Source organism: Ambystoma mexicanum, chromosome 5q (assembly GCF_040938575.1).
Source record: "Ambystoma mexicanum isolate Mex_15411 chromosome 5q, UKY_AmexF1_1, whole genome shotgun sequence".
In the NCBI taxonomy this organism is placed as follows: Eukaryota; Metazoa; Chordata; class Amphibia; order Caudata; family Ambystomatidae; genus Ambystoma; species Ambystoma mexicanum.
In genome coordinates, this window is record NC_090933.1 from 1,382,265,506 (window position 1) to 1,382,409,684 (window position 144,179).

A 144,179-nucleotide genomic window follows, 5' to 3' on the forward strand; every position below is an offset into this window, starting at 1 on the left:
TTAAAATCAGGAAACTAAGAAAATGTTACAGAGATGAACGTGACTATAAGGAAGATCGAGTGTACACATTTCAGACCAAGTATGATCTAAGTTCAAAACCATCTTCAAGGAACTCAACCCCAACACCTCATCAGCCAGTTCAGATGCGGACTCTGAACCAGACAATCAAGCTAGTGAGAGTGCCAGGTCACAGGAACAAGGCGGGTATATGAACCAGATTAAGCGGTACAAGAAAGGCAATCGTAACTTTTCACAGAAAACAGTCCGTTTTCAATTACCAGTGACCACGAAGATTCCGACCCCTGTGCAAGGAGGAGAGGAAGTAGGGGGGGCAGAAAACAGCGACAACTCAGTGAGGCCAGCTCCAAGGAAACGAGCGGTACCAAGTAACGGAAGATTTGGTTCTAAATCTTTCCAACAGAAATATCTCTCGAGATGAAAGACTACTTCTTAATAAGGGTCTCTCTTTTGCACCTGCATGCAGCTTCAGTCAAGTAGATATTCACATCGACTTGTTTAAATTTATTAGAAAATTGAAATTAAAAAAATTCTTTGCGACTAAAGCTCCTGGTGAATTTAAACCTAAGGAACAACATACACCAATTCGTGACATGTCAATTAAAGACATTGAAGATACCTTTCTAGTACGATCACTGGTAGAGGATGAACAGTATCAAGTTCTGCATTTGTTGGATGACTTAAAAATTCAATCCGACACGTTGACAGTCAAAGAACTTAAAGCCCAATCGAAATTTGTGCCACAGTTGGCACCTTATAATGTTATTGATACATTCTATAAAGCAGTTTCACAAGAGTTTTACAATCTAAATCAAGGAAAAACCAAAAATGTGAGAAGAACCAGTAATTTGACAACTTGAGAGAGAACAGCACTTGAGTCTCTCAAATCAGATACACAAATAGGGATCAAAGAAGCTGATAAGGGGGGTAACATCGTAATAATGAACAGAGAAGACTATCTAGCAATGGCATTTCAACATCTCACAACCCCCGGTTGCTATGTCATAAGAACAGATCATTACAAACAAACAGCACTGGAACAAGTTGAAGCTTACATCCTGATGTGGCAAAGGAAAGGTCCTATTACCGATGAGGAACGTGCCTTCTTATCGATCAAAGAACCAGTGACCCTGACCATGTACTTTTTGCCCAAAATACATAAACACTATGACAATATACCAGAGGGACGCCCAATCATGAGTGGGATTGGGTGGACCACTGAGAATATATCGGAATATCTTGATTCCATTCTCAAGCCAAGAGCCAGCTTACTACATTCGTATCTTCAGGACTCTACAAGTCTCATACGGAAACTACAGAGTTTTACATGGCACAACACCTTCCTTCTAGCAACTCTAGATGTGAAGGCACTATATACTTCTATTCAGCACAAATGGGCCATGATTGCAATTGACTACACTTTCAGGAATGAATCAGCTTCCTACTACAATCATATTCAGATAATTAAGGAAATGTTGCAGCTTACATTTGATCTTAATGTGTTCACTTTCAACAACCAGGTATACCAACAAACCAAGGGAGTGGCCATGGGCACGAAGTATGCCCCAGCCCTAGCCAACATTTTCATGGGCATGCTTGAAGACAAAGCTGTTTATCCGGAACCGTTCTACAGAGATAAAATCAAGATGTGGACACGGTACATTGATGATGTTTTTTGCATTATTGATGGGAGCATTGATGACTTTCAGGACTTTGTGACATCTTTAAACTCGAACTGCTTCGATATTCAATTCACAGGGGACTGCAACCGATATGAAATCAATTTTTTGGATCTAACAATACACTCAGACGGCCATAAATTACAGACATGGACGTACAGGAAACCAACCAAAGTGAACCCGACACTACATGCTAACTGCTGTCATTTTCATCCGACTATACACAATATACCATTAGGTGAATAAATTAGAGCCAGACGTAATTGTCAAAAAGAAACAAAATTTGAAGAGGAATGCATTCTACTGCAACAACGCTTCAGGAAAAGAGGTTACTCTGACAAATCCGTAAGAGCTGCATATAAGAAAACAAAACCTATGAAGCAACAAGATGCTTTGGAGCACCGACCAAAGGACAATTCAGCAATTCAGACTCCAGCAGGGCAATAAGTTCCATCACTCAGTACTGCTCTGATCATCATAAAATTCAGAAAATATTGAAAAGACATTGGTAACTATTGAAACTGAATGACCACATTTGCAATTTCGTGGGTGACCGCCCACGTATGACGTACAAAAGACCAAGCACTCTCAAATCCATTCTCAGCCCATCTCTTCTGCCAGATATCATAAGGGACAATCAAGTCACATGGTTACATAAGAAAGAGCTTGGTTTCAGGAAGTGTGGCATATGCCCGCATTGTTAATATGCACATGATCAAACCACGGGTTTTTGTAGACATCAATGGTAAAAATTGGACCATCAAACAGGGGAACAATTGCAAGACAAAATTTGTGGTTTATGGTATTATTTGTGTATGTATGAAAATATACATAGGGAGCACAAAAAGAGAGTTGAGAATCAGAATACTCGAGCATCTGGCAAAAATTGGTAGCCAGGACCCATCTATCCCACTAGCTGAACATTGGCAGAAGATGCACCAATTACATAATAAATTGGAGATTAGATTTATCGGCCTACAACAGGGTACTCTTAATGAAAGAGGTGGGGACAGGTTGAGAATCCTAAGACAAGCTGAGGCACGAGCAATTTGCTATTTCAATTCAACAATCACAGGTCTCAACAGTGACAGTGAAATGGTGTCATTCCTGTAGTGTTAGCCCATTGTAACTTAGCGACTCAGCTCCTGATTACCTGTAGCATATAACAGGTTAATGGGTATAGTTACTTTGACTGAAGTTTCCTATAACAGGTGCATTTTTCAGTACTCTTATTACAATATATCAGTACATGGTGATTTTCTTAACGATTTCCAGATCTAGGTTCGACAATTCTGAGCACTACTGTATGACGTGATTGGGTGTGAGCACGTGCTGGGGCGTTGATTAGTTGTTTCTTACACATTAGAAAGAACATTGTTTATCTTGCTGAGATATTTCCAATATTAGATTTGTACAAATTGGTTTGCTGAAATCACAATGTTTGAAATAATCAATCCAGGGTAATTATAGCCACTTTGGCTTTGGTTGTGAACTTTAGACACCACTCAATAATGGCAGACTCCATCCACAAGATGGACGATAGCCACTGATGCTCTTTTTGTGTCGGTTGCTACTGTAGCGCACCGCTTAACGCGGATCACCATGGCGACGTGACTCACGTTGCCATGGTCACTGTGTTCAACAAAGTTATCAAGATGGTGTACGCCGACGGCTCTGTACTTTGCCGACGCGTGTGACTTTTTCTGCTCGCAGGAATCAGGTAAGCCTAGGAGGCTTTAGACTGGCACTACTCGTATCTTAACGGTTGTTTCTATTTACTTTGCAAATTCTGATTATTCATAAGCAGGGCCATACGGGCTCAAGATTTGTCATGTGTAACGCCAGTTCTCTAGTTTGGTCGTAGTCTGTGACTATTTCGAACGCGCTTAATGAAGGATGCCTATCACAGTGCTTGAACGCATTTACAATATGGTCCGTAGATGACGGCAGGATGATATTTAAGATTGTGAACACATTAGCTATATGCCCCACACACCCAAGCCCATGGCTAGTTTTATACAATGATGTACTTTATGAAGCATCAAAACAATACTTTACATGAGTCAAATGCAGGGAGATAATTTTCTTTTGTGGATTTTCATTCCAATAATGAATATACATTTTATAATTATACCATGACAAACCTGATTTCACATTTATTTAATTTCAGACTCTATACTGGGGATATAACCCCGTTACTACTACAGGGACATCAGTCCTATGGATTGATTATATGCAAATACGGGTAAGTACACCTGATTGATTTTGTTTCAGGATATTATAGGGGTCAGTTGACCAGTATGGATTTGTTACCACGATTTCAAAATAACGATTAATTTTTTGTTTTTTTCTTTTTTGATCTGTCTATTTATGTTTTGATCTTTTGAAATTAATATGCATCTTTGATGGGTTTTTTGCTTTTTCTACACCCTTGAATCCTCCCTTTCACCAATCCTTGTTTCTCTGTCTACTCGCTATACGCTTATTTCTATGATATCTATTGTCTTATTGCGGCAGGATGGAATAATGCAACGGGCAATATGACCTTATAACTGTTTGTACATTTATGTCATGTTTTCGTGTGAATTATATATACTTTTTATTACAATAGTATGTTATTTACGTATGGTGATTTGTTGTGGAATATTATGTAGCCCAGATTTGAAAAAGGCTCAGCAGAGCCAAAACATGTTATCATACATGGGCTTCTTTTTTAATGTGTGATTATGCAGTATTATTAAATATACACACATATTGATAGCGCGGAGTCCTGCATTCTTTTTCTTTTTTACAACATTTTTTACAGTTTTTGTATCCATTTACTTGTGCATTTTTGCGCTTACTGAAATGGCTACTAAAGGTGGCTAGATCCCAAAGATAGCGGTTTTTCGCTTGTTATGTGGCCATATTGTAGTTTGGCCTTTCTGCTGCATTCTCGGGTCAGGAAATCCCTTATAAGGTCATGCACTTCATCTGGAAACCTGCTGTTGTCACTAGCTTGTGAGCCTTTGTGTGTGTAAGCCAAGAGGAGGGGGCTAAAATCACATCCCTGGTTCCCTTATAAGGTCATGCACTTCATCTGGAAACCTACTGTTGTCACTAGCTTGTGAGCCTTTGTGTGTGTAAGCCGAGAGGAGGGGGCTAAAATCACATCCCTGGTTCCCTTATAAGGTCATGCACTTCATCTGGAAACCTGCTGTTGTCACTAGCTTGTGAGCCTTTGTGTGTGTAAGCCGAGAGGAGGGGGCTAAAATCACATCCCTGGTTCCCTTATAAGGTCATGCACTTCATCTGGAAACCTGCTGTTGTCACTAGCTTGTGAGCCTTTGTGTGTGTAAGCCGAGAGGAGGGGGCTAAAATCACATCCCTGGTTCCCTTATAAGGTCATGCACTTCATCTGGAAACCTGCTGTTGTCACTAGCTTGTGAGCCTTTGTGTGTGTAAGCCAAGAGGAGGGGGCTAAAATCACATCCCTGGTTCCAGAAAGGTGCAGTTGTGGAATCAGTAGTTCCCCCGATTGGAAAACTACTGGATGTTTGAAAGATCCTTACTATTGGTGGGCTTGAACCTGCATCCCACTCCAGCTTTGGATAAGAGGCAGACTCCTGAAGCCATTCTTCAGATCTACGTTGGAGCCAGGATTGCTATGAAGAAGAGCAGTCCACTGATGACCCAAGGATGACTTTTGAATCTGACCAGCATCCTCTCCAATGATTGGTCCTGTGAAGCCCTGCTCCTCTCTATCTCAGTCAGAAGGCTAGCCCAGGGGTAGAATGCATGTCCCAGGTTTGACGATCAAATGTAAGTGCAGAGGGGGCTAGCCACAAGGGACTTTGCACCCAATGTTACCCTGTGGAGGACATGGGGAGGGCATCTTCTCCAACACAGCATGTAATGCGTGCATCACAAGTGCCTCAAGTTCATTTGCAGTCAGTAGGCTGTGTAGATGCAAGTGGCCCTGTGCTTTGTGTGGTCATCTCTGGCGCAGAATCTCTGCTGGAATCTCGTCGTCACTTTCCGAGTTTACTTTTCTATTGATAACCACATGGGTGAGTCCTTCACTTTTGTACTATGATTTCTAATTCTGCTCTTCGCAGTAAATCTGTGGGTGTCCCTGCTAATGGACTCAAAGGGAGGCTGAAACGTAACAAACCTATTTTAGCCGGTGACTTGTGGAATTCGTCATGACAGGGTCCACCTCCTTTAGGGCCGCCTAGTGCTTTATGCCTGCATCAGTCAACCTTCTACGCCAACGTAGCGGCTTCTTTTCTGAGGAATGACCTTAGTGGATTGAGCCTGGTCCATGGAGAGCTACATGGGAGGTCTTCTGTTGAGCCTCCTTCACTTCTGGATTATATCTTGGATGCTGAATGAATGTCTTGCTGCCAGCCGACTGCCAAAATCCATAAATCACTTGCATTCCCCTGATACGCTCCTCGGCTCTTAGGAACATTCCTCTGAGCTAATATCTAGCACTTTGAAGAATGGTTCATCTTCATCTGCACCATCGATCTTTTCTCCTTTAAGGTCAGAATCCTCACAATATGACATCACCTTTGGGAGCTAGAGCTATATCGGCTTTAAACTTTGTTTTGAATTCATTTGTTCATTTGTACGAGAACATTAATTCAAATTTGCTCATTACAAATGTTTGTTAAATACTTTAAATTCCAAAGTTTCTTATATTGAAGGCTTTCTAGCTTCATCTAAGAAAATGACTACTCCTTCTGTATTGCATGATTTGACTTCTGCACAACCTGGTACCTCCGATGGTGAAGAACCTAGAATGGAATCGAAAGTTGAAATAGAACCTATGCCGGATTGTGTTCTAATTGGGTGTACCATAGTTGGAAGATGAGATTCAGGTGCCCATATTATTGTTTGCTTGAAGCTGGCCCCCGTGTCCCCCTCCCCGATGGCAAAACAGCAGCAAAATTCTTAGCGCAAGAAGCTTTTCCCCTGTGATGTGTATGTGAGGTCCTGAGATCTGAAAACGGGCCTCATTATGTAAATGACCTATTTAAAGAAATGACCTCCCTTTTGGGCATAAATCACAAATTATGCTCAGTTTACCACCTGCAAGCCAACAAAATATTGGAGCACCTTAATGCCTTTTAAAACAACGTTTAGCAAAAATATGGGAATCTCTGAAACGTAATTGGCTTTATTATCTCCCTATTGCCTTGTTCCCACTCAGAAACCAGCCAGGGTTGGAGCACATCTCATGCCCCATGTGATTGTAACAAGCAGGAGTCTGCACAGTTCCCTCACACCTTCACACACAGCCTCAGATGCCCATAAGGCAGCTGAAATTTTGCAGGATGGGTTTCAGGGGTACCTGTCATGATCTCTGCTTCCAAAAGGTCAGGGTTTTCCCAACTCCCTTGGAAGCAGATCCATAACCCAGGTTCCGAGTGCCAACCAGTCCCAATTGGGACCTTTTGGACCCAGTCCTGGCGCCAGTGGCACAGGCTCATAAATATGCCCAGTCCCAGCGCTGGAAGCGCCGGGCTCATAATGCTTGGGTGGACTTACCTGCAGCAGACCATGCTGCTTACTTGCCTGCCAGTTGAGCCTCTGATCCTCTTCTGTTTGGAACTACTTTTCCTGTTGGGTGGGGCAGGAGCCACTCCCTAGATTCAGAACACTGGAACTCTTCTGGAAAGCAGGAACTCTTTTCTTACCTAGGCGTGGCTGTGGAAGGAGACACCTAAGCACTACAGGAGGCTATTTAAACCACACCCGATGGATAAATCTTGCTTTGCGTTATTCTGCATCCTCTGCAGCAGAACGCTCATCGTGTCTTCTGCATCTGATCCTGGGCCTAAGGAAAAAGGCTTACCATCCTGAATCCAGTCTTCAGCAACACCTATAAAGACAAGAAAGAACAGGTTAGCATTACGGTCTTCAGTGACAGCTCTTCACTTACCTGGTCCATCGGCTGTCACCAACGCCTCGCGCTGCATTCCGGCATCTGAAAGACAAAGGCTTACCTACTCTTCGTGGCTCCAGAGGTCTTCACACTGCATTCCGGCATCTGAAAGACAAAAGCTTACCAACTCTTCGCACGCTCCGGAGGCCTTCGGCGCTGCATCCCGCATCTGAAAGACAAAACAAGGTACGTTTAAAGACATTGGGGAACTTTAATACTCACGTGCCATTACTCCTTTCCAAATCTAACCCAGTGGGTATTCCGGCACCCTGCAGCCGCTCCGAACTTGTACCTGCAAAATAAAAAGACAGTTAGAGCGCATCGTGAAGCAGGCAACAAGCGCTTACTTACGTGCTTCCAGGCACTTCTATTCATCACACGGGCTCCATCTTCAACTCACTTCAGCCCGTCATCCGCCATCGCCGGAACCCTGCAAAACAAGAAACATCATTACTAAAGACTTTAAAGACATTAGAATTACTCGAAACTTACCGTTCATGCAGTAAACGACGGACAGCAGTCCTCTGAAGTCAAGAGGCCTGCTCCCCTTATCCAGTGAAGAAACTGGTTACAGCACCCTGCCCCGAGGCAGATGGAGAGCACGGCGTTCACTTACCTAAGGTGAGAGCGTTAACCTTTGGGGTTCTACAGGAGAAGAGAAAGGGAAGAAGAGAGAGACATTCAATAACCCAGTTCCTTAATCCCATATTTTCTATCTGCAGACATCTTACCCTTCGAGTCAGACATACAGTGCACAGAGGTCCAGCCCAAAGAGCCAGCCGTGTGTTACACATCACCTTTGAAGATACGGTATATGCCCAGTCAAGACCGGCGCCTCTACGGGAATCAGGTGAGCGTTACAGTACCTTGGGGACCTAACCAAATGTATTAAAGTTCTATTGCAACAGATCATGCCACAGATCGTGCCGCACCCAAGACCGCCGGCTGCAATGGTGACAGACAATCCAGCATCTGCATGGCAACCACAGTTCTTCATCGGCAACATGGTTTGTATTAGAAGTTTTGTGAGGAACTGGAATGAAAGAAGATTCCAAGGGCCCTGCAAGGTCATCTACGATACTGAAACCACTGTTAAAGTTGCAGGTTGGAAGGTGTGGATCCACCTAATGGACATTCGAAATGACAACGGCACCAGCACCCATCCCCAAGAGCAGGGCAAACAAAGCAGGGAGAACCGAGTGTTTTTCCTATCTCATTGACATTTCTGAAATCACTGTGGTCCGTTGGACGAGTCCACATTAATCTTTTTTCACAGCCTCAAGAAGCAGCGGACAATGTCAGAAGAATTATGTTTTGCATAATGTTCCTGTTTTTCTCTCTTGCTCTTTTTCACGATAGCATGTATTATTTTTATTATTAGGAGTGTAGGGGGTAATGAAATTGAATTAGCATATGTATTCGCAAATAGTGTGCCCGTGACCAGAAGAAGAGGGACATTGTGAATCCTGATGACCATTGAAATAGTTTTACAGATATGCATGCCCTCGAAAGAATCGATCTATGGTACAACCACATGAGGGATGTGGGAAGAGAGGAGTAAAACTATTCCTGCTGTATTTGTTCTTTGATACCCCATGCAACTGGCAAACCCAGAGTGGTTACACTTAAAGAAATGCTATCTCTAATAGAACAGTGTTTGGTGTACCTTGCCCTCTGTAGGGTGTGTGGGCTGTTTCAGGGACACAGGGTTCAGGCAACATTGATAGAAAACAGTGAGTGTCACTGAAACAGGCAGGAGCAGTTTCATTGCAAAATAAGACCTCAGTTAGAAATGGGAGGCACTATTTTTCACAATAAGTGGGTCCAAGGACTAATGGGGTGCAAATCAAGAGGACTGGTGGGGTTTTCAGAGGAAGTAGTGGTGCATATCAATACATGTTATGCTTTGTGGGAAAGATATGTTAAATGACTGACATGGATGAAGCAATGTGAGCAACCCACTAAAGTGCTGAAGCTTACACAGCTCTCCTTGTGTTTCAGGGACGATGGCAGCGTGCCTGTTGTCACCAATGGACACTGTAACAGAACACTTCATACCTACCTAAATGGGGGAACTGCAGGTCTCATGGATTTCTTTTGGGTATGTCGGAGCCTTGCATACATACAGCTTACACCATTTAATTTCAGAGTGGTGTCTGTTCCCTAGCCACGTTGCATTCCCCTACCTTAATTGTCCCCGATGCTGATCTTACTCTAATCAATCAGCACCGCCTGTTCAAATCCATGAACCTTATGCATCAGCGGGCCCGCTGATCACTGAGCTTGCACCATCAAAGGCGCTCAAACTATTTGTCCCAACATCCAAATGAGAACCTCAGTGGCATTCCTGAGAAGTACCGGCTGTTCACCAAGACTGAGACTTTCTTCCCCTCTCTGCTCGCTCTAGGAATCAAGGTATCAGCTTACTCTAAAGTGTCTTCAAATCACCCGCTTGGAAATGATACAGCTGATAATTGACACTGAGCACAGCTTGAAGGTGGTTAGAGAGGAACAAAGGGCAATCAGATTAATGACATTTCATAATCGCCATGTACTTGATTTATTCATGGCCTTGGAGGGCGGGATCTGTGCCAAAGTAGGCCCTTCATGTTGTAGATTCATTCCACCCCACGCAGTTGTTGCCCTACACAATCTACATACTGTGATGGAAACGGAAGTTGGGGTGGTGGAGCAAGATTGGTGGTCATCAATATTTGCAAGGATTACATCATGGTTGAGTCCTGATTGTAAAATAATGTTTCCTGTCCTTGTTCTGGTGCTTGTAATTTTGTGTTACTGACAACTGATCGTAGGGTGCTTCACAGAAACGCTGTCCAGAAGAACATGGTTGATATCACTCACACCAAAAGCATGGGAGGCCGCTCCCCTCTTAAAACATGTGGACACACAGACTGATTAATGCAATGGTGAGATTGAACTACAAATGCTAAGACTAGAGCATCCAATTGGTCCCCCAGGCGCATGTTTTGACTCCTCACCAGGCCCAGAGAATTATTGGGAGGGGTACGTTAACCCCACAGGAAACTGGTATTTTTGTTTTTTGACATGTAGCCCAGAAGAATATGAACAGCAAGGTGGAGATTTGCGTAATGTTAGTAAGTATTGTGTACCAAACACTGAATTTCATAAGCAGAAGGAGGTGAGTAGAGTAGTTAATAAACTAACTAAAGGGGGGAATGCTGTAATGCAGGCACAGTGTCCTCCATGTGAAGGAAGGTACAGGCTATGGTAGCATGGAGTTGTCATTTAATTTCAGAGCTGGTGCATGTGTCATTTGTTTCAGCATTTCTGCTCACATGTGAATTAGGATTTAGGTTTGCCCCCAATTCCAGAGAGCATTAGGCTACCGGGTACAGGGTGGGATGGAGGGCTGTAAAAGACATTGGGCCTCATTAGGAGTATGGCGCTAAGGCAACAACAGCGCCTGTATTGCTACCGGCACCGTTGCTACCGTACCTCCATACTATTAGATCTGCTCGCGGGTGCCCTAGCAGCCACATGGTCTGACCAGTTGGCCGTACCGGCACTAGCAAGCAGAACATGATGGTAGAAACGGTACCGTTATGAACGGTACCACTGCTAACATCCTCCCCATTCCCATTGAGCCCTATGGGGGCTCAAATGTTAATGGGGATGTACCGACTCTGGCACCCGTGCAAGGGGAATTACCAGGTCCTCCGAGGTCGCAATGGCCCAGTGATTACCCTTTCGCGGGTGCCGGAGCAGATGCAAATTTGGGAGTAATCTTGCCGGTAAAACCCATTGTTCACTATATGTAGAGTTTAGGGCCCTGCGACTCCAAGAGGTTGTTGAGTATGTTGTGGAGTGATCTGTTGGTATAAAGAGTAAGTAGGGAAAGGCACTGATGTTTAGGGCCTCTCGCACCACTGACCAGAGTGTTGCCATGTTAGAATTAGGGCCTTGCTGAAGTAGCAGACTTGACTGGTGATGCACTAGGCCACAGTTTCAAGCTCCTGGCATGCTGGTAAATTAGATTGTATTCCTGTTTCCCCCAGCAAGCGTTCAGACTGTCAAGGTTCTTGGATGAAGTGCAGGGGGCTGCATGATTGTTAGTTATTTTAGCAAGAGTTTGCTGTTCCAAGGTGCTCCAGACAAGAGTAAGGATATGTTAAAGTTGGATAAATACAATAGCATTGAAGGACACATTTTTTAATGTGAATGGGACCTAGAGTTGGGATGTTTCCAAGGTACTGAATTAGGTTGTGCTTATACTGCCCCCATCGAGGAGTGGCAGGACAATTGGAACTGCAGCATATGGATTGAACAGAGCAAAAATACATCTGAGAAATTAGTCCTCAAGAGCAGTATATTGGCTGTGTTTTGTTTTATAAAGCCACCTGTTTCCCAAGAATATGGAAGAATGTGTGCTAGGAAAGCAAAATGTTTCAGGACGGGAGTCGCAAGCGATGTGCTGAATATGCAGCTGCAAAGTCTGAGAACCATCAGGGGTGTGAGACACCAGAAGGTGTCTCGCACCGCAAGTCCCTGGGAATCTGCCATCCGGGTGGCCAGGACACATCCATCGCTATTGGATCCAGTTCCTGGGGGTGGACTAGTGCGGGAGGATCACTTGCATGAGGGAGTGGAAGTGGGACACCGAAAGGCGAGATGCGATATCTCCCTTCCTTATACCATCTTTTCCCCAACCTAGGGTACCTGGAAGCTCAAATCCCCTTCCCCCTTTTCCAACACAGTACACTTTCTCATGGACATTTCATCATGATCGACAACGGACTAACACCAGAGCTGTATACCTGACATGTCCCAACACAAGTCCCAACACAAGGGTCAGGCAATTCAAATTACAATTACATGTCCCAGGAGAATAGCTATCCCCTTCCTTATAACATCTTTTCCCCAATCTAGGATACCTGCAAGCTCAAACCCCCATCCCCCTTTTCCGACACAGTACACTTTCTCATGGACAATTCATCATGAGCGACAACGGACTAACACCAGAGCTGTATACCTGACATGTCCCAACATAAGTCCCAACACAAGGGTCAGGCAATTACAATTACATGCCCCGGGAGAATAGCTCAGCACAACGTGCTCGCCTTGGAAGCAAGACGACACGAAGCGAAACAGGTTTGATCCCCTGGTCCGCGCTTAGAAACCTCTGGGTATTTAAGCGTGGTATAAATGTGCAACTAAGACAACAAAAAAAAAATTACGCAAAAAAAAAAATTCCTGTAACAGCGCCTCAATGACCGCAAGCTGTGTGATCGCTTTAAAAAAAACTGATAATGGGCACCTGAATCTCATCTTCCAACTATGGTACACACAACTGACTTCTACCCTACTTCCCCAAACGTATAAAAGTCGGAGCACCGATGCCCACTCTGGACAAGGCAAAACGTTACGAGATGGCAGTTTAAATCAAGAAGAAAGGCAGCGAGACCAGAGAGGATGACAAAGATGGAATTACCCTTGCCCTTTTTGGAGAATGTCTGTGACTTTCAAGAGGCCTCGAGGAAGAGAAACATAAGACCGGGAATTGCAGCTGACGAACAGTGCAGTGTGTGTCAAAAGTACACAGGGCCCTCCCGTATTGATAGCCAAGGCGGGGAGAAGCGATTGCCACTGTGGTAATGTTCTTAACTCCAATACTAAGCAACGCCAGTGAGTTAAGCAAAGCCAGTGAGTTGGAGAAAACTGATAGCAAACCGGACTGTGATACTGTAAACACTGGAGGGGAGTATCTGTACTTCTGCCCTCTATATGGCAGAGGTACAGAACACCCCAGCCAAGGTTCTCTATATGGAAGCTATGGACGAGCAACCAAGTCTTAAGCTCTCAGGAGGTGACGCAAGCTGGTTCTTAAGTACAGTGAGTCCCCAAGCCCCCACAAAGGAATGTCCACACACTTGGCCTCATCACGAGTTGGGCGGTAATGCTATTACTGCCGCATTTAAGGGTCCCCCAATCACAAGTCTGGCAGCATTTACCCTGGGGGTAAATGCGTCGAATTAATGCCCATTTTCGGGCATAATTAGCGCAACGCTATTAGCTTGCGCTACTTGCACCAAATATGCCCCATTGGGTCCAAGGGACCCAATGGGGGATGGGGAATGCCCATTACCGCCCAACCCTTGATCCGGTGCTAATAGCGCCAGACCGGTTGGTGGTAACGCTATTAGCCCGGGCGGTATCCCGGCGGTAATACCACCAGGATACCGCCTAACTTGTGATGAGGCCCACTATGTTATGAGCTAAAACAGTTCTATATATAAAAAATATGCTTCAGAGGTATATACCCAATTCAATAACACACGTTGTACTTGTTACACTCACCTGGTCTCTCCGGGGACCTTGGGGCACGGTTGGAGCCCTCCCTGGATTTGGCTTCCCTGGATCTTGTTTTATCCCCAGCTGCAGCAATTTGGTCTGGTCAGGTTGCTGGCAATGCCCTTGGGGAAAGGTAATAGGCAGTGAGAATTCTGCGACTGAACTGCGAGCCCCCTCGAACCCCTCATGCTAGAATGAGACGCGCAAGCGTAGTCCCATAGAATCTCACCTGTTATTTTGCAAAGATGAGCTCTCCGTCCTGCTTCTCTTCAGCAGGGGCGCTATAGACAGACGCAGTTGCTTCACTGGTCCATATGTGTAATGGCCCAGACCGGCTGCGACCAATCCTCGTGGGAGGTAAGTGTTGATAAAAATGATTATTGTCTGTATGCTTCTTTAAAGTCTTTCCCAATGATTATTGTCCGTATTCTTAATAAAGTCTTTCTTTTCCCCAATAGGTGTTGAAGATGGCTCCGCTGCATCGCGTTGCTGACAGTGGACCCACGCGGTGTCCGAAAGGGATGGAGCGGACCCCCACTAGAGAGTAAATAAGGTTTATAAATGAAACACAAGGCTTATATGTTGCGCAGCCAACTGTTAAATGTTTATGCGGTTTCTAACCTGGTGCTGTCTTTATTTCTTGCAGGGACGGCGTGACGTCGGGATATGGAGAGCGGCTATCCGGAAGCTATTTGCAGCTGCGAGATGGAAGAACCACGAGGATGCCTGACGAGAAGAAGACTTCTGCGTGAATGAAGACTCCGACAGGTGAGGAAGAGGCGCCCAGCAGAAGATGGATTTGAGGAGACAGGTAAGGTGCGCGCTGACGATACTGGAGTGAAGCTCGTAGTGCTTCAAGCAGTGGTATGGCTGGTTTCCGGTAAGGTGCGCACTGCGGATGTCAGGTCGAGATTGGATGCGCTCCGAACGATGGTAAAGCTGGATCCTGGTAAGGTGCGCATTGAAGATGTACAGCTGGAATCAGGTAGGTGCACGCCGAAGATGTGAAGCTGGAATCAGAAGATGCAAGGCTGAAGACAGGTAAGAGCTTCAGACGGCGGTAAGCGCTATGCTGCATACAGCAGATTAACACAAAGCCTCAACATGCGGGTGGGGCCGGCTTAAATAGTCTGGTCCTAGCCACTCCCCTTTAGTTCGTCCTTGTGGCCCCACCTCACCACTCCCATGGATGATTGCACATGCCTTCCAATGCTTTCTAATGGCCACGCCCGGCCTCGATACACGTGCCTTGGACCCCAAGGTTGTAGAGCACACTTTCTTATGAGCCTGGCACCAAAGGCACGAGGACAGGGTCCATTTGGACCCTTTGGAAGGAGGTAATAAGGGCCCTTGGTTAGTGGCCATGACAGCACTCTGGTAATTCTACAATGACAAATATATACAATTTCTATGTGATACCACAGTTAGGCCTAAGATTCCTTTAAAAGGCATCAACTGCTGCCAGTTATAATGGGCTGCTACCATTGGTGGCAGTACCAGACTGATTTGCATATGGGTGGACCCCTTTTGCAATGGCGCAGACGGGCTAAAAAACTGTGGTGTGGAAGGTTACCCAGAGCAACCTTCATGGTACAGATTCATTCAAAACCTTCCACCCATCACTTTTGTGGTCACAGTTTGTCTCACTATGTGAGAGAGGGTATGCCCAGACGTGGGTCCCTTGCTCTCTGCGCCATAGGGAACCAAGCGGCACCTCACTGAGGAGGCCCAACAAGGCCGAAACATGTCTGGGGTTGCTTGGTTTTCTGTGCAGAGGGGACCTGGCCTAGCAGTTCGGGCTGGGCTGCTACCTTCGGTGGCGGCAGCTGCTGACTGATTTGCACATGGCTGGTCCCCTTTTGCAATGGCGCAGACGGGCTAAAAAACGGTGGAGTGGAAGGTTGCCCAGAGCAATTGCCAGTGGTTTAGATTAATTCGAAACCTTCCACCCATCACTTTTGTGGTCAGTTTGTTTCTCCTTGTGAGAGAGGGTATGCCCAGACGTGGGTCCCTTGCTCTCTGCGCCATAGGGAACCAAGCGGCACCTCACTGAGGAGGCCCAACAAGGCCGAAACATGTCTGGGGTTGCTTGTGTTTCTGTGCTGAGTGGACCTGACCTAGCAGTTCGGGCTGGGCTGCTACCTTCGGTGGCGGCAGCTGCTGACTGATTTGCACATGGCTGGTCCCCTTTTGCAATGGCGCAGACGGGCTAAAAAACGGTGGAGTGGAAGGTTGCCCAGAGCAATTGCCAGTGGTTTAGATTAATTCGAAACCTTCCACCCATCACTTTTGTGGTCAGTTTGTTTCTCCTTGTGAGAGAGGGTATGCCCAGACGTGGGTCCCTTGCTCTCTGCGCCATAGGGAACCAAGCGGCACCTCACTGAGGAGGCCCAACAAGGCCGAAACATGTCTGGGGTTGCTTGTGTTTCTGTGCTGAGTGGACCTGACCTAGCAGTTCGGGCTGGGCTGCTACCTTCGGTGGCGGCAGCTGCTGACTGATTTGCACATGGCTGGTCCCCTTTTGCAATGGCGCAGACGGGCTAAAAAACGGTGGTGTGGAAGGTTGCCCAGAGCAACACCAGTGGTACAGATTCATTCAAAACCTTCCACCAACACTTTTGTGGTGGCAGTTATAATGGAGCATACAAATCATGCAGCAAGGTGTATCAACGTAGATAATAAGAAAGGCGGGTTAAGGTTAAGCAATGGCAGATCCCCCCACCTGGGCAACCTGTAATAAAGGTATTAACAAGTCCAGTCCAAAAGGTTCAACCACCCCAATGTACCTGAAATGGAAGAGTTTCTTCGCTGGTTCGTCGACGGTATCCCTCAAAGATGGACTCCCTTTAAAGCAGGAGCCACGGGGAAGTCCTGGGAAGATAAGGCGTGCGGTACACCTCAATGCAAAGTGTTTGGTGCCACAAATAAGTTTTGTTGGTGGATGCAGGCCCGGCAGCGGGTGTCAGGTGTTAGACTCACATTGGGCGTTCCTCTGGCCTGTCAGTGCTGCAGCCGCAGCGCGTACCCCTGGATGGTCCTCGGATCTTCACTCCGTCTTTGTCCTCGGGACATCTTTGTCGGTTGTTGGTGGCGGGAAACGCACCGGTGGACTTTCCTCGGTAGCTGGCGACCTCGACTTTCTCCGGTGGGACAAAGTGGTCGGCAGTGATGGCAAGTGAGCCCTCTGTCAAATGTTGTTAGGCAAACGTGGAGCTTTCACGGCTCCGACCATCAAGCAGCACAGCGTCAAGTTGTCCCAGCTTCTGGGCAACACGATTCGATTGGGCTTCCAGCAGTCATTGAAATCTTCTGAACCCCGGTCGACTGCAGTGGACTTCGATGGCCTCGATGTCCAAGCGCTCCTCTTCAGGATTCTTGGCAGACCCCTTTTCTGGACATCAAACTCGCAGAACTGGCTTGCAGGGTTCCTCGATGAAGGAGAGCAGTTTTTGCACAATGGTCCCTCGTAGGAAGCCGCAAGGAGAAGGCCAGAGGACAAGGCCTGCACTCCTCTTTGCAGCTCCGCTGCGAGTGCCTCCATCAGCTGTGCTCGATCAGCTGGCAGCAGAATTCCATCTGCTTTTCGGAGCGCCAGCTGATCTCGCGCACATCGCGAAGGCCCCCGCCTTGGAAGGCATGGGCACCGACAAAGCATCTTTTGAATTTGGCGCCGAAACGACGCCGCTTCCCGCCCGCAGCCCGCAGCCTCATACGGCTTCCCGCCCTGCCGGCTCCAGCCCCCCACCATAAAGAGAGACGGGGCTCACCGCCAGGCGAAGCCGCAAGGAGAAGGCCAGAGGACAAGGCCTGCACTCCTCTTTGCAGCTCCGCTGCGAGTGCCTCCATCAGCTGTGCTCGATCAGCTGGCAGCAGAATTCCATCTGCTTTTCGGAGCGCCAGCTGATCTCGCGCACATCGCGAAGGCCCCCGCCTTGGAAGGCATGAGCACCGACAAAGCATCTTTTGAATTTGGCGCCGAAACGACACCGCTTCCCGCCCACAGCCCGCAGCCTCATACGGCTTCCCGCCCTGCCGGCTCCACCCCCCCCACCATAAAGAGAGACGGGGCTCACCGCCAGGCGAAGCTGCAAGGAGAAGGCCAGAGGACAAGGCCTGCACTCCTCTTTGCAGCTCCGCTGCGAGTGCCTCCATCAGCTGTGCTCGATCAGCTGGCAGCAGAATTCCATCTGCTTTTCGGAGCGCCAGCTGATCTCGCGCACATCGCGAAGGCCCCCGCCTTGGAAGGCATGGGCACCGACAAAGCATCTTTTGAATTTGGCGCCGAAACGACGCCGCTTCCCGCCCGCAGCCCGCAGCCTCATACGGCTTCCCGCCCTGCCGGCTCCACCCCCCACACCATAAAGAGAGACGGGGCTCACCGCCAGGCGAAGCCGCAAGGAGAAGGCCAGAGGACAAGGCCTGCACTCCTCTTTGCAGCTCTTCGCTGCTCGAAGTCTGCCGTTTACCACAGACTCTTGCTGGAATCTCAAGGTAAGGAGTCCCGCAATCCGGAACTACCCCACACACTCGCAAAAAGGCGAGACCGTCTACGCACACGTACTCTACCTAGCGTATTGGTCACTCTGCCCATCCCCACAAGTGCACGCAATGCACGACTACAGTCGAGAACCTTACCTACAACTAACCGAAAGGCCACCTCCCCAGTACTGCATCTATACCACAAACTAATCCACACAACGAAACTGACCCCACCTATCAAGCACCACCGTGAGCCATTTGCATTGGATACAATGTCTAAGACTCTTGTTAATGTGTCACTCACACGTATGAATGAAATTACCGCTATTTGCAATTCTTCTACCACTGCCTTGCTACCTAATGATGCAAATGCCACTTTATCTGTGTCTATGACCCCAGAAAACATGCCCCCCACTGGTTTGAATGAAATTACCGCTATTTGCAATTCTTCTACCACTGCCTTGCTACCTAATGATGCAAATGCCACTTTATCTGTGTCTATGACCCCAGAAAACATGCCCCCCACTGGTCTGAATGAAATTACCGCTACTTGCAATTCTTCTACCACTGCCTTGCTACCTAATGATGCAAATGCCACTTTATCTGTGTCTATGACCCCAGAAAACATGCCCCCCACTGGTTTGAATGAAATTACAGCTATTTGCAATTCTTCTACCACTGCCTTGCTACCTAATGATGCAAATGCCACTTTATCTGTGTCTATGACTCCAGAAAACATGCCCCCCACTGGTTTGAATGAAATTACCGCTATTTGCAATTCTTCTACCACTGCCTTGCTACCTAATGATGCAAATGCCACTTTATCTGTGTCTATGACCCCAGGAAACATGCCTCCCACCGGTTCGGATAGGCCACCCCCGACCATCAATGTCACCCCTGAACCGCACCTCAAATGTGCCCTCATCAACGCCCGCTCCATCAATGCGCATGCACTAGATATCCACGACCTTATTACCACCCTAGATCTAGATCTTCTAATGGTCACCGAAACTTGGCTACATGAAGCCTCAGGCCCCGCCCTATCCCTCGCTCTCCCACCTGGCTATGCCATCACGAGACAAGATCGCATGACCACTGGAGGCGTTGTCGCACTCATAGCCAAAGACTCAATCACTATCAGAAGGGCTGACAAAACTATCAACAATAACAGCGACTACCTTCAATTAAAACTCACCATCTCGCACCAATGCACCATCACCCTACACCTCATCTATCGACCACCAGGCCCCCTAGGAGACTTCCAGGCCTCCATCACCCACCTCCTGGCGGACAACCTCAAAAAGTCATCCAAAGCCATTCTCCTTGGAGACATCAACCTTGGCCTGAATGACGCCAAAGACCCTACAGCCAAAGCACTTGACACAGCTCTAGCCACCCTAGGATTCGTCAACACCATCAACAACCCCACACACGCCCTAGGCAGATCACTAGACTGGATCGCCCACCACAATTGCCCCATCACAGTCACGGGCAACACCCCCACCCCATGGTCCGACCACCACACCATCACCTTTAACATCCCCACCACTACAACCACATCCCACCCCCCTCCTCCCTTGCCTCCTGCCCTTACAAGGAGTGCCCGTCAACTGACCAAAGAAAGACTCCTACCCTTCTTACAGGGACCTGCCTTCACAGCCCCATTCTCCAACGACCCGGAAACTCTGGCAAAAAATTATGATACGGCCATCACAGCAGCAATCAATACCATCGCCCCACTTAAACTTCGGAAAACCAAACCCACTAGACACGCTAATGCGTGGTTCACCTAAGACCTTCTAAAACTACGCTCCGACAAACGGGCAGCATTAGCTCTTTGGCAAACATCACGGGATGAGAAAGACAAACTCAACTTCAAATCCCTTGCAATTAATTACAAGAAAGCCATCATTAAAGCCAAAGCTAAATCCTTCGAAGAGAGAATTGCTGAGGCCAAGTCGAACACCAAGGAAATGTTCGCCATTTTCAGGGAACTTGAGAACCCCACACCCACCCCCCAAAACTTCACTAAGGACAAAGAATGGTGTGACAACATCCAAACAGCCATGCGCAATAAGATCAGCTCTCTCCAAGCCAAAATCTTGAACACCAAACTAACACTCTCCACCCACACTACACCCTCCTCACCACCACTGCCCCCATCACCCACTGAGGCCCCACCCACCTTCTCGTTTAAAACCATCCAAGAATACGACATGATCAACATTATGAAAAACATAAAACCCTCCAATTGCAAAGGCGACCCCTGTCCTGCCTCCATCATCAAAGACTGCGCAGACACCCTGGCCCCTTTTCTAACAGCCTTCGTCAACGCCTCCTTCACCACAGGGAGAGTCCCCGCCTGCCTAAAGGAAGCATGGGTCCGACCCCTCATAAACACTTGACCCCACCTCCCCTAATAACTACCGCCCCATCACCACTGTCCCTTTCCTCCTCAAGATTCTAGACAAAGCAGCCTACCTGCAGGTCCAGCACTTCCTCGAAGAACAGAACCTCCTTGGACTGAGACAATCCGGCTTTCGCCCTAGGCATGGGACAGAGACCGCCCTACTCGACCTAAAAAACCAAATGGACGACGCAAGGGACCAAGGCAAACCTGTCTTGCTCCTTCTCCTGGATCTGTCGGCAGCTTTTGATCTTGTAGACCACGACATCCTCTGCCACCACCTCTCCTCCACAGCCAACTTCTCTCAAGAAGCCATTACATGTATCGCCTCCTTCCTCCAAGGCAGGACCATGTAGGTCTTCTCTGACCTAGCCACTGCATCACCCTCTATCATGCTATGTGGGGTGCCCCAAGGCTCCTGCCTCTCCCCCACCCTCTACAACATCTTCACCCGCCCCCTCTTCCTCATCCTTGACGCCATGGGCATCTCTTACACCAACTACGCCGACGACACACAGATCCTTCTCACTCTGACAGGCGACTATGACACGGACTCTGCTACCCTCAACAACATCTACAACACAATTCAAATGTGGATGGCTATCAATGGCCTCTGCCTTAACTCCGACAAAACTGAGCTCCTACTCGTAGGCTCCCCTGACACCATCAAGAAACTTGACGCTCAGTTCAGCCATTTCACCATTGACTCAATCACGATCCCAGTACTTGACACGGTAAAAACACTAGGCGTCTACTTAGACTCCAATCTATCCATGACCAGACAAGTAAACGCCATTGCCTCCTCGGCCGCTTACCATGCAAAACTCCTTAACGCAATCAGACCTTATCTGTCAAAAGACACCTGCACTAACATAGCCAGGGCCATAACCGGCTCGCGACTTGATTACTGCAATATTCTTTTCCTTGGGACCTCCAACAAAAATCTTGAGAAGCTCCAAGTAATACAGAACAGTGCCCTACGCGCTGCACAAGGCATTGCCAAGCGAGAGCACATCACCGCTGCCAGAAAAGCTTCCCACTGGCTCCCCATAAAGGAGAGGATCCTATTCAAGGCTCTAAGCATCACCCACAAATGTGTCCATCTTGCCGCCCCAATGTACCTTTCGCAGAGGATCCACCTGGTCTCCTCCACAAGACCCACTAGATCACCCTATGCCAGCATGCTCTCAGTACCCAGGGAAAAAAGGACCAGAGCAGGGGGCTCCAGTTTCCCGTACCTCGCTGCCGTACACTGGAACACCCTCCCTAGCTCCCTGCGCTCTGAACCCTCACTGACCACCTTTCGGAAAACCCTGAAAACGACCCTGTTCATCTAACAATTACATGGCCTAGCCCTCATAATTGTATTGTATTGTATGATGTATTATGTGATATATCTGTATCATTGTAACTAAGTCTTCCTTGCAAGTAACAGTGCCACAATGCCCCTGGGCTGCCTGCGCGCTATATAAATTAAATAAATAAATAAATAAATAGCTCGGGGAGAGGTCTCCTAGCCAGGTCCTCTCTTGGATCAGTCTTCGACAGACTCAACAGCTTTTAGATTACTTCGAAAGGAAAGCAGCAGCAGTCTTCTTCGAGCTGGGCTTCAAGGATGAGCTTCAAGTTTTGACTTCAGCTTCTGAACAAATTGGTAAGTGAGAAGTCCCCAGATATACACATCTGTCTCTCATTCACTCTGACTGAGCCAGGCTCAGTCAGCCAATCACACAGAAGGGCATTCATGCAGACAGGCAGCCAATCATGCTCACAGGCATTCAGGCCATTCACTTCCACCCAGACACTCGTAACAAAGAATGTGGATTTAGGGTAAGCACCCAGCCGTTCAGCACACTACACTGCATTCATGTCAGTTTCGGGCAGGGCTGTCTCATTCATTGTGTCACACGCACAGAAACCAGACACCCATATTTGTATTTTGTATTTGTATTTGTTAATAATTGGTATCGCACACCTAACTCTGAGGTAACTGGGCACTGGAAAAAAACATAAGAACGTTACAGGTATACATGGATAACAGGCGAGTCGACCAAAGGTTACAGGTAGGTCTAGTGGCCAATAAATACAGATGACAATACAATAAATACACATATGCCTATCTAGTACATAGTGTGACTAGGGGTGATCGGAGAGGAGCCTACGTATTCAAATGGATAGGCTTATCTGTGAGCCAACACTTTACTCTAGCTCTGAAAGAACAGAAGGAAGGTTCCATTCTGATGGCAGGAGGTAGTGAGTTCCAGCATTTGGCAGCCTGAACTGGGAAGCTGGCTCCTCCAGCTGTTTTTATATTGAACCTTGGTACTTTGAGGCAATGTGAGTGGATAGATCTGGTGCGTCGGGCTGATTGGTGTTTGGACAATTTGACAAGTATTTGGGGCCGAATTTGTCAGGCATTTGTGGGTGATAGCTAGGGTGCGTAATGATATTCTATCACGCACCTGGAGCCAGCGGGCCTCCCGTCTGAAATTCGAGATGTGGCTGGACCTCGGAATGTTTAGTGCTGATATCAAGGCGTTGTTTTGTAGGACTTTTATCCTGTTGAGGTTCCGTTCGGAGGATCCTAGGTAGAGTGTGTTAAAATAATCGATCTTGGATAGCACTAGGGCTCTGGCTAGCGTAATGCAACTATTAGTGGACAAGTATGATTTACAAGGCATTGATCAGCTTGTTGATGTAGGCCGTTGAAGAAGCAGTGGTGCTAACTTGTTTCTTTAGAGACAAGGTAGAATCAAGATAAACTCATAAGGTTTTGATTTCCTTAGCAAGTTTGATAGGGTTCCCATCGATATTGAAGTACATGGACCGAGAGTCGATTTTGTTTAGACAAGCCTGTGTGCCAACAATCGGGAGCTCTGTCTTTTCGTCATTAAGGCAGAGGCTCTGGGCAGCCATCCCAGCCTGGATTTCCAAGTAGATTTAGTTAATAATCTTAGAATCATCCTCGTAACAGCCTGCCAGCGTGATGAAAACCTGGGTGTCATCTGCGTAATTCATATGGATGACACCCATGTTGTCAAGACGATTGAAGAGGAGCTTTGTGAATATGTTGTACAGCGTTGGGGAAACGCAAGAGCCCTGAGGCACCCCACAGTGGATAGGGATAGCGTCTGCTGAGGCTGTGGACGCGAAGACTTTCATCAAATTGGAGGCATTAATGGAGAAGGCAGCTGCTGTAGCCAAATGTTCTGTGAGGATCTGGTGATCGACCAGATCAAATGCAGCCGAGAGGTCTAACAACAGAAGGATAGCCAAGTTACCTTTTGTCTTTAGCCTCGTCCATCTGTATTTTCAAGTCCAAGAGGGCCGTATCCGTGCTGTGTCTTGGCCGGAAGCCAGATTGTCGGAGGCCAAGTAGATTGTTGTCCTCCAAATGTTTCTGGATTTGCAGGTATGCAATTCTGTCCAGTATTTTTAGGAAGAAAGGGATGGTTGTTATTGGCCTATAATTCGTTGGTGTGTTAGGGTCTAAGTTGTTTTTTTTAAGAGTGGAATAACCCAGGCTTCCTCGTGGTTGTTGGGGACTAAGCTAGAGTTGAAGGACGAGTTTATCACTGTGGCGATGAACAGGGACAGCTCTTTGGCGCCTTCCTTAATGATAGGGACCGGGCAGGTATCTCCTTGACCCCACCATAACATAGAATGTATATTGGCCACACCCAAAGGTGTACCCAAAACATATATTCACTGGGAAGTGTCCAGCCAGTCTGGCCTGGACTTTCCCACAATACCATATATGATTCTTCCACCCAACACCCAGTCAGGGGAAGGGACAGAGTTGGGGCTTCCCAGGACCTTGGGAAAACAAGGTAACAGGCAATAGAAATCAAGAGGCCGCAGGGGCCATCTTGCCTTCTATCAGGAATTCACTGATTCCTATGACAGGGACTGAGTATCCCAACATCGAGAATACCCAGAGCTCCTGTCGCATCAGCATGAAGATGCCACCATCCCATACTGTGCTCCGTGGGCAACACCAGGTACCCAAGAAAACATACACTAGGGGTACAGGGTTGTACCCCCACCCTTGGGTGCCATAAGGGTATCCCAATGATATCTGTTCAACACAACTGACAAGAGGAAGGGCTGCACTGCCAGGGGTCCCATCTGGACTCCTGTGCAGAAGGCAACACAGGACACATGATAAGGGAATACAGGGCAATGACATGGAAGCCCTTTCCCTCCAATGCATTTCCAGCATCACAGTTACACTCAAGGTTGCAAGCAGCAACATTGTATGAAGAAAGAAAACTTGTACCAGATACAGAGTGGTCTGGCGCCACATGGGTGCTCACTTGAAGGTCTCTGTTTGGTATCCAACTGAGCGTGTGAGAATTATTTTATGTTGACCAATCCACATAGATAACTGTTTGTTACAGTTATCAGGATGATGTTAGCCAATCAGAATTGACCATTTTATGCTGATGGTCACAGGTAAGTTGTTAGTCAATAGGGGAGACTAATGTATAGCATTTATTTAGGTATGTAATGGTATGAGTCAGTAGATATTGTAGATTTGCATGTATTTTGTAACTTGTTTGTATTCAAATTTGTTTTTGCCTGTATATACTGTAATCCACGTATTGAGCTTGGTTCTAGTTTTGCAGAGCTGGCTGACATTCCTGGCTGTAACTTGCATGTAATAAAAAAATGTTCATTGCCAATCGTACACTCTATTATTGCTTCTTTGGATCGTGTTTTTTTTTAATTCGGTTTTTGGGGCTATCCGTTCATCATCATTTTGTTATAAGCATATAGGTTTTCAGCAGTGGAGCCACATTCTTAACTGTCCACTAGAATTAGCAAGTTTATTGTACAGTCGCCCGGGGAGAGTCTAGATGATGCTGTAACGTCAAACTAACCCGTGTTTTTCAGAACCACACAATTTGACACCTGAGTCCGGCAGTAGCCGTGCCAATAAAAACGACACGGCTGCCGCCGGAGTCACTTTTTTAATGGCACCCGGCAATGGGGAATTACTGGGGCATTACAGCCCCTGTGGTCCCGGTAATTCCCCAATGCCGGGTGCCTGTAAAAATTACTCCCCATTCCCATTGAGTCCGAGAGGACTCAATGGGAATGGGGAGGACGGTAGCACCGGCACCATTCATAATGGTGCCAATGTTACCGTCAAGGTCTGCGAGAGCGAAGGCACCCGCCCGCAGAACTCGGAATATGCCGGTCTGGTAGCAACGGTGCCGGTGGCTTACCAGCACTGTTGTTACCGGACCGGCATACTCGTAATGAGTCCCATTGCAACAGTCAAAACACTCCTATCTATTTATTACAATCCACCCCCCACATGTGATTCGTGAAAAACTATACAAAAAAATCCAGTCTTTCCACTATTTTCATTGGTTGCAGTTATCTTAACTACCATCTTCAGCTCATGTGTACAGCACACCCTCTTTTAGGATTTGTCTGTGGTCGGCCATGACATCATCATACAGTTACACATTCACATGCAAACATACTTCATTACCGTGTTACGCTCACCTGGTTGCAACATGGGCGTCGATCGGACCCGGACAGCTGCGGTCTCCACCAACGTGATGCGTAGTGAAGAGATGACAGTCTGGACTGGCCCGCCTAATCTTGTCTGCTGGACTCATAGAAGTATTCTCCTGCAAGTGGAGAAAGGGATTTAGCCACCCGTGGACTTTAGTGATGCCCCCCCCCAACAGTTCTCGTTCTCCCCACTAATCACCTCCGATATCCTCTCTTGGTAACCTCACCTTATGTTTTTAAATGATGAGCTCTCCATTCTGCATGGCATGCAGGGGCGCGTAGATACCAGTTACTTCACTGGTTTGAAGGTACTGGAGGAGTTCCGGAGGAATATTGACTCCAGTGTCTATAAAGTTCAAAGAGTTCAATATGTCCGATGTTCACTCTTGTTCCATTCCCTTGTTAGGTTGCAGCTGGGCCCAAAGGAATATTGCCTGGAGGCAGCTGATGGCGTTCAGGTAAGAGTCTGTATTACCAAACACTGTCCGGTAAAAGTTGCATGAGTTTAACTTGCTGTTTTCTCTCCCTTTATAGGTGCGGCATAGAAAGATGCAGCGAATTAAAGGATAATACCTCCGGTGGTAAAGCAGGTAAGCCTATGGTGGCAAAGAGATTGTCTTTGTCGGTTTTCTCGGCTCAACTTGTTATTCCTTTTGTTTCCCCCCAGGTGCTGGGTTTCGACGAAGAAAATGATGGAGGCAGCGCCGAGTTGAAAGATGCGGTGGACTGGTGAGTATAACGCGGTGCTGCTGCTGGCGAAGCGACGCGTGCTGAAATAATGTCCTTTCCAGGCTCGGAGATGTGCTGGGTCCGGAATCAGGTAAAGAATCAAATAATGTCCGTGATCTAACCTCTTCTCCTTTCTTTTCCTTTTGTCTAGGAGCTCCGGATTCGAGGCGGGCGTGGCCGAAGACTGGATACTGACTTGCAGACACGGTGAGCATTACGCTTCTGGATGCAGGATAACACGAAGCATGAGCTGCTGTTCGGGCGTGGTTTAAATAGCCTGCAAAGAAGTCCCAGGTAAGAAGATCCCCAGAACCACACCCGAGTAAAAAATAGTCCCTGTAATAAAATAGTCCCATCCAGGCCTCACGTTGGCTTGGACTCATTTGCAGCATGGTCTGCATAAGGTAAGTAAAGTCTATGAGCCTGCGCCTATGGCGCCAGGACTGATTTCTATGATGAGCCTGGCGCCTAAGGCGCCAGGACAGAATCCAAACAGCCCCCAGCCGGGGCTGTTGGGGTTTTAATGAGTATCTGGATGCCTGCTCCCGGGGCTGATGGACTCGATCCGGATGCCCGGGGGTAGGCATCATGACAGCACTCCCCCCCAAGGCCCCTCCTAAAGTTGTGCTTCCCCTTGGCCCTGGCTTGTCTGGGAAGTCCCGATGGAATTTTTTCACCAATCGAGGAGCATCTCACACTCCTTTGGGGAATGTCTGCACTCCTCCCCCTAGCATTCACCTGTTTGACTTCCTATCAGTTTTTCAGCAGTTCTGATTAATCTCCCTCCCTGTGCATCTCACACTCCTTTGGGGAATGTCTGGACTCCTCCCCTAGCATGTACCTGTTTGACTTCCTATCAGTTTTTCAGCAGTTCTGATTAATCTCCCTCCCTGTGAATCTCACACTCCATGGGGAATGTCTGGACTCCTCCCCTAGCATGCACCTGTTTGACTTCCTATTAGTTCTTCAGCAGTTCTGATTAATCTCCCTCCCCGTGCATCTCACACTCCTTTGGGGAATGTCTGGACTTCTCTCCCTAGCATGCACCTGTTTGACTTCCTATCAGTTTTTCAGCAGTTCTGATTAATCTCCCTCCCTGTGCATCTCACAGTCCTTTGGGGAATGTCTGGACTACTCCCCTAGCATGTACCTGTTTCACTTCCTATCAGTTTTTCAGCAGTTCTGATTAATCTCCCTCCCCGTGCATCTCACACTCCTTTGGAGAATGTCTGGACTTCTCCCTCTAGCATGCACCTGTTTGACTTCCTATCAGTTTTTCAGCAGTTCTGATTAATCTCCCTCCCTGTGCATCTCACACTCCTTTGGGGAATGTCTGGACTTCTCCCCCTAGCATGCACCTGTTTGACTTCCTATCGGTTTTTCAGCAGTTCTGATTAATCTCCCTCCCTGTGCATCTCACACTCCTTTGGGGAATGTCTGGACTTCTCGCCCTAGCATGCACCTGTTTGACTTCCTATCAGTTTTTCAGCAGTTCTGATTAATCTCCCTCCCTGTGCATCTCACACTCCTTTGGGGAATGTCTGGACTTCTCCCCCTAGCATGCACCTGTATGACTTCCTATCAGTTTTTCAGCAGTTCTGATTAATCTCCCTCCCTGTGCATCTCACACTCCTTTGGGGAATGTCTGGACTTCTCCCCCTAGCATGCACCTGTTTGACTTCCTATCAGTTTTTTTTCAGCAGTTCTGATTAATCTCCCTCCCTGTTCATCTCACACTCCTTTGGGGAATGTCTGGACTCCTCCCCCTAGCATGCACCTGTTTGACTTCCTATCAGTTTTTCAGCAGTTCTGATTAATCTCCCTCCCTGTGCATCTCACACTCCTTTGGGGAATGTCTGGACTTCTCCCCGTAGCATGCACCTGTTTGACTTCCTATCAGTTTTTCAGCAGTTCTGTTTAATCTCCCTCCCTGTGCATCTCACACTCCTTTGGGGAATGTCTGGACTTCTCTCCCTAGCATGCACCTGTTTGACTTCCTATCAGTTTTTCAGCAGTTTTGATTAATCTCCCTCCCTATGCATCTCACATTCCTTTGGGGAATGTCTGCACTCCTCCCCCTAGCATTCACCTGTTTGACTTCCTATCAGTTTTTCAGCAGTTCTGATTAATCTCCCTCCCTGTGCATCTCACACTCCTTTGGGGAATGTCTGGACTCCTCCCCTAGCATGTACCTGTTTGACTTCCTATCAGTTTTTCAGCAGTTCTAATTAATCTCCCTCCCTGAGCATCTCACACTCCTTTGGGGAATGTCTGGACTACTCCCCTAGCATGTACCTGTTTGACTTCCTATCAGTTTTTCAGCAGTTCTGATTAATCTCCCTCCCTGTGCATCTCACACTCCTTTGGGGAATGTCTGGGCTCCTCCCCTAGCATGCACCTGTTTGACTTCCTATTAGTTCTTCAGCAGTTCTGATTAATCTCCCTCCCCGTGCATCTCACACTCCTTTGGGGAATGTCTGGACTTCTCCCCCTAGCATGCACCTGTTTGACTTCCTATCGGTTTTTCAGAAGTTCTGATTAATCTCCCTCCCTGTGCATCTCACACTCCTTTGGGGAATGTCTGGACTTCTCCCCCTAGCATGCACCTGTTTGACTTCCTATCGGTTTTTCAGCAGTTCTGATTAATCCCCCTCCCCGTGCATCTCACACTCCTTTGGGGAATGTCTGGACTTCTCGCCCTAGCATGCACCTGTTTGACTTCCTATCAGTTTTTCAGCAGTTCTGATTAATTTCCCTCCCTGTGCATCTCACACTCCTTTGGGGAATGTCTGGACTTCTCCCCCTAGCATGCACCTGTATGACTTCCTATCAGTTTTTCAGCAGTTCTGATTAATCTCCCTCCCTGTTCATCTCATACTCCTTTGGGGAATGTCTGGACTCCTCCCCTAGCATGCACCTGTTTGACTTCCTATCAGTTTTTCAGCAGTTCTGATTAATCTCCCTCCCTGTGCATCTCACACTCCTTTGGGGAATGTCTGGACTTCTCCCCCTAGCATGCACCTGTTTGACTTCCTATCAGTTTTTCAGCAGTTCTGATTAATCTCCCTCCCTGTTCATCTCACACTCCTTTGGGGAATGTCTGGACTACTCCCCTAGCATGCACCTGTTTGACTTCCTATCAATTTTTCAGCAGTTCTGATTAATCTCCCTCCCTGTGCATCTCACACTCCTTTGGGGAATGTCTGGACTTCTCCCCGTAGCATGCACCTGTTTGACTTCCTATCGGTTTTTCAGCAGTTCTGATTAATCTCCCTCCCTGTGCATCTCACACTCCTTTGGGGAATGTCTGGACCTCTCTCCCTAGCATGCACCTGTTTGACTTCCTATCGGTTTTTCAGCAGTTCTGATTAATCTCCCTCCCTGTTCATCTCACACTCCTTTGGGGAATGTCTGGACTTCTCCCCCTAGCATGCACCTGTTTGACTTCCTATCGGTTTTTCAGCAGTTCTGATTAATCTCCCTCCCTGTTCATCTCACACTCCTTTGGGGAATGTCTGGACTTCTCCCCCTAGCATGCACCTGTTTGACTTCCTATCAGTTTTTCAGCAGTTCTGATTAATCTCCCTCCCTGTGCATCTCACACTCCTTTGGGGGATGTCTGGACCTCTCCCCCCTAGCATGCACCTGTTTGACTTCCTGTCAGTTTTTCAGCAGTTCTGATTAATCTCCCTCCCTGTGCATCTCAAACTCCTTTGGGGAATGTCTGGACTTCTCTCCCTAGCATGCACCTGTTTGACTTCCTATCAGTTTTTCAGCAGTTCTGATTAATCTCCCTCCCTGTGCATCTCACACTCCTTTGGGGAATGTCTGCACTCCTCCCCCTAGCATTCATCTGTTTGACTTCCTATCAGTTTTTCAGCAGTTCTGATTAATCTCCCTCCCTGTGCATCTCACACTCCTTTGGGGAATGTCTGGACTCCTCCCCTAGCATGTACCTGTTTGACTTCCTATCAGTTTTTCAGCAGTTCTGATTAATCTCCCTCCCTGTGAATCTCACACTCCATGGGGAATGTCTGGACTCCTCCCCTAGCATGCACCTGTTTGACTTCCTAGCAGTTTTTCAGCAGTTCTGATTAATCTCCCTCCCCGTGCATCTCACACTCCTTTGGAGAATGTCTGGACTTCTCCCTCTAGCATGCACCTGTTTGACTTCCTATCAGTTTTTCAGCAGTTCTGATTAATCTCCCTCCCCGTGCATCTCACACTCCTTTGGGGAATGTCTGGACTTCTCCCTCTAGCATGCACCTGTTTGACTTCCTATCAGTTTTTCAGCAGTTCTGATTAATCTCCCTCCCTGTGCATCTCACACTTATTTGGAGAAAGTCTGGACTTCTCCCCCTAGCATGCACCTGTTTGACTTCCTATCAGTTTTTCAGCAGTTCTGAATAATCTCCCTCCCTGTGCATCTCACACTCCTTTGGGGAATGTCTGGACCTCTCCCCCTAGCATGCACCTGTTTTACTTCCTATCAGTTTTTCAGCAGTTCTGATTAATCTCCCTCCCTGTGCATCTCACAGTCCTTTGGGGAATGTCTGGACTACTCCCCTAGCATGTACCTGTTTCACTTCCTATCAGTTTTTCAGCAGTTCTGATTAATCTCCCTCCCTGTGCATCTCACACTCCTTTGGGGAATGTCTGGGCTCCTCCGCTAGCATGCACCTGTTTGACTTCCTATTAGTTCTTCAGCAGTTCTGATTAATCTCCCTCCCCGTGCATCTCACACTCCTTTGGGGAATGTCTGGACTTCTCCCCCTAGCATGCACCTGTTTGACTTCCTATCGGTTTTTCAGAAGTTCTGATTAATCTCCCTCCCTGTGCATCTCACACTCCTTTGGGGAATGTCTGGACTTCTCCCCCTAGCATGCACCTGTTTGACTTCCTATCAGTTTTTCAGCAGTTCTGATTAATCCCCCTCCCCGTGCATCTCACACTCCTTTGGGGAATGTCTGGACTTCTCGCCCTAGCATGCACCTGTTTGACTTCCTATCAGTTTTTCAGCAGTTCTGATTAATCTCCCTCCCTGTGCATCTCACACTCCTTTGGGGAATGTCTGGACTTCTCCCCCTAGCATGCACCTGTATGACTTCCTATCAGTTTTTCAGCAGTTCTGATTAATCTCCCTCCCTGTTCATCTCATACTCCTTTGGGGAATGTCTGGACTCCTCCCCTAGCATGCACCTGTTTGACTTCCTATCAGTTTTTCAGCAGTTCTGATTAATCTCCCTCCCTGTGCATCTCACACTCCTTTGGGGAATGTCTGGACTTCTCCCCCTAGCATGCACCTGTTTGACTTCCTATCAGTTTTTCAGCAGTTCTGATTAATCTCCCTCCCTGTTCATCTCACACTCCTTTGGGGAATGTCTGGACTACTCCCCTAGCATGCACCTGTTTGACTTCCTATCAATTTTTCAGCAGTTCTGATTAATCTCCCTCCCTGTGCATCTCACACTCCTTTGGGGAATGTCTGGACTTCTCCCCGTAGCATGCACCTGTTTGACTTCCTATCGGTTTTTCAGCAGTTCTGATTAATCTCCCTCCCTGTGCATCTCACACTCCTTTGGGGAATGTCTGGACCTCTCTCCCTAGCATGCACCTGTTTGACTTCCTATCAGTTTTTCAGCAGTTCTGATTAATCTCCCTCCCTGTTCATCTCACACTCCTTTGGGGAATGTCTGGACTTCTCCCCCTAGCATGCACCTGTTTGACTTCCTATCGGTTTTTCAGCAGTTCTGATTAATCTCCCTCCCTGTTCATCTCACACTCCTTTGGGGAATGTCTGGACTTCTCCCCCTAGCATGCACCTGTTTGACTTCCTATCAGTTTTTCAGCAGTTCTGATTAATCTCCCTCCCTGTGCATCTCACACTCCTTTGGGGGATGTCTGGACCTCTCCCCCCTAGCATGCACCTGTTTGACTTCCTGTCAGTTTTTCAGCAGTTCTGATTAATCTCCCTCCCTGTGCATCTCACACTCCTTTGGGGAATGTCTGGACTTCTCTCCCTAGCATGCACCTGTTTGACTTCCTATCAGTTTTTCAGCAGTTCTGATTAATCTCCCTCCCTGTGCATCTCACACTCCTTTGGGGAATGTCTGCACTCCTCCCCCTAGCATTCATCTGTTTGACTTCCTATCAGTTTTTCAGCAGTTCTGATTAATCTCCCTCCCTGTGCATCTCACACTCCTTTGGGGAATGTCTGGACTCCTCCCCTAGCATGTACCTGTTTGACTTCCTATCAGTTTTTCAGCAGTTCTGATTAATCTCCCTCCCTGTGAATCTCACACTCCATGGGGAATGTCTGGACTCCTCCCCTAGCATGCACCTGTTTGACTTCCTAGCAGTTTTTCAGCAGTTCTGATTAATCTCCCTCCCCGTGCATCTCACACTCCTTTGGAGAATGTCTGGACTTCTCCCTCTAGCATGCACCTGTTTGACTTCCTATCAGTTTTTCAGCAGTTCTGATTAATCTCCCTCCCCGTGCATCTCACACTCCTTTGGGGAATGTCTGGACTTCTCCCTCTAGCATGCACCTGTTTGACTTCCTATCAGTTTTTCAGCAGTTCTGATTAATCTCCCTCCCTGTGCATCTCACACTTATTTGGAGAAAGTCTGGACTTCTCCCCCTAGCATGCACCTGTTTGACTTCCTATCAGTTTTTCAGCAGTTCTGATTAATCTCCCTCCCTGTGCATCTCACACTCCTTTGGGGAATGTCTGGACCTCTCCCCCTAGCATGCACCTGTTTTACTTCCTATCAGTTTTTCAGCAGTTCTGATTAATCTCCCTCCCTGTGCATCTCACACTCCTTTGGGGAATGTCTGGACTTCTCCCTCTAGCATGCACCTGTTTGACTTCCTATCAGTTTTTCAGCAGTTCTGATTAATCTCCCTCCCTGTGCATCTCACACTCCTTTGGGGAATGGCTGGACTTCTCCCTCTAGCATGCACCTGTTTGACTTCCTATCAGTTTTTCAGCAGTTCTGATTAATCTCCCTCCCTGTGCATCTCACACTCCTTTGAGGAATGTCTGGACTCCTCCCCTAGCATGTACCTGTTTGACTTCCTATCTGTTTTTCAGCCTTTCTGATTAATCTCCCTCCCTGTGCATCTCACACTCCTTTGGGGAACGTCTGGACTTCTCCCCCTAGCATGCACCTGTTTGACTTCCTATCAGTTTTTCAGCAGTTCTGATTAATCTCCCTCCCTGTTCATCCCACACTCCTTTGGGGAATGTCTGGACTACTCCCCCTAGCATGCACCTGTTTGACTTCCTATCAGTTCTTCAGCAGTTCTGATTAATCTCCCTCCCTGTTCATCTCACACTCCTTTGGGGAATGTCTGGACTACTCCCCTAGCATGCACCTGTTTGACTTCCTATCAGTTTTTCAGCAGTTCTGATTAATCTCCCTCCCTGTGCATCTCACACTCCTTTGGGGAATGTCTGGACTTTTACCCGTAGCATGCACCTGTTTGACTTCCTATCAGTTTTTCAGCAGTTCTGATTAATCTCCCTCCCTGTGCATCTCACACTCCTTTGGGGAATGTCTGGACTTCTCTACCTAGCATGCACCTGTTTGACTTCCTATCGGTTTTTCAGCAGTTCTGATTAATCTCCCTCCCTGTGCATCTCACACTCCTTTGGGGAATGTCTGCACTCCTCCCCCTAGCATTCACCTGTTTGACTTCCTATCGGTTTTTCAGCAGTTCTGATTAATCTCCCTCCCTGTTCATCTCACACTCCTTTGGGGAATGTCTGGACTCCTCCCCCTAGCATGCACCTGTTTGACTTCCTATCGGTTTTTCAGAAGTTCTGATTAATCTCCCTCCCTGTGCATCTCACACTCCTTTGGGGAATGTCTGGACTTCTCCCCCTAGCATGCACCTGTTTGACTTCCTATCAGTTTTTCAGCAGTTCTGATTAATCTCCCTCCCTGTGCATCTCACACTCCTTTGGGGAGTGTCTGGACTTCTCCCCCTAGCATGCATGCACCTGTTTGACTTCCTATCAGTTTTTCAGCAGTTCTGATTAATCTCCCTCCCTGTGCATCTCACACTCCTTTGGGGGATGTCTGGACTTCTCCCCCTAGCATGCACCTGTTTGCCTTCCTATCAGTTTTTCAGCAGTTCTGATTAATCTCCCTCCCTGTGCATCTCACACTCCTTTGGGGGATGTCTGGACTTCTCCCTCTAGCATGCAGCTGTTTGACTTCCTATCAGTTTTTCAGCAGTTCTGATTAATCTCCCTCCCTGTGCATGTCACACTCCTTTCGGGAATGTCTGGACTTCTCCCCTAGCATGCACCTGTTTGACTTCCTATCAGTTTTTCAGCAGTTCTGATTAATCTCCCTCCCTGTGCATCTCACACTCCTTTGGGGAATGTCTGGACTTCTCACCCTAGCATGAACCTGTTTAACTTCCCATCAGTTTTTCAGCAGTTCTGATTAATCTCCCTCCCTGTGAATCTCACACTCCTTTGGGGAATGTCTGGACCTCTCCCCGTAGCATGCACCTGTTTGACTTCCTATCAGTTTTTCAGCAGTTCTGATTAATCTCCCTCCCTGTGCATCTCACACTCCTTTGGGGAATGTCTGGACTTCTCCCTCTAGCATGCACCTGTTTGACTTCCTATCAGGTTTTCAGCAGTTCTGATTAATCTCCCTCTCTGTGCATCTCACACTCCTTTGGGGAATGTCTGGACTTCTCCCCCCAGCATGCACTTGTTTGACTTCCTATCAGTTTTTCAGCAGTTCTGATTAATCTCCCTCCCTGTGCATCTCACACTCCTTTGGGGGATGTCTGGACTTCTCCCCCTAGCATGCACCTGTTTGACTTCCTATCAGTTTTTTGGCAGTTCTGATTAATCTCTCTTTCCCTGTGCATCTCACACTCCTTTGGGGAATGTCTGGACTCCTCCCCCTAGCATGCACCTGTTTGACTTCTTATCAGTTTTTCAGCAGTTCTGATTAATCTCCCTCCCTGTGCATCTCACACTCCTTTGGGGAATGTCTGGACTTCTCTCCCTAGCATGCACCTGTTTGACTTCCTATCAGTTTTTCAGCAGTTCTGATTAATCTCCCTCCCTGTGCATCTCACACTCCTTTGGGGGATGGCTGGACTTCTCCCTCTAGCATGCACCTGTTTGACTTCCTATCAGTTTTTCAGCAGTTCTGATTAATCTCCCTCCCTGTGCATCTCACACTCCTTTGGGGGATGTGTGGACTTCTCCCTCTAGCATGCACCTGTTTGACTTCCTATCAGTTTTTCAGCAGTTCTGATTAATCTCCCTCCCTGTGCATCTCACACTCCTTTGGGGAGTGTCTGGACTTCTCCCCCTAGCATGCACCTGTTTGACTTCCTATCAGTTTTTCAGCAGTTCTGATTAATCTCCCTCCCCGTGCATCTCACACTCCTTTGGGGAGTGTCTGGACTTCTCCCCCCTAGCATGCACCTGTTTGACTTCCTATCCGTTTTTCAGCAGTTCTGATTAATCTCCCTCCCTGTGCATCTCACACTCCTTTGGGGAATGTCTGGACTCCTCCCCTAGCATGTACCTGTTTGACTTCCTATCAGTTTTTCAGCCTTTCTGATTAATCTCCCTCCCTGTGCATCTCACACTCCTTTGGGGAATGTCTGGACTCCTCCCCTAGCATGCACCTGCTTGACTTCCTATTAATTCTTCAGCAGTTCTGATTAATCCCCCTCCCCGTGCATCTCACACTCCTTTGGGGAATGTCTGGACTTCTCCCCCTAGCATGCACCTGTTTGACTTCCTATCAGTTTTTCAGCAGTTCTGATTAATCTCCCTCCCTGATCATCTCACACTCCTTTGGGGAATGTCTGGACTTCCCCCTCTAGCATGCACCTGTTTGACTTCCTATCAGTTTTTCAGCAGGTCTGATTAATCTCCCTCCCTGTGCATCTCACACTCCTTTGGGGAATGTCTGGACTCCTCCCCCTAGCATGCACCTGTTTGACCTCCTATCGGTTTTTCAGAAGTTCTGATTAATCTCCCTCCCTGTGCATCTCACACTCCTTTGGGGAATGTCTGGACTTCTCCCCTAGCATGCACCTGTTTGACTTCCTATCGGTTTTTCAGCAGTTCTGATTAATCTCCCTCCCTGTGCATCTCACACTCCTTTGGGGAATGTCTGGACTTCTCCCCCTAGCATGCACCTGTTTGACTTCCTATCGGTTTTTCAGCAGTTCTGATTAATCTCCCTCCCTGTGCATCTCACACTCCTTTGGGGAATGTCTGGACTTCTCGCCCTAGCATGCACCTGTTTGACTTCCTATCAGTTTTTCAGCAGTTCTGATTAATCTCCCTCCCTGTGCATCTCACACTCCTTTGGGGAATGTCTGGACTTCTCCCCCTAGCATGCACCTGTATGACTTCCTATCAGTTTTTCAGCAGTTCTGATTAATCTCCCTCCCTGTGCATCTCACACTCCTTTGGGGAATGTCTGGACTTCTCCCCCTAGCATGCACCTGTTTGACTTCCTATCAGTTTTTCAGCAGTTCTGATTAATCTCCCTCCCTGTTCATCTCACACTCCTTTGGGGAATGTCTGGACTCCTCCCCCTAGCATGCACCTGTTTGACTTCCTATCAGTTTTTCAGCAGTTCTGATTAATCTCCCTCCCTGTGCATCTCACACTCCTTTGGGGAATGTCTGGACTTCTCCCCGTAGCATGCACCTGTTTGACTTCCTATCAGTTTTTCAGCAGTTCTGATTAATCTCCCTCCCTGTGCATCTCACACTCCTTTGGGGAATGTCTGGACTTCTCTCCCTAGCATGCACCTGTTTGACTTCCTATCAGTTTTTCAGCAGTTTTGATTAATCTCCCTCCCTATGCATCTCACATTCCTTTGGGGAATGTCTGCACTCCTCCCCCTAGCATTCACCTGTTTGACTTCCTATCAGTTTTTCAGCATTTCTGATTAATCTCCCTCCCTGTGCATCTCACACTCCTTTGGGGAATGTCTGGACTCCTCCCCTAGCATGTACCTGTTTGACTTCCTATCAGTTTTTCAGCAGTTCTAATTAATCTCCCTCCCTGAGCATCTCACACTCCTTTGGGGAATGTCTGGACTACTCCCCTAGCATGTACCTGTTTGACTTCCTATCAGTTTTTCAGCAGTTCTGATTAATCTCCCTCCCTGTGCATCTCACACTCCTTTGGGGAATGTCTGGGCTCCTCCCCTATCATGCACCTGTTTGACTTCCTATTAGTTCTTCAGCAGTTCTGATTAATCTCCCTCCCCGTGCATCTCACACTCCTTTGGGGAATGTCTGGACTTCTCCCCCTAGCATGCACCTGTTTGACTTCCTATCGGTTTTTCAGAAGTTCTGATTAATCTCCCTCCCTGTGCATCTCACACTCCTTTGGGGAATGTCTGGACTTCTCCCCCTAGCATGCACCTGTTTGACTTCCTATCAGTTTTTCAGCAGTTCTGATTAATCCCCCTCCCCGTGCATCTCACACTCCTTTGGGGAATGTCTGGACTTCTCGCCCTAGCATGCACCTGTTTGACTTCCTATCAGTTTTTCAGCAGTTCTGATTAATCTCCCTCCCTGTGCATCTCACACTCCTTTGGGGAATGTCTGGACTTCTCCCCCTAGCATGCACCTGTATGACTTCCTATCAGTTTTTCAGCAGTTCTGATTAATCTCCCTCCCTGTTCATCTCATACTCCTTTGGGGAATGTCTGGACTCCTCCCCTAGCATGCACCTGTTTGACTTCCTATCAGTTTTTCAGCAGTTCTGATTAATCTCCCTCCCTGTGCATCTCACACTCCTTTGGGGAATGTCTGGACTTCTCCCCCTAGCATGCACCTGTTTGACTTCCTATCAGTTTTTCAGCAGTTCTGATTAATCTCCCTCCCTGTTCATCTCACACTCCTTTGGGGAATGTCTGGACTACTCCCCTAGCATGCACCTGTTTGACTTCCTATCAATTTTTCAGCAGTTCTGATTAATCTCCCTCCCTGTGCATCTCACACTCCTTTGGGGAATGTCTGGACTTCTCCCCGTAGCATGCACCTGTTTGACTTCCTATCGGTTTTTCAGCAGTTCTGATTAATCTCCCTCCCTGTGCATCTCACACTCCTTTGGGGAATGTCTGGACCTCTCTCCCTAGCATGCACCTGTTTGACTTCCTATCAGTTTTTCAGCAGTTCTGATTAATCTCCCTCCCTGTTCATCTCACACTCCTTTGGGGAATGTCTGGACTTCTCCCCCTAGCATGCACCTGTTTGACTTCCTATCGGTTTTTCAGCAGTTCTGATTAATCTCCCTCCCTGTTCATCTCACACTCCTTTGGGGAATGTCTGGACTTCTCCCCCTAGCATGCACCTGTTTGACTTCCTATCAGTTTTTCAGCAGTTCTGATTAATCTCCCTCCCTGTGCATCTCACACTCCTTTGGGGGATGTCTGGACCTCTCCCCCCTAGCATGCACCTGTTTGACTTCCTGTCAGTTTTTCAGCAGTTCTGATTAATCTCCCTCCCTGTGCATGTCACACTCCTTTCGGGAATGTCTGGACTTCTCCCCTAGCATGCACCTGTTTGACTTCCTATCAGTTTTTCAGCAGTTCTGATTAATCTCCCTCCCTGTGCATCTCACACTCCTTTGGGGAATGTCTGGACTTCTCACCCTAGCATGAACCTGTTTAACTTCCCATCAGTTTTTCAGCAGTTCTGATTAATCTCCCTCCCTGTGAATCTCACACTCCTTTGGGGAATGTCTGGACCTCTCCCCGTAGCATGCACCTGTTTGACTTCCTATCAGTTTTTCAGCAGTTCTGATTAATCTCCCTCCCTGTGCATCTCACACTCCTTTGGGGAATGTCTGGACTTCTCCCTCTAGCATGCACCTGTTTGACTTCCTATCAGGTTTTCAGCAGTTCTGATTAATCTCCCTCTCTGTGCATCTCACACTCCTTTGGGGAATGTCTGGACTTCTCCCCCCAGCATGCACTTGTTTGACTTCCTATCAGTTTTTCAGCAGTTCTGATTAATCTCCCTCCCTGTGCATCTCACACTCCTTTGGGGGATGTCTGGACTTCTCCCCCTAGCATGCACCTGTTTGACTTCCTATCAGTTTTTCGGCAGTTCTGATTAATCTCTCTTTCCCTGTGCATCTCACACTCCTTTGGGGAATGTCTGGACTCCTCCCCCTAGCATGCACCTGTTTGACTTCTTATCAGTTTTTCAGCAGTTCTGATTAATCTCCCTCCCTGTGCATCTCACACTCCTTTGGGGAATGTCTGGACTTCTCACCCTAGCATGAACCTGTTTAACTTCCCATCAGTTTTTCAGCAGTTCTGATTAATCTCCCTCCCTGTGAATCTCACACTCCTTTGGGGAATGTCTGGACCTCTCCCCGTAGCATGCACCTGTTTGACTTCCTATCAGTTTTTCAGCAGTTCTGATTAATCTCCCTCCCTGTGCATCTCACACTCCTTTGGGGAATGTCTGGACTTCTCCCTCTAGCATGCACCTGTTTGACTTCCTATCAGGTTTTCAGCAGTTCTGATTAATCTCCCTCTCTGTGCATCTCACACTCCTTTGGGGAATGTCTGGACTTCTCCCCCCAGCATGCACTTGTTTGACTTCCTATCAGTTTTTCAGCAGTTCTGATTAATCTCCCTCCCTGTGCATCTCACACTCCTTTGGGGGATGTCTGGACTTCTCCCCCTAGCATGCACCTGTTTGACTTCCTATCAGTTTTTCGGCAGTTCTGATTAATCTCTCTTTCCCTGTGCATCTCACACTCCTTTGGGGAATGTCTGGACTCCTCCCCCTAGCATGCACCTGTTTGACTTCTTATCAGTTTTTCAGCAGTTCTGATTAATCTCCCTCCCTGTGCATCTCACACTCCTTTGGGGAATGTCTGGACTTCTCTCCCTAGCATGCACCTGTTTGACTTCCTATCAGTTTTTCAGCAGTTCTGATTAATCTCCCTCCCTGTGCATCTCACACTCCTTTGGGGGATGGCTGGACTTCTCCCTCTAGCATGCACCTGTTTGACTTCCTATCAGTTTTTCAGCAGTTCTGATTAATCTCCCTCCCTGTGCATCTCACACTCCTTTGGGGGATGTGTGGACTTCTCCCTCTAGCATGCACCTGTTTGACTTCCTATCAGTTTTTCAGCAGTTCTGATTAATCTCCCTCCCTGTGCATCTCACACTCCTTTGGGGAGTGTCTGGACTTCTCCCCCTAGCATGCACCTGTTTGACTTCCTATCAGTTTTTCAGCAGTTCTGATTAATCTCCCTCCCCGTGCATCTCACACTCCTTTGGGGAGTGTCTGGACTTCTCCCCCCTAGCATGCACCTGTTTGACTTCCTATCCGTTTTTCAGCAGTTCTGATTAATCTCCCTCCCTGTGCATCTCACACTCCTTTGGGGAATGTCTGGACTCCTCCCCTAGCATGTACCTGTTTGACTTCCTATCAGTTTTTCAGCCTTTCTGATTAATCTCCCTCCCTGTGCATCTCACACTCCTTTGGGGAATGTCTGGACTCCTCCCCTAGCATGCACCTGCTTGACTTCCTATTAATTCTTCAGCAGTTCTGATTAATCCCCCTCCCCGTGCATCTCACACTCCTTTGGGGAATGTCTGGACTTCTCCCCCTAGCATGCACCTGTTTGACTTCCTATCAGTTTTTCAGCAGTTCTGATTAATCTCCCTCCCTGATCATCTCACACTCCTTTGGGGAATGTCTGGACTTCCCCCTCTAGCATGCACCTGTTTGACTTCCTATCAGTTTTTCAGCAGGTCTGATTAATCTCCCTCCCTGTGCATCTCACACTCCTTTGGGGAATGTCTGGACTCCTCCCCCTAGCATGCACCTGTTTGACCTCCTATCGGTTTTTCAGAAGTTCTGATTAATCTCCCTCCCTGTGCATCTCACACTCCTTTGGGGAATGTCTGGACTTCTCCCCTAGCATGCACCTGTTTGACTTCCTATCGGTTTTTCAGCAGTTCTGATTAATCTCCCTCCCTGTGCATCTCACACTCCTTTGGGGAATGTCTGGACTTCTCCCCCTAGCATGCACCTGTTTGACTTCCTATCGGTTTTTCAGCAGTTCTGATTAATCTCCCTCCCTGTGCATCTCACACTCCTTTGGGGAATGTCTGGACTTCTCGCCCTAGCATGCACCTGTTTGACTTCCTATCAGTTTTTCAGCAGTTCTGATTAATCTCCCTCCCTGTGCATCTCACACTCCTTTGGGGAATGTCTGGACTTCTCCCCCTAGCATGCACCTGTATGACTTCCTATCAGTTTTTCAGCAGTTCTGATTAATCTCCCTCCCTGTGCATCTCACACTCCTTTGGGGAATGTCTGGACTTCTCCCCCTAGCATGCACCTGTTTGACTTCCTATCAGTTTTTCAGCAGTTCTGATTAATCTCCCTCCCTGTTCATCTCACACTCCTTTGGGGAATGTCTGGACTCCTCCCCCTAGCATGCACCTGTTTGACTTCCTATCAGTTTTTCAGCAGTTCTGATTAATCTCCCTCCCTGTGCATCTCACACTCCTTTGGGGAATGTCTGGACTTCTCCCCGTAGCATGCACCTGTTTGACTTCCTATCAGTTTTTCAGCAGTTCTGATTAATCTCCCTCCCTGTGCATCTCACACTCCTTTGGGGAATGTCTGGACTTCTCTCCCTAGCATGCACCTGTTTGACTTCCTATCAGTTTTTCAGCAGTTTTGATTAATCTCCCTCCCTATGCATCTCACATTCCTTTGGGGAATGTCTGCACTCCTCCCCCTAGCATTCACCTGTTTGACTTCCTATCAGTTTTTCAGCATTTCTGATTAATCTCCCTCCCTGTGCATCTCACACTCCTTTGGGGAATGTCTGGACTCCTCCCCTAGCATGTACCTGTTTGACTTCCTATCAGTTTTTCAGCAGTTCTAATTAATCTCCCTCCCTGAGCATCTCACACTCCTTTGGGGAATGTCTGGACTACTCCCCTAGCATGTACCTGTTTGACTTCCTATCAGTTTTTCAGCAGTTCTGATTAATCTCCCTCCCTGTGCATCTCACACTCCTTTGGGGAATGTCTGGGCTCCTCCCCTATCATGCACCTGTTTGACTTCCTATTAGTTCTTCAGCAGTTCTGATTAATCTCCCTCCCCGTGCATCTCACACTCCTTTGGGGAATGTCTGGACTTCTCCCCCTAGCATGCACCTGTTTGACTTCCTATCGGTTTTTCAGAAGTTCTGATTAATCTCCCTCCCTGTGCATCTCACACTCCTTTGGGGAATGTCTGGACTTCTCCCCCTAGCATGCACCTGTTTGACTTCCTATCAGTTTTTCAGCAGTTCTGATTAATCCCCCTCCCCGTGCATCTCACACTCCTTTGGGGAATGTCTGGACTTCTCGCCCTAGCATGCACCTGTTTGACTTCCTATCAGTTTTTCAGCAGTTCTGATTAATCTCCCTCCCTGTGCATCTCACACTCCTTTGGGGAATGTCTGGACTTCTCCCCCTAGCATGCACCTGTATGACTTCCTATCAGTTTTTCAGCAGTTCTGATTAATCTCCCTCCCTGTTCATCTCATACTCCTTTGGGGAATGTCTGGACTCCTCCCCTAGCATGCACCTGTTTGACTTCCTATCAGTTTTTCAGCAGTTCTGATTAATCTCCCTCCCTGTGCATCTCACACTCCTTTGGGGAATGTCTGGACTTCTCCCCCTAGCATGCACCTGTTTGACTTCCTATCAGTTTTTCAGCAGTTCTGATTAATCTCCCTCCCTGTTCATCTCACACTCCTTTGGGGAATGTCTGGACTACTCCCCTAGCATGCACCTGTTTGACTTCCTATCAATTTTTCAGCAGTTCTGATTAATCTCCCTCCCTGTGCATCTCACACTCCTTTGGGGAATGTCTGGACTTCTCCCCGTAGCATGCACCTGTTTGACTTCCTATCGGTTTTTCAGCAGTTCTGATTAATCTCCCTCCCTGTGCATCTCACACTCCTTTGGGGAATGTCTGGACCTCTCTCCCTAGCATGCACCTGTTTGACTTCCTATCAGTTTTTCAGCAGTTCTGATTAATCTCCCTCCCTGTTCATCTCACACTCCTTTGGGGAATGTCTGGACTTCTCCCCCTAGCATGCACCTGTTTGACTTCCTATCGGTTTTTCAGCAGTTCTGATTAATCTCCCTCCCTGTTCATCTCACACTCCTTTGGGGAATGTCTGGACTTCTCCCCCTAGCATGCACCTGTTTGACTTCCTATCAGTTTTTCAGCAGTTCTGATTAATCTCCCTCCCTGTGCATCTCACACTCCTTTGGGGGATGTCTGGACCTCTCCCCCCTAGCATGCACTTGTTTGACTTCCTGTCAGTTTTTCAGCAGTTCTGATTAATCTCCCTCCCTGTGCATCTCACACTCCTTTGGGGAATGTCTGGACTTCTCTCCCTAGCATGCACCTGTTTGACTTCCTATCAGTTTTTCAGCAGTTCTGATTAATCTCCCTCCCTGTGCATCTCACACTCCTTTGGGGAATGTCTGCACTCCTCCCCCTAGCATTCACCTGTTTGACTTCCTATCAGTTTTTCAGCAGTTCTGATTAATCTCCCTCCCTGTGCATCTCACACTCCTTTGGGGAATGTCTGGACTCCTCCCCTAGCATGTACCTGTTTGACTTCCTATCAGTTTTTCAGCAGTTCTGATTAATCTCCCTCCCTGTGAATCTCACACTCCATGGGGAATGTCTGGACTCCTCCCCTAGCATGCACCTGTTTGACTTCCTATTAGTTCTTCAGCAGTTCTGATTAATCTCCCTCCCCGTGCATCTCACACTCCTTTGGGGAATGTCTGGACTTCTCGCCCTAGCATGCACCTGTTTGACTTCCTATCGGTTTTTCAGCAGTTCTGATTAATCTCCCTCCCTGTGATCTCACACTCCTTTGGGGAATGTCTGGACTTCTCCCCCTAGCATGCACCTGTTTGACTTCCTATCGGTTTTTCAGCAGTTCTGATTAATCTCCCTCCCTGTTCATCTCACACTCCTTTGGGTAATGTCTGGACTCCTCCCCCTAGCATGCACCTGTTTGACTTCCTATCGGTTTTTCAGAAGTTCTGATTAATCTCCCTCCCTGTGCATCTCACACTCCTTTGGGGAATGTCTGGACTTCTCCCCCTAGCATGCACCTGTTTGACTTCCTATCAGTTTTTCAGCAGTTCTGATTAATCTCCCTCCCTGTGCATCTCACACTCCTTTCTGAGATGTCTGGACTTCTCCCTCTAGCATGCACCTGTTTGACTTCCTATCAGTATTTCAGCAGTTCTGATTAATCTCCATGCACCTGTTTGACTTCCTATCAGTATTTCAGCAGTTCTGATTAATCTCCCTCCCTGTGCATGTCACACCCCTTTCGGGAATATCTGGACTCCTCCCCTAGCATGCACCTGTTTGACTTCCTATCAGTTTTTCAGCAGTTCTGATTAATCTCCCTCCCTGTGCATCTCACACTCCTTTGGGGAATGTCTGGACTTCTCCCCCTAGCATGAACCTGTTTGACTTCCTATCAGTTTTTCAGCAGTTCTGATTAATCTCACTCCCTGTGCATCTCACACTCCTTTGGGGAATGTCTGGACCTCTCCCCCTAGCATGCACCTGTTTGACTTCCTATCAGTTTTTCAGCAGTTCTGATTAATCTCACTCCCTGTGCATCTCACACTCCTTTGGGGAATGTCTGGACTTCTCCCTCTAGCATGCACCTGTTTGACTTCCTATCAGTTTTTCAGCAGTTCTGATTAATCTCCCTCTCTGTGCATCTCACACTCCTTTGGGGAATGTCTGGACTTCTCCCCCCAGCATGCACTTGTTTGACTTCCTATCAGTTTTTCAGCAGTTCTGATTAATCTCCCTCCCTGTGTATCTCACACTCCTTTGGGGGATGTCTGGACTTCTCCCCCTAGCATGCACCTGTTTGACTTCCTATCAGTTTTTCAGCAGTTCTGATTAATCTCCCTCCCTGTGCATCTCACACTCCTTTGGGGAATGTCTGGACTCCCCCTAGCATGCACCTGTTTGACTTCCTATCGGTTTTTCAGAAGTTCTGATTAATCTCCCTCCCTGTGAATCTCACACTCCTTTGGGGAATGTCTGGACTTCTCCCCCTAGCATGCACCTGTTTGACTTCCTATCGGTTTTTCAGCAGTTCTGATTAATCTCCCTCCCTGTGCATCTCACACTCCTTTGGGGAATGTCTGGACTTCACCCCCTAGCATGCACCTGTTTGACTTCCTATCAGTTTTTCAGCAGTTCTGATTAATCTCCCTCCCTGTGCATCTCACACTCCTTTGGGGGATGTCTGGACTCCTCACTCTAGCATGCACCTGTTTGACTTCCTATCGGTTTTTCAGCAGTTCTGATTAATCTCCCTCCCTGTGCATCTCACACTCCTTTGGGGAATGTCTGGACTCCTCCCTCTAGCATGCACCTGTTTGACTTCCTATCGGTTTTTCAGCAGTTCTGATTAATCTCCCTCTCTGTGCATCTCACACTCCTTTGGGGAATGTCTGGACTTCTCCCCCTAGCATGCACCTGTTTGACTTCCTATCGGTTTTTCAGAAGTTCTGATTAATCTCCCTCCCTGTGAATCTCACACTCCTTTGGGGAATGTCTGGACTTCTCCCCCTAGCATGCACCTGTTTGACTTCCTATCGGTTTTTCAGCAGTTCTGATTAATCTCCCTCCCTGTGCATCTCACACTCCTTTGGGGAATGTCTGGACTTCACCCCCTAGCATGCACCTGTTTGACTTCCTATCAGTTTTTCAGCAGTTCTGATTAATCTCCCTCCCTGTGCATCTCACACTCCTTTGGGGAATGTCTGGACTTCACCCCCTAGCATGCACCTGTTTGACTTCCTATCAGTTTTTCAGCAGTTCTGATTAATCTCCCTCCCTGTGCATCTCACACTCCTTTGGGGGATGTCTGGACTCCTCACTCTAGCATGCACCTGTTTGACTTCCTATCAGCTTTTCAGCAGTTCTGATTAATCTCCCTCCCTGTGCATCTCACACTCCTTTGGGGAATGTCTGGACTCCTCCCTCTAGCATGCACCTGTTTGACTTCCTATCAGTTTTTCAGCAGTTCTGATTAATCTCCCTCCCTGTGCATCTCACACTCCTTTGGGGAATGTCTGGACTCCTCCCTCTAGCATGCACCTGTTTGACTTCCTATCAGTTTTTCAGCAGTTCTGATTAATCTCCCTCCCTGTGCATCTCACACTCCTTTGGGGAATGTCTGGACTCCTCCCTCTAGCATGCACCTGTTTGACTTCCTATCAGTTTTTCAGCAGTTCTGATTAATCTCCCTCCCTGTGCATCTCACACTCCTTTGGGGAATGTCTGGACTTCTCCTCCTAGCATTCACCTGTTTGACTTCCTATCAGTTTTTCAGCAGTTCTGATTAATCTCCCTCCCTGTGCATCTCACACTCCTTTGGGGAATGTCTGGACTCCTCCCTCTAGCATGCACCTGTTTGACTTCCTATCAGTTTTTCAGCAGTTCTGATTAATCTCCCTCCCTGTGCATCTCACACTCCTTTGGGGAATGTCTGGACTCCTCCCTCTAGCATGCACCTGTTTGACTTCCTATCAGTTTTTCAGCAGTTCTGATTAATCTCCCTCCCTGTGCATCTCACACTCCTTTGGGGAATGTCTGGACTCCTCCCTCTAGCATGCACCTGTTTGACTTCCTATCAGTTTTTCAGCAGTTCTGATTAATCTCCCTCCCTGTGCATCTCACACTCCTTTGGGGAATGTCTGGACTTCTCCCCCTAGCATGCACCTGTATGACTTCCTATCAGTTTTTCAGCAGTTCTGATTAATCTCCCTCCCTGTGCATCTCACACTCCTTTGGGGAATGTCTGGACTTCTCCCCCTAGCATGCACCTGTTTGACTTCCTATCAGTTTTTCAGCAGTTCTGATTAATCTCCCTCCCTGTTCATCTCACACTCCTTTGGGGAATGTCTGGACTCCTCCCCCTAGCATGCACCTGTTTGACTTCCTATCAGTTTTTCAGCAGTTCTGATTAATCTCCCTCCCTGTGCATCTCACACTCCTTTGGGGAATGTCTGGACTTCTCCCCGTAGCATGCACCTGTTTGACTTCCTATCAGTTTTTCAGCAGTTCTGATTAATCTCCCTCCCTGTGCATCTCACACTCCTTTGGGGAATGTCTGGACTTCTCTCCCTAGCATGCACCTGTTTGACTTCCTATCAGTTTTTCAGCAGTTTTGATTAATCTCCCTCCCTATGCATCTCACATTCCTTTGGGGAATGTCTGCACTCCTCCCCCTAGCATTCACCTGTTTGACTTCCTATCAGTTTTTCAGCATTTCTGATTAATCTCCCTCCCTGTGCATCTCACACTCCTTTGGGGAATGTCTGGACTCCTCCCCTAGCATGTACCTGTTTGACTTCCTATCAGTTTTTCAGCAGTTCTAATTAATCTCCCTCCCTGAGCATCTCACACTCCTTTGGGGAATGTCTGGACTACTCCCCTAGCATGTACCTGTTTGACTTCCTATCAGTTTTTCAGCAGTTCTGATTAATCTCCCTCCCTGTGCATCTCACACTCCTTTGGGGAATGTCTGGGCTCCTCCCCTATCATGCACCTGTTTGACTTCCTATTAGTTCTTCAGCAGTTCTGATTAATCTCCCTCCCCGTGCATCTCACACTCCTTTGGGGAATGTCTGGACTTCTCCCCCTAGCATGCACCTGTTTGACTTCCTATCGGTTTTTCAGAAGTTCTGATTAATCTCCCTCCCTGTGCATCTCACACTCCTTTGGGGAATGTCTGGACTTCTCCCCCTAGCATGCACCTGTTTGACTTCCTATCAGTTTTTCAGCAGTTCTGATTAATCCCCCTCCCCGTGCATCTCACACTCCTTTGGGGAATGTCTGGACTTCTCGCCCTAGCATGCACCTGTTTGACTTCCTATCAGTTTTTCAGCAGTTCTGATTAATCTCCCTCCCTGTGCATCTCACACTCCTTTGGGGAATGTCTGGACTTCTCCCCCTAGCATGCACCTGTATGACTTCCTATCAGTTTTTCAGCAGTTCTGATTAATCTCCCTCCCTGTTCATCTCATACTCCTTTGGGGAATGTCTGGACTCCTCCCCTAGCATGCACCTGTTTGACTTCCTATCAGTTTTTCAGCAGTTCTGATTAATCTCCCTCCCTGTGCATCTCACACTCCTTTGGGGAATGTCTGGACTTCTCCCCCTAGCATGCACCTGTTTGACTTCCTATCAGTTTTTCAGCAGTTCTGATTAATCTCCCTCCCTGTTCATCTCACACTCCTTTGGGGAATGTCTGGACTACTCCCCTAGCATGCACCTGTTTGACTTCCTATCAATTTTTCAGCAGTTCTGATTAATCTCCCTCCCTGTGCATCTCACACTCCTTTGGGGAATGTCTGGACTTCTCCCCGTAGCATGCACCTGTTTGACTTCCTATCGGTTTTTCAGCAGTTCTGATTAATCTCCCTCCCTGTGCATCTCACACTCCTTTGGGGAATGTCTGGACCTCTCTCCCTAGCATGCACCTGTTTGACTTCCTATCAGTTTTTCAGCAGTTCTGATTAATCTCCCTCCCTGTTCATCTCACACTCCTTTGGGGAATGTCTGGACTTCTCCCCCTAGCATGCACCTGTTTGACTTCCTATCGGTTTTTCAGCAGTTCTGATTAATCTCCCTCCCTGTTCATCTCACACTCCTTTGGGGAATGTCTGGACTTCTCCCCCTAGCATGCACCTGTTTGACTTCCTATCAGTTTTTCAGCAGTTCTGATTAATCTCCCTCCCTGTGCATCTCACACTCCTTTGGGGGATGTCTGGACCTCTCCCCCCTAGCATGCACTTGTTTGACTTCCTGTCAGTTTTTCAGCAGTTCTGATTAATCTCCCTCCCTGTGCATCTCACACTCCTTTGGGGAATGTCTGGACTTCTCTCCCTAGCATGCACCTGTTTGACTTCCTATCAGTTTTTCAGCAGTTCTGATTAATCTCCCTCCCTGTGCATCTCACACTCCTTTGGGGAATGTCTGCACTCCTCCCCCTAGCATTCACCTGTTTGACTTCCTATCAGTTTTTCAGCAGTTCTGATTAATCTCCCTCCCTGTGCATCTCACACTCCTTTGGGGAATGTCTGGACTCCTCCCCTAGCATGTACCTGTTTGACTTCCTATCAGTTTTTCAGCAGTTCTGATTAATCTCCCTCCCTGTGAATCTCACACTCCATGGGGAATGTCTGGACTCCTCCCCTAGCATGCACCTGTTTGACTTCCTATTAGTTCTTCAGCAGTTCTGATTAATCTCCCTCCCCGTGCATCTCACACTCCTTTGGGGAATGTCTGGACTTCTCGCCCTAGCATGCACCTGTTTGACTTCCTATCGGTTTTTCAGCAGTTCTGATTAATCTCCCTCCCTGTGATCTCACACTCCTTTGGGGAATGTCTGGACTTCTCCCCCTAGCATGCACCTGTTTGACTTCCTATCGGTTTTTCAGCAGTTCTGATTAATCTCCCTCCCTGTTCATCTCACACTCCTTTGGGTAATGTCTGGACTCCTCCCCCTAGCATGCACCTGTTTGACTTCCTATCGGTTTTTCAGAAGTTCTGATTAATCTCCCTCCCTGTGCATCTCACACTCCTTTGGGGAATGTCTGGACTTCTCCCCCTAGCATGCACCTGTTTGACTTCCTATCAGTTTTTCAGCAGTTCTGATTAATCTCCCTCCCTGTGCATCTCACACTCCTTTCTGAGATGTCTGGACTTCTCCCTCTAGCATGCACCTGTTTGACTTCCTATCAGTATTTCAGCAGTTCTGATTAATCTCCATGCACCTGTTTGACTTCCTATCAGTATTTCAGCAGTTCTGATTAATCTCCCTCCCTGTGCATGTCACACCCCTTTCGGGAATATCTGGACTCCTCCCCTAGCATGCACCTGTTTGACTTCCTATCAGTTTTTCAGCAGTTCTGATTAATCTCCCTCCCTGTGCATCTCACACTCCTTTGGGGAATGTCTGGACTTCTCCCCCTAGCATGAACCTGTTTGACTTCCTATCAGTTTTTCAGCAGTTCTGATTAATCTCACTCCCTGTGCATCTCACACTCCTTTGGGGAATGTCTGGACCTCTCCCCCTAGCATGCACCTGTTTGACTTCCTATCAGTTTTTCAGCAGTTCTGATTAATCTCACTCCCTGTGCATCTCACACTCCTTTGGGGAATGTCTGGACTTCTCCCTCTAGCATGCACCTGTTTGACTTCCTATCAGTTTTTCAGCAGTTCTGATTAATCTCCCTCTCTGTGCATCTCACACTCCTTTGGGGAATGTCTGGACTTCTCCCCCCAGCATGCACTTGTTTGACTTCCTATCAGTTTTTCAGCAGTTCTGATTAATCTCCCTCCCTGTGTATCTCACACTCCTTTGGGGGATGTCTGGACTTCTCCCCCTAGCATGCACCTGTTTGACTTCCTATCAGTTTTTCAGCAGTTCTGATTAATCTCCCTCCCTGTGCATCTCACACTCCTTTGGGGAATGTCTGGACTCCCCCTAGCATGCACCTGTTTGACTTCCTATCGGTTTTTCAGAAGTTCTGATTAATCTCCCTCCCTGTGAATCTCACACTCCTTTGGGGAATGTCTGGACTTCTCCCCCTAGCATGCACCTGTTTGACTTCCTATCGGTTTTTCAGCAGTTCTGATTAATCTCCCTCCCTGTGCATCTCACACTCCTTTGGGGAATGTCTGGACTTCACCCCCTAGCATGCACCTGTTTGACTTCCTATCAGTTTTTCAGCAGTTCTGATTAATCTCCCTCCCTGTGCATCTCACACTCCTTTGGGGGATGTCTGGACTCCTCACTCTAGCATGCACCTGTTTGACTTCCTATCGGTTTTTCAGCAGTTCTGATTAATCTCCCTCCCTGTGCATCTCACACTCCTTTGGGGAATGTCTGGACTCCTCCCTCTAGCATGCACCTGTTTGACTTCCTATCGGTTTTTCAGCAGTTCTGATTAATCTCCCTCTCTGTGCATCTCACACTCCTTTGGGGAATGTCTGGACTTCTCCCCCTAGCATGCACCTGTTTGACTTCCTATCGGTTTTTCAGAAGTTCTGATTAATCTCCCTCCCTGTGAATCTCACACTCCTTTGGGGAATGTCTGGACTTCTCCCCCTAGCATGCACCTGTTTGACTTCCTATCGGTTTTTCAGCAGTTCTGATTAATCTCCCTCCCTGTGCATCTCACACTCCTTTGGGGAATGTCTGGACTTCACCCCCTAGCATGCACCTGTTTGACTTCCTATCAGTTTTTCAGCAGTTCTGATTAATCTCCCTCCCTGTGCATCTCACACTCCTTTGGGGAATGTCTGGACTTCACCCCCTAGCATGCACCTGTTTGACTTCCTATCAGTTTTTCAGCAGTTCTGATTAATCTCCCTCCCTGTGCATCTCACACTCCTTTGGGGGATGTCTGGACTCCTCACTCTAGCATGCACCTGTTTGACTTCCTATCAGCTTTTCAGCAGTTCTGATTAATCTCCCTCCCTGTGCATCTCACACTCCTTTGGGGAATGTCTGGACTCCTCCCTCTAGCATGCACCTGTTTGACTTCCTATCAGTTTTTCAGCAGTTCTGATTAATCTCCCTCCCTGTGCATCTCACACTCCTTTGGGGAATGTCTGGACTCCTCCCTCTAGCATGCACCTGTTTGACTTCCTATCAGTTTTTCAGCAGTTCTGATTAATCTCCCTCCCTGTGCATCTCACACTCCTTTGGGGAATGTCTGGACTCCTCCCTCTAGCATGCACCTGTTTGACTTCCTATCAGTTTTTCAGCAGTTCTGATTAATCTCCCTCCCTGTGCATCTCACACTCCTTTGGGGAATGTCTGGACTTCTCCTCCTAGCATTCACCTGTTTGACTTCCTATCAGTTTTTCAGCAGTTCTGATTAATCTCCCTCCCTGTGCATCTCACACTCCTTTGGGGAATGTCTGGACTGCTCCCCCTAGCATGCACCTGTTTGACTTCCTATCAGTTTTTCAGCAGTTCTGATTAATCTCTCTCCCGTGCATCTCACACTCCTTTGGGGGATGTCTGGACTCCTCCCTCTAGCATGCACCTGTTTGACTTCCTATCAGTTTTTCAGCAGTTCTGATTAATCTCCCTCCCGTGCATCTCACACTCCTTTGGGGGATGTCTGGACTCCTCCCTCTAGCATGCACCTGTTTGACTTCCTATCGGTTTTTCAGCAGTTCTGATTAATCTCCCTCCCTGTGCATCTCACACTCCTTTGGGGAATGTCTGGACTCCTCCCCCTAGCATGCACCTGTTTGACTTCCTATCGGTTTTTCAGCAGTTCTGATTAATCTCCCTCCCTGTGCATCTCACACTCCTTTGGGGAATGTCTGGACTTCACCCCCTAGCATGCACCTGTTTGACTTCCTATCAGTTTTTCAGCAGTTCTGATTAATCTCCCTCCCTGTGCATCTCACACTCCTTTGGGGAATGTCTGGACTTCACCCCCTAGCATGCACCTGTTTGACTTCCTATCAGTTTTTCAGCAGTTCTGATTAATCTCCCTCCCTGTGCATCTCACACTCCTTTGGGGGATGTCTGGACTCCTCACTCTAGCATGCACCTGTTTGACTTCCTATCAGCTTTTCAGCAGTTCTGATTAATCTCCCTCCCTGTGCATCTCACACTCCTTTGGGGAATGTCTGGACTCCTCCCTCTAGCATGCACCTGTTTGACTTCCTATCAGTTTTTCAGCAGTTCTGATTAATCTCCCTCCCTGTGCATCTCACACTCCTTTGGGGAATGTCTGGACTCCTCCCTCTAGCATGCACCTGTTTGACTTCCTATCAGTTTTTCAGCAGTTCTGATTAATCTCCCTCCCTGTGCATCTCACACTCCTTTGGGGAATATCTGGACTGCTCCCCCTAGCATGCACCTGTTTGACTTCCTATCAGTTTTTCAGCAGTTCTGATTAATCTCTCTCCCGTGCATCTCACACTCCTTTGGGGGATGTCTGGACTCCTCCCTCTAGCATGCACCTGTTTGACTTCCTATCAGTTTTTCAGCAGTTCTGATTAATCTCCCTCCCGTGCATCTCACACTCCTTTGGGGGATGTCTGGACTCCTCCCCCTAGCATGTACCTGTTTGACTTCCTATCGGTTTTTCAGCAGTTCTGATTAATCTCCCTCCCTGTGCATCTCACACTCCTTTGGGGAATGTCTGGACTCCTCCCCTAGCATGCACCTGTTTGACTTCCTATCAGTTTTTCAGCAGTTCTGATTAATCTCCCTCCCTGTGCATCTCACACTCCTTTGTGGAATGTCTGGACTTCTCCCTCTAGCATGCACCTGTTTGACTTCCTATCAGTGTTTCAGCAGTTCTGATTAATCTCCCTCCCTGTGCATCTCACACTCCTTTGGGGAATGTCGGGACTTCTCGCCCTAGCATGCACCTGTTTGACTTCCTATCAGTTTTTCAGCAGTTCTGATTAATCTCCCTCCCTGTGCATCTCACACTCCTTTGGGGAATGTCTGGACTTCTCCCTCTAGCATGCACCTGTTTGACTTCCTATCAGTTTTTCAGCAGTTCTGATTAATCTCCCTCCCCGTGCATCTCACACTCCTTTGGGGGATGTCTGGACTCCTCACTCTAGCATGCACCTGTTTGACTTCCTATCAGCTTTTCAGCAGTTCTGATTAATCTCCCTCCCTGTGCATCTCACACTCCTTTGGGGAATGTCTGGACTCCTCCTTCTAGCATGCACCTGTTTGACTTCCTATCAGTTTTTCAGCAGTTCTGATTAATCTCCCTCCCTGTGCATCTCACACTCCTTTGGGGAATGTCTGGACTCCTCCCTCTAGCATGCACCTGTTTGACTTCCTATCAGTTTTTCAGCAGTTCTGATTAATCTCCCTCCCTGTGCATCTCACACTCCTTTGGGGAATGTCTGGACTTCTCCTCCTAGCATTCACCTGTTTGACTTCCTATCAGTTTTTCAGCAGTTCTGATTAATCTCCCTCCCTGTGCATCTCACACTCCTTTGGGGAATGTCTGGACTGCTCCCCCTAGCATGCACCTGTTTGACTTCCTATCAGTTTTTCAGCAGTTCTGATTAATCTCTCTCCCGTGCATCTCACACTCCTTTGGGGGATGTCTGGACTCCTCCCTCTAGCATGCACCTGTTTGACTTCCTATCAGTTTTTCAGCAGTTCTGATTAATCTCCCTCCCGTGCATCTCACACTCCTTTGGGGGATGTCTGGACTCCTCCCTCTAGCATGCACCTGTTTGACTTCCTATCGGTTTTTCAGCAGTTCTGATTAATCTCCCTCCCTGTGCATCTCACACTCCTTTGGGGAATGTCTGGACTCCTCCCCCTAGCATGCACCTGTTTGACTTCCTATCGGTTTTTCAGCAGTTCTGATTAATCTCCCTCCCTGTGCATCTCACACTCCTTTGGGGAATGTCTGGACTTCACCCCCTAGCATGCACCTGTTTGACTTCCTATCAGTTTTTCAGCAGTTCTGATTAATCTCCCTCCCTGTGCATCTCACACTCCTTTGGGGAATGTCTGGACTTCACCCCCTAGCATGCACCTGTTTGACTTCCTATCAGTTTTTCAGCAGTTCTGATTAATCTCCCTCCCTGTGCATCTCACACTCCTTTGGGGGATGTCTGGACTCCTCACTCTAGCATGCACCTGTTTGACTTCCTATCAGCTTTTCAGCAGTTCTGATTAATCTCCCTCCCTGTGCATCTCACACTCCTTTGGGGAATGTCTGGACTCCTCCCTCTAGCATGCACCTGTTTGACTTCCTATCAGTTTTTCAGCAGTTCTGATTAATCTCCCTCCCTGTGCATCTCACACTCCTTTGGGGAATGTCTGGACTCCTCCCTCTAGCATGCACCTGTTTGACTTCCTATCAGTTTTTCAGCAGTTCTGATTAATCTCCCTCCCTGTGCATCTCACACTCCTTTGGGGAATATCTGGACTGCTCCCCCTAGCATGCACCTGTTTGACTTCCTATCAGTTTTTCAGCAGTTCTGATTAATCTCTCTCCCGTGCATCTCACACTCCTTTGGGGGATGTCTGGACTCCTCCCTCTAGCATGCACCTGTTTGACTTCCTATCAGTTTTTCAGCAGTTCTGATTAATCTCCCTCCCGTGCATCTCACACTCCTTTGGGGGATGTCTGGACTCCTCCCCCTAGCATGTACCTGTTTGACTTCCTATCGGTTTTTCAGCAGTTCTGATTAATCTCCCTCCCTGTGCATCTCACACTCCTTTGGGGAATGTCTGGACTCCTCCCCTAGCATGCACCTGTTTGACTTCCTATCAGTTTTTCAGCAGTTCTGATTAATCTCCCTCCCTGTGCATCTCACACTCCTTTGTGGAATGTCTGGACTTCTCCCTCTAGCATGCACCTGTTTGACTTCCTATCAGTGTTTCAGCAGTTCTGATTAATCTCCCTCCCTGTGCATCTCACACTCCTTTGGGGAATGTCGGGACTTCTCGCCCTAGCATGCACCTGTTTGACTTCCTATCATTTTTTCAGCAGTTCTGATTAATCTCCCTCCCTGTGCATCTCACACTCCTTTGGGGAATGTCTGGACTTCTCCCTCTAGCATGCACCTGTTTGACTTCCTATCAGTTTTTCAGCAGTTCTGATTAATCTCCCTCCCCGTGCATCTCACACTCCTTTGGGGGATGTCTGGACTTCTCCCCCTAGCATGCACCTGTTTAACTTCCTATCAGTTTTTCAGCAGTTCTGATTAATCTCCCTCCCCGTGCATCTCACACTCCTTTGGGGAATGTCTGGACTTCTCCTCCTAGCATTCACCTGTTTGACTTCCTATCAGTTTTTCAGCAGTTCTGATTAATCTCCCTCCCTGTGCATCTCACACTCCTTTCGGGAATGTCTGGACCTCTCCCCCTAGCATGCACCTGTTTGACTTCAGTTTTTCAGCAGTTCTGATTAATTTCCCTTCCTGTGCATTTTCTTTGCCTTTTGTTCTTTGTGTCTGCACCACAACTCCCATAATGTGCTTCTTCACTTGCGATTCCTCTCTGTTCTGCTCATGCTCTGAAAGTACTCTGGGCCTCATTACAAGTCAGTCGGAAAGGGGTTAACGGCGCCATACCGACCAACCCCGTACCGCCTGATTACGAGGTCCCCTCGCGGGACCCGCTCTGCACGTCTGGTTTGACCAGACGTACAGAGCGGGTGCCGTGAGGGGAGTAGGGAGCTAACAACAGGCTTGCAAGACGCAAGCCCGTTGTTAGCTCCCTCCCCATTGCCATTTGAGCCCTATGGGGGCTCAAATGGGAATGGGGAAGGACAGGGCCCGGGTTCCCTGAAGGAGGAAGTACTGGGCCCTCCATACTCGGAATGGCCCATTACTTCCCCATTCAGGGAACCCGGAACCGGAGACAATTTCGGTGGCAGCCATGCCGCCAATAGCGGCATGGCTACCACCGAAGTCGTAATGAGGCCCTCTGTCTCAGTGTACTTTCGGAGTGTCTCCCCATTTCTCTGCAACCCACCGTCTCCCCCTCCTCAGCTATAGGCTCTGTGTCTGAGAAGTTTTTTGTCTCCACTCCTTCTTCTCACCCTACAGCGTGACTTCCATAGGGTGTAGGCGGAATATGTGAATTACTAAGATGTACTTATTTCCTCCTCTCGCAAAATCTGCGTCTGTAAAACTCCAGTAAGTTGTGGTTCCACTGCAGGTATTGAGATAGTAACTCGACAAAATGGCCATGCCTCCCATTATTTTTATCTCAATGCAGTCAACCTTTCCTTTCCTCTTTGTTCCTGTTCCACCATCTTTTCTGTGCACTGTGGAGCTGGTTAATTGACCACAACCAGAAATGACTCGACTGACGGGTTGGCCATTTCTCAGACTTCCGTGGCTGCACGTCACTGCATTGTGTTCATCCTGGCTGTTGGCTAGTTGGGTCACACCTTTATTCATTTCTGTGACAAAGGATGAATGGTCAATGGGCCACATGTTTAGAGATTTATGTGTTAATCCTGTTCATGGAATTGGGGACAAGTTACACTATTCATTTAACTCAGTGTCCTGCATACAAATTCCAGGATTTCATGAAACCAGTATTATAAAGTTGAAACATGCCTTTTTGCTTTTCACATATGATTTTTAAAATAAGAAATATGTATTTGTCGCTTATGGAACACTAATCCTGTTTTTCCTTTTCCTTCAAACAGGGATTGGAAAACTGTGAAATGTTTAAAGAAAGCTTTCCTCTGATAGCTGGGTCTAGTATGATAGCAACCTCATCTGCTTCTTTCTCATGACAGTCACTCCCAACCTGGAGCCTCTGACCGTGGAAGAAATGGTTCACTGGCTGCGACAAGTCGTTCAGGACATAATCTAATGGTAGACCACTGAATCTATACTGAACAGAGGCGAGGACAATGGCTGCCACTTTAAAGTAGAGGCACAGCATTTTCAGGCATTGTGTAGAACCTCCTTACCAAATATTGTGTAAATGCACTGGTGTGCCACATTCAGTATGAAAAAGATGCTGAACACCAACTTTGGACTTTATGCTTCAGAATCAATAGCACCGCTGCTGTGGTGATAGTCAATAGTTGTTGTTCCAGTGGCAGATGACATTTAGTAAAGACTAAAAAGCATGAACACAAGGCAAGAAACCATGCTCTGGACGTAGAATGGTTCTAATCTCAGATCTGCCTGCTCTGGCCGAGGATAGTGGCTCATTCTTGACATTGAAGTCTGTAAAAATGCATCTGAACTGGTGAGACCAACTGAGGCATTCAGGTTGAGTTTGACAAGGAGCTCCTTACAAAGAAATCACTATTTGAAAATAGCGTCCTCAGAATGGAGGTACATTTTGAATGTTCTGAATGTGAAGCTACTTTTAGTGAAACATGCCGTATATTGCACCATCAAAAATTACACATTGAAGAGAAAGAGTGTGACAAGACTTTTAAAGAAACAAGTGATCTAATAATTCATCAGAGAATTCACACTGGTGGGAAACCTTATTCATGTTCTGAATGTGATAAGGCTTTCAAGAAAAAGGGTAAATTATTGCAACATCAGACGAGTCACACTGGGGTGAAACCATATGCATGTTCTGAATGTGATAAGGCTTTCAAGGAGAAGAGGCAGCTATTGCTACATAGGATGAGTCACACTGGGGAGAAACCATATGCATGTTCTGAATGTGATAAGGCTTTCAAGGAGAAGAGGCGGCTATTGCTACATAGAATGAGTCACACTGGGGTGAAACCATATGCATGTTCTGAATGTGATAAGGCTTTCAAGGAGAAGAGGCAGTTATTGATACATAGCATGAGTCACACTGGGGAGAAACCATATGCATGTTCTGAATGTGATAAGGCTTTCAAGAGAAAGAGTGAGCTATTGGTACACATGAGAACTCACACTGGGGTGAAACCATATGCATGTTCTGAATGTGATAAGGCTTTCAAGGAGAAGAGGCATCTATTAATACATAGGATGAGTCACACTGGGGAGAAACCATATGCATGTTCTGAATGTGATAAAGCTTTCAAGATAAAGGGTGAGCTATTGGTACACCAGAGAAATCACACTGGGGTGAAACCATATGCATGTTCTGAATGTGATAAGTCTTTCAAGAGAAAGGGCCCGCTATTGGTACACCAGAGAATGCACACTGGTGAGAAACCATATGCATGTGATCACTGTGATAAGGCTTTCAATCATAAGGGTAATCTATTGGTGCATCGGAGAAATCACACTGGGGAGAAACCATATGCATGCTCTGAATGTGATAAGGCTTTCAAGTATAAGGGTAGCCTATTGATGCATCAAAGAAATCACACTGGGGAGAAACCATATACATGCTCTGAATGTGATGAGTCTTTCAAGACAAAGGGTAAACTATTGGTACACCAGACACATCATACTGGAGAGAGACCATATGCATGTTCCGAATGTGATAAGGATTTCAAGCAACATTATCAACTTGTGATACATCATATGAATCACACCGGGGAGAGACCATATATATGTTCTGAATGTGATAAGTCTTTCAAGACAAAAGCTCAACTATTGCAACATCAGATGAGTCACACTGGGGTGAAACCATATGCATGCTCTGAATGTGATAAGGCTTTCAAGGAGAAGAGGCATCTATTGCTACATAGGATGAGTCACACTGGAGAGAAACCATATTCATGTTCTGAATGTGCTAAGTCTTTCAAGAGAAAGGGTGCGCTATTGGTACACCAGAGAATGCACACTGGGGAGAAACCATATGTATGCTCTGAATGTGATAAGGCTTTCAAGGAGAAGAGGCATCTATTGATACATAGCATGAGTCACACTGGGGGGAAACCATATGCATTGTTATGAATGTGATACGTCTTTCAAGGCAAAGGGCCAACTATTGCAACATCAGATGAGTCACACTGGGGTGAAACCATATGCATGCTCTGAATGTGATAAGGCTTTCAAGGAGAAGAGGCATCTATTGCTACATAGGATGAGTCACACTGGGGAGAAACTATATTCATGTTCTGAATGTGATAATTCTTTCAAGAGAAAGGGTGAGCTATTGATACACCAGAGAAATCACACTGGAGTGAAATCATATGCATGTTTTGAATGTGATAAACATATGCATGTTCTGAATGTGATAAGTCTTGTATGCTGATCAGTTCTCTAATGACACAGAAGAGGAATCACACGGAGGGAACTATGTACAGGCATGCATGACTGTGTAAGGCTTTCAAGCAAAAGAGAGATCAAATGTGACATCAGAGAAAACACACTGGTGGGAACTCATATGCATGTCCTCAATGTGATAAGACTTTCAAGTGAATTGATCAACTTGTGATACATCGAAGTAATCACACTGGGTGATACCATATGCATGTTCTGAATGTGATAAGTCTTGAATGCTGATCAGTTCTCTATTGACACAGAAGAGGAATCATACGGAGGGAACTATGTACACGCATGCATGAATTTGTAAGGCTTTCAAGCAAAAGAGAGATCAAATGTGACATCAGAGAAAACACACTGGTGGGAACCCATATGCATGTCCTCGATGTGATAAGTCTTTCAAGGAAAAGCATAGTTTAATGTTACTTCAGAGAAATCACACGTTTGAGACTGTGGGCCTCATTACACGGTATGCGGTAACCATGGCGCTGTTAGCGCCATGGTTGCCGCTGGTATTTTACTGTGTCCGCCTTGGTGGATGGCAGAATTACCGCCCTACTCCAAGGTGAGCGGGGGCGGTAATTCCCCATTCACCAAGGCACTTCCCATTCCCATTTTTGCCCCCATAGGGCTCAATGGGAATGGGGAAGGAGCTAATTACGGTACTGCAAATTGCGGTACCGTAATTAGCACCAAGGTCCCTTTGCGGGCCCGTTCCTTAACGGCTGGTAAAACCAGCTGTTGAGGTCGGGTCCTGCAAAGGGACCTCATAGTAAGGCGGTAAGGGTTTACCGGTACCGGTGCCCTTACCGGTACCGGTAAACCCTTACCGCATTCCATGTAATGAGGCCCTACATATATTATGAATGTAATACATTTTTCGATGTGAAGAGTCTATTGATCAGAAGAATCACACTGTGGGGGAAGTCATATGCATGTTCTTAATGTGTTAAGGCTGTCAAGCAAAACAGTGAACTATTCATGATATGATATGATATGATATGATTGTTTATTTATATAGCGCCTATACACAAAGTGTTTCAAAGCGCTTCATACATAAGACAGATCGCATGGGGGGGAAGCCATAATCATGTCCTCAATGAGAAATGACTTTCAAGCAAAAATTATCAACGTGTGATACATCAGATAAAGGATGCTTGGGGAAAAACCATAGACATGTTCTAAATGTGATAAGTCTTTGAAGGTATAAGACCTCATTCCGAGTAGGGTGGTAAAGGATACCGGGCATCGGTAAGGAGACCGGTGCCGGTAATCCCTTACCGCCCTACTACAAGGTCCCTTAGCTAAAAGCAGGCGTTAAAATGGTAATCAGGCGTTAAGGGTTAACGGCGCCGACGGCGCTGTTAAACCCTTAACGCCTGGGTTGTAATGAGGCCCTTTTTGTGCACTGCAACCGTGTGACCTTGGACGCATTTCGTTTGATCCTCTTAAAGTGGATCCAGCCTACTGAACTCTAACTTCACGGTTTTACTTTGCCTTCCTCCCTTGTTGTGTTCTTGTAAAAGTGTTGGGACCTGCTTCAATTTATTCTCTGCTTTTCTCTCCCTTTTAAAACGAATTATTAGAGTGCCATCTGTGTTAAGCGCTCACCACTGTCTGAAAATAAGGGGGGCTTTACTTAAGACTTGTGTAATATTCTTCTAAGGGAGTGTATATCTTTTAGTGACCGTGTTTTTGAATTGCTTACTATTAGTGCCTGTGTGTTTTTCTAGATGTGGTTTTAAATAAATAATTATATCTCTTTTACACCAACCCCTGGTCAGTGTTTACTTGTTCTACTGTGTTCTTTTGACCTATTGTGAATACTCTGTATACTGCCTAACTCTTCTTGAGGGAAGTCTGACTGCTCAGCCACAGCTACCAAGTGAATCTGTGTGATACAGACTGCTACCAAGTGGGTTTACTGCCAAACACCTGTAGTTTTAAATCTTTTGCAGTGGTCCCAGAGGGAACTGCACAGGTTTCTGCCTAACAGGAGGCTGTAGCAATAGTCAAGCCCGGAGAGAACCAGAGCACGGGTAACATTGAGTGTCTGGTGGAAGGCGAGGAAGGGTAGCGTTCCTTTGAGAAGGAAAAGCTGAAAGTGGGATTTCTTGACAATGTCCTGAATATGAGGGATGAAAGAATGGAAGGGAACGAAGATGACTCAGAGATGCCTGGCTACAGAGGAGGGGGAAGGACAGAGTGAAGGGAAGAAATGGGGTGCAGGGGACCCAACAGGGAGAATATCTGTTTTGCTGGCATTGAAGCAGAGGTCATTAGCAGTGCACCAGGTCTGGATGGCAGAGAGGCAGTCAGGTATGAAGGAAGTTGCAAGGGAATCATTATGTAGTTAGCACTGGAAGTTGGGGGAGAAGGAGGAATTGAGGCATGCCAGCAGAGAAAGGGATATGGTAAAGAGCCAGGGCAAGAGAATAGAGCCCTGGGGAACGCCACAGTTGGAGGAGGAAGTAGGGGAGGAGAAAGGGCCCAGAATGGTGTTGGAGGAACGGTCAGTAAGGAAGGAGGTGAGCCAGTCCAGTGCCCGATCTGAGATACCAAGGGTATCATGGAACCTTTTTGTGAGGATATAATGGTTCACTCTGTCAAATACCGAACAGAGATCAAGGAGGATGAGGACAGCAGGGGAGTTGGAGTCAAGGGTTGCGAGCAGTTCTTCATGGGTGTTCAGAAGAACAGTTCCCGTGTGTCTGGATGCTCAGAATCCAGACTGGTGGTCTGTAGACCGCCAACAAGTTTGGTGTGTGAGTTCAGTTGAGGATGGCCAACTTCTCGAGCAATTTCCCCAGGAAGGGGGTGATGGAAATGGGTTGGTAGTTGACTGGGCAGGAAGGGTCTGCAGGGGTTTTTTAAGTAGGGGGCACACAAGGGAGTGCTTGAGGGAGGATGGAAAGGAACCAGTAGCAAAGGAGTGGTTGCAGAGATCAGCAAGAGCAGGTGTGAGAGTGGGAATGTCCTTCATGGTTCTGGAAGAACATGGGGCAACCTATTTGGAAGACACATTCATGGAGTTGGCAACTCTGGTGACTTTTTCAGGGGAGACAGGAGCGAAGGAGGAAAAGGAGGAGTATGGGTGCAAAGGGGGATAGAGGGGAGAGGGTTGAGATGGAAGAGTGTGTGACAAGGTTGTTGAGTATGTCTTGGTTTTGGAAATGAAGTGAGAGGTGAGTCAATTGCATAGGGCCTGTGAAGGAGTAGGGACAGAAGATACTGCGGACGGGTTGGCAAGTTCCCTACAGATTTTGAATAGTTCAGCCATGTTGCTGGAAGCATTGGACACTCATGCCTGAATATGGGTTCTTTTTCTGGCACGGATGGAGAGTCTGTAGTATCTCTGGGACAGGCAGCAGGCCAGTTTGTCAGAGGGTGCACCTGAGGTATGCCACTTCCTTTCTGCAGCCCTGCACATACGTTTTTGGTCTGCAAGTACGGAGTCGTACCAGGTGTTATTCATGGAGGCAGGTTTCAGGTGGATCCTCATGACTGGGGCAAGGATGTTAAGGGTGTTGGTAATGGACAGATAGAGGTTGTTGAGGGCAGAAGCAGTGGTAGAGTCTGTATTGGGTGAGCGTGGGGGAATGAAAGTGGAAGAGAATGCAGCGGCACTCATTTCATCGGACGGATGTTCATGAATGAGGCTGGCAGAGCTTTATTAGGCGTTGTCAAAGGGCCATATCGGACTAGATGAGTAGAGAGGAGAGAGTGGTCAGACCAGGAGAGGGGGGTATCCAGGGGAGTAGAGAGAGTGAGGTTGAATTGTATGATGGCGTCTAGCATGTGTCCAGCAGAATGGGTAGGGCCAGAGGGGAGAAAGGAGAGGGATAGAGTGGAGAGAGGGATAGAGAGGAACAGAGGTCAGTGAAGAGGGTGGTTGCTGTGCAAGGGGTGTCTAGGTGATAGTTGAAGTCACCTAGTAGTAGCAGGTTGGAAGTGGTAGTGAGTAGGGAGGAACAAAAGTCTGCCCACTCAGAGAGGAAGAGAGAGAATTGCCCTGTGGCTGGTAGATGGTAGCAATCGTCAAGGTTGTGGAAGGAGAGATGACCAATTTGCATACTACGCTCTCAAAGGATGAATAAGGCCGAGTGGGTAGGGTGGAAGAAGGAATCCACTCGGGGAGGATTAAGGCAACATTGCCACCAGCATGGTGGGGTTGAGGCCTTGAGGTGATCTTAAAGCCTTCGGGTAGAAGGGAGTCAAAAGAGGTAACTGAGCTGGCATTGAACCAGGTTTCAGTGAGTACAAGTATGTCCAGATCGGTGTCTTCAAGGAGAAGGCAGATGTCGGCAGAGTGTTTGATGGCAGAGCGAGAGTTGAGGGTTGCCAGGTGGAGACGCTTGCTGCCTTTCAAAGTTTTGTTGAGGTGGAGGTTCAGGTGGAGTGTGAGAGCGAGAGGCTTCCGTCCGTCCGTTTCCTCTTCCTCCTTCCCTCTCCTGTGCTAACCATCCCACAGTCGCTAGGATTGGTGGCCAGGTCCCTTAAGAGTCCAAACAGGCTACTGACCATCTGCCCAATCACCACCAACATCGGCCCTCCTGCACTTGCCTTTGGGCCCACACCTGCCTGTTGGGTGCTTGTCTCAGGCTTGCACTGGTCGACGGTTGACCTCCCCCTGACTGGTTTCCTCTGACCTTGCACTTACCTGCTGTCAGGGATGGCACTCTAATAAGAGTGGCACAAGACACCCAGAAGAGTTTGGGTGCTGAAATAAAGTGGACAGATAGGAACACACACAGCGGAAAGGAAAGGGAGCGAAGAGTAGGGAAGAGTAGCAAGGGAAAAGGTACAGAGTGAATACCCTCTTGGGGTGTATGCAGAATAGGGAAAGAGTATTCCACGAACCTTGGAAATACTCTAGCCTTCTGCACAGTTTGCTATAACAGAGTCCCACGCTGTTTGCTCATAACTTGGAACAGCAGCTATGGGTGTCTGTGATATAGAAACGAGACAAGGGAAGGGGCAGAGGTTGACTGATGGGAACCAGCAGACAAGCTCTGTACAAAGGGTCTACAAACAGTACAAGAGAAGATACAACAGACAAATCCAGGAAAGGAGATGATAGCAATCTAGCAGAAGGATAGGAAGGGAAAGTCGAGTAACAGGATATGATAACAGAGGACAGAAAGGTAGGTGGAGAGCTCAGAGGAGCAGGAAGGCAATGAGTAAGCCCACAAGAGTGGGACGGTAAGGTAGAAATATCAGAGGAAAAGGGCTTAGGGCAACAGAGTAAAGCAGACTGCACGGCAAGGATCCCAGAAGGGCCGGGCAGTAAGGAGTGAACCCTGAGGGGCAGGGCCGCCGAATGTAGAAGGTTGCAGAGGGCTGTAGAGGGCTGCTAGGCCGAGGACCCAGCGGGGAAAAAGGTAGGGGGTAGGCAGCGGAGCGTGATAAGCTGCAAGTAGGAGGCCCAGAGAACAAGGGCTGTTGGCAGCCGGAGAAAGGTAGGCTGTAGAGCAGGGAGCCCAGAGGACAAGGGCTACGGCAGCCGGAGTGAGGAAGGCTGCAGAGCAGGGAGCCCAGAGGACAAGGGCAAAGGCAGCCGGAGTGAGGAAGGCTGCAGAGCAGGGAGCCCAGAGGACAAGGGCAAAGGCAGCCGGAGAGAGGCAGGCTGCAGAGCAGGGAGCCCAGAGGACAAGGGCAAAGGCAGCCGGAGAGAGGCAGGCTGCAGAGCAGGGAGCCCTGAGGACAAGGGCTAAGGCAGCCGGTGTGAGATAGGCTGCAAAGCAGGGAGCCCAGAGGACAAGGGCAAAGGAAGCCGGAGAGAGGCAGGCTGCAGAGCAGGGAGCCCTGAGGACAAGGGCTAAGGCTGGAAAGCAGCAGAGCGTGATACGCTGCAATGTGGAGAGCCCGGCAGGGCAAGGGCGGAGACTGGAAGGCAGCAGAGCGTGATCCGCTGCAATGTAGAGACCCCGGCAGGGCAAGGGCGGAGACTGGAAGGCAGCAGAGCGTGATCAGCTGCAGTGTGGAGAGCCCAGAGGAGCAGGGCTGAGAGGCAGGGAGCCTGGAAGGCTATGACTGGAGGCAGCAGGGTGGAGCAAGCAACAAGGCAGGGAGCCCAAAAGGCTAGGGCTGTAGGCAGCAGGGTGTAACAAGCTGCAAGGCAGGGTCCAAGCAGGAGTGAGGGTAAACAGCATACAAGGATCCGAAGACACTCGCGAAAGGTGGAGGAAGGACTCTCAGATGCAAGAGGCTGAGCCACTGCAGGCAGCAGCCTTTATACTGCCTAGCCCAGCACAGAGGCAGGCTAATTGGTTTCACCTGGCGAATCACACCTGCAGGCAATCGGCCACCTCCCTTTCTGTTCCTGGGCTGGTGGAAGCAGGACCAGACTCTAAGGCTTCTGGGGGGTGTAGTTCCATAGAAATCCAATAGGAACGGCCAGGAAACAATGCTTGCGGCCAGGTGCATTATGGTATGCGTAGTTAGTTGACAATAATCATTAAGTAGCAAAGTCCAAATGGAGCTAAAATGGATGTGCCCATGGCGCAGGCATGACACCTGCTGCCTCTTCAACTGGCACAATTGGCACTTCCACCCTAGTTGGACCCTCCTATCCCCACCCCTACCTCTCTCTCTCTCTCTCTCTCTCTCTCTCTCTCTCTCTCTCTCTCTCTCTCACTTTCTCTCTCACTCTCTCTCTCTCTCACTTTCTCTCTCTCTCTCTCAACTTGCTCGATCCGAATGTCACAAGGCCTAATAGGACCGGAGTTATTTCTATGATTTATTCTTGTCAATGTTATTGCTTTGCTTGTTCACTTGTTCCCTTTCCCTCCTGCCTTGTGGCACTTTGAAACACTGTTTTTGTTGTACAAGTGCCTTATAAATGGCCAATAGAATAAGTAAATAAAATATAATTTAAGGGGATTTTTCTAAACATGTCGACACTTTGTGTTTCGGCCTGTAATTACTGGGTGCACCTATATCCCATGTATCCCGTCATACGGTTGTTGACAATGACCTTCGTCAGGACTAAGACAAATGCTTGTTGGTGTATAGAGCACATGTAATAAAGGAAATACCACAGATTGAACACGGCTCTCCACACATCTGTCATCTTTTAAAACATAACAGAAATCACAGTGGGGGAGAAAGCATATACATGTCCTCAATGTGATAAGGCTTTCAAGCAAGATAATCAACTTGTTATATGAGAAATCATAGTTATGTTCTGAATGTAATAAGTTTGTTTGTTTGTTTGTTTGGTATTTATTATGCGCACCGGACCCTGGGGTATAAGGGCGCAGGAAGTAAGAAGATGTACAGCTTAGAGCATAAATTACAGGTTACAGTTACATGTTACAGATAATTACAAGTTACAGATGCAAGTTTACAATACAAGTTTACAATCATATAGTATAGATGCTGTGTAGCAAAACAGGCGTGAGCATTATCATAATTTCAATTAGCAATAGCTGTCGTCAGCCAGTTAATTACAATTTGCCTGAATTTGGAAGGAGAATGTTCTAGCCTCGCGGTAGTGGGTAATTCGTTCCACAATTGAGCAGCTTTGACTGGGAAGCTGGCCCCGCCTATGGTGGTCAGTTTAAAGCGAGGTACTTGGAGGCGATTGGTGTAGGCAAGTCTGGTTTGTCTTGTGGAGTGTGATCTGGTGAATCTGTCCTTAAGGTATTGAGGGGCTTTGTTGTGTAGAGATTTGTATGTGAGAGATGCAGTTTTAAGTTTGATTTTCTCATGGGTGGAGAGCCATTTGTGTTTCCTTCTTGTTTCTGTAATGTGTTCTCTCCTGGGGATGTCCAAAGCCGCTCGGAGGGCCTTGTTTTGCTGTATCTGGATTTTGTTGATGATGGATTTAGTGGCTCCTATGTACAGTGCGTTACAATAATCTAGTTTAGAGATGATAAGGGCTCTGGCTAGTGTTAGACAACTGTGCTGGGATAGGAATTGTTTTCCTGCTCTAATGAGCTTACATGTGTAGGCTGTTGAGGAAGCTAGGGAATTTACCTGTTTGGAAAATGATAAGGTAGAATCAAGGTAGATCCCTAATGTTTTAACTTCTTTAGCAACTTGTATGCAGTTCCCATCTATGATAAAGGAAGAGTAATTTGTGCTTAGTTTATTGATGAGGGGTGCGGTGCCTAGGATGAGAAGCTCAGTTTTATCATCGTTCAGGCATAAGCCGTGGGTTGCCATCCATGCCTGAACGATGCTGTATATTTTGTTCACCAGTGCTAGATCTTTTTCGTAAACCCCCGTGAGTGGGAGGAGGATCTGGGTATCGTCAGCGTAGTTAGTATACGTGATACCCAGATGGTCCAAATCATCAAACAGGGGCTTAGTGAATATGTTATATAGCGTTGGTGAAACGCACGATCCCTGTGGCACACCGCAGGTAATAGGGATGGGGTCTGCAGCTGCTGTAGGTGAGAAAACCCTCATGGTGCGGTCACTAAGGAAGGATTGTATCCATGCTATGGCCTCAGTGGAGAAGTGTGCTGCTGAATCTAGGTGGTTACATAGGACTTTATGGTCCACTAAATCAAAAGCGGCCGATAGGTCTAGTAGCAGGAGGAGTGCTGGTTTTCCAGAATCTCGTACTTTGTCTATTTGGGCTTTAAGGTCAATCAGTGCAGTTTCTGTGCCATGAAGAGGGCGGAAGCCAGATTGTCGGGAGCCTAATAGTTGGTTTTGTTCCAGGAAATTCTGGATTTGGATATATGCCACCTTGTCCAGTATCTTCAAAAGGAACGGTACCGTAGTGATGGGTCTATAATTGGTGGGTATAGTGGGGTCTAAAGTAGCCTTTTTTAAGAGTGGGAGCACCCAAGACTCTTTTAAGTTACTGGGGATAATGCCTGTGGTAAAGGAGGCATTAATTAACTTAGTGATAAATGGTGCTAGATCTCGTGCGGCATCTTTGATGAGTTGTGCTGGACATGGGTCTCCTTTGCAGTTGGACGGTTTTAGGCCGAGTATTACTTTTTCTACTTCTAGTATGGAGACTTTGGAGAAGTGGAATTGCGTAGTGGGTTTGAAGTTAGCAAGTGTCTTAGTAGGCGGTAATATATTGGATGCTAAGGTCTCGCGTTTTAGTTCTATTTTCTTTTGAAGGTTTCGGACTTTGTTAGAGAGAGCTTGCTGGATTTCAGAGCACCACTTTTTGTCTTTAAGACAGTTATCTTGAGGTGTTATTGGGTTTTCCAGTTCTCTGAGTATGGCGAACAGTTCTTTTGTGCTTGATTTAGCTTGTGTAATTCTGTTATTGTAGGTCTCTTGTTTAGCTAAGATGATTTCTTTTTTATAATGAGAGGAGATATTAACTAGTTTTAGTTTATTTTCTGGAGTGGGGCTAATTTTCCACGTATTTTCCCATTTCCTTTTTTCTAATCTCAGATTTTTTAGGAGAGGGGTGAACCAGTTGTTCAGGTGGCTCTGTGGTTTGCTGTTTCTGAGCTTGAGTGGTGCGATGTCATCAAGGGTTTTGTTCATGATGTTGTTAAATTCTTCCACTAGGCTGTTAGGGTTAAGGTTATCAGGTAAAGCGTCCAAGGTGGGCATGATGCCAGGGAGTAGTTTGTCTAGTGTCAAGTTTTTTTTGTTTCTGGTAAGTGCGGGTGGTGCACACAGTTGTTGCAGTTTAGGGGTGACGGTGTCCAAGGAGAATGAGATAAGATGGTGATCTGACCAGATTTGGGGTGAGATGGTGAGAGTAGATATATTGCAGTTGTGGTCAGCAATCCAATCAAGGGTTCTCCCTTTGATATGGGTGGGCTCAAACACTCTTTGGGTGTATCCCAGTTCTGTTAGGGTGTTGGATGCTGCTGTGGCTTGTGAGTCGTTGATGTCATTGAAGCCAATATTGAGGTCACCTAGTAGTATTGATTGAGTAGTATCTTTGAGGTTTTCTGATAGGATGGTAGTTAAGTCTTCTATGAAATTCTTGATAGGACCTGGAGGTCTGTATATCAAGTGAAGGTTAAGAGTTTGAGAGTTAGCTGTTGATGTCTTGGTGGACATTATCTCACAAGATTCAATGGTTGGTGAGGGGGTGAGTCTCATCCCAAGTTTAGTTTTGACGATGATGGCTAGTCCGCCACCTCGAGCTCCGCACCTATCCGTTCTGAGGATAGTATAATTGTTGGGCACAGCTAGGGATAGTGCTGGGCCTGATGCCTCATGCAGCCAAGTTTCTGTAATGGCTAGGAAGTCGTAGTCTTCTGTCGAGATGACTTCAGATATTTCTATGGCATGGGCGACTAAGGATCTAGCGTTTATTAAGGCTCCTTTAAGTTTAGGTGTGCGGTTAGGGTGTGTAACAGTATTTATTGCTGCATTAGGAGTGGCATTTGTTTCTTTGTTTGTTTGGTAATTGTTGTGCTTAATGTAGTTGTGGGTGAAAGGTTTGCGAGTGGGTTCCTTTTTGGCTCGAATGGTGTTAGTTTCGTATTTGATGAGCGGATCAAAGATTCTGGGTAGTCTTGCTCGTAGTCTTAGGTTTCTGTCGGCTATGTTACATTGTATGGTGGATTGTTGTATTGTGGTTGCTGTAAGAGGCGACATGATGAGTCGTTCCAATAGGGCGAGTGAGGAGGCCAGGTATACTAGATAGGATAGTATAAGGAGCATTGTATAGTGTGTGAGAGTCCTGTATCTAGATGGATGGCTAGAGTTCTAGTTTTGGGTAGTGTGCAGGCAGAGTAGCTGCTAAGTCTGCTGTGTTGAGCGACCAAAGGGCACAACACAATTACTGGGTCTAAGAGCGACCAGAGGGCACAACACAATTACTGTGGTCTATGAGCGACCAGAGGGCACAACACAATTACTGTGGTCTATGAGCGACCAGAGGGCACAACACAATTACTGTGGTCTATGAGCGACCAAAGGGCACAATACAATTACTGTGGTCTATGAGCGACCATATATCGTATTTCAAGGTCGAAAGTCATCTATTCATACATCAGAGGAATCACACTGGGGGGAAGTCATATGTATGTCCTGAATGTGATAGGGCTTTCAAGCAAAAGCGTGACCTACTACATCATCACAAAACCATTACACAGAGGTAAGGCCATACACATGTTTGAAATGCCAGAGCACTTTCAAGCAAATCCATGACCTATGGTGACATGTGGGAATTCATAAAAGATGTTGACATGGTCCAATCGGATGCCCAAAGTATCCGCAGCATAGAAGGCCTCCAGCACTGGGCTCTGCTATTCTTGTGAGTCTAAAGTTACTAAACCTCCTTATCAGACAGGCACACAGAGAAGTGTGATTTATGTGTCTGTTATTATTTGGTTTGCCCTGTTGTAAGGTATTTGTGTGGTATAGATGGTGCAAGTTCAATATTTCTTTGGACTATATATGTAATCACTGAATAAGGTTTGTTAACGTGACATTATGGTTGAGTTGCACTAATAAAAACCTATGAAATGCAATAAAAAAACTGTATTAAAGGAACATTATGGTTGCACAAAACGTTCATAATTTTTTCTGTTTGCTACTTACAGACTCTTATTTCGAAATGTTATTGTCTGTTGTCTTCATAGTTATTGGATATGGACTTTAAATATTCGTCATTTGCTAAGAAATGTGATAGCCATAGAAATGTAATCATAGATAAGGCAGTTTCACAGTCCGAGGAGAAATGATTCTTGGAAGCAATTGGATTGCTCTACAGTCACTTAGCAATGTATTTTTGGGCCCAGTTCCTATTGTTTATTTAGAAACTCCTTCTTAGTCTTGTCATTAGTAGGATAATCATTTGCCTTTTGCTCAATGTCATACATTTACCCCATGAGAAGCACTGGGGGTGCAAAACATGTGCACATGTCGGCTTGCTTCTGCTTTAGTCTATCACAAATCATATCATTATAATAATTGGTTATTTATAACAAGCTTAATACTCAGAGGTTTCTAAGCGTGGACACGAGGATCGCACCTACGCGTTGTCTTGCTTCCAAGGCGAGCGCTTTGCCCCCGAGCTATCCCCCCCAGAGACCTCATGAATCATGACTTGTTTGTAATAACTGATACGTTGGTCTACGAGTTGGATCATCTGTTCTGCTTAATACAAATTGTAAAAAATGTCTTAGTTGGTGAGGGATGATTTCATCATAAACACATGATCAAATACATTATTGAAGTTATAACACAGAAACAAAGGGCCTCATCACGAGTTCGGTGGTAACCCCAGTGGTATTACTGACGGGGCTTTTAGCATTACCGCCAACCCCCTCGGCGCTATTGGCGCTGGATCACGGGTTTGGCGGAATGGTAAGTCCCCTTTCCCCATTGGGCCCAATGAGGAATTTTCGTGCTATTACTGTTGGCGGTAATAGTGCCAAAAATCGGCAAAATTGCAGCAGATTTGCCCCAAGCTCAGGGCTGGGGGTAAATCTGTCAAGCCCATGATTTGGGGGGACCCTTAAATGCGGCGGTTCTAGCATTACCACTGCATTTATGGGTTACCGCCAGACTCGTGATGAGGCCCATAGACTTTACAACAGTACAGACCAAATACACACTTTTATTATAACCTACATGGCATCCTTCTATACGTTACCAGGTCCAGACTCTGAGTGAATTTATTATTTCTCACTCGAATATGCCAATGGAGTATTTTTAGGAGGCCCTGTGGTACCGTTTCAGAGACTGCAGCAGTGACGGAACACAATTGTCTGCTTGCTAACAAAGAAATCCCCTCTCGCTGGTCCTCTGTTTTCTCTAGTTTCCCTGTTAGCTAAGAAAAGTGCTTATTGTGATGAATCATATTCCATTATCACTGCCCTACCATTCCTGAGAAAAGAATTAACTGACCATTTTCCACACTAGTAACGTTAGTTTCCATTCTGCCTGATTTCTGATCACCCTATGTCTAACATGCGTCCAGATGGAGGAACGGCCTTCACTTTGCAGTGAGCCTTCAGGGAGTCTAGAGAGTGGATGCAGTACATGAGCCTGTGCAGCTGTGCCTTCACCTATGTCTAACATGCGTCCAGATGGAGGAACGAGCCTTCGCCTTGCAGTGAGCCTTCAGGGAGTCTAGAGAGTGGATGCAGTGCATGAGCCTGTGCAGCTGTGCCTTCACCTATGTCTAACATGCGTCCAGATGGAGGAACGAGCCTTCGCCTTGCAGTGAGCCTTCAGGGAGTCTAGAGAGTGGATGCAGTGCATGAGCCTGTGCAGCTGTGCCTTCACCTATGTCTAACATGCCTCCAGATGGAGGAACGCGCCTTCGCCTTGCAGTGAGCCTTCAGGGAGTCTAGAGAGTGGATGCAGTACATGAGCCTGTGCCTTCACCTATGTCTAACATGCGTCCAGATGGAGGAACGAGCCTTCGCCTTGCAGTGAGCCTTCAGGGAGTCTAGAGAGTGGATGCAGTGCATGAGCCTGTGCAGCTGTGCCTTCACCTATGTCTACCATACGTCCAGATGGAGGAACGAGCCTTCGCCTTGCAGTGAGCCTTCAGGGAGTCTAGAACATGGATGCAGTGCATGAGCCTGTGCAGCTGTGCCTTCACCTATGTCTAACATACGTCCAGATGGAGGAACGAGCCTTCGCCTTGCAGTGAGCCTTCAGGGAGTCTAGAACATGGATGCAGTGCATGAGCCTGTGCAGCTGTGCCTTCACCTATGTCTAACATACGTCCAGATGGAGGAATGAGCCTTCGCCTTGCAGTGAGCCTTCAGGGAGTCTAGAAAATGGATGCAGTGCATGAGCCTGTGCAGCTGTGCCTTCACCTATGTCTAACATGCGTCCAGATGGACGAACGAGCCTTCGCCTTGCAGTGATCCTTCAGGGAGTCTAGAGAGTGGATGCAGTGCATGAGCCTGTGCAGCTGTGCCTTCACCTATGTCTAACATGCGTCTAGATGGAGGAACGAGCCTTCGCCTTGCAGTGAGCCTTCAGGGAGTCTAGAGAGTCGATGCAGTGCATGAGCCTGTGCAGCTGTGCCTTCACCTATGTCTAACATGCGTCCAGATGGAGGAACCAGCCTTCGCCTTGCAGTGAGCCTTCAGGGAGTCTAGAGAGTGGATGCAGTGCATGAGCCTGTGCAGCTGTGCCTTCACCTATGTCTAACATGCGTCCAGATGGAGGAACGAGCCTTCGCCTTGCAGTGAGCCTTCAGGGAGTCTAGAGAGTGGATGCAGTGCATGAGCCTGTGCAGCTGTGCCTTCACCTATGTCTAACATGCCTCCAGATGGAGGAACGCGCCTTCGCCTTGCAGTGAGCCTTCAGGGAGTCTAGAGAGTGGATGCAGTACATGAGCCTGTGCCTTCACCTATGTCTAACATGCGTCCAGATGGAGGAACGAGCCTTCGCCTTGCAGTGAGCCTTCAGGGAGTCTAGAGAGTGGATGCAGTGCATGAGCCTGTGCAGCTGTGCCTTCACCTATGTCTACCATACGTCCAGATGGAGGAACGAGCCTTCGCCTTGCAGTGAGCCTTCAGGGAGTCTAGAACATGGATGCAGTGCATGAGCCTGTGCAGCTGTGCCTTCACCTATGTCTAACATACGTCCAGATGGAGGAACGAGCCTTCGCCTTGCAGTGAGCCTTCAGGGAGTCTAGAACATGGATGCAGTGCATGAGCCTGTGCAGCTGTGCCTTCACCTATGTCTAACATACGTCCAGATGGAGGAATGAGCCTTCGCCTTGCAGTGAGCCTTCAGGGAGTCTAGAAAATGGATGCAGTGCATGAGCCTGTGCAGCTGTGCCTTCACCTATGTCTAACATGCGTCCAGATGGACGAACGAGCCTTCGCCTTGCAGTGATCCTTCAGGGAGTCTAGAGAGTGGATGCAGTGCATGAGCCTGTGCAGCTGTGCCTTCACCTATGTCTAACATGCGTCTAGATGGAGGAACGAGCCTTCGCCTTGCAGTGAGCCTTCAGGGAGTCTAGAGAGTCGATGCAGTGCATGAGCCTGTGCAGCTGTGCCTTCACCTATGTCTAACATGCGTCCAGATGGAGGAACCAGCCTTCGCCTTGCAGTGAGCCTTCAGGGAGTCTAGAGAGTGGATGCAGTGCATGAGCCTGTGCAGCTGTGTCTTCACCTATGTCTAACATGCGTCTAGATGGAGGAACGAGCCTTCGCCTTGCAGTGAGCCTTCAGGGAGTCTAGAGAGTGGATGCAGTGCATGAGCCTGTGCAGCTGTGCCTTCACCTATGTCTAACATGCGTCTATATGGAGGAACGAGCCTTCGCCTTGCAGTGAGCCTTCAGGGAGTCTAGAACGTGGATGCAGTGCATGAGCCTGTGCAGCTGTGCCTTCACCTATGTCTAACATGCGTCTATATGGAGGAACGAGCCTTCGCCTTGCAGTGAGCCTTCAGGGAGTCTAGAACGTGGATGCAGTGCATGAGCCTGTGCAGCTGTGCCTTCACCTATGTCTAACATGCGTCCAGATGGAGGAACCAGCCTTCGCCTTGCAGTGAGCCTTCAGGAAGTATAGAGAGTGGATGCAGTGCATGAGCCTGTGCAGCTGTGCCTTCACCTATGTCTAACATGCGTCCCGATGGAGGAACGAGCCTTCGCCTTGCAGTGAGCCTTCAGGGAGTCTAGAGAGTGGAGTGGATGCAGTGCATGAGCCTGTGCATCTGTGCCTTCACCTATGTCTAACATGCGTCCAGATGGAGGAACGAGCCTTCGCCTTGCAGTGAGCCTTCAGGGAGTCTAGAGAATGGATACAGTGCATGAGCCTGTGCAGCTGTGCCTTCACCTATGTCTAACATGCGTCCAGATGGAGGATTGAGCCTTCGCCTTGCAGTGAGCCTTCAGGGAGTCTAGAACGTGGATGCAGTGCATGAGCCTGTGCAACTGTGCCTTCACCTATGTCTAACATGCGTCCAGATGGAGGAACGAGCCTTCGCCTTGCAGTGAGCCTTCAGGGAGTCTAGAGAGTGGGTGCAGTGCATGAGCCTGTGCAGCTGTGCCTTCACCTATGTCTAACATGCGTCCAGATGGAGGAACGAGCCTTCGCCTTGCAGTGAGCCTTCAGGGAGTCTAGAGAGTGGATGCAGTGCATGAGCCTGTGCAGCTGTGCCTTCACCTATGTCTAACATGCGTCCAGATGGAAGAACGAGCCTTCGCCTTGCAGTGAGCCTTCAGGAAGTCTAGAGAGTGGATGCAGTGCATGAGCCTGTGCAGCTGTGCCTTCACCTATGTCTAACATGCGTCCAGATGGAGGAACGAGCCTTCGCCTTGCAGTGAGCCTTCAGGGAGTCTAGAGAGTGGATGCAGTGCATGAGCCTGTGCAGCTGTGCCTTCACCTATGTCTAACATGCGTCCAGATGGAGGAACGAGCCTTCGCCTTGCAGTGAGCCTTCAGGGAGTCTAGAGAGTGGATGCAGTGCATGAGCCTGTGCAGCTGTGCCTTCACCTATGTCTAACACGCGTCCAGATGGAGGAATGAGCCTTCCCCTTGCAGTGAGCCTTCAGGGAGTCTATAGAGTGGATGCAGTGCATGAGCCTGTGCAGCTGTGCCTTCACCTATGTCTAACATGCGTCCAGATGAAGGAACGAGCCTTCGCCTTGCAGTGAGCCTTCAGGGAGTGTAGAGAGTGGATGCAGTGCATGAGCCTGTGCATCTGTGCCGTCACCTATGTCTAGCATGCGTCCAGATGGAGGAACGAGCCTTTGCCTTGCAGTGAGCCTTCAGGGAGTCTAGAGAATGGATTCAGTGCATGAGCCTTTGCAGCTGTGCCTTCACCTATGTCTAACATGCGTCCAGATGGAGGATTGAGCCTTCGCCTTGCAGTGAGCCTTCAGGGAGTCTAGAACGTGGATGCAGTGCATGAGCCTGTGCAGCTGTGCCTTCACCTATGTCTAACATGCGTCCAGATGGAGGAACGAGCCTTCGCCTTGCAGTGAGCCTTCAGGGAGTCTAGAGAGTGGATGCAGTGCATGAGCCTGTGCAGCTGTGCCTTCACCTATGTCTAACATGCGTCCAGATGGAGGAACGAGCCTTCGCCTTGCAGTGAGCCTTCAGGGAGTCTAGAGAGTCGATGCAGTGCATGAGCCTGTGCCTTCACCTATATCTAACATGCGTCCAGATGGAGGAACGAGCCTTCGCCTTGCAGTGAACCTTCAGGGAGTCTAGAACTTGGATGCAGTGCATGAGCCTGTGCAGCTGTGCCTTCACCTATGTCTAACATGCCTCCAGATGGAGGAACGAGCCTTCGCCTTGCAGTGAGCCTTCAGGGAGTGTAGAGAGTGGATGCAGTGCATGATCCTGTGCAGCTGTGCCTTCACCTATGTCTAACATGCGTCCAGATGGAGGAACGAGCCTTCGCCTTGCAGTGAGCCTTCAGGGAGTATAGAGAGTGGATGCAGTGCATGAGCCTGTGCAGCTGTGCCTTCACCTATGTCTAACATGCGTCCAGATGGAGGAACGAGCCTTTGATGCAGTGCATGAGCCTGTGCACCATTACGTGAGGCACGTTTTCAGGTCTGGTGTGCCTGGGATCTTTTGTTTCCATTTCACCATATCTTTATTTCCTGTTTAGACTTGCTGCTGGAGATTCCCGGGAAGTACTGGCAGTGGAGATTGATAAGAGCAGGGGAGATTCTAAGGCAGGTTTGCAGTGACTATGGGGCAGTGGAAATTGATGTGACCAGGGAAAATTCTCAGGCAGTGCTGGCAGTGACTCTGAGGCTGGGGAAATCAACGAGAGCAGGGGAGAGTCCCAGACAGTGCTGGCCATGACTTGGGCTGTGGAGATCGATGTGATCAGGGGAAATTCCTGGCCAGTCCTGGCAGTGACTCTGGGGCAGTCGAGATAAATGAGAGCAGGGGAGATTCCCAGCTGTGCTGGCAGTGACTCTAAAGCAGTGGAGACAGATGAGAGCAGGGGAGATTCCCAGGCAGAGACTGGTGCACTGGAGATAGATGAGAGCAGGGGAGATTCCTGGCCAGTCCTGGCAGTGAATCTGGGGGCAGTGGAGATAGAAGAGAACAGGGGAAAGTTCTGGCAGTGCTGGCTGTGACTCTGGCGCAGAGGAGATAGATGAGAGCAGGGTAGATTCCCAGGCAGTGCTGGGCGTGACTCTAGGGCAGTGGAGATAGAGGAGAGCTGGGGAGATGCCCGTGCAGTGCTGGCCATGACTCTGGGACAGTGGCGATAGATGAGAGCGGGGTAGATTCCCAGGCAGTGCTGGGCGTGACTCTAGGGCAGTGGAGACAGAGGAGAGCTGGGGAGATGCCCGTGCAGTGCTGGCCATGACTCTGGGACAGTGGCGATAGATGAGAGCGGGGGCGATTTCCCAGCAATGATGGCTGTGACTCTAAGGCAGTGGAGATAAATGAGAGCTGCAGAGGTTCCCGGGCAGCGACTCTGCGGCAGTGGAAATAGATGAGAGCAGGGGAGATTCCCAGGCAGTGCTGGGCGTGACTGTAGGGCAGTGGAGATAGAAGAGAGCAGGGCAGATTCCCGGACAGTGCTGGCCGTGACTCTAGGGGATTGGAGATAGATGAGAGCAGGGCAGATTCCCAGGCAGTTGTGATCGTGACTCTGGGGCAGTGGAGATAGATGAGAGCAGGGGAGATTCCCGGACAGTGCTGGCCGTGACTCTAGGGGATTGGAGATAGATGAGAGCAGGGCAGATTCCCAGGCAGTTCTGATCGTGACTCTGGGGCAGTGGAGATAGATGAGAGCAGGGGGGATTCCCAGGCATTGCTGGCCGTGACTCTAGGGGATTGGAGATAGATGAGAGCAGGGCAGATTCCCAGGCAGTTCTGATCGTGACTCTGGGGCAGTGGAGATAGATGAGAGCAGGGGAGATTCCCGGACAGTGCTGGCCGTGACTCTAGGGGATTGGATATAGATGAGAGCAGGGCAGATTCCCAGGCAGTTCTGATCGTGACTCTGGGGCTGTGGAGATAGATGAGAGCAGGGGATATTCCCAGGTAGTGCTGGCCGTGACTCTGGGGCTGTGGAGATAGATGAGAGCAGGGGTGATTCCCAGGCAGTGCTGGGCGTGACTCTAGGGCAGTGGAGATAGATGAGAGCAGGGAAGATTCCCAGGCAGTGCTGGGCGTGACTCTAGGGCAGTGGAGATAGAGGAGAGCAGGGGAGATGCCTGTGCAGTGCTGGCTGTGACTCTGGGGCAGTGGAGATAGATGAGAGCAGGGGAGATTCTCATGCAGTGTTGGGCATGACTCTAGGGAAGTGGAGATAGAGGAGAGCAGGGGAGAGGCCCATGCAGTGCTGGCTGTGACTCTGGGGCAGTGGAGATTGATGAGAGCAGGGCAGATTCCCGGGCAGTGCTGGCCGTGACTCAGGGGCAGTGGAGATTGAACCCCATCCTTTTTGACACACTGCTTTATTTTCAATTTGTCCCTCGCTGGGTGCAACATATAGTTGCCGGAGCATCACCTTTCTTACTTCAGCAGCTGTCCCTGTGGTGGTGGAAGGAGCTGCTTGTGGCAGATAAGGAAAGAGGGATTATCGGGTACTGGGCAGCTGGTAATGTGAGTCAAGGTTTAAGCACTTGCCCTCTTAGCTAGTAAGCTGCTCTTGGTGGGTATTCTTATGTGCGTTGTCTGAGAGGTTAACAGCATGTTTTTGATTAGGGGAACATATTGTATGTTTAGTATTCTACCCACCCTACCCTGGCTTATTGTTCCCTTCTCGACTCTTGTTCACCACCCGCTATTTTCATTCTTTACTGTTTCTGCTTACAGATAATGGTTTGTGCACCTCTGGAAGGCTTTACATGGTTGCAGGCAAAGCTATCTTAATACTGTATCCTAGCAAGTGAACATTTAAGGGTCAATGGATTGGCCAATAAGGCTGGCAGGTCAGTGAATGTCTATGAGGGCAGGCACTTTCATGTTGGGTGCCAGGAGGAAAACACAGTGCCCTGAGTGGACTGTTCTTCCTGCAGGAGCAGTGTTCCACTGTACAAGGCACCCCAGGAATCCCAACTTGGATGCCCAAGTTCAGTAACAAGTGTAGGAGCACAACATAACATTACAAGTGTCAAAGCCACAATATTTTATTTCCGAGAGTCCCTGGACCTACATGACCCATGAGCAGAGGGAAATGGTAGCCATGGCTGGGGAGATGGTGCAGAGACTGCAACCATGTTGGAGAGGTGAAACAGTGCAAAGTCTGATTTGTTTGCAAGCACATCGATGCCATTAGGGCCATGCTTGCTTGGTGTATGTGTCTGCCCTGGGCATAGATACTGCCAGCGATGTGTAAAATGTTACCAATAAAGACATGTCTTACCACTTGGGAACCAGAGCAGTAGCCACGTGGGCACAAGTCACTACATCAGTTATTAATATTTGTAATGAAAATATCCGCTCAAGGCCGTGGTCTGTACCACGTGGGCACTAGTCACCAGAGCAGTTATTAATATGTTCAAAGAAAATAGCCGCTCATGGCCGTGGTCTGTACCACGTGGGCACTAGTCACTAGAGCAGTTATTAATATGTTCAAAGAAAAGATCCGCTCATGGCCATGGTCTGTACCACGTGGGCACTAGTCACTAGAGCAGTTATTAATATGTGTAATTACAAGATCCGCTCAAGGCCGTGGTCTGCACCACGTGGGCACTAGTCACTAGAGCAGTTATTAATATGTGTAATTACAAGATCCACTCAAGGCCGTGGTCTGTATCACGTGGGCAATAGTCACTAGAGCAGTTATTAATATGTGTAATTACAAGATCCGCTCAAGGCCGTGGTCTGTACCACGTGGGCAATAGTCACTAGAGCAGTTATTAATATGTTCAAAGAAAATATCCGCTCAAGGCCGTGGTCTGTATCATGTGGGTAGGTTGAGCCAAATTGAAAGCAATCGCGTGGTGCTGTATAACATTGCCCCAATGTCGGAGGGTGTTCCGGAAGATTCATTGTTATGTTAACTGAGTAAATGTATCGGACTGATCTTTCTATGTAAGGCTCCTTGTGTAAATCCCTATGAAGAGCCTGACCCCTCTGCACAGGGGCCACAGTTGGAATGGGGATACCCTGCCAGTCTCTCTGCTCATTTCTGCACAGCTGTATGGATATAAATCCTGTCTCTAGCTTTGCTGCCTAGAATTGCTTACTGTATGACTTGGTGAATGCTATGATGGTTCCTACACTAGGAGGTGTGTCTCCCAACTCTCAGATCAACTTGCAAGTCTTCCTAGAGATGGGGGTGGTCCATGTCCAATTGCAGACAAGGAAAGAAGTTATATAGCAGTACAGATTGCAAACGGATTTAGTCTGTGCCCCTGACATGGGATGATAGAGGGTCCCTGCTAGCTTTCTAGTATGTTGCTTTTGTCTGTTGCTGTGATGTTTGCAAATACATGTTTTACAGAGTGAAAACCTCAAGACAAAACCCCAAAACTGTTACCATCTTTAGTCAATAAATATTATGCTACAACCAGATCGGCTATGAAACGGCATACAGTGACCAAGAATCCAATGTTCCAGGAGGGATTTCATATATAGTGGATACAAACACAACTTTGTGTATAACAAGATCCACAGAGAAAAAGTGATATCCCACAACGACCTGATAGAAAGCAAACAGAAAATCCACAATCACTGTGTCCCCTTAATTCTCCCATCCCCAACTGAAACCAGACAGCTACCATCCTCAAAAACATGGTCCCGAAAGACCAAAGACTAACGGCAGACTTCTTGGATATCCCAGTACCAGACTTCAGACAGCAATGAAATGATTGATTGTCAAAGTCAGACTCGCAAACCAAGCAAAAGAACAGGGGACACAACCCTGCAAAAAGAAATCCTGCTCACACGTCCATGCAACAGAAAAAATCAATGTAACGCAAAGAAAACCAGTGTTCGAAGTAGAAGGTTCTTTCACCGGCACATCTATAAATGTAGTGTATATGCAGGCACTAAATCCTCAACTGTTTTTTTCTACATTCTTGGAACTTGGCAGAAAAACAGCCAATAAATGATTATGCATTACCACAGTATAGCCCATAAGAATATGTGGCCTCATTATGAGTATGGCAGTAAGTGGTAAAGTTGGCGGTAACTCTGTAACTCCCAACGTTACCACTGCACCTGTCAGGAATATAGTAGGTGCTTGCTGCAGGCGTCACATTAGAGCCATTAGGCTCTGGCATTGGGGCGGGCGGAAGCCGCAAACTACATTACCCAGGTATATTTGGGGCCACGTGCGCAGACAGACAGCAGCTGCATGCAATCAGGTGGATGCTTTTTTAAGCCATCGCCCGCCCGTGCCAGGTGTGGATTATTGAGGATCTCGGCACGGGCGCGCGCGGCGCGGAAGCAAGGTGGAGGAGCTGGCGATCCACGGTGAATCAGAGGAGGGAGCATCAGGATATGGGCCATGAGGCGGTGACTTCCAGAGGCTCTGGTTCATTCGGCATCAGCTACATTGTCTGGGAAGTCCCTCTGGGCTCCCGGACTTCAGTTAAGTGCTCGCGCCGCATTATTGGTTCCTTTGGCTTGTGTTACTAGGACAGGTACGGCTTTTGCTGCACAGGGTTGAATGGAACATCTGATTGAGCTTATCCCCTTTGTTGAAAACTCTAAGACTCCATGTAGGAACGTGTGAGGGCAAACGCATTTCCAAAATTAGAACGTGTGGAGTTTAACAGGTTCACCAGCTAGTGCGGACAAGCTTGAAAACAGACTTGCTTTTGTTGCAACATGTTATGTGTTCATTTGTCATCTTATGTCATGCTTTGCCTATTAAGCCATGAGTCTTTTATATCACGTGGGCAGGAGCCCAGCTTTATGTCTCATTATGCTTGCCATGTTCATTCAATGTAGCTAACCATCTTGTGCCCTTCATGCTTGCGGGTGTAAACCAGTTTTTTAGATTATTCATGTTGGGGAGTGAATGAAGAAGACATTCTGGAGAAATGCTAATGACTACATGGTTGAGTTCATGCTGTAATTTCAGGAGGGTGATTTCAGGAGAAGGGTATTACTGTAACTTATGTGTCAGACAAGGTAGGCAGAGGAATTAACAAAGCAGGTTATAGGAATACCTCCTTAAGTATGAACATCCGGACAACCGCAAGTTAAAGGAACTGTTTATTTTAAGTTATATTTATAATGAAAGGACCCCCAGCTGCATAACACTACAACCAGGCACACAGGAAAGCAGCAACAGATTCACTTGGAATGGCAACAAAAGTAAACAGCAACATCATAGCAATATGGAATGTTCTCGTACAGTATGACACACCTCCATTCCAGGCTACATTGAATAGACAGGGCTCTATTCTTTCCATGGCAATACTGGCTTTCCATTGTTATTAAAAACAACATTTAACTTGCTTATATTACTATATATTGAACCGACATCTTAATTGACATAGATCTATGCCTCATAAAAGCTACACCATAACAGGTATTACTGTAACTTATGTGTCAGACAAGGTAGACAGCGAAATTAACAAAGCAGGTTACAGGAATACGTATGGCGTGGTATTTCAGGAGCTTTCCCCATTGTCCCCCTACCCATCCACTTTGCTACCCTAATCTTCTTACCAGATGCCCTAACTCCCCCTTCCTATCCTGTACCTCCAACATCAGGAACCTGTGTCAACCACGGTGGGAGGGTCGATCCCATTCGGCTCCTGTGGTTCGGAAGATGGTGTCCATGCTCTCTCCCCTTTAGTAGTGACATAATAATACACCCCTGGCAAACGGGATATATATCACCACCTAAGCCATATGGATACGACTACTCCCCCTTTAGTGGAGGTATTGAAGGCCTTAAAAGAGATTCAGATGGAATTGGCACATGCTAGGCAGGAAACTATGGCTTTGAAGGCTCAGGTACATGGCTTAGTGGCACAGGGGAGTCCATTGCAGATAACAGGTACAGACGCTCTGTCAGGAACAACAGGACAATCTTCTACGGTCATAGTGCAACAACCAGGTAATGTCCCGTTAGCCTCTCCTGAGAGATTTACAAGAAACCCCAAAAATATTTGACATTTTTGACACAGTGTTGGTTGCATTTTCTATGTAAACCTGCAGCTTTTGAGAGTACACAGGCTCGGACAGCCTTTGTCATTTCATACTTGACGGGAGACCCTGCAGCCTGGGCCAGGCCATTAGTTCAAAAGGATGACCCTCTGTTGTATCATTGGAACTCTTTTTTGGCAGAATTTGGGAGGTTGTTTGATAGGCGGGAAGTATCCCCAGCTCAGGATAAGGAATTACTGGTTTTACGTCAAGGGACACGTGACTTGGTGTCCTATGTCACGCAGTTTAATCGATTGGTAATTGAAACATTGGCCGGAAACCAGATGGTGTTATTCTACCAGGTGTTACGGGAGGAACTGAAAGACGCAATAGTGAAGGTGGCACCCCAGCCGACTACATGCACTGCTATGCGCTGCTATGATAGACTTGACTTTGCGATAAGACCTTTATGATATTAAATACAGACTCCTCTTCCACATACAGACTACTAGCTTAACAGGCCGATTCATGGAATAATTAGCGCGGCGCAAGTGGGCAAAAACGTGCGAATCACAGTGGAATAGCAAAAATCGCAGTGCAAGTGCGAAAATCGCACGAAAAGCAGCGCACATCGATTCATGGAAGTCCGTGCGCGAGAAAACCAGCGGATGTGCGATAAAAAAGTGCGCGGCGCACGTTGGCGCACAGGCCATCTAACAGCGTGCGCCAGGTCACAGCGAAAATCGCACATAGCGCGGCGCACGCAACAAAAGTAGGCGGAACACGGGCGTAACACTCGGAATGGGGAACAACTTGCCAAAACGTGGGTGTCACGGGGGAAGTACAGGGCACAAGTGCGCGGAACGCCCACACGCTAGCCTACAACACGTATTCATGGAATAGAATAGGGCAAAAAAGCGCACGCTCAAACCAGCGCACAGGCACAAACACGACCGCCACAAGAAAGCAGGCGGTAGCGTCTCTGCGGCTGTAAGAAATGTGCGCCAAAAGGTGCGCCAACAAATAGCACCTATATACTGCCATGATGAATGTCCCATACTGTGGCCCTCCAGGACAAATGACGTGCAAAGGGGTACCCACAAACACGGACCCGCTGACAAAAAATACGTGTGAGTGTATACCGGGGTGCGGGATGTCTCACACGCGATTTGGCCGGGTACGTGGATTTCAGGGGTGCGCGGGAAGTTCCACACGTGAATGGGCCAGTGTGAGCAGGGTACGTGTATTTCAGGGGTGCGCGGGAAGTTCCACACGCGATTGGCCCAGTGCGAGCAGGGTACGTGCATTTCAGGGGTGCGCGGGAAGTTCCACACGCGAATTCTGCAGGGTACGTGCATTTCAGGGGTGCGCGGGAAGTTCCACACGCGAATGGGCCAGTGCGAGCAGGGTACGTGTATTACATGGGTGCGCGGGAAGTTGCACACGCTATTCCATCAGGGTACGTGTATTTCAGGGGTTCTGGGGAGTACTACACATGAATTGGCCTTGTGGGTCCTCCCAGGTGTACGCTCCACAACCTCCACGGCCCCTGCCGGCAGCCCACACCACGGGGGACTACCCTGCACCCCTGCTCATGTCCCGCAGGCAGCCCATCCACCATGGGCCTGCCCCCAGCCAACCCACATGTCACCTTGCACTACTGATCAACAATGCATGTCTCCCACCACCCCCACCCCCCAGCAGTGCAGGGGCAGCCTCCAGCAGGCCCCCACTCATGTCTACCACCACCCCCACCCCCCAGCCACCAGGGGCAGCCTCCACCAGGCCCCCACTCATGTGCCCCACCACCCCCACCCCCCAGCCACCAGGGGCAGCCTCCAGCAGGCCCCCACTCATGTATCCCACCACCCCCACCCCCCAGCAGTGCAGGGGCAGCCTCCAGCAGGCCCCAACTCATGTCCCCCTGCACCCCCACCCCCCAGCATCCAGGGCCACCCTCCACCAGGCCCCCACTCATGTCTCCCACCCCCCCCACACCCCAGCAGTGCAGGGGCAGCCTCCAGCAGGCCCCACTCATGTCTCCCACCACCCCCACCCCCCAGCAGTGCAGGGGCAGCCTCCACCAGGCCCCCACTCATGTCTCCCACCACCCCCACCCCCCCAGCAGTGCAGGGGCAGCCTCCACCAGGCCCCCACTCATGTCTCCCACCACCCCCACCCCCCAGCCACCAGGGGCAGCCTCCCGTAGGCCCCCACTCATGTCTCCCACCACCCCCACCCCCCAACAGTGCAGGGGCAGCCTCCAGCAGGCCTCCACACATGTGTCCCACCACCCCCACCCCCCGGCAGTGCAGGGGCAGCCTCCAGCAGGCCCCCACTCATGTGTCCCACCACCCCCACCCCCCGGCAGTGCAGGGGCAGCCTCCACCAGGCCCCCACTCATGTCTCCCACCACCCCCACCCTCTGGGGGTTCTGGGGAGTACTACACATGAATTGGCCTTGTGGGTCCTCCCAGGTGTACGCTCCACAACCTCCACGGCCCCTGCCGGCAGCCCACACCACGGGGGACTACCCTGCACCCCTGCTCATGTCCCGCAGGCAGCCCATCCACCATGGGCCTGCCCCCAGCCAACCCACATGTCACCTTGCACTACTGATCAACAATGCATGTCTCCCACCACCCCCACCCCCCAGCAGTGCAGGGGCAGCCTCCAGGAGGCCCCCACTCATGTCTACCACCACCCCCACCCCCCAGCCACCAGGGGCAGCCTCCACCAGGCCCCCACTCATGTGCCCCACCACCCCCACCCCCCAGCCACCAGGGGCAGCCTCCAGCAGGCCCCCACTCATGTATCCCACCACCCCCACCCCCCAGCAGTGCAGGGGCAGCCTCCAGCAGGCCCCAACTCATGTCCCCCTGCACCCCCACCCCCCAGCATCCAGGGCCACCCTCCACCAGGCCCCCACTCATGTCTCCCACCCCCCCCCACACCCCAGCAGTGCAGGGGCAGCCTCCAGCAGGCCCCACTCATGTCTCCCACCACCCCCACCCCCCAGCAGTGCAGGGGCAGCCTCCACCAGGCCCCCACTCATGTCTCCCACCACCCCCACCCCCCAGCAGTGCAGGGGCAGCCTCCACCAGGCCCCCACTCATGTCTCCCACCACCCCCACCCCCCAGCCACCAGGGGCAGCCTCCCGTAGGCCCCCACTCATGTCTCCCACCACCCCCACCCCCCAACAGTGCAGGGGCAGCCTCCAGCAGGCCTCCACACATGTGTCCCACCACCCCCACCCCCCGGCAGTGCAGGGGCAGCCTCCAGCAGGCCCCCACTCATGTGTCCCACCACCCCCACCCCCCGGCAGTGCAGGGGCAGCCTCCACCAGGCCCCCACTCATGTCTCCCACCACCCCCACCCCCCAGCCACCATGGCCAGCCCCCACCAGGCCCCCACTCATGTCTCCCACCCCCCCGCAGTGCAGGGGCAGCCTCCAGCAGGCCCCCACTCATGTCTCCCACCACCCCCACCCCACAGCAGTGCAGGGGCAGCCTCCACCAGGCCCCCACACATGTGTCCCACCACCCCCACCCCCCAGCCAACAGGGGCAGCCTCCACCAGGCCCCCACTCATGTCTCCCACCACCCCCACCCCCCAGCAGTGCAGGGGCAGCCTCCACCAGGTGCTCACAATCCCCAATCATGTGCGTAATGGACAGCCTCCACATCCAAAAAGCCCTACCAAGTAACCCATTCACCCACATGGAAATGGAAATCACATGTTACACCCCCAATGTTCATGAAGCTAATGAACCCATGTCCGTCACACACAATGGTTGCAATATAATGGGAAAACACACAACATGACATGCATGAAACCAATGAGATGATACCATACAGTGAAGTATGCTAACAAAATTGTATTAAAAAAAATTAAGAATGCAAAAGAAAGAAAACTAACTACAATGTGAATGAGAACAAAAAACATGCATGTCCGTATAAAAAACTACCAAGTGTCCATGAGCCCAACTGAACAAAGAAAACCTACTAAAAAAACCTACCTAAAAATCAACTATATACAAAAAGTGGAGCAGTGTCCGTCGACTCCAAATCATAATTCGAAAGAAAGGAAACCTAAAACTAAATAACTATATACAAAGGCGGCGGGCTAGTCCAGCGGCTCACTCCGTGGTGTCCCGGGCCAGGGCATCATCGAACTCCTGTTCGATGTCCGGAGGCAGTCCAGTTCCATGGCCCCGAGGGTCCGCAGGGACGACGCTGTGTCCTCCTCCAATCCCCTGCGGATTGCCTCGAGGCACTCGGCCCGCCTCAGGGCCCTCCGCATGGAGTTCTCCGCCCTGACCATTGTGAGCCGCGCCTCTTCCGCCCGCCGCCGCTCCGCACCTATGGCGTGGCCCAACCACTGCCACACGGAAGACACTCTCTGTCCTGGGTCCCCCTGCTTCCGGCCGATGGCCGCCCCTCCGATGTCGAAAGCCCCGAGCCTTCATGGCTCCCAACATGTTGCTGCTGCTGCTGCTCTGCCTCTGCCCGTGCACTGCCTCCTGCTGCCTGCACATCCTCCGCCGGCTGGGGTGCACTTGTTGATGTGGCCACCCCTGCTGGACCTCCGACTCCCGACTGTGGCAGGGATGCCTCCTCCACCAGCCTGGCCGCACCGTCAGAGGCAGCTCCACAGGGCACCCAGGTGACTGATGGGTGGGAAGATGGCACAGAGGATGACTGGCGCATAGGGGGTCCAGTTGAGGAGGGGGTCGGAGCAAGGCCCATCAGACAGCGGAATCCGGCCTGGGTGACCTTTCCCAGCAGGCTGACGTGGTCAACGACCCATTCGAGATGACGTGCAGTCTCTCCATGAAAAGACTGCAGGTCACCTCGCATGGCCCGTTGACGCAACGCCACACCAGCCAGGACAGGCTCAACCCGGACCTGGATGGCCACGTCCGCAGGCAGAGGAAGGCCAGTTGACGTCAGCTCATCCCCTGCCTGAAAACGGGTCTGGACGTAGGCATCCCTGCTGGTGCAAGATGATGCAGGGACAGGATCGGGGACAGGATTGCACACAGGCACCTCCGCAGCCGCCTGTGCTGCCTCCTGTCCCTGGTCCTGCACTGCACCACTAGCACCAGTGGGATCCCCACCTCCAGACCCTGTCTCTGGTGCTTGCGCGGCCCCCTCCTCCACCAAACCCCCCACCAACCTGGATGACTCCGTGCCATCTTCCGCTGTTGGGCCCTGTGGGGTCCCAGCTGCGGCCTGGGACGCGGCACCGGACTCCTCACTCCCCGACGAGATGACAACACGGGAGGGGAGCCGGGCCTTGCGTCTCCGGCTGGCGGTCGGATCCCCGCCGCTGTGCTCCACAGCACCTTCTCCGCCCTCTTCATCAGTTGACGCTGCAGACAGGGAGAAACAAAACACAGGCATCAGGGCACTGTACAATGGACACATACACGCATGACAGTTGCACATGAGTGGCATTGTCAAACCTCAGACATGTCATCACAATCCCCAACACACATGTCATTGCAACTGGCACACATGAGCCATACCACAGCCATTTTGCAACTGCCACCCCCATCCCTACACATACAACAGCATCAGCAGCCAAAGGGGAGCCAGACATTACATGCAACACAGGAAGTGCACCACACATGTACACACACCACCACACTTGCATGCATGTCTACACCTCTGCCAAGTGTCACACTGTTCAGACGGGCATCCATGTCACATCTGCCAATCAGGCTTCCACATACCGCTGTCACATGCATCCATGTAGCATCACTGTTGCACCCTTGACAAATACACACACATGCACATGCACACAGAGCTCAAACATGCAGCCGAAAACAACATACATGCCTGACATCACGGACATGTCTACTTACATACACACCATCCATGTCTCACACATTACAGCCCTCGCATGTGTCAGCCCCACGGCCCTGTACACCCCCACCCATACTCCACCCCATACAAACAGATCTGCCTCCGGCACAATGGCGAATGATCACCACACGCCCTGCTCACAACCAGGATGCATGTACACTCACCGCTCGACTCCAGACGGCTCTGCTTCTCTAGGACCTGGACGTGGAGCGCTGGGGATATGCGTTCCAGGACCCCCATCTGTTCTTCCGACAAGTGGCCCCGGCGCCCCTTGGCATCCGCTGCCTTCAAGAGGCGCCGGGCCTTGTTCAGGGTCCTGGACCTGAAGTCCTCCCAGCGCTTCCTGACATGTTGTAAGTCCCGGACTGCCACCCCCTCCGCGTTGATGGCAGTCACGATGTCAGTCCAGATCCGAGTCCGTCCCTACTTGTCGGCACGGGAACTTCCAAAGAGGGCATCATACTGCCCCAGGACTTGCTCCACCAGGACACCAACTTCGGTGGCACTGAAGCTGGTGCCCCTCTGCCTCTCTGGCCGGGGGTTGTCAGTGGTCACAGATGTTGTATGCCCCGACATGACAACCCCAGAGGCAGGAGTGGGTGGGCAACTGGGTCCTGGGGCTGGGCTGTGGAGCGATGGAATTCCAGTCGGGAGTCTTCGGTTCCAGCAGGGGTGGTCACAGCAACAGCTCCCCTGGCTGATGTGCAGGCAGCAAATGGCAGTGCACGTGGGCAGCAGGCAGTCAGGCAGCAGCAGATGGCAGGTGGGAGCGTGCTCGGGGCTCTGGGGGGCAGTAGTTCGGCCTTCTGGGCAGGAGCGTGGTCTTCCGTGTGCTTACGCGTGGCCAGCTTGGTACGGAGTGATTTGGCACGTGAAAATCCTGCACGTCAGCGTGAAAACCGAGGAAAGGCCCTTAGCGCGTAAGCGCGTCTGTGACGTGACCCGCACGGGTGTTTCCCACACACCACGTGATGACAGAGCACACGTGGAAAGACTGCACGTCAGAGTCTCATCGCGTGTAATTGGACAGCACGTCAGAGTCTCATCGCGTGTAATTGGACAGCACGTCAGAGTCTCATCGCGTGTAATTGGACAAAAGTGCGTATACACGCGATTGGCCTATGTACGTGTATATCAGGTGTGCGCTGACACTTACCCACGCAAGTACGTCAGCGCACCTGTATCCCGGTGTGCGCGCCAATTTCCACACGCTATTGTACTGGGCACTGGATTGGAGGGGTGCGCGGGTCACACGCTCGCCTACAACACGCGCAACGCATTAATTTGCGCGCTAACAAAATAACTAGCTCAGACCCAGGATGAACATACCGTTCCTAGCAGCAGTGGGCGTGGCCTACCAAAGGAGGAGGAGGAGGATAGTCAGGGCCAGAATATTCACACCCAGAACCAGCCTTTTCGGGATGCCTGATGACCAGGTGCATGGGAGGTACAGGTTTCCACCACACATCATACTGGACCTGGTGAGTGAGTGGGAGGACGACCTCACATCACCCACCCTGTGCTCCCAAGCACTCAGCCCCCTGGAGAAGGTCCTCAATGTACTGCACTTCTTAGCCACTGGATCATTTCAGCGGACAAGTGCCATTGTGGGTGGTGTATCACAGGCCACCCAGTCATGGTGCCTACACCAGGTCTTGAACATCATCACTGCACGCCCATCAGTCCGCAGGCACATATACCTGCCCAGAACACCTGCAGAAAGGCATGCTGCCGCCCTGGATTTCTACGCTGTGGCACGATTCCCCAAAGTGCTAGGTGCCATTGACTGCACCCATGTGGCTCTACGTTCCCCCAGGGCATCTGAGCACATCTATAGGAACCGCAAGCACTGGCATTCCATCAACGTGCAGGTAGTATGTAATGCCAAGGGAATCATCACCTCACTATATGCCAACTATCCTGGGTCAACCCACGACAGCTTCATTTACCGAATGTCCACCCTAAGCCGGGACCTAGAAGCTGGCTGGCATGGGGATACATGGCTGCTTGGTGAGTATGAATGCCACTGCACATGCATGCATGTCAGATACTGAGCAAGGTCACAACCCCACCAATGATACCAATCACCACCTCCACAGGGGACAGTGCCTACCCTCTCAGCCCCCACATGATGACGCCAATTCGGAACCCCACCACGCCACCCCAGGTAAGATATAACGCAGCCCACATTACAACCCGGGGCATAGTGGAGCGCACATTTGGAGTGCTGAAGTCACGCTTTCGCTCCCTTGACCGTTCTGGCGGGCAGCTGTTGTACGCTCCCCCAGTAGTGTGCAGGATCATAGTGGCAGCATGTGTCCTGCACAACGTTGCAACACGCCGGGGCCTGGCCGTGGACATGGTGGTGCCCCCCCATCCCCAACCACATGCACAGCCGCTGCGCATGGAGGGGAAAGGGCACGGGGGGGCAGCCCGTACACAGCTAGTGGCTAATTACTTCACATAGAAATCACACCCCTGTGGAGTGCACACTGCCCTGGCACATTCCATCTGACAATCAATGATGACTCAACCTGACACTGATCCTGAATGTCTAGAGAAAGAACCGTGAAAACCATATCAGCCTGAGATTGTTCACCTGGAAGTGTCACAATGTGTGCATCCCTACCCACACTGACACCACCAATGCAGTTTTGTGAAGTTACAAATTCAAGCAGCTGAAATGAATACCCACTTGCAAAATGCAACAAGAGGACAGTGCCATGTCAACCAACCCAACCCCAGCACCGGCACATGACACACCGTGCCATGTCATGCTAGTTGCACGTAAACAAAGTAATCCCCACAACATGACACTAGCGTCACAATGTACGGTGTCCCTATTAGAAACTTGCAACACCTGAAATGCTCACAGTAATGCCGGACCAACAACAAACTTGAGCACGTACTACCATTAACATGACATCACTAATGTATAATATTAGGAGTCTCACCACCTGGAAATGCCTGCACTCCCACCACTACCAACTGTGCAGTGTTGGCGCCTGTAGAGTTGTAGGTGCACTGCTGCCAACATGGACCACATCTCCAGACTAGAGGTCCTTGTGTAGACATGAGGAAGGGACCTGCAAATTTGGAGGTAGACACAGAAGATGAGTTACACATCAATGCAACATGCAGTGTACAACACAACAGCAGTATGCACTAGGAATGTATACACAGTATTGACTACAGACTGCCCACACAGCTCATGGGAGTCCAACGTCACTGTGTAATTCACTGTCACTTGGGCACACCCTTTGCAAGCCCATGGAAACGGGAAGCAGGAGGGGTGTGTGTGACTCAAACCCAAGCATCTAAACCAAATGCATTACAAGCCTGCATGTGCCCAGCCACAATGCAGCGTACGCCCACAGGAACCACGGAAGCCAACAAATTGTCCCAAAAAAATTGGGAATAAAAGAAATAAAAATAAAAAAAAATAAAAAATAAAAATAAAAATCAAAAATGGCCATTGAAGGGCCCGGGGGGGTTGGGGAGGCCACCCAGGAGGTCAGAGGACAGGATGCACACCAGAACCCACCTGCGTGGATCCTGGGGAAAAAAAACACCTCCATGGGCTCATGGCCCACACGGCTACCCTATTGTGGGAGTATCACTGCTGTCGCTATTATCACCCTGTGCAGCTGCATCCGGAGGTGGTTGCACTATGGGAGGCAGCCCACGCAAGGCCCTAGTCTGCTCCTCCATGGCTGCAAGCATGCGGGTGTGGTAGGTCTGGTTCTGGAGGATGAGTGTGCGGAGGTCCCCATGCAACAACTCACGGGATGCCCGGACCTCCGCCCTCGTTGCCTGCATCTCAGCTGAGAGCGTACGGGTGAGACGCTCCAGCTGCTGTTCTGTCCTTTGGTGTGTAGAAGCCTCAAGCTCAACAAGAGTCGTCCTGAGGTGAAGGAGCTCCTGCCTCAGGGCTTCCCTGTGGCCCTGGGACTCAATGGAGATGGCCTCCTGCAGAGTCGCCAGTGCCGCCCGCCTGTCCCTGTTGGACCCCAACATGTCCTCCCTGTGTGACTGGCAGATGGTGTCGGTTGCCTGCTCTAGTCGCTCCATCAGCCTTTCAGGGGGGACAATGGAAGTGGCCACCCTATCCATGGCCTGAGCCATCATCTCGGATGATGCTGCCTGTTGGGTTGCCATACCGTAAATGGATTGCTCCCATGCAGTATTGCCAGGTGCCGTACGGCCACCACGTCGGTGGGCACCACACCTGTCTGGGGCAAGGCGAACTACGCTTGCTGTGCCGACACTGCCTGAGGCTGCAGGACTGCATTCCCCCTCTGATCTGCTGGCCCAGGAACAGGATCAGATGTCGCGGAGTGTGACCCTGCATCCGTAACCACCAAAGGCGTAGCTGCCAACACTGACATCCCCATTGAGGGTTCTGACCCTTTTGCAGGTGGGTGAGACAGAACAGAATCCCTCCCTGGAACACTCACCTGCGACGGCACGTAGGTCTCATCCGAATCAACACCTGAGTACAGCTCGGGGGAGGTGCAGCCAGAGACACCCCTTGAGAGCAGGACCTGCAGCACTTGTGGGTTCTCACCCACCACCACACCACGTCCCTCACTGGTGGTTGGTCGGCCCTCGGGCCCCTCCTGGGTCAGCACCATCTCCACAACCCCAGCAGTATCAGGTGTGTCTTCCCCTGCAAAGACATAAAAGCAAAGAAATGGAAACAGGCATTAGGACCATGGCACACAATGAGGGCTGAGAAGCAAGAGAACCAGTACTTGATTGACACATGTCCCACATGACTAAAACCCTCCCATGCATGCACCCTCACTGCGTATGAAGGGCAGGCAAATGGCACACACTGATGACACCAAGATGGAAGATGATCACATGCTGCCTGGCAGTGGCATCACACATTGGCCTGTGATTGGCAGGTGAAACACACATGCCATCACACAGATGGCATGTACCATTGCTATTGAGTGAAGATGGAGAGGAGGGCAGCACCTATGCATACTGTCCAGTTCCCGCATGTAATAGCTTTTCTAATTCTAACAGGTCAGATTCTTCACCTGGAGCTGCCAGTCCGAAATGGTGCAATTGCACAGGGACATGTTTGAACAAATGATATCCAGGTAACTAAGTCACTCAACTTTACCATAGCCATGTCCGACATGTGACTAGAGGACTGCGACATGCCTAGTAAAAGTGGTGGAATGGTAAATATCTGACTAAATGAACAGTGCTAAATTTTGCAACAATGTTGTGGCAAGGTGACACTTCAAGGGCAACTGGCGTGCAGTCGGACTACATGTCTACTGTTGGCAGAAGGGATACAGCTATGGCCAAATGCAGCTGCGCAGGATGTATTGCATGAAGCACATGGCTGACCCATACGATTCAGGCACACACACTCTCACCTGGCACACAAACAGAAGCCCTCACACACACCATGCACATGGATGACACACACATGCATGTGCACTCACCGGACAATGCCTCGTAATCAGGGAGATCTCCCACGCCTTGGATCTGTTCCTCCGTGACGTAGGTCCGAGCGACTGACTCATGTGGAGTGAGTTCCATGTCTACTACTGGAGACCCACCTCCAGTCACTAGAGTTGCGGCATGACTTGAGGCCAGCTTACTCTTTGCCCTGCGCTTTAGGTCATTCCAGCGCTTATAGCAATCATTGGCTGTGCGCCTCACGATTCCAAGGGCACTTACGATGTCCGCAACGGTCTGCCATTGTGCCTGGCGTTGTGCAGGTGTGGTCTTGGATCCTGCAACAATGACCATCTCGTTGTCATGTGCGGACACATACTGGACAAGTGCATTCAGTTCGTCATCCGTGAAGCTGGGCTTCCTGGACGGGCCGGACTGTGTAGCCGTGTCTGGGGCATCAGCCTGTGCCGGACGAGCACTCTTCCTCTTCCGCTTGGAAGGTGGTGGTGATCCTGAGTGTCCTGCGCCGCTCTGGACACTAGGGGCAGGAGCCCTGGTGGACTCTGTATCAGGAGTGTGGGATTGCACACTCAGCATGGGAGTTGGTGCAGGCATTGGCTCTAGTGTGATGGTGTCAGGGGGAATATCAGCAGCATGGACTAGGACCGACACTGTCCTGGCTGGGTGTGTGAGGGCTGGGGTGGATGGAGCCGCAGCTGCCCCTGCAGCCTCTCCGCCCTGCCTACTTGGTGCAGCAGATGACCTTGCTGCCCCAGATGCACGTGGCATGGTGACATCAACGTACACCAGCGCACGTGTCATAGGCCTGCTGACCTGGAAGTCAGCCATGGAGTCAGCCAGGTCTGGTGCCACAATGGGCTGGTCCAACAAGGGCTGAGCATGGATGGTGTCAGCCACATCAGCCTCAACGGGAGGGGGGGGGGGGGATTATGGGTGCCCTTGACTGGTCCTCCACACATGGGGGGACAGGCTCACCCTGCAAGTAACGACCACGTCCCCTACCGGATCCACCACGGCCACCACTTGTGGCTCTTCCACCTTTGCCACCCTTACGGAATCCTCGCCTCCCAACCATGGCACTGATGTTGATGTGCGTATGGGAGTGGCTGTCAAATATTGTCCTGGGCAATTGGGGGTCAAAGGGGTTGGGTACCAGATGGTAATTGTACCCTAGTGCTCTTGCAAGGCTGATTGTAACCCCTGGGGAAAGATGACGGGTCACGCTACGCACAGGAGCCCCAAAAAAGGGAGATGACGTGCACGCAACCCCTCCTAGACCACGTGTGCAGAAAGAAAAACCTGCACTACGCTGTGGCACCCAGTAACACAAGAATGAACGTATGCGTGTCACACACAGCCTAGAATGACCTCTGAAGGGGTAGGCTACACACGGGGCAAGCACAGATGTTAGATACGTGCGTGACTCACCGTCTGCCAGGTAAAAGAGCGTGAAAAAGGAGCGCGTTTGGTTGGCAACACCCCCGCCAAAAGAAGATTTGTACGCTGTCTGAGGAGACAGGACAATAGTAGAAGGGAACACTGTTTGAGGGAACAGGCCCAGGTAAACCAGTAAAAGAGAAAAAAGAGAAAAATCTGTCAGAGGTAACAGGGACTACGCCGTGAAGTAAATCGCGTGTGAACCGACAAGAAGTACAGAATTCACCCACTCGCTCTCCACGAAAAGCACGTACAAGGAAATGGTGTTCTATGCGTACCTTTTATACAGGTCCACACGTTCAACGTCACTTACGCGGCGTGTACGCGCTAGGGCCATTTCCACCAATTACACGCTTTGTGACTTATGCGTGTACGGCCATTTCCACCAATTACACGCTTTGTGACTTATGCGTGTACGGCCATTTCCACCAATCACACGCGATGAGACTCTGACGTGCAGTCTTTCCACGTGTGCTCTGTCATCACGTGCTGTGTGGGAAACACCCGTGCGGGTCACGTCACAGACGCGCTTACGCGCTGAGGGCCTTTGGTCCAATAGAATCGTGTATGCGTGCTGACGCGCTTACGCGCTAAGGGCCTTTCCTCGGTTTTCACGCTGACGTGCAGGATTTTCACGTGCCAAATCACTCCGTATCAAGCTGGCCTCGCGTAAGAACACGGAAGACCATGCTCCTGCCCAGAAGGCCGAACTTCTGCCCCCCAGAGCCCCGAGCACGCTCCCACCTGCTATCTGCTGCTGCCTGACTGCCTGCTGCCCATGTGCACTGCCATTTGCTGCCTGCACATTAGCCAGGGGTGCTGTTGCTGTGACCACCCCTGCTGGAACAGAAGACTCCCGACTGGAATTCCATCGCTCCACAGCCCAGCCCCAGGACCCAGTTGCCCACCCACTCCTGCCTCTGGGGTTGTCATGTCGGGGCAAACACCATCTGTGACCACTGACAACCCCCGGCCAGAGAGGCAGAGGATCACCAGCTTCAGTGCCACCGAAGTTGGTGTCCTGGTGGAGCAAGTCCTGGGGCAGTATGATGCCCTCTTTGGAAGTTCCCGCGCCGACAAGGAAGGACGGACTCGGATCTGGACTGACATCGTGACTGCCATCAACGCGGAGGGGGTGGCAGTCCGGGACTTACAACATGTCAGGAAGCGCTGGGAGGACTTCAGGTCCAGGACCCTGAACAAGGCCCGGCGCCTCTTGAAGGCAGCGGATGCCAAGGGGCGCCGGGGCCACTTGTCGGAAGAACAGATGGGGGTCCTGGAACGCATATCCCCAGCGCTCCACGTCCAGGTCCTAGAGAAGCAGAGCCGTCTGGAGTCGAGCGGTGAGTGTACATGCATCCTGGTTGTGAGCAGGGCGTGTGGTGATCATTCGCCATTGTGCCGGTTGCAGATCTGTTTGTATGGGGTGGGGGTGTACAGGGCCGTGGGGCTGACACATGCGAGGGCTGTAATGTGTGAGACATGGATGGTGCTTGTGTGTGTGGGCTTGCATGGCAAATGCAGTTGTGCGTGCACAAATGTTTGGATGATTGTGTATGTAAGTAGACATGTCCGTGATGTCAGGCATGTATGTTGTTTTCGACTGCATGTATGAGCACTGTGTACATGTGCATGTGTGTGTATTTGACAAGGGTGCAACAGTGATGCAACATGGATGCATGTGAGAGCGGTATGTGGAAGCCTGATTGGCAGATGTGACATGGATGCCCGTCTGAACAGTGCGACACTTGGCAGAGGTGTAGACATGCATGCAAGTGTGGTGGTGTGTGTACATGTGTGGTGCACTTCCTGTGTTGCATGTAATGTCTGGCTCCCCTTTGGCTGCTGATGCTGTTGTATGTGTAGGGATGGTGCTGGCAGTTGCGATATGGCTGTGGTATGGCTCATGTGTGCCAGTTGCAGTGACATGTGTGTTGGGGATTGTGATGACATGTCTGAGGTTTGCCAATGCCACTCATGTGCAACTGTCATGCGTGTATGTGTCCATTGTACAGTGCCCTGATGCCTGTGTTTTGTTTCTCCCTGTCTGCAGCGTCAACTGATGAAGAGGGCGGAGAAGGTGCGTGGAGCACAGTGGCGGGGATCCGACCGCCAGCTGGAGACGCAAGGCCCGGCTCCCCTCCCGTGTTGTCATCTCGTCGGGGAGTGAGGAGTCCGGTGCCGCGTCCCAGGCCGCAGCTGGCGGGGGGAGGTCCAAGAGGCGGAGGTTGCAGTTGGACTCCTCGGCAGCAGAAGGGGCAGCTGGGACCCCACAGGGCCCAACAGCGGAAGATGGCACGGAGTCATCCAGGTTGGTGGGGGGTTTGGTGGAGGAGGGGGCCGCGCAAGCCCCAGAGACAGGGTCTGGAGGTGGGGATCCCACTGGTGCTAGTGGTGCAGTCCAGGACCAGGGACAGGAGGCAGCACAGGCGGCCGCGGAGGTGCCTGTGTGCAATCCTGTCCCCGATCCTGTCCCTGCATCATCTTGCACCAGCAGGGATGCCTACGTCCAGACCCGTTTTCAGGCAGGGGATGAGCTGACGTCAACTGGCCTTCCTCTGCCTGCGGACGTGGCCATCCAGGTCCGGGTTGAGCCTGTCCTGGCTGGTGTGGCGTTGCGTCAACGGGCCATGCGAGGTGACCTGCAGTCTTTTCATGGAGAGACTGCACGTCATCTCGAATGGGTCGTTGACCACGTCAGCCTGCTGGGAAAGGTCACCCAGGCCGGATTCCGCTGTCTGATGGGGCTTGCTCCGACCCCCTCCTCAACTGGACCCCCTACGCGCCAGTCGTCCTCTGTGCCATCTTCCCACCCATCAGTCACCTGGGTGCCCTGTGGAGCTGCCTCTGACGGTGCGGCCAGGCTGGTGGAGGAGGCATCCCTGCCACAGTCGGGAGTCGGAGGTCCAGCAGGGGTGGCCACATCAACAAGTGCACCCCAGCTGGCGGAGGATGTGCAGGCAGCAGGAGGCAGTGCACGGGCAGAGGCAGAGCAGCAACAGCAGCAACATGGTGGGAGACATGAAGGCTCGGGGCTTTCGACATCGGAGGGGCAGGCATTGGCCAGAGGGCAGGGGGACCCAGGACAGAGAGTGTCTTCTGTGTGGCAGCGGTTGGGCCACGCCATAGGTGCGGAGCGGCGGCGGGCGGAAGAGGCGCAGCTCACAATGGTCAGGGCGGAGAACTCCATGCGGAGGGCCCTGAGGCGGGCCGAGTGCCTCGAGGCAATCCGCAGGGGGTTGGAGGAGGACACAGCGTCGTCCCTGCGGACCCTCGGGGCCATGGAACTGGACCGCCTCTGGGACATCGAACAGGAGTTCGATGATGCCCTGGCCTGGGACACCACAGAGTGAGCTGCTGGACTTGCCCGCCGCCTTTGTATATAGTTATTTAGTTTTAGGTTTCCTTTCGTTCTTATTATGATTTGGAGTCGACGGACACTGCTCCACTTTTTGTATATAGTTGATATTTAGGTCGATTTTTTAGGAGGTTTCCTTAGTTCAGTTGGGATCATGGACCCTTGTTATTTTTGTACATAGTTCTTTGTTGCATGGAGAGTTTTTTACATTTCACTTTGGACAAAATTTTTTAGGATTTGGATTTCCAGTTTTGTGTTTTTATGCGGACATGCAGCTTATTTTTTCACATTTACATTGTAGTTAGTTTTCTTTCTTTAGCATTCTTAATTTTTTTCAATACATTTTTGTTGCCATTGTTCACTGTGTGGTTTCATCTCATTGGTTTCATGCATGTCATGTTGTGTGTTTTCCCATTCAATTGCAAAAAATGTGTGTGACGGACATGGGTTCATTAGCTTCATGAACATTGGGGGTGTAACATGTGATTTCCATTTCCATGTGGGTGAATGGGTTACTTGGTAGGGATTTTTGGCTGTGGAGGCTGACCATTACGCACATGATTGGGGATTGTGAGAACCTGGTGGGGGCTGCACATGGTGGCAGGGGGGTGGGGGTGGTGGGAGACATGAGTGGGGGCCTGGTGGAGGGTGACCCTGGATGCTGGGGGGTGGGGGTGCAGGGGGACATGAGTGGGGGCCTGCTGGAGGGTGACCCTGCACTGCCGGGGGGTGGGGGTGCAGGGGGACATGAGTGGGGGCCTGGTGGAGGGTGACCCTGCACTGCCGGGGGGTGGGGGTGGTGGGACACATGTGTGGGGGCCTGGTGGAGGCTTCCCCTGCACTGCTGGGGGGTGGGGGTGGTGGGAGACATGTGTGGGGGCCTGCTGGAGGCTGCCCCTGCACTGCTGGGGGGTGGGGGTGGTGGGAGACATGAGTGGGGGCCTGATGGGGGCTGGCCATGGTGGCAGGGGGGTGGGGGTGGTGGGAGACATGAGTGGGGGCCTGGTGGAGGCTGCCCCTGCACTGCTGGGGGGTGGGGGTGGTGGGAGACATGAGTGGGGGCCTGCTGGAGGCTGCCCCTGCACTGCTGGGGGGTGGGGGTGGTGGGAGACATGAGTGGGGGCCTGGTGGGGGCTGGCCATGGTGGCAGGGGGGTGGGAGTGGTGGGAGACATGAGTGGGGGCCTGGTGGAGGGTGACCCTGCACTGCCAGGGGGTGGGGGTGGTGGGAGACATGAGTGGGGGCCTGGTGGAGGGTGACCCTGCACTGCCGGGGGGTGGGGGTGGTGGGAGACATGAGTGGGGGCCTGGTGGAGGGTGACCCTGGATGCTGGGGGGTGGGGGTGCAGGGAGACATGAGTGGGGGCCTGGTGGAGGGTGACCCTGCACTGCCGGGGGGTGGGGGTGGTGGGAGACATGAGTGGGGGCCTGGTGGGGGCTGGCCATGGTGGCAGGGGGGTGGGGGTGGTGGGAGACATGAGTGGGGGCCTGGTGGAGGGTGACCCTGGATTCTGGGGGGTGGGGGTGCAGGGGGACATGAGTGGGGGCCTGCTGGAGGCTGCCCCTGCACTGCTGGGAGGTGGGGGTGCAGGGGGACATGAGTGGGGGCCTGCTGGAGGGTGACCCTGCACTGCCAGGGGGTGGGGGTGGTGGGAGACATGAGTGGGGGCCTGGTGGAGGGTGACCCTGCACTGCCGGGGGGTGGGGGTGCAGGGGGACATAAGTGGGGGCCTGGTGGAGGGTGACCCTGCACTGCCGGGGGGTGGGGGTGGTGGGAGACATGAGTGGGGGCCTGGTGGGGGCTGGCCATGGTGGCAGGGGGGTGGGGGTGGTGGGAGACATGAGTGGGGGCCTGGTGGAGGGTGACCCTGGATGCTGGGGGGTGGGGGTGCAGGGGGACATGAGTGGGGGCCTGCTGGAGGCTGCCCCTGCACTGCTGGGCGGTGGGGGTGGTGGGAGACATGAGTGGGGGCCTGGTGGGGGCTGGCCATGGTGGCAGGGGGGTGGGGGTGGTGGGAGACATGAGTGTGTGCCTGGTGGAGGGTGACCCTGCACTGCCAGGGGGTGGGAGTGGTGGGAGACATGAGTGGGGGCCTGGTGGAGGGTGACCCTGCACTGCCGGGGGGTGGGGGTGGTGGGAGACATGAGTGGGGGCCTGGTGGGGGCTGGCCATGGTGGCAGGGGGGTGGGGGTGGTGGGAGACATGAGTGGGGGCCTGGTGGAGGGTGGCCCTGGATGCTGGGGGGTGGGGGTGCAGGGGGACATGAGTTGGGGCCTGCTGGAGGCTGCCCCTGCACTGCTGGGGGCTGGGGGTGGTGGGAGACATGCATTGTTGATCAGTAGTGCAAGGTGACATGTGGGTTGGGTGGGGGGCATGCCCATAGTGAATGGGCTGCCTGCGGGACATGAGCAGGGGTGCAGGGTAGTCCCCGTGGTGTGGGCTGCCTGCAGGGGCCGTGGAGGTTGTGGAGCGTACACCTGGGAGGACCCACACGGCCAATTCACGTGTAGTACTCCCCAGAACCCCTGAAATACACATTCCCTGCTGGTATCGCGTGTGGAACTTCCCGCGCACCCCTGAAATACACGTACCCTGCTCACACTGGGACTATCGCGTGTGGAACTTCCTGCGCACCCCTGATATACATGTACCCTGCTCGTACTGGGACTATCGCGTGTGGAACTTCCCGCGCACCCCTGAAATACACGTACCCTGCTCGCACTGGGACTATCGCGTGTGGAACTTCCCGCGCACCCCTGAAATACACGTACCCTGCTCGCACTGGGACAATCGCGTGTGCAACTTCACGCGAACCCCTGTAATACACGTAGCACGCCTCCCAGGCCCGATCGCGTGAGAAAGTTCACGCTAACCCCTGAAATACACGTAGCCCGCTCCCCCAGGCCCGATCGCGTGAGAAAGTTCTTCGCGAACCCCTGAAATACACGTAGCCCGCTCCCCCAGGCCCGATCGCGTGAGGAAGTTCACGCGAACCCCTGTAATACACATAGCCCGCTCCCCCAGGCCCAATCGCGTGAATAAATTCACGCGAACCCCTGAAATACACGTAGCCCGCTCCCCCAGGCCCGATCGCGTGAGTAAGTTCACGCGAACCCGTGTAATACACGTAGCACGCTCCCCCAGGCCCGATCGCGTGAGAAACTTCACGCGAACCCCTGAAATACACGTTCCCCGCTTGGCGTTTGCTGTTTGCCAGCCCGGTGAACTGGTCCAGGGTTAGCGCAGCCCTTTGCGATGATTTAGCGATTTTGATGGCTTTTCCTTGCGCAAGGGCGTTCTTCGGGGCGTTACTGGCGCTGCTGCCGGGTCGCTGCGATTCTCTGCGCCACGGCTGGTTTGGGAGCCTAAAATCCATGAATACGCTGTGCGCGGAAATTGGTTTTAGCGCACGTGCCTGGCGCAGACAATCGCACGCGGACACTCTGCGCCAGCCGCTTGCGACACTTTTTTGCGAAATTCTATGAATTACCCTCTTAGTTTTGTCCGGTATGGTCACTAGTATGGCATGCCCAGTCATAGTATAACTCTTGTATGTAGGCCAACCATTTGCTTTCTGGGATGAGGGTTTAACTCACTGGGCAATAGTCCCTTCTTGTACTCGTTAAAGTTGGACCAAAATGTATGGCTATCGTATGATTTCAACCCACCAAACAAGAGATGCCAGTTTGAATGTTTGGTTCAGTACTTATGTTGCTTTCGCCAATTATTGTATTTAGTGGCTCGGTTTTTAATACAGTTCTGCTTTTCACCCCAGTTCAATGTTGGATTAGTCTTGATTGCAGCTCTAGCTTTTTCTTTTTATCTTTTAAATACCTAAAATATTTCAATTCTTAGTGTTTGCACACAAGTCACTTTTTGTACAGAATTTGAAATGGTACTTATACCCTGCTTACCATAGCTGCTACTTTGTATATAAAACACACTTTCAGGGTAATTCATGGAATAAATGTGTGCTGAAAACAGGGCGCATGTGTGTAAACGCGGCGTGCGCATGCAAAAAGCACGCAAGTGCCCTTTTTCCTATTCATGGAACACATTGCGCGTGGCTTACCTGCGACCTGCGCCGAATCCGCGCTGGTCTCACATGTCATTGCGACATCAGGAACCCTTTGCGCAAGACGCTCAGAGAAGGTGCACACCATCCAGCGCACACACCTAAAAAGGGTGCGGAACACGTGGAATGGGGAACAACACGCAAAAACGTGGGCATTACAGGGGAAGTACCACAGACAAATCCCTGCAAAGCCCAACGCACACACGCGCACTAACAACACGTATATGAACAGGGCAAACAGGTGTGCGGCAATAGACGTGCAAACCCAGAAACACGTATTGCACGCGAAAGCTGGTGTAAGCACCCCCGCGCAGCATAAAAGTGCGCACAAACAAACGCGTGTATACAGCTACGATGAATGTACCATTCCTCGCAACAGTGATCATGGGACACCGCAGGAGGAGGAAGAGGATAGCCAGGCCCTGCATTTTTTTACCCAGGACCAGCCTTTGTGGGTGCCTGATGAGCAGGTCTATGGCAGGTATAGGTTTCCACCTCATATTATCCTAAAACTGGTCACTGAGTGGGAGGATGACCCCCCAATCACCCAACCTGTGCTCCCAAGCACTGAGCCCCTTGGAAAAGGTGCTCAATGTCCTGCATTTTTTGGCCACTGGGTCATTTCAGCGGACAGCTGCCATAGTTGGGGCCATCTCACAGCCCACGCAGTCACGCTGCCTACACCAGGTGTTGGCAATCAGGACTGCACGCCCCTCAGTCCGCAGGCACACATGCCCAGAACACCCGCAGAAAGGCAGGCCGTGGTCCAGGACTTTTACCGGATGGCTCACTTCCCCAAAGTGCTTGGTGCCATTGATTGCACCCATGTGGCCCTACGTCCACCTAGGGCCAATGAACACATCTATCGCAACCGCAAGCACTGGCATTCCATCAACGTTTCATATTCAGAATGTCACCCATACACCGGGCCTTGGAAGCTGGGAGGCATGGCAACACATGGCTCATTGTTGAGTACAAATGCCTGTGCACATGCATGAATGTCACACGCACACAAATTGACAAACCCAACTAATCACAACCATTATCACCTCCCAAGGGGACAGTGCCTACCCTCTGAGCCCCTACATGATGATGCGAATACCACCACACCAGCCCAAGTAAGATACAAAGCAGCCCATATTGCAACCAAGGCCATAGTGGAGCGCACATTCGGAGTGCTCAAGTCACGTTTCTGCTCCCTTGACCGCTCTGGTGGGCAGCTACTATATGCACCCCCAGTAGTGTGCAGGATCATTGTGGCAGCATGTGTCCTGCACAATGTTGCAACACAGCGTGGCATACCGGTTGACATGGTGGTGCCCCCACATCGCCAACCACATGCACACCCACTGCGTATGGGTGTGAAAGGGGCACGTGGCGAGGCAGCCCATGCCCAGATTGTGCACAAGTTTTCACCTAAAATCCCACCCCTGTGGAGTGCACACAGGCCTGGCACATTCCAGGTGAAAATCAATGATGACAAAGGGACAGTCAACTGTCACAAACTTACCACCCTGATAATGTGTCCTTGGAAGTGCTACATTGTGTGACCAAAAGGCACACATTCAAGGTGTAGAATCCACTACCCCCATGCAAAACAGCACATCCAAATACTGGTATGTTACCTAAACCCTCCCAAACCCCATGTCACCCGCCAGACACACCATGCCATGGCATGCAATGTGAAAACTCCAAACTAAATTTACAACACATGACACAACTGTCACAAAGTGCACCGTGACAAATGGAAACAGGCCAATGACAATTCCCTCTGACACATCAAAATCAAACCATACACAGGAACATATATTCACCAGCATAACATATCATAAACATCGGACCCAACAGTGAAAATGTCAGACAGTGACCAATCACAATAGCACAAGTGTCTCAATGTGATAAAGCCACCACATGGACCCCTCCCATCCTGAGTGTGTCGCTGCTAGCTAAATGTAGCAGGGTACCGCATACAGCATGAAGTGCCTCAACAATGGAGACAGGCAAGGTAATACATGAAGATGTAACATGTAAATATGCACATTTACCAATATCCAAACAAAAATGCATGCCAGTCACGCAATGGACAAACAATCATGAGTCCCCAATAGGGGTGTAGACACAGGTTGGACTTCATACTGGACACCAAAATGATGAAAACCCAATGCCTCTGTGTAAGTTACTGTCACACACTGCCCTCCTTGCAAGCCCATGGAAAGGGGAAGCAGGAGTGACATATGTGTCTGGACCCCAATCCTCAAACACAAACACGAGACAAGCCTGTATGGGCCCATCCTAAACACACAGTGGATGCCTTTGGATGCCAAACAAAGCAACACACTGTCAGAGGAATGCACAATAAACAAGAAATAAAAATGGCCATGGTTGACCAGGGGGAGGAGGGGACCACCCAGTAGGCAGGAGGTGCAGGGTGCACCTCAACACCCACATGCGTCGATCTTGAGAATAAAAAAAAACCTGCATGGGTTCATGGCCTGCACGGCTAGCCTGATGTGGGAGTACTGTTGTTGCTGTCGTCACCCTCTGGTGCAACATTAAAAGGTGTGCATGGTACTGTAGGCTGACCATGCATAGCCCTGGCATGCTCCTCCATGGGGGGTCCGGAGGTCCCCATGCAGCACCTCACGTGTTGCATGGAGTTCCGCCTGCAAGGCCTCATGTGTTGCACGGAGTTCTGCCTGCAAGGCCTCATGTGACACACGGCTCTCCTCACATGTTGCATGGTGTTCAACAGAGATGTTGTGTGTCAGCTGCCCCATCTGCTGTTCTGCCCCTCCACTGTGGGCCACCTCAAGTGCAGCCAGAGTAGATCTGAGGGAGGCGTTCTCTTCCCTCAGGGCATCTCCGTGGGCCTCTGCAGCTATGGCTGTGCGCAGAGCCCCCAGTTCAGCCTGTCAGTCCCTGTTGGCGGGCAATGTGTCCTGCCTGTGTGAGCGGCACATGGACTGTGATGCCTGCTGCTGGAGATCCAACTGCCTAACAGGGGAATAATGGAATTGGGCACCCTTTCCACTCCCTGAGCCATCGTCTCACATGATGCCCCCTGCTGCTGTGCACTGACATACATGGAATTCTCCCACACAGTATTATCCAGTGGCGCATGGCCACCGCGTTGCCGGACACCACACCCACTGGGCCCAAGGAGACGTGGTCCTTGTTGTGCTGGCACTGTCTGTGGCTGCAGGGCTGCATTCCTCCTTTGATCTGCTGCACCAGGAACAGGAGTAATTAGTGTGGAGCGTGACCCTGCACCCGTAACCGCCACAGGCGGACATACCAACACTGACTGGCCCCTTGCAGGTGTGTTGGACAGAACAGCATCCACAGCAGAATCACTCACCTGTGACAGCATTGATGGATCAATATCCGATTCTGCACCAGAGGCATAGAGATCCTCAGAGGTGTACTCAGAGACATACATGGCCAGGATGGTCTGGAGCACCAATGGATGTTCATGGGCTAACGCACCACATCCTCCACTGGTGCCTGGTTAGGGCTCTGAACACTCCACCCCTCCACCATCTCCTCTGCCTCATCACCTGCACAAAATGAAAAGAAGACATGAGCACACATGTTAACAGCATATACCACACACATAGGTATCACAATGTTGACAGCCAACACATGAAACAGCCATGTCACATATGACACAAACTCAGGCATGCATGCAGTGCCAATTAAATGGAAGGTGACCCTGAAAGCAGACATGGACGCATGTCAAATGGCAAGCCAACACATGTACTACATGGTGCATAGCACCTGCATCACACACAAGCTTGTAACTAGCATAGACCTTACACAAACATGACAGCTGCCAACACACAGATGGCACATAGCATAGCCATGGCAGAACTGTCAACCAGCCCCAGATGGAAGTCAAATACTACTGTCCATGATCAATGTAAAATGCATGTCATCAGACAGCACAAGTAAGTCACTATGATGAAAATACATTGAAGGAAGGCACATGGACTCATGAATGCAAGGTCATTTCGACATCACGCAAGCTAATATGCATGTTGAAGTGGAGAAAATGGTTTAGAAGTGCATGGGTGCAGTGCAGTACATGTGTCTGGCCTCAACCATCATTGAGAACACAGAGGCCATAATGTAAATGTGGACTGATGGCAGTGCAATGGCAAGTGCAGTCAAACTGTGGAAAGTGTTGGCAGTGGGTTACAGGGATACAGTGAAGCCCAACCCCAAGAGCGGGTGATGGCTTGGAGGCAGTGCATGGATCAAAATGGTTACTCAGAGTACCGTGTTGTAGCAGATAGTGTGGGCAGGTGTCAATTGCATTCTCACAGTCATCTGGGACTACAGCAGGGGAGAGGAGGACAGAAAGCACAACACATGAGGAAGCATCAGAAGTGTCCGTAGACCCGGAGAAGCTACAACAGCAGTTGCATGGAGGCAAGGAGGCTGTCCCAGAGGGAGGCATCCGCTCGACACAGATGAGAACCACAAACTAATGGCCATGCGGTGCAACTCACCCTGAGTGAGCAGGAAAGGGATGATCAAATTCCATGAGAAGAAGGAGGAAATGCCAGAGATGGAGTCGAATGAGTAGCTTGCCCCGGACCCATAGGGGCTTGCTGGGAATGCACATGGTCCATGAATGAACACTCATGGCCACTGTGAGCCTGTGCCATCAGCACAGTCTGAGTGAGACACCCTGCATCAAGGCCAAAGGCAATCCTCATCATGTGTTGATGAGGATTGCCTCTGCGTGCAGCACACGGTCTGTTTGCATTCTGCATTACAACAAGCACGTCTCCGTCAAGCATTGCATGGGTCACACATGGTAGTCATGACTATATAGCCGGAACTGGCAGTCAAACTCAACACATCACCCAAGCAAAATACACATGGCCTGGACACACACGCATGAACACTCACCGGACCTTGTCTCATAATCCAGCAGGTCTCCCACACCTTGGATCTGACCCTCTGCGATGAACCCTCCAGCGGTCTCCTCATGTTCACCTTGCAGCAGGGCACGTGCACAACTGCCTCAGGGGTTGTCATCATCCCGGAGGCAGTCCTGGAGGCGCACACACAGGGCTTATTGGCAGCAGCAGGCTCTACATAGGAGGCGACAGGACATGGGGCCATCAACATCAGAGGGGCAGGTATCGGCCATCGGGCAGGAGGGAGACGTGGACCTTGGCACAAGAATATCTTCCATGTTGCAGTGAATGGGCCAGCAGAAAGGTGCAGCGCGGCAGCGGGCACGGGGCGCATGACTCACCATGGCCAGGGTGGAGAACACCCTGCGTTGGGCAGAGAGGCAGGCGTAGTACCTCGAGGCGGGCCCTCGAAGGGGTAGCACAGGCCCGCTTCAGGATATTGATGCAGAGTTCGATGATGCCCTGGCCCGAACTCTGGGGGAAATGTAGGACTAGCCCGCTGCCTTTGTAAATAGTTGTTTAGTGGTAGGTTTCCTTTCTTTTTTTATTATTTGGAGTCCATGGACTTTGCTCCACATTTTGTATATAGTTATTGATTCTTAGCGGCACTCCTCTACAGGCATGAGAAGGACTCATGTCCCCCCAGCCCCAGCATTGTGTGTATGTCTTTTTTGGGATCATGGACCCTCGGAACACTGTACATAGTTTAAGACATGTGCTTTTCTTTCTCAATTATTTTCACCTAGAGTAATGTTTTTTTATTTTTTATTCCTGGTTGCTATTGGACAACATTCCTTGGATATGGACCACTTTTTGAGTTTACACTTTTTTATCATCCCATTATTTTTGTTTTTCATTTTCATTTTCATTTTCATTGCATTCTCTTTTATTTTAATGTTTCTCTTTCAGTTGTGGATTTTACTATTTAATACATTTATATTCCTTATGATCAAAGTGGTGTCTGCTCCCATTGGTTTGGTGCATGTGTCACTCTTCATTGGCTCTGTTACCTGTCCCTGCTGTTGGTCATGTGTTTGCAAACATGCATGTGTGAATTTGTGGTTCCCATGCCATGGGGCATATACTGGGGAGTGGGACCAATGGATGGGTGTTGTGTTCCACTGTGGGGGGGGGCGCAGCGTGTGGTGGCATTTTGGTGGACATTTGCTACATGATTGCATGTTGGAACAATGTTTTTGGTGGGGGGACATGAGTTGGGGCATGTCTGAAGGTTGCCGTCACTGCTGGTGATGGGGGGGACATGAGTCAGGGCCTGCCAGCAGGTTGCCGTCAATGCTGGGGGTGGGGGGGGCATGAGTTGGGCCCTGCCTGCAGGTTGCTGTCACTGCCGGGGGTTGGGGGACATGAGTCGGGGTGGGGGGACATGAGTCGGGGTGGTGGGACATGAGTCGGGGTGGGGGGACATGAATATAGGTTGCCGTCACTGCTGGGGGTAAAGGGGCCTAAATCGGGGCCTGCCTGCAGGTTGCTGTCATTGCTAGGGGTGGGGGGACATGAGTCAGGGTGGGGGACATGAGTTGGGCCTGCCTGTGGTGTATGGTACCATGTGGATTGCCTGCGGGTATGGTCACGGGAGTTGGGGCGGTCCCTTGTGGTGTGGGCTGCCTGCGGGGTATGGTCACGGGTGTTGGGGGGGTTCTCTTGTGGTGTGGGCTGCCTGCAGGGTATGGTTATGGTTGATGGGGGTCCCGTGTGGTGTGGGCTGCCTGCGGGGTATGGTACTATGTGGGCTGCCTGCAGGGTATGGTTATGGCTGATGGGGGGGTCCCCTTGTGGTGTGTGCTTCCTGCGGGGTATGGTACCATATGGGCTGCCTGCGGGGTATGGTAATGGGTGTTGGCAGGTCACTTGTGTGGGCTGCCTGCTGGGTATGGTTACGGGTGATAGGGGGTCCTTTGTGGTGTGGGCTGCATGAGGGATATGGTATCATGTGGGCTGCCTGCGGGGTATGGTCACGGGTGTTGGGGGTCCCTTGTGCTGTGGGCTGCCTACGAGGTATGGTTACGGTGATGGGGGTCCCTTGTGGTGTGTGCTGGATGCAGGGTATGGTCACAGGTGTTGGGGGTCCCTTGTGTGGGCTGCCTGTGGGGTATGGTTACCGGTGATGGGGGGGTCCCTTGTGGTGTGGGATGCCTGTGGGGTATGGTTATGGGTGATGGGGTCCCTTGTGGTGTGGGCTGGCTGCGGGGTATGGTCATGGGTGTCAGGGGGGGTGTCCCTTGTGGTGTGGGCTGCCTGCGAGGTATGGTCACGGGTGTTGGGGTTCCTTGTGGTGTGGGCTACCTGTGGGGTATGGTTACCGGTGATGGGGGGCCCCTTGTGGTGTGGGCTGCATGTAGGGTATGGTACCATGTGGGCTGCCTGCGGGGTATGGTCACGGGGGTTGGGGAGTCCCTTGTGGTGTGGGCTGCCTGCGGGGTATGGTTATGGGTGATGGGGTCCCTTGTGGTGTGGGTTGGCTACGGGTATGGTCACGGGTGTCGGGGGTCCCTTGTGGTGTGGGCTGCCTGCGAGGTATGGCTACAGGTGATGGGGGTCCCTTGTGGTGTGGGCTGTATGCGGGTTATGGTACCATGTGACTGCCTGCGGGGTATGGTCACGGGTGTTGGGGGGCCCCTTGTGGTGTGGACTGACTGCAGGGATTGGTAACGGGTGTTGGGGGGGGTCCCTTGTGGTGTGGGCTGCCTGCGGGGTGTGTTCGTGGCTGATGGCAGCACGTGTGGCCCTTTTCATGCGATTTGTTGGCACGAGCGGGATACACGATTTCGCGGGAGTACGCTAGGCCTGTTTCACGCGATTTGGCTGACACGAGCGGGTTATGCGAGTTCCTGGGGGTTACGCAAGCCCCTTTTCACGTGATTTTTTTGGCACGAGTGGGGAACGCGATTTTGCGGGGTTACGCTAGGCACTTTTCATGTGATTTGGCTGGCAGGAGCCGGGTACGCGAGTTCACGCGGGTATGCAAGGCCCTTTTCACGCGATTTGCCTGTCGCAAGCAGGGTACGTGATTTCACTGGGTTACGCTAGGCACTTTTCACGTGATTTGGCTGGCACGAGAGGTGTACGCGAGTTCACGGGGGTACGCGAGGCCCTTTTCACACGATTTGGCTGCTGCGAGCGGGGTATGCCATTTCACAGAATTACGCTAGGCACTTTTCAAGTGATTTGGCTGGCGCAAGCAGGGTATGCCATTTCATGGGGGTATGCAAGCCCATTTTCGCGCGATTTGACTGCCGCGAGCGGGGTACGCTCTGATTTTTCGCGCGATTATGATGGTGGGGTGCTGTGTGTTGGCCCACAGATAGAGTGGGCCTTTGCGTCATATTGGAGAGTTCACTGGCCCCAAACCCCGTGCTGCGCAAGGGACGGTGTTTGGGGCATAACTGGCACTGCTGGACGTACACTGCGCCACGGCTGATAATGGCTCGGGAAATCCATGAATACCCATGGCGCGCAGATGCTGCTTTGCGCCCCGCTTGCGCACGCGTGGTTCAGGCTCCCTCTCTGCGTGCAGCGCTGCTCCTGCGCCAGATTCTATGAATTGGGCCCTTTAAGTGATAGGGATGATTTATAGGAAAACCTGTTTTATTGTTGTGAATTGCATACTTTTCTACCAATGATTGTAAGCCATGAAAATTAAATGTTGTTTATTATTGTAAGTTTCGGTATTCAATTTTTCTCTTTACTTTTTTTTCCTCCATTTATTTAGTTTCTTTTTCTTTGCTAACTTCTTTTGTAAAGGTTTGTAATAAACCATAAACATTAAAAAAATAATAATACTCATTTTTACACAGATTATTGTAAAAATGCACACGTCACATGATAATCCAACCTGACAATATGCTCATAATTGTAGAATCGGGTTGATGAAAAAGAGTATTGGGGTAGTTTTGTTTTGAATCCTAAACTGCATAGAGGGGAGCACTCCTGTTTGCGCTTATTTGCAAAAGGGCCCCTACAAACAATTTGAATTGTTTCCACAAAGTATTGGAAAAGTAAATAGCAACACATAGGCACAATTCCCTTTTCACTTCACTTTTACACCTGATGGCCCTGATTCATGGATTATTTGCGACCAAAAAAAATTGGATTTGTGCGCCATTCTGCCCTCAAATACCATTTGTTAAACAGGGATTTGTGCATGACACCCAAGCACCCTCCACCTCCACAGGCGTACCGGTGGGGGTGCAGTGGCAGGAGGCGTACCTATGGGGGTGCAGTGGCAGGAGGCGCTAACTGCCCTGGTGCGACAATTCGTAACTGACAATGCCCAAGCAAGGCAGGAGTGGCGCGAAAACACTGCCTCTCTTGGCAAGATCATTGCCGATAGCACAAGTAGACTGTGCGAGGAGGTACATCCCCTGCGGCAGGTCCTCAGCCGCATTGCTGATGCAATGGAGTCTGATTGTCCGGCCCCCAAATGGAGCAGGCGGCCAACAATCATCCTCGAGCTCTACACAGACTAGCCCACTACGCAGGTCGGCGCGCACCCTGCGCCGCACAGACATGCTGCCACCAGGTACAGGGAGTGGCTGGAAGTAGACTGGCCAGCCTGATGAAGGCAATGGACACTTGTTTGGACATGTGTTGGGGAGTTGTGGGGGGAGGGCGAGGGAGGGGAGGGTGTGTGGGGGAGTTGTGGGGGGAGGGGAGTGGGGTGAGGGTGTGTGGGGGAGTTGTGAGGGAGTGGGAGGGGGTGAGGATGTGTGGGGGAGTTGTGGGGGGAGGTGAGGGGGTGAGGGTGTGTGGCGGGGTTGTGGGGGGAGGAGGGTGAGGGTGTATGGGGGAGTTGTGGGGAAGGGGGAGGGGGGATGTTGGTGGTGGAGGGTTAGTGCACTTTCATCTTCATTGGAAATTTCAATACACCTGTTGTGTTAAAAAAAATAACTTGAGTGGACATTCATCATTGCGCATGTGTCATTTATTCATATACAGTGCATAGTGTACATGTACTCCTACACCCTGTGCCCTCTGTCCAACTATCATGTCACCCTCTGCAGCCATGTGTGTCAGAAATATTGTGCAATCACTGACTGATGCACAGCGCGTCCCTCCTGTGCATCGGCACCGCGATGATGTGCAGCCACATCTTCTTCATCCCCTTCGTCATCACCAGGCGGCAGCAGTTCCATGTCAGGGGGCAGGGGCACGTTCCATCAGATACACATGTTGTGCAGCATCACACATGCCATGATGATCTTGGCCACCTTCTCATACCTGTAGAGGAGTGCCCCACCCGACCGGCTAAGGCAGTGAAACCGTGCCTTCAACAGACCAAAGGTCTGCTCAATGACTGCACGGGTACGGGTGTGGGAACAATTGTAGTCCTCCTCGTGCCTGTTCTGTGGGTTTCGGACAGAGGTGAGGAGCCACGGTTTGAAGGGATAGCCACTGTTACCTGCATGGGAGGCAAAAAAAGGTATATGTGAGTCGATTCATGATGGACAGCTGTACTAATCACACATGCCTGTAGATTATCGTTGGTCACATGCACATGTCCCTGGTTGTATGCACACCATTTTAGGCCCTCAATGTGTCCTGTGCCATGGAATAATGGTGTGCATCTTCAAGATGATACACAGTGTGCTCTGCCGTATTGTAGTTCATGCATTGTGTACGCATACAGCTGTGTTCATGTCTAATTTGTGATGAGTTGTGTTCTGTATGATTTTCTGCCTGGGAGCGTTGGCAGTAGGCTCTGCACTGTTCGGCATTCAGCGCTGATTTTGCACATGGTGACATGCAGCATTCCTTTGGTTGTGGTGGCCCTGTGACAGACAGGGGATTCCCTTGGTGGTTTTGTTCAATGCACTCCCATGGATGCCTGTCCTGTGTGGTGATTTTCCGGAGACAGCAACATAGTGCATATTCACTGCATGTTGCTGCATGGTGTTACGGAGGGTGAGGTCTGCTGATGAGTAGGGCACGTGTTGTGGGATATGGGGTGGTTTACTGTTAGTCATGTTGTGATAGGTGTCCACCTTACTTCATTCCTATGGGATTTGGGTGTCATGTTCTGTTTGGGATGCTTTGGGGCGCAGTGTTTTGTGATGTGCACATCTTGCTGTCACATCAACATTGACACCATGGTGGTGTGTGCATCTCTCCCCCCATTTCAGTACCATGTGCCTGTCATGCAATTTACAAAGTATCCAGGCACGTTGTCCAGCATGTCGCTCCATGTAGCGTGGTAGTGTGAAGTTCCGCAGGACCATAGAGTCATGGGTTGATCCTGGGATATCGGGCACAACAATGTGTGATGATCTTGCTGGCGTCACATATTATCTGCACATTGAGGGAGTGGTATTGCTTGCGGTTGTGGTACACCACCTCCATGGCATGCGGGACCACCAACTCCACGTGGGTGCAGTCAAGGGCACCTATACAATTGGGCTTGCCTGCCAGTGCATGGAAGCCAACTTTTGTATCAAAGACCTCCTGGGGAGTCCGTGGTAGGAATATGTAGTCCATTGTGTGCTTGAGGAGGGCATCCAGCACTTGGTTCAGAATGCGAGAAAATAAAGGTTGTGATATGCCATGCATGTGTCCCACTGTGTGCTGGTAGGTGCCTGTGGCAAGGAAGTGGAGCACCAACACTACCTTTAGTAGAGGGAGGATGGCGGTGCGTATGTCGATGAGGCTGACAATGTCATCGTGTATCATGTCCATGATGGTGTCCCGGTCCAGACGCTACAGGGTGTGGATCTGCTCAGGGGTTAAGTTGAACGGACTGGCTCTGATGCGAGGGATTGGGGGCTGCCTGCGTGGTACCGCTGGCTGCACTGGTGGGGCATGCTGGGCCTTGTTAGGCAGAATCCTATGAAGTTCCCTTACGGAGCACTACAGAAGATTAGAACTACAGGTATATGCAATAAATCCCCTTTGGTATCAGTCCGTACCACAAAGATTTAGTTGGTAGCTGAGCAGTCAGACTAATCTCAAGAGGGAAATGAGCAGTATTCAGGGTTTACACAATAGGACTACAGTACTATGGTACAAGGAAACACTGACCAAAGCTTTGTATCGAAAATAATATATATATATTTATTTTACACACTTCTAGTTCAACACACACATCACTATTATTAAAGCAAGTTAAAACAGTCAAGAAAAGTATACACAACTCCCTATTTAAATTGTGAACAAGTTTGAGCAAGAGTGAAAACTGAGCAAAATGGCAGAAGTGTAAACGAAGCAGAAATGGCACTCTAACAATTTCTCAAAAAGGGAGGGAAAGGTCAAGTATACAACGTTAGACTCTTCAACACACCAGCAACACTTCCCAAGTGGATTTTGAACAAGTTAGGCCAGGCATCAACAATGCTTTGGTGAAAACCGAGCAAAATGGCACTTCAACAATACTTGAGAGGGAAGGAGAGGTGGTTATAAGAGTTGTAGGTGCACCAACACATTTCTTGAGGAAAAGCAATCTAGAGAAGGCAGTTGTAACAGATTTTGCCAAAGTCAATAGGCCTGTGCCAGAGTCAGTGGTACAGGCAATGTGCCCAGGATCAAACTGTTCTAGTAGCTGCAGTCAAGTCTTTGTTTAACGAATTGAAAAGGAGGGTGCAGAACGTAAAAGACAATGGGCCTCATTACGACACTGGCGGTACGGGGTAAACGGCGCCTTAAAAGGTGCCGGCGCCGTTTACCCCGTACCGCCTCATTATGAGGTCCCCTCGCGGGACCCAGGAAGCAATGCCTGGTCAAACCAGGTGTGCTTACCGGGTCCCGCGAGGGGAAGAGGGAGCAAACAACGGGCCAACTCATAATGGCCCATTGTTTGCTCCCTCTCCCATTCCCATTCAGCCCTATGGGGGCTGAAATGGGAATTGGGAAGGACCAGGTCCGGGTCCTTGGAGGGAGGAATTACCAGGCCTTCCGAACTCGGAATGGCCCTGTTATTCCTCATTCTGAGGACCCAGACCCGGACGCGATTTCAGCGGCAGCCATGCCGCCAATAGCGGCATGCCTACCGCCAAACTCGTAATGAGGGCCAATGTTAGTCAATAGGGGCGGCCAACCCAGGAGGTAAGCAAAGGATTTCAAGCACCTTTAGCAGTACCCCTCGAAACGGGAGGCCTGGCGGAACAATGTACCTGAAAAAGTGGAAGCGGCTCCTGCGGTGGCGGTGGTTCCTGGCAGCTCCTGCAGTTCGTGGTATCCAGCAGAGGAAGAGAGGCTCTCGTTGTGGGGGAAGATTCGAGTTACTGCACTGCCCAGGGAAGAAGCCAGACGCGGTGTTGCCGAAACGGATTAAAAGGTACGCTCCTTTAAATCATGGTTGTGGTGGATGGGTGGCTGGCTATCCAAACTCCGAGTGCAGGGCACTGTCAATTCGACCAAGGCATGGTCCTGGAAGGCGATTGGCGAGCTGGTTGGTCCCACCAGCTCAAAGGAAGAAGGCTCTTGCAGGTGAAGATCTTCTCTTGTCGGAGAAAAGTGGTGAGGATCTGCAGCAGGGCTTCACCAGTGGTTCAGTCGTTGCAGATGTCTTCAGCTTCTCTCCTCTTTGGTTTCTTAGTTCTAGAACGCCTTGCTCTTCCAGTCCCCAGGTCCCTGCTTTTATGCAGAAAATCCCCCATTCATACAGCCTAGCTGTCACTCAAACAGTGGAGTGGTCGTCCTGGCGAGAGACCCTCCAGCCTATCAGGGCATAGTGCGACTTGGGTTGCTGAGGCAACCCTGTCCAGGGTGCCTACTCCCCCTCCCACACAATGGGTGTACCCCAGACTCAGTGGCACTGAGAGGAGGGCTTCTTGGCAGAAGCCCGCCAAAAGGACGAACAAAGGATCCCCGAGATGGGTTAGGATTTCAGAGAAAGACATAAATATTATTAAAGTTCCGGCAAAAAAACCCTACCGGATTAAAGTTAATAAAAAGATAAACCAGTGGTTCGTTAGAGGCTGTCAGTAAAAGTGGTAGCCTCGAACAATGGGAAAATCCCATAGGAAAATATTTGCGGTTGAATATTTACGATAGTAACCACTACCATCAGCCAGAAACTTTGGAGAGAGGGACTTGACAGTACCCTCTCGAAAATGAACACCAGGGAAAAAGTATTAACCCTTTCCAGTACTTACATAGTAAGATGGTTTGTACTGGTTTTGTTCATAACTATTGACTAGTAAAGTCAATGGGGACTTTACATGCCCTGGGAGACAGTAGTCAGTTTCAGGGTATGGAGTCTATTGGCCTCATTACGAGTTTGGAGGCAGCCATGGAGCTGTTAGCTCCATGGCTGCCTCCAAACCGGCCTCCTTTACCGGGTTCCTGCAATGGGGACTTACCGGGTTACTCCCACATAGGAGGACCCGGTAAGTCCTCTTTTCAGGAACCATTCCCCATTCCCATTCGAGCCCCATAGGGCTCAATGGGAATGGGGAGGGAGGTAATAACGGGCTCATAACAACTGGCCCGTTATTACCTCCCTCTTCCCCTCGCGGGACCCAGAAAGGACACCTGGTTTTACCAGTCGTTCGATCCGGTCCCGCAAAGGGAACCTCCTGATCAGCCCTGACGGAATGAAGGGGGCCGGTCCCGTACCGGCCCCCTTCATTCCGTGAGCGCAAGGGTTATAATGAGGCCCCATATTTGGGGGTCACTGTGACACCCCTGTGTTACTGCACTGAGGCTGCTGTGTAACACACATGTAAACAGATGGTACCTATGAGGGTGAGAAAAAACCCCATAGACCATAAGCACAAAAATAGCCTAAAACACACATCAGCAATCTGTCTAAGAGTGGGAAAAAGAGTCTCACTCTTAGCAGGAGAAAAAAACAAACCCTTCAAATCCAGCAAAGCTGCTGGGGGACTCTATAGGTAAGGGAAATTAGCAATCGAATGAGAATTCTCCCTAACACTCGCCCCCCCTCCCCCCAGACTAAGGGACAGGAGGATCTAATCCACTCCTGGATTATTATTATTATTATTATTTATTCAAATTTGTTAAGCGCACAATACAGCCCGGGGGCTAGTTACAGCAATAGGAAGAACTTAGTTACACATATGGTAATGTACATACAAGATGAATGCAATTGTCATTGTATATTGAGTTGGCAGTAGAGGGTGGTGTGTTAGTTGAAGAAGGAGGTTTTGAGATTTTTTCTGAAAGCTGTGTGAGAGCTTTCTGCTCTTAGCGCAGGGGGGAGTTTATTCCAAAGTGTAGGAGCTATGTATGGGAATCCTAAGCCTCCTGCCTTGGCCTTATTGATTCTTGGTACAGTGAGTTGGTTAGCGTAGCATGATCTGGTGGGTTTGGTAGAGCTGAAGGTGATACGCTCTTTGACTGGGAGCCAGTGAACGGATGGTCTTGCTTGTGAGATGTGGTCCTTTTTTGAGATGCTTAAAGCCGCTCTGAGTGCATTATTTTGGGTGACCTGGAGTCTGTTTAAGTTTTTTACATTGGTACCCGCTAGAAGGGCGTTGCAATAGTCAAGTTTTGTGCCTATAGTGGCTCTTGCTATTGAGAGACAATTTTCTTTGGTTAGGAAAGGTTTGATGGCGTCGATTAATATGGAGCTTAATGCAGAGGCGGAGACAATTGCGATAACTTGTTTATTCATGGAGAGGGTTGCATCAATGTGTACACCCAACGTTTTAACAGAGGCTAAAACTGATGATGGTGCAGTTGTCTATGTTGAAGTTGAGGTAGAGACTCTCTAGTTTGGCAAGTGTAGACTTTTGAGCAATAATAAGTATCTCAGTTTTATACCAATTAAGACATTGGGCCTCATTAGGACCCAGGCGGTAAGGGGTTTACGGCGGCGTAAACAGAGCCGACCCTTACCGCCTGATTCCGAGGTCCCTTAGCGCCATGGAGGTTTTAACACCTGCTTTTAGCAGGTGTTAAAATCCATGGCGCTAAGGGACCTTGTTGTTAATTACGCCACCGTAATTTACGGTGGCGTAATTAACGCCTTCCCCACTCCCATTATGCCCTATGGGGCAAAAATGGGAATGGGGAAGGGTAAATGGGTTAATGGGGACTTACCGCCCCACTCACCTCGGAATGGGGCGGTAAGTCCGCCAACCACCATGGCGTAAACATAGTTTACGCCATGGTGGTAAAGGTACGACTCAGGCGGTAACTTACTGCCTGGGTCGTAATGAGGCCCATTGGCCGTTAGTGGCCATCCATGTTTGAATGGTGGTGTAAATTTCTTTTAGGGCTAAGGCGTCTGCGTGGGAAGAGCCTGTTAGAGGTAGGAGCACTTGGGTATCGTCTGCATAGTTGGTGTATGCGATCCCAAGTGCATCCAGTTTATCAAATCGAGGCTTAGTGAAAAGGTTATACAGCGTGGGGGCTGTACATGAGCCTTGTGGGACACCGCAGTGTTGTATTGTAGGAGCTGCATTGGAAGTATTTGAGAACACTTTCATAGCCCTCCCTTCCAGAAAGGATGTGATCCATGAAGTGGCGTGGTGGGAGAAATGTGCTGAGTGAGTGAGGTGTGTGGTGAGGGTTTTATGGTCTACGAGGTCGAACGCCGCTGAGAGGTCAAGGAGGAGGAGGAGTGCGGGTTTGCCTGTTTCCAAGATCTTGGTCATTTGGTTTTTGAGGTCCAAGAGGGCCGTCTCTGTACCGAAGGCGATTGGCGAACTGGTTGGTCCCACCAGCTCAAGGGGAGAAGGCTCTTGCAGGTGAAGATCTTCTCTTGTTGGAGAAAAGTGGTGAGGATCTGCAGCAGGGCTTCACCGGTGGTTCAGTCATTGCAGATGTCTTCAGCTTCTCTAATCTTCGGTTTCTTAGTTCCAGATGCGACGTCTTGCTCTTCCAGTCCTCAGGTCCCTGCTTTTATGCAGAAAATCCCCCATTCATACAGCCTAGCTGTCACTGAAACAGTGGAGTGGTCATCCTGGCGGGAGACCCTCCAGCCTATCAGGGCAGAGTGCGACCTTGGTTGCTGAGGCAACCGAGTCCAGGGTGCTTACTCCCCCTCCCACATAATGGGTCTACCCCAGACTCAGCGGCGCCGAGAGGAGGGCTTCTTGGCAGAAGTCCACCAGAAGGACGAACAAAGGATCCCTGACCTGGGTTAGGATTTCAGAGAAAGACACAAGAAAGAAATATTATTAAAGTTCTGGCAAAAAAACCCTACCGGATTAAAGTTAATAAAAAGATAAACGGGCGGTTCGTTAGAGGCTGTCAGTAAAAGTGGTAGCCTCGAACAATGGGAAAATGCCCTACGAAAATATTTGCGGTCGAATATTTACGGGAGTAACCACTGCCACCAGCCAGAATCTTTGGAGAGAAGGACTGTACGGTACCCTCTTGAAAATGAACACCAGGGAAAAATTATTAAGCCTTTCCAGTACTTCCATAGTAAGATGGTTTGTACTGGTTTTGTTCATAACTATTGACTAATAAAGTCAATGGGGACTTTGCATGCCCTGGGAGACAGTAGTCAGTCCCAGGGTATGGAGTCTATGTTTGGGGGTCACTATGACACCCCTGTGTTACTGCACTGAGGGTGCTGTGTAACACACATGTAAACAGATGGTACCTATGAGGGTGAGAAAAAAACCCATAGACCATAAGCACAAAAATAGCCTAAAACACACATCAGCAATCTGTCTAAGAGTGGGAAAAAGAGTTTCATTCTTAGCAGGACAAAAAAACAAACCCTTCAAATCCAGCAAAGCTGCTGGGGGACTCTATAGGTAAGGGAAATTAGCCATGTAATGAGAATTCTCCCTAACAGGCCTGTCTCACCCTCCTTCTCCTCCTGCGTCTCCTCTGTGGTGCCTGCTGTTGTTGTTGCTGGTGTGGCAATGCATGCATGTCCTCCATCCCCAGTATTGCTACTACTATTGGAATCATCTTGGTGTGGGAGGGGGTGTGGTGTGTGGGTGTGCTCCTTTTGTGCTGGCCCAGACTCCATTGCCTCCACCTGTGCTGATTGTGTGCACCTATGGCAGTTGGGAACACTGCACATAGCATTTTGTGGTTGGTCACAATGCCGGCATTACCGGCATGCCGGTATCCCCTGTTAGCGCCTTCATGATGCCGATATTTGCTTGTCCGCCTGACTTGTGATTTCCTCCCATTAGCGGCATTCCGGTATTGCTGGTATGATGGCCCGCTGCCCGCGCCAATGCCGCTATTAGAGGCACCGTTACTAACGGTTGTGTAACGGTTGTGATGGCCCGGTAAGTCCTCATTCGAGGGACCCGGGCCTGTATTGCGGTAAGGAGGCAAACATTCCGCTAAAAGCGGCATGGGTACCTCCTACCTCCTGATGAGGGCCAATGTCTCCACTTGGCCTAAATGAAGACTACTACGTAGGACCATACCTTTGAATCAAAAACAAACTAGTTACAACACATCATCATCAACTAGGAATGTACCATAAACTAGGAATGTATCCCTATGAACAACCAGAATTCCCAACTGTGACAATACCAGAAATTACTTGAAGTAAGGCTGAACCATGAACTATTCCTGAATGAATAACTATTGTTAATGGTGGTATTCAGTATGTTACAATAGTGAAAGATAATGTATGTCTGATAATGTTAGACAATGAATGTATTATCTATCATGACATTGGAAAGGGAATAACAAGGCACCTCATACTGGCAAAGATCCGAACGACTATTGAATCCGTAACTATATATATGTACAGTGACATAATGATGTTCAACTATCAGAGGTGAATAGGAGATAAAAAGAACCTCCTTAGATAATCATTGTTTACCACTCAGTATACATGATCCCCATTAAGGAGAATACAATGACATTGGTTACAAGGGACAAGTATATATGGAAATTCATTTACATTGTAGAAATGTAGAATTCCCCAATTTAGAGAGATGAACCAATCATAAGCAAGCAATTTGCACCATAAGGTCTTACCTTTTGAAAAATCATGACATTGATTGAAGTGGTCTTAATATATTTGACTGATGCTTTCACATCACATTGGCTAATATGAAAAATATAAAACGAATCACAAGGCCATTAGGTGATAGATAAAAATAGTCACCATAGTATGTCACGAGCTGTTAAGTATAACATTTCAAACCAAAAATTGGTCAACATCATGTCAAAGAATAGCAATCTTTCACGAATGATTATTCAGGAATTTTATTTAGTATATTTATACTCTTAACAACATTAGTAACTGATTATTGGAGCCTGTAAATTAATAAGAAATAAAAACATGAAAATCAGGAGGATAAACATAAGAAAAGGTACATTTCTCCAACACAAATTTCTGTTTACATCCATGATGTCATCTGCGTCAGACGCAATGTAATGACGTCACGGGAGTGTAATGATGCGACTATGAATAGCGGCCATTTTCCTTGCTCTGAATCTCATGGCTGGAGAATTGGGAGAATCCAGATCCATCGGGGGTCTCACACTCGGGTAAACTCTAGATTTAGGTTTTAACACAACCCAAGAACATCTCTAAGATGCTTGGCCCTTTTATTTTGATTTTTTAACAAATTTGACATCTAACATTGGGTGAATAACCTAATGACACATTTGTTCACAGAATTCGGTGGATGTTAAAATCTTTCTGAAATGGAGTTCAATTTTTGGACAAACAGTTCACACATTCAGCTCTTGATCCTTTACCTGTCCTCAGATTCAGGTAATCTCCTTCTAAAAATGATTTTCCAAATAAGCATTACTCATTAATAATTGTTATACATTGTGGAATACTCAACCGATAAGATACATTTACATGTATATATTTCTTCACAGCCAGAAGAGACATCGTATGGCAATATGAGCTAAGGTGGCAGTGCCTAGGGCATTGGATTCTAGCATCAATAAATATGCCAGTACTAGGAGCACAAGACTATAACACGTGTAAGTAATGATCCCAAACATTAACACTATCTCAGTAAGCATAATGATATGTCATCTATCTAGTGTACACATGAAGTGACTAGGAGGACGATAATACGGAACAACTGGAAACACACAGGAGTTTTATCACAGTGATAAAGAGAACACATAGACCCTCCATCCTTAGATAGACATGGATGAGAAGACAGCACAGGTCAGCAGGGTGATATAATGCTGAAGTGATTGTGAATTACAAAGAAAAGAAAAGTGTTTGAGATGAATAGGGAATATACAGAAAAGTGGTGACTTCCATTACTGAATTGGTTAACTAGTGGATAGTAATAACATAGGTAAGTGTGATGGAACACATGGTTCTCCATTGGCACAATGCCCGACCTGGTATATGAGTTTCTTTTGAAAAATCAGAAATTGGAATTAGAGTTCAAATACTATAATTTGAAGATGGTATTAATAATTTTTTGTAATCTGTACAGAGTAAGAAAAATACTGATTATGTTTTTCAAATATATTATTTACTAGCTGTCCCTGGCCACGCGTTGCTGTGGCTCAGTCTGGTTAAATGGAAAAGAAAGAAAAGAGAAAGTGCACCGTTCTAATATGTTTAATTTCACAATGCTTGTTGGTATACAATATTTTTTGTTGTTCCATTGTCTGTGCAGATATAGAGATTGTCGGGTTTGCTGACTGTAGAATCCACAACATATAATTGTCCATGTGAGAAGCAATCCGTGTCTAGATCTAAACCTCACAATTCTAAAGATTGGCCTTGAGCTTTGTTGATGGTGATTGCAAACGCAAGTTGGCATGAATTGAGCTGTTACGATTTCTGCGCCGAACGAAGTCATTTGGAAGCATGAGTTGTATTTCCTGATGTTAGATAGGAAATGCTTTGATTCAGTGGTATATCCGGCAAGCAAAGTTTTTAATGGCTCTGGCGGTTCTCCAAGTTGAGGCAGTTTAATTTTCTCGGCGGCACAACACATTCCTTTCGTTTCTCCATTAAATTTCAGAGCCTTGCAATAAGGACACACTACAGTCATAGTGCCGATGAGAACATGCCGGCTCAAACTATAATCATCAGCTGGGTTGTACCGGAATGCAAGGCGATTGTAATCGCGTGATTGCTGAGCACAGAGTTGTGTTTGATGCTGATCTGCTGTTTCTCGTTGACGTCTTTCAGCCACTCTCAGCCTGTCGCGTTCATTCTGTTGAGAACGAAGCAGATCAGAAGCTGCAGAATGCGATCGCCGTGCTCGCAACCGTGCATCCTGACGTCTGGCTGCACGTCGCTCTGCTGCTTCCTCAGCACGTATTTGAGCCATTCTAGATTGGAAACATTGAAATGGAATCTTAAAGTAGTAAAATATTTAGTATAGCGTGTGTTGCTTTTACGTCCAACCGATGGGGCTGTTTTTCAGTAAAATATTTAGTATAGCGTGTGTTGCTTTACCCTCCAACAGATGGCGCTGTTTTTCAGAAAAAGCATGTTTTTACCTGTCATAGATGTGACATCTATGTATAGTAGGTATATAAAAACACATGCATATTCGAATGCAACATTGTGTCAAAATTTCAAAGCAATCAGTGGAGAACTTTCGGAGATTTAAGATTTTGAACAAACGAACACTTACATTTGTATTTATATAGATATAAACAATAGCCCCTGAAGAAGAGAAATATATATTCAAAACGCGTCGGGCATTAAAGGACCAGAATTTCAAACAAAACATTTTGGAAAATCTTCTTTTGAGAACAATTATTATTTGAACATTTGAATAACATTTCCTTTTGGATTAAATCATTGTTTAACAACCTTACATTGAGATCTAAAAACATTCTAAAAAGTTGGGCTTATTAATTGAGCCAATCACACTGTGCAGGGGACGCAAGTTCCCCAAAGTGGGAACTTTTTTGTTTCAATCCATCCTATCTGAGGTCCATTGCAATCATTCTGACTCACACCTAATAGCCTCATTCAAAGCCTTCATCAAATGACTTTGATTTTACTTCACTCTCCCCCCAGAATTACATTTTTCTTACTACCAACCTTATTGTTTCACTTATACTCAAGTAGTTCACGCAGCAGAATACATACTTTGAATGGAATTTGTAGGGGCCCTCAGTCTGATGGATATAAGTCTCTGAATCAATGATAACCCCTGGCATTGCTTTGGTCAGGCTTGGCCTCCCTGCCACTAATATGAGTAGTCCTGCCCAAACTGCCGAACCACAAGGCCTAAAAATGCTTGCTGTGGCTTGTGTTCCAGTGAATGTAATGTGTCAGGGTCCTCAGCTGTTTATGCACCTGGTGTAGAAATCTGTGTCCAAGCATCGCCACCTGCCATTGATTCTTTGCTACAATTAACCATCGTATTGGGCATTATTGGAACAACTGTTCTATTCCCACATATACAAACCTACTTTCAATTATAGAAATCAACGTGATAGTTTGAAACAATAGATACCTTAAAAATGAGAAGTTTGAAATGTAAGTAAGATTAAAAGTGCAGTTAAAAAAGCACCACAGGATCTTGCTAGACAGCTGTAGGCTGCCTGCTTGAGCATGTGTGCTACCTCACTTAGAGGTGTGCATGGCACTCCACATCCCTGGTCATTTCTGCTTTCATGGCTGTGGGGCATAAATCATTGTCCAGGGCAAGCAAAGAAATCCTGACTGTGCCGACTGCAGTACAGCTCCTCAGAATGCTAATCGTGAAATCCCACCTGCCTGTTTTTACCCCCCTAGTCTCCACCCCTCACCCTAAGTCCCAGTGGTGATTTACTTTTTTTTAATTGCGTATAGTTAAAATACATTGAAAAAAAGCAAGAAAAAAAAAAGAAAGGAAAAACCCCACCACTGACCATGCCTCCTTTCTAGGGGGTGCAGGGGTTGGCCTTGTGGGGGCCTGGCCGCCTGGCACTCCTGCTGGAGCAGGGCCTGGTGGAAATGTCTGGGTTCAAAAGTAACACCATTGAAATGGGCCTGAGGGCATGGAAAAAGTGGGTATAACAAACAAACAACCTTTCCAACAGAGTGATACTGCAAACACAAATGCCCGTATCTGGGTTCCATGTGGGGTCATGATATTAATTGGAAAGCACCTGCCTCTTGGAGCCTTCTGCTACTTCAGGTGGACTCTGGTATTTTCCTCTGTGTCTTCTCATTTACCTTCAGATTCTGCTTTTAGACTCCACCCTGCACTGGCAATTTCCACTTCATATTACCCCAGAAAGAAAGCGTTGTGAGACAGTGTTTCTCTTGGTGTGGGTCTGTAGGGAAGGATGGGAGCACCTTAGTGTGCTCTGGAATGGAGGCAGGGAGGGGGCATCCTGGTGTGCTCTGGAATAAAGGGAGGGGGGCATCTTGGTATGGGTCTGGAGGTTGGGGTGAGGGTATCTTGGTAGCCTGGTGTGTGCTGGAATAAAGGGAGGGGGGCATCTTGGTGAGCTCTGGAATGGAAGGACGGGGCACATTGGTGTGCTCTGAAATAGAGGGAGGGGGGTATCTTGGTGTGCTCTGGAATGGATGGAGAGGGACATCGTTGTGTGGGTCTGGAGGTTAGGATGAGGGTATCTTGGTATCTTGATGTGCTCTGGAATGGAGGGATGGTGCATCTTGGTGTGCTCTGGAATAAAGGGAGGGGGCATCTTGATGTGCTCTGGAATGGAGGGGGCACCTTGGTGTGCTCAGAAATGGAGGGAGGGGTATCTTGGGGTGCTCTGGAATTGACAGAGGGGGATATCTTTGTGTGGGTCTGGAGGGCAGGATGTGGCATCTTGGTATGGTCTAGAGGGAGGGATTAGGGCATCTTGATGTGTGAAGGGAGGAAAGCATCATAATATAGATTGAGAGGGAGGGATGGGGCATCTTGCTGGGTTCTGGATCAGGGGGAGGGGGCATCTTCAGGTGGGTCTGGAGGGCAGGATAGGGGCATCATGGTATGTTCTAGAGGGAAGGATGGGACATCCTGTTGGGGTCTGGAGGGTGGCATGGGGCATCTGTGTGTTTACCTGGAGGGTGGGATGGGGCATCTGTGGGTTGGGAGGGTGGGATCGGTCATCTATGGGGCACCTGCATGTGGGTCTGAATGGTGGGCTGGGGTATCTGGTTGTGGGCCAGGAGGGAGAGACATCGTGGGCAGGGTTGAACATTGCCAGGAGCCGAGAGCTAGTTAGCTCCTTCTTCTAATCAAGGAGAACCTGGTTAGCTTGAAACCAACAGCTGGCCAGAGCTGCTGGCTCAGCTGGCAATTGGTGCCGAACAAATATGTTACAATTACTTTTGACTGTTTGAAAATGCTAATAAGGAACAATTAGGGCACATCTTGTACACATTTAAACATAATGAAACATATGCAATGAACAAAAATGTTACAGTGGATCTCATGTGCTACATAGATTCCTGGTGAACTTGGTACTTTCTCCTGGTTCCCCAGTGGTAGCTCCTGCTTACTGGGTGATGCCTGACACCCAGACGCTGGTTTTAGCTCCTGCTCATTAAATCTTAATTTTGAACCCTGTTGGTTATAAATCTTGAGGAGTGAGCTGTGGTCTGCAGTGGCTTATGAGCTTGTTTTTATTTCTACTGTTTGGAGGCGGCCCCAGAGTTCCAGGAGTAGCTGACTCTATATCTCCCTCATTAAACCACAGAATGGAGCGTAGTGAGGTCGAGTGAGCTGTGGTCTGCAGTGGCTTATAATCTTGTTTTCATTTCTACTGTTTGGAGGCGGACCCAGGGTTCAAACCCCCAACAGTGGCGACAAAGGTGGGATGGATGCTCGCATTGCTTGAGTACGGGGTCACGCTGGTGTACCGGCCAGGAGCTAACAATGCAGCGGACTACCTCTCCCGGCATCCCGGAGTGCGTGGGGGAGTGGTAGGAGACACCTGCGCAGAAGAGGCGGACGACCATGTCCGGATGGTAGTGGAAGGAGCAACACCAAATGCGATGCCCCTGTCGGAGCTGGAGGCTGCAGCGGCCGAGGATGGGTGCTTCCAAATACTGAAGCAGTCGATGCAGAGCGGATCCTGGAAGTTCGTCTTGGAAGCTCTCGCGGGGCGGACCCATGAGGCGAAGACCGCCCTTGAACAACTGTGGAAAGTGAAAGACGAGCTGTCATTCTCGGAGTCGGGACTCCTACTCCGAGGGGATCGCATAGTGGTCCCCCACTCCAAAGTAGGTGATGTGATCACTCTGGCCCATCACGGGCATCAGAGTGCCGCCAAGACTAAGGCAAGGCTGCGGATGAAGGTCTGGTTCCCGGAGCTGGAGAAAAGGGTCGATGACTTTGTGGCAGCCTGCGTATGGTGTCAGGCAGCCTCCCCGGTGCAGAGAGAACCGGCCATCGAAGCCATGCCTCGGGGACCAGGCCCTGGGAGGTCGTTCATGCGGACTTTGGGTCCACGTCGGTGGGCACCCACTTTATGGCCATAGTTGATGAGTACTCCCGGTACCCCGAGGTGGAGTTTGTGGAGTCGGTGGCATTCGAGCAAGTGGTAGTCGCCGTGGAAAAGATATTTGCAACCCATGGATTTCCCCTGACGCTATGCTCGGACAACGGGTCGCCGTTCCAAAGCGAGCGGTTCTCAGAATTTCTAGCCAGCTGTGGAGTCAAACATCGGAAGATATCCCCATTGTGGCCTCGAGCCAACGGTGACGCAGAAAGGCTGATGCGAACGCTGAACAAGACATTTCGGATTGCGCAAGGACAAGGTCAGCCTCTCCAACGGGCCTTGTATCAATTCCTGAGAGTGTATCGCACCTCTCCACACGCATCCACTGGTGTCGCCCCGGCGGAGGCTTTATTCCGGCGATGCCCCCGGGGGCTACTGCCAGAGGTACAGGAGAAAGAACCCGGTGTGATCAACGACCAGCAGGTTGAGGCCGACCGACTGGCCAGGATCAGCCAAGAGAACTTGCGCCGGGGTCTTCATCCCCAGCGGCTGGAACCCGGGGATGAGGTGCTCATCCGGAACCGACATCCTCATGGGAAGCTGTCCCTCCCTTACGAACCAGAGCCCCTGGATGTGGTCGCCGTGAAGGGGTCGATGGTGACGGCCTCAGATGGGCGATCGGCTGTCACCCGAAACGTCAGCTTCTTCAAGAAGTTGGGGGACTCGAGAACTGAACCCCCTCTGGACCCTGGTGTCGCTGAGATACCTGAGGATGATGGGCCCCCTCTCGGTGCCCTGGCCTCTCCGATTCGAGGGGCTGCTGCTGATGGACTGCCGGTGCCGGAGGTGAGCGGGAGGTACCCCCAGAGGGCTGGGCGAGGGAAACCCGCTTACCTCAGCGAGTATGTGTTGGGACAGTTGGAGAGTCATCCGGAGTGAGGGGACCCGGGTGGCTGACATTAAAGGGGCATGGGTTCAGGATGGGCAGTTTGTTTTGTTGTGTGATGTATCGTGTTTAAGTAATGTTGCAATTGTGTTTCCTCCTGAAAAAGGAGGAGTGTGGCGTTGCCCCGCAAGGGCTGCGCACGCGGCGGCATGACGTTGCACGTCGCCGCGTGCAGCTTTAATAAACAGGGCGTTCCCGGAAGCTGGCAGAGCGACCGGGGAGCCCGAAGCCGACAGACGTGTGTGAGTGTGCTCTGTCGGGTTGGGGGCTCACGGGCACGCATGGGGGCCAAGGACAAACCCCCAACAGGGAGTAGAGTGAGGTCAAGAGAGATGTGGTCTGCAGTGAATTCAAATAATTTTTTAATTTCTGCTGTTTGGATGCGGCCCCAGGGTTCCAGGAGTAGCTGACTCTATATCTCCCTCATTAAACAGCGGAGCGGAGCGAGGTCGATAGAGCTGTGGTCTGCAGTGGTTAATCATCTTTTTTAATTTCTACTATTTGGAGGCGGCCCCAGGGTTCCAGGAGTAGCTGACTCTATATCTCCCTCATTGAAACACAGAGCAGCGCAGAGTGAGTTCGAGTGAGCTGTTGTCTGCAGTGGTCCGCTATGAATGCAAAGCCACAATGACACAAGGGGCCTCATTACGGCATTGGTGGTAGCCATGCCGCTATTGGCGGCATGGCTGCCTCCAAAACCGGGTCCGGGTTCCCTGAATGGGGTATTACCGGGCCATTCCGAGTTTGGAGGGCCCGGTAATTCCTCCCTCAGGGAACCCGGGGCCGGACCTTCCCCGTTCCCATTCGAGCCCCCATAGGGCTCAATGGGAATGGGTGCAGGGAGCTAACAACGGGCCGATTACGACCGGCCCCTCGCGGGACCAGGTAATGTCGCCTGGTTTTACCAGGCAACCTTACCGGGTCCCGCGAGGGGACCTCATAATCAGGCGGAATGGGTTTAACGGGTCCGCATCCATTCGCGGCACCCGTTAACCCATTCCGCAAGATTGTAATGAGGCCCAAGGTCTTTTTTGAGGTGCTGGCCACTCCTTTTCAGTGATATACTGTCTGGCGCATTTGCTGTGCTCTCATTTATCACTGCTACCCGATCTATTGTTTACATTCCTTGGGCAGCCAACTACGGTGATTATTTGCTGCATATTTATTTCGTGCCCGGACTAGGAGTGTGTGCGGGAGTGTGGTTTCCCCTAGCAGATTCCATAGCCTGCCGCAGCCTGCCCTGGCTTTCCGTGCTACGGACATTTCTATATTTTTTCAAAGATTTCAGCATTTGTCTGCAGCTGTTGGACATGGCTTCTCATTCTGCTGTACATTCTATCTGCCATCTTAAGATAAAGTGACTCACTATTACTACTATTATTATCACCTACTGCTCGCCCTTCTGACTATCTTGTGCTCCGTGTGTGCAGGAATGTGGTTCTCTTTGGGGTTTCCATAGCCTGCCACAGCCCGTTGCTCAATCTTTCCTAACTCTGCACCTTTGAAGGCATTCACAAACCACGGCTGCCAGTATTGGCGATATATGTTGGGAAAGCTACCTTGCTTGGAGCTGTAAAGTTTCACGCTGAGGGGCCATATTTGTACGTCCTTGTCCGGACTTGTGACTGTGTATTCCCAGGTGTGTGGCCTTCTGCACAGGAGTGTTACTATTGCTTATATTGAATATTATTTCTCTTATAGGCCTTTTCAACAATTTTAATGATTTATATACCTAATTTTATGAAACAACATATTTTACATTTTACAATTCAATAGTGTTGACTTCAGGCTTATGGTGATTTACTGATTCTGGCCCTGGTTTAATTTGAAAGGGTGTTTATAGTGTAAATTACATTGATGATTTGTGAGCGCAAAACTGGTTAACACTATATTCAGAGAAACGCTGTGCTAATAATCACCTATCATGCCTTGGAAACACTGCTTGAGGTCTAACAACCAGAAAATAAGTAAGTAAACATCTGCCCCTAAAACAATTTGTATTTTTGTACTTGTTTTTTATAGATTTTTATATAGAGCTTTTTACCAAAACGTTTCACAGAGAAACAGTGGACAGTACATTAAAATCAGCGTAAACAATTGTGTTCGGGATCAGCCAATAGCAATCAAACAGTAGACTGAAGTAAGTGACATTTTAGGGAGGAGCGAAAAAGAGAGTAAGAGGTTATGGATCGAAGAGATAGTGGAAGAAGGTTCTAGTGGAGAGGGACCAGCAGTTGAAAAGATCGAAAGCGAGATTGTGCACAAGGGGCATGTGGAACAGTAAGTAAAAAAAGTCCAGCAGAGCGGAGAGGACGAGAAGGAGAATACAATGAAGGAAGAGAAGCAAGGTAAACAGGGGCAAGGCCATGTCAAGATTTGAATACTAAGCATATAGTACGAGGTCAAGGCGGTTTCTGTAGAGTAACATGAATGAAACCCAGACTGAGTAGGAGGAAGAAGAGATAATGATTGGTAACAGGGAATGGGAGAAAGGTAATTGAGGCAATACTTCTAAACCACGTGTCACGAGTTCCCCTAGCAGATCCCGCACTAGAGGTTGCAGGACTGGGACTATTGACTCCTACTTTTCTTCCGATCCTATTGTTCCATCCAACACTGTGCCAGTAATTACCCAGGCTAATACGTGTATAGTTAGAAATACTGTGCACAGTGAACCTAGCAATAACACGGTGCACTCAGAACTATCCTTCTCTGGGATGGATAATAACCACTCGCTATTGGCCTTATGTTATTTGCTGCGTGACTCTTTGGCACCTGAGCCTACTACACAAGCCCAGGGGGATCCCCTTGAAGTTGCAAATGACATGATACCTGGGAGACTCAATTAAGAAGTTGGAAGCCCTTCTGGGGCAACTAGTACATCTAATACAGATAATGATTCTGGCCCCAGGCTTTCTGCACCCCCCAATATGAATCCCCTCGACGAAGTTGCAATATTAGATAAATCTATTTCTGAGGATATGGCACAGCATTGTGATCACCAAACTCAACTTTCAGTGCTCCAATTTGCCATGAAGGTTTTATAAAAAATGTGTGGCAACATTTTGGGGGAGGTATCTACCCTCTCTAGCAACATCGCCCTGAAATCGGATGATGACGAAGAGCTAGATAAGCTCATTTAGGCTGCTGTTCCTTTCACCTCCGATTATTTAGATCAGCACAATGCTGTTGCAGAGCCTGTAGAGGATAGTATCATTGATGCTGATCTGGTGGTGGACGAAACTGCTGAATCCATTAGCGATACCTCCACTGTTTTCCTTACTAGGAAATAACGTAGAAGGAGAAAGAGGCTGAACAAGCTGAACGTGCCTAAACACGTTGAAACCAAGGGTGCTAATAACCCAGACGATGACCATAACACACAAGAGATGGTGAATGGTAATAATACTAAAATAGTGAAGGATAAAAGAAAAAGGGCTACCAAGGTTAAAGGTACTCTAACTAGCTGGGCCCTACACGATAGGCACCAGACACCCCCACTTCCTATTGTCAATGATGCAAATTGTGAGGCACCCTGAGTGCATATTATTAACACTGACAATAGCCCTGTCCCACACCGGCAGGCAAATCGTCCTCTGGTAACCTTTGATGGGTCTTCTGGAAGAGAACAAGGTTTCAATGTGGTCTCTGACGACACCCTAGAGGCTGTGTCGTAGGTGCCCTCCTCCACAACCATGCTCCCCTCCTAATGTTTACCATCAAAAATAATAATCCGGGTAAAACTAAGGCCCATCCCCATATAAATCGGACTGAATACCTATCCTTATTTATTTACTTAGTAATTTATATAGCGTTCAAAGCCTGAAGGCATCTAGGCGCTTTTCTTGACAGACAACACGCAAAGCGAGTTGCAGTGGTTACATTGTTGCAAGGTATCACAGTTACAGTGTTGTCAGCAGAGCAGTACAATACTATATAGTACAAAGGTGGTTACATCAATGCAGGTAGCGGACATTACCTTGTTGTCATCATACAGAACAGCACTGGGTAGTTACATAGTTACGGGTAGTGGGGTTACAATGTTACCAGAAGTAATAGCAATACAGGGTGAACAATACAAGTCAAATTATACTGCTAGGTCAATCTACTAAGTGGGGTTGCTGGTCTAAGGTGAGCAGGGTGAGAGAGTTATTTAGCAAGCTCCTAGCTGAAGAGCCAAGTTTTGAGGTGTTTGCGGAAAGCTCAGTAGCAGCTTGCGGATCTCAGTGTTACTGGTAGGTTGTTCCACTGTATAGCAGCCACCACCAGGAAGCTGCAACCACCGGCCTTCTGGCGCTTGAATCTGGGTGTGGCCAGGCAGTGCGTGTATGCAGAGCGTGTAGGTCTCGAGGAGTGGTTAGGTGTGAATTTACCTGTGAGGTATTTAGATGCTAGCTTGTGTATGTATTTGTGTGTCATAGCGAGTGTTTTGAATTGAATGCGCTCAGAGATGGGGAGCTAGTGAGTGTTTCTTCTAGTCGCTGAGATGTGTGATTTCTTTGGTATATTTAATGCTGCTCTAAGAGCATTATTTTGGATCATTTGTAGCTTGTTAATATTGTGGATCCTTTTGCCTGCATAAAGGGCATTGCAATAGTCTAGTCTAGACAATATAAGTGCTCAAGCTAGGGTAATGCAGCTGTTGGGTGATAAGAATGGTCTGCAAGCGGTGATGAGCTTAGCTATATAGGCAGTAGCAGATGCAGTGACGTGGACTTGTCGCGTCAGGGTTAAGGACGAATCCAGGTAGAAGCCAAGGGTTTTCACTTCGTTAGATCATTTCATGATATTACCGTTTATGTTAAATGATTTGAAGGAGTTAGGTAATTTGTGGAGGTGGTGTTGGGAACCTATAAGGAGGATTTCCGTATTGTCATCATTGAGGCATAGCCCATGTAAGGCCATCCAAGCTTGGATTGTCTGGTAGATTCTGTTTAATGACTCGGAGTCTGTGTCATGAGAGCCAGTGATCCGTATGAGGATCTGGCTGTCATCTGCATAGTTAGTGTAGGTGATACCCAGTTCAACAAGTTGGTCAAAATAGAGGTTTTGTGAATATGTTGTATAGGGTAGGGGAGACGCAGGAGCCTAGGGGACTCCGCAAGTGACCCGGGCTGGTGTTGCCGCTGAGAGCAATGAGACGTCTCTCATGGTTCTATCCGTGAGGAAGGATTTCATCCAGAGAATTGCTTTTGGTGAGAAGTGTGCTGCTACGGCAAAGTGGTTCTATAGTATGTCGTGATTGACTAGGTCGAACGCTGTGGAGAGGTCTAAGAGGAGAAGGAGCGCTAGGTTGCCATTGTCTTTTAGCTCATCCATTTGTATTTTAGGTTTGGGGTTGAATGACCGATGTAGGAATGTTCGAGGGAGAAAAGACTGAAGATCATTTTTTTTAAATAATCTTCTGTCTTTTCTCCCCTGAACATTTCTGACTTGAGCAAACCCCTGCCCACAACCGCAACCACCCCACTCACCCCCCCAACTTAACTTGCTTCTGACTTGCAGGTCCCTGCAACGCCTGTTGCCTTTCACTTCTGTGATCGAAAACCGGAGCCGCAGGACCCTTTCCTTTTTATTTTTTTCAGGACTATGGGACAGCTGCGCGGGACACCCCGCAACCCCTGCTCACAGTATAGTGAACATGCATGGCAGGGAGGGGACACCCCCTCATCCACCACAGCCCTTTAGTCCTAAATAAGGTGCTATCAAATGGTCTACATTTTAAAGTCCAACTTTTAGAAAGTATAACATTTGGAAGTACCTTATTTAGGACTTTTGATTGGGTAGGTCATTTCTTTTTGGTCTTTTTGGCTGAAACCATATTTTAAGGTCAAGTAGAGCTGTTTCAGTCCTGTGTCTTGGCCGGAAGCCGGATTAATGCGTGCCAAGGAGATTATTGGTTTCCAAGTAGTTCTGAATCTGGAGGTAAGCTGCACTTTCCAGTATTTTTAGAAGAAATGGTAATGTAGTTATAGGTCTGTAGTTGGTCGGTATATTGGGGTCTAGAGTGTTTTTTTTTAATAGTGGGAGGACCCTGGCAGCTTTGAAATTGGCCGGGACAGAGGCACTTTCGAAGAATGCATGAATTAGGCTGGTGATAAACGGGGTCGGTTCAGATGCGCTATCGCCCTGACATCTTGACAGTTTAAGGCTTTCATTGTCGGAAATCGGTGAGCATTCGAAAGGTCTGTCAGCTTTGTGGATGATGGGGCTGGGAGTCGGTTGATTCAGATTGAGGATAGTTTTTTCTATTCGATTTTGGTTTGCAGGAGGGTGATTTTATCTCTTAAAGCTTTCTGAATGCTGGAACACCAGCTCTCGTCTTTGATGCAGCTTTCTTGAGGTGTAACTGGGGACTCAAGTTCTCGCAGGATGGAGAAGGGGTCTTTGGATTCTGATTTAGCATTTGAGATTCGCTCGTTATAGGTGGTACTTTTAGTTTGCAGGATTGCCTGCTTGTAGTTTTTCGAGGCTACAGCGAAGGCTCCTTTATTCCGTGATGTTGGATATTTTTTCCAGTACATTCAGCTGTTCTTTTCAAATTGCAGAGGGCTTTTCAGTTGGGTGTGTACCACATTTTGAGGTGGGCAAGGGGTTTGGCTTTGCGTAGAGTTATGGGCGCTATCTTGTCAAGGGCTGTTAGGAAGGTTTGGTTGTAGAGTCCAACTAAGTCAGAGGGGAAGTAAGAATGTGAGTTGTGGAGAGCTGTGATGGGATGGAGCAACGGAAAGATGTTGTTGGCTGTGATCTTTCCTGAATTTCTGGCAAATTTTGTGGGAGCCTGTGGAGGAGAAAGGTCAACTCCCACATTCTTGTCTACATTGAAAGTGATTATGTGATGGTCTGACCATGGACAATGGGAATTGGAGGTGATGTTACAGTTAAGGTCAATTAGCCAGTCTAAAGTGTGGCCTTTAGTATGGGTGGAGTTATATATGCGTTGCAAGAAGCCTAGCGAGGAGATGGTGTTAGCTAAGGTCAGTGCATGATTGTCTTTAGGGTCGTTGAAGCCCAGGTTGAAGTCATCTAGTAATAGGCTATGCGTATTGGTCTTAGTGTTGGTAGACAGGAGTTGAGCTATATATCATCCTCAAAGGATGATATTGGTCCAGGAGGCCTGTAGATCAGGTGTATATTCAGTGTGATTGTGGGAGAGATGGTCATTTTGATTGACAATAGTTCCCCTGTTAGGAAAGTTGGGTTGGGTGATTCCCAGATGTTGATACTATTCTTGGCGATAATGGCTACTCCATCCCCTTTATTTGTAGGCCTGTCAGTCCTGTGTATGGAGAAGTTTTCAGGGATAACCAGCGAGAGGGCAGGGCCTGCTGCTGCATGGAGCCACGTTTCTGTGATTGCTAGGAAGTCAAGGTCATTGGCTGTGATCAAGACTGTGATGTCGGGGCGTGGCCAGCGAGCACGGGATGAGGACGTGATCCCTCGGAGCTCCCGCGGCCGTCAGCCAAAATCCTGGAAATATCCTGTAATTCGGGCACCACAACGGCGGAAAATATATCCAGGCGCAGCGGAACCCTGGGCGCTCAAATCGGCATAATACCGACCCGAACCGCAGCTCCAGTCGGGAGCAATTGGTCCGAGAAGCCCGAGACGCCGGCAACGGACAAGATGGACGCCGGAACAGCGGCCTAGAAGAGGAAGCGTAATACGGCGCCAACTGCAGGAGGTAGACACCCTGCCCCGCTGGGGCCTGAAGCAGCCGCGCAGAACCATAACGGAAAACGGAAAGCGGAGAGCGGAGGGGAGAGACGAGATCGTGGACTCCTGCCGGGCGGAACGAATCGTAGAGTGGGAGCCGCCTGCGACTGGGAATTTAGGCGGTCCCCACTGCCGGCCACATCACACCGTGTGCTTCCGAGCACACACGAATCCAACCCCCCGCACCCCCCCGTGGATGCGCTTGACCACCGGAGAGGCAGACACCCTGACCGGCTGGACCAGCTGGAGGGCGAAGGCGGGACACGAACCCGTGGAACGAGTCACACGGCGGGAGCTGCCCGCAACTGAGAAGGTAGGCGGCCCCGCTCCTAGAGACCACATCCAGCTGTGTGTTTTCGGGCGCACAGGGGCCCGGCCCCCGCGGGAGCGCTGTCTCACTGGAGGCAGCCTTGACTCCGTACCCCGGCCCGCGGGATAGAGCTGGCGGAAGGTTGGGACTCTGGGGATCGGAGTGGAGAGAGCGGCACCGAGGCGCCGGAGACGACGCACCAAGCCACTGAGTGACCTGAGGCTTGGTGCTTGGAACGCAACCTGTGGACTGACCTCTTAGCAATCCCACAACGAGAGGCCAACAATCAAGCACACAGTGCGGCAATAGAGGAGTAGAGGCAAACCCACTCATCAACCGTTGGCCGCCACCATATCCTACCAGCTCCGGAACGGGGTGCCGCACCTGCCCGCCCTACAAACTGCCTCAAGAAGCATACGTCGCAAAGCCTTATCAACAGTGCGTGAGTGGGGCCAATCTCCCGAGGCCCACTAGACACCTTCAGATATGGGTAAGGATAAGGCAAGAGGCACGACAACGCAGAGCAAAATAGAACAGTATGCGACCCCCGCCCAAGCCCTCCCGCCGGAACAACCCGGTACTACCGCAACACCGGAAACGGAGGAGAACATTTCGCTGAAGGATGTCATGAACGCCATAGCAAGTTCGAGAACCTCGATGGAAAAGAAGATGGATGGCATCAGCGCAGATGTGTCATTATTACGCCACGACCTCCAAAAACTCACAGCCCGCACTGGAGAAGCCGAGGGTCGAATATCAGAAACAGAGGACAATGTAAGGACGATGAACCAGCAAATGTCAGGAGCGCTAGCTCGCCTCAGAGCATTGGAAGAAAGAGTGGAAGAGGGGGAGGGCAGAGCGAGACGAAACAACATTCGGATCCTCGGTCTGCCGGAGAAATCGGAAGGAGCAAGCATGGAACTGTTTCTAGAGCAATGGCTCGCAGACATCTTTGCCCCCAAGACCTTGTCGAACTTCTTTTCAATTGAACGGGCCCACCGAATGCCAACTGGCAGGCAAATCCCAGGTGCCCCACCCCGCACAGTGATTGCGAAACTGCTGAACTATAGAGACCGAGACGCAATACTCCAAATGGCCAGAGCCAAGAGCACTATAACGTTCAACGGCTCCAGAATAGGTTTTTTCCCGGATTTCACTAGAGAAGTGCAAAGAGCCAGACAATCCTTTGGCCCTCTCAAAAAACGTCTCCAGACCCTCAACGTAAAATACGGACTCCTATTCCCGGCGCAGCTGAAGATATACTTTAATGGAACAACTGTGCACTTCACGGACCCAGCTGAAGCTTGGAACTGGGCAGCAAGACACCTGGAGGGCGACTGGAGGCCAGACGGAAGAGAGGGTAACGGTAGGAATCGCCCAAGGCGGGACAGGGCACCTCCTGAACCCCCGCAGCACCAACCCCAGGCACAGCCAAACAGGGATAATGACTGAAATGGAGAATAAGGTACCCACTCGCAGTTATGCTTTGAGCCCTGGCGCCATGTTATTAGTCCATGCTAACAGCAAATTAACTGTGAACCCGATGTCTGTGTAACTGACGGCCCGGTCCACGCAACCCCCACGGCCGGAACAAGGCAACTTAGGACTGAGTAGTGTTATACCACTTGAGGAATAGTCCTGGGTTGATGAGTTGACTGTCCCCTGACAGTCGGTTGTATTTGTATGTTTGGGCGACAGGTACTTCAAGTTGGGGTGGAGTATAGGGTGGGGGAAGAAAGAGAAAGGGAAAGTTTTAATGTTGTTTTGTTAGCTCGGATTCATAGCACGCCCAACCACAGACCTGAGAACAGTCCGCTGTACATTACACCCTGCTGTACTATGTATTGGAACCACATCCCCAACAGATACACCAAGGGGAGGCAGCTCTCCCGACCCAAACACCCTGCGCGTCCTTTAACGGAAAGCTCTAGATGACACACCCACAAGCACACCCACCCCCACCCGATCGCCCCAGGTCCCTTAAGCTGCTTAGTTGGAATGTGAACGGAATGGGCTCTGGGATTAAAAGACGCCTGATTAAACAGCTGTTGAATAGGCATTCTCCCGATTTGGCCCTACTATCGGAAACGCACCTAGCGGGAACACACTGCACCTTTTTTCAGAGAACAAATTACAGGACCGCATTCCATGCAGGGTACACGATGGGATCCAGGGGCACCCTTATTCTTATACACAAAAGGCTCCCGTTCTCCCCACAGGTGGTGGAATTGGACCCACGGGGTCGCTATGTACTCATTCTAGGTACACTCTGGGGCGAAACGCTGGCCATTGTATCAATATATTCCCCACCCGGACTGGGCCAGGGACTCTTGGAGGATGTCACCGCTCTCCTGGGGACACACCACCCAGATCGATGGGTCCTGGGGGGAGACTTTAACGACGTCATGTGCAATGCTATGGATCGTACCCATCTTAGAGGGCGTAACCCAGATGCTCCCACGAAACTCTCCAACTTTGTGTCTGCCTTGGGCCTCCGAGATGTGTGGCGCGAATTACATCCCCAGGATAGAGGCTACTCATTCCACTCGGGAGCACATGGCTCCCTCTCTAGACTTGATTACCTCCTGGTCCCGAACACAGACCTACATAGGGCAATATCTGCTGAATACCTCCCTCGTGGAATCTCGGACCACTCCCCCCTATTGATTGAAATACGAACACACTTTGTAACCCCCCCTAGAACGTGGAGGCTAAACAGCTACCACCTTGGCTTCCCAGAGTTGGTAGACCGCCTTACGGAGCGGTCTGATGAATACTTTGACATAAATATACCAGCAGTGGATGACCCGGTGGTGGTGTGGGAGGCCTATAAAACGGTGCTGCGTGGGGAGATCATCTCCTGGGTAGCAAACAAAAAGCGGGAGAGACTCCAAAAAATAGTAGAGGCAGAGGCTGAAATGGTCCAGGCCGAAAGCACGCATATACTTGACCCCACCCCGCAGACCCAAAGGTTCCTCAAACAAACCACAGAAACCCTCAGAAATATCATGCTAGATAATGCCAAACAGGCTCACTGGGACACCAGAGCGAGGATATACGAGCTGGGAGACAAGGCGGGCAAGATGCTGGCCTGGCTGGAGAGGAGGGAGGAGGGGAGACGTCATGTCAGGGAGATAGTTGCCCCAAATGGAGTTGGGTATCAGACGGACGCGGACATAGCAGAAGCATTTGCCCAGTTCTACGCGGAACTCTACCGAGCCCCGACAGCACCTTTCGACCCGACCCTATTGGATGAGATTACACTCCCGGTTCTGACACCACAACAACGGGAGGAGCTGGATTCGGATCTCGCTGAATCCGAGATAGCCGAAGCCCTAGCGCAACTCCAAACAGGGAAAACACCTGGCCCCAATGGCTTCCCGGCCGAGACCTGGCAGAGACTTGGAGGGAATAAAATGGCGACCCCCCTATACAGGATGTTTCTTGGTGCCCGCGACCAGGGCACCCTCCCACCTGACCTATGTAAAGCCACTATTGTGGTCATTCCCAAACCCGATAAGCCCCCGGAGCAGTGCGCCTCTTACCGGCCTATCTCGTTAATTAATAGCGAAGCCAAGGTTCTTGCGAAGCTCCTTGCCAACCGGCTGCAATCAGTAATCCATACCTTGATCCACCCGGATCAATGTGGCTTTATGCCACACAAATCAACGCGCATGAACCTGCGCCGGCTCCATCTGGCGCTGGAGCGGGCCCCGATCATTGACACCCCTCTCGCCCTACTGGCAGTAGATTTTGAAAAGGCCTTCGACTCGGTTAGGTGGGACTGCCTTTGGGAGGTCATGAAGCGCATGGGGTTTGGGGACAGCTTCCTGAAATGGGTGAAATTACTCTACACTAACACTCGAGCGGAGGTCAGAGTGAATGGTTGGTCGTCTCGGTCCTTCCCGTTGGGAAAGGGCACGAGACAGGGATGTCCCCTTTCTCCCCTTCTCTTTGCCCTGGCAATTGAACCTCTGGCCCTTTGGCTTCGACAAGACGCTGCATGGACGGGGTTCAGATGGCCTGAAGGACATGAGGACCGTGTTTCCTTGTATGCAGATGACCTCCTGATTTACCTGGGAGACCCAGCTCGGTCCTGCCCCAAGGTGACGCAGATGCTTGCCCGGTTTGGTGTCCTTAGCGGGCTTAAAATCAATTGGGGGAAATCAGTTCTCTTCCCGGTGAAAGGCAACGTGCAGGCTGACCCTCGGGAATGCCCGTACCGAACAGAACCGCAAGGTTTTCGATACTTGGGGATCTGGGTGACCACAAACCTGAGTGAATACACACTACGCAATTTTCAACCGGTCCTTGACCGTTTCGTTAATGACGCCCACCACTGGAGACTTCTTCCTCTTACGCCCATGGGAAGAGCCGCACTCTTTAAGATGATAACTCTCCCAAGGTTTCTCTATGTCTTACAAAATGCCCCACTAGGGATCCCGGACTCCGACTTTGGGCGGGTTGAATCCCTTTTTCGGGAACTAACATGGGGGGGTGGTCAACCGAGGATAGCGCTCACTACGCTCCAAAGATCGGTTTGGGAGGGTGGGATAGGAGCCCCGCGCCTCCAAACATATTATTGGGCTGCACAGCTGGCAGTAGTCAACGACCTGCTACATGGAGATAGGGAGCTCCCCCACATCAAGGCCGAGGTTGCAGCCATGCACGATACCGACCCGTGGCAACTGCTATACCAAACTCTTCCGAGACCCCTCCCACCAACAACCATGGTTCATACTATTGTGGTTTGGAAACAGGCGCATAGATTCGTTGGGTGGGGAAATAGTGTAACTGTGGCACAACCCTTGTGGAGAAATTGTAACCTGCCCGAGGTAAAGAAGCTTCAACCATGGTCTCGATGGGTAAGGGCTGGGATTCTGAGAGTTGGGGACATTCTTGAGGAGAGGGACATAGCCTCGTTTGAAACTATACAGCAAAAATTCCAACTCCCGGATACTGAGCGATATCACTATGTACAGCTGGCCCACGCCCTAAGAAACCACATACCGCCAGGTACCAATGTCCCGGACTACACACCAATAGAACGTAATATGTTACCAGCTCTTATCCCCACCAAATGCAC

General features: G+C 49.6%; 1 pseudogene; it reads left to right on the plus strand.

Annotated features, from left to right (window-relative positions):
* The first annotated feature begins 3,865 nt into the window (after window positions 1–3,865).
* LOC138498189 (zinc finger protein 268-like) lies at window positions 3,866–62,633 on the plus strand (annotated as a pseudogene).
* The last annotated feature ends 81,546 nt before the right edge of the window (window positions 62,634–144,179 follow it).